This window comes from Denticeps clupeoides, chromosome 8 (assembly GCF_900700375.1).
Source record: "Denticeps clupeoides chromosome 8, fDenClu1.1, whole genome shotgun sequence".
NCBI classification, from domain to species: domain Eukaryota; kingdom Metazoa; phylum Chordata; class Actinopteri; order Clupeiformes; family Denticipitidae; genus Denticeps; species Denticeps clupeoides.
The window spans coordinates 3,635,331-3,776,758 of record NC_041714.1 but is presented as its reverse complement, the minus strand read 5'-3'; the positions used below and the strand labels follow the sequence as shown (position 1 = coordinate 3,776,758).

At 44.6% G+C, this 141,428-nt stretch overlaps 8 protein-coding genes and 1 long non-coding RNA gene across 18 annotated transcripts in view; 6 read left to right on the top strand and 3 right to left on the bottom strand.

Moving 5' to 3' along the window:
* shld2 (shieldin complex subunit 2) overlaps positions 1–335 on the top strand; it is a 6,389-nt gene extending 6,054 nt beyond the window's left edge. Inside the window, exon 9 of the mRNA XM_028988859.1 lies at positions 138–335. Coding sequence (XP_028844692.1) covers positions 138–310 — 173 coding nt within the window. The 3' untranslated portion in view covers positions 311–335. The remainder of the gene's footprint in view (positions 1–137) is intronic.
* An 840-nt stretch (positions 336–1,175) lies between these two features.
* On the top strand, positions 1,176–11,265 carry nfkb2 (nuclear factor of kappa light polypeptide gene enhancer in B-cells 2 (p49/p100)). Of its 2 annotated transcripts, none has more exons than XM_028988333.1 (23): positions 1,176–1,544; positions 3,147–3,189; positions 3,273–3,354; positions 3,442–3,482; positions 3,681–3,779; positions 3,875–4,026; positions 4,244–4,356; positions 5,145–5,303; positions 5,391–5,495; positions 5,581–5,666; positions 6,512–6,650; positions 6,754–6,894; positions 7,014–7,139; positions 7,228–7,369; positions 7,621–7,735; positions 7,844–8,051; positions 8,150–8,319; positions 8,956–9,058; positions 9,145–9,365; positions 9,446–9,539; positions 9,634–9,800; positions 10,191–10,302; positions 10,880–11,265. In XM_028988333.1, the coding sequence occupies exons 1-23, from the start codon at positions 1,528–1,530 to the stop codon at positions 10,957–10,959; spliced, it is 2,715 nt and encodes a 904-aa protein (XP_028844166.1). In that variant the 5' UTR covers positions 1,176–1,527; the 3' UTR covers positions 10,960–11,265. The 2 variants fall into 2 exon arrangements, with proteins under 2 accessions (XP_028844166.1, XP_028844167.1); XM_028988334.1 differs by lacking the exon at positions 1,176–1,544 and adding an exon at positions 2,232–2,936.
* Positions 11,266–11,367: 102 nt separating this feature from the next.
* Positions 11,368–38,581, bottom strand: psda (pleckstrin and Sec7 domain containing a). 3 transcript variants are annotated; one of them, XM_028988329.1, is made up of 17 exons: positions 38,414–38,581; positions 33,122–35,382; positions 32,923–33,031; positions 31,188–31,740; positions 29,315–29,749; positions 24,141–24,326; positions 23,791–23,871; positions 23,609–23,721; positions 23,225–23,283; positions 21,948–22,037; positions 18,283–18,326; positions 16,536–16,726; positions 16,313–16,383; positions 16,076–16,233; positions 13,791–13,935; positions 13,564–13,707; positions 11,368–13,285 (listed from the first exon to the last, which is right to left on the bottom strand). In XM_028988329.1, exons 2-17 carry the CDS (start codon positions 35,201–35,203, stop codon positions 13,016–13,018), a joined length of 4,731 nt encoding a protein of 1,576 aa, XP_028844162.1. In that variant the 5' UTR covers positions 35,204–35,382; positions 38,414–38,581; the 3' UTR covers positions 11,368–13,015. The 3 variants fall into 3 exon arrangements, with proteins under 3 accessions (XP_028844162.1, XP_028844165.1, XP_028844163.1); XM_028988332.1 differs by having other exon boundaries at positions 32,923–32,989; XM_028988330.1 differs by having other exon boundaries at positions 38,445–38,567.
* Positions 38,582–51,629: 13,048 nt separating this feature from the next.
* Positions 51,630–53,962, top strand: LOC114795931 (elongation of very long chain fatty acids protein 6-like). The gene is made up of 4 exons (XM_028989674.1): positions 51,630–51,972; positions 52,042–52,173; positions 52,712–52,863; positions 52,934–53,962. Exons 1-4 carry the CDS (start codon positions 51,875–51,877, stop codon positions 53,353–53,355), a joined length of 804 nt encoding a protein of 267 aa, XP_028845507.1. The 5' UTR covers positions 51,630–51,874; the 3' UTR covers positions 53,356–53,962.
* Positions 53,963–55,211: 1,249 nt separating this feature from the next.
* On the bottom strand, positions 55,212–59,451 carry aifm2 (AIF family member 2). Its single transcript, XM_028989549.1, has 9 exons — positions 59,330–59,451; positions 58,910–59,119; positions 58,697–58,812; positions 57,999–58,118; positions 57,635–57,727; positions 57,190–57,298; positions 56,794–56,946; positions 56,014–56,214; positions 55,212–55,773 (listed from the first exon to the last, which is right to left on the bottom strand). Exons 2-9 carry the CDS (start codon positions 59,082–59,084, stop codon positions 55,616–55,618), a joined length of 1,125 nt encoding a protein of 374 aa, XP_028845382.1. The 5' UTR covers positions 59,085–59,119; positions 59,330–59,451; the 3' UTR covers positions 55,212–55,615.
* Positions 59,452–60,000: 549 nt separating this feature from the next.
* ninl (ninein-like) lies at positions 60,001–79,380 on the top strand. 3 transcript variants are annotated; one of them, XM_028988692.1, is made up of 28 exons: positions 60,001–60,240; positions 61,097–61,314; positions 61,387–61,483; positions 62,090–62,283; positions 66,368–66,434; positions 66,535–66,725; positions 66,819–66,977; positions 67,913–68,080; positions 68,255–68,391; positions 68,696–68,836; positions 69,132–69,306; positions 69,522–69,632; positions 70,018–70,104; positions 70,697–70,844; positions 71,189–71,257; positions 71,353–71,474; positions 71,565–71,923; positions 72,663–74,060; positions 74,602–74,706; positions 74,800–74,869; positions 75,237–75,521; positions 75,639–75,752; positions 75,829–75,975; positions 76,052–76,201; positions 76,895–76,999; positions 77,441–77,650; positions 77,901–78,014; positions 78,508–79,380. In XM_028988692.1, exons 2-28 carry the CDS (start codon positions 61,132–61,134, stop codon positions 78,697–78,699), a joined length of 5,298 nt encoding a protein of 1,765 aa, XP_028844525.1. In that variant the 5' UTR covers positions 60,001–60,240; positions 61,097–61,131; the 3' UTR covers positions 78,700–79,380. The 3 variants fall into 3 exon arrangements, with proteins under 3 accessions (XP_028844525.1, XP_028844524.1, XP_028844526.1); XM_028988691.1 differs by having other exon boundaries at positions 61,092–61,314; XM_028988693.1 differs by lacking the exon at positions 72,663–74,060 and having other exon boundaries at positions 60,007–60,240; positions 61,092–61,314.
* On the bottom strand, positions 79,307–82,113 carry gins1 (GINS complex subunit 1 (Psf1 homolog)). 2 transcript variants are annotated; one of them, XM_028988700.1, is made up of 7 exons: positions 81,855–82,107; positions 81,708–81,772; positions 81,529–81,627; positions 81,354–81,444; positions 81,141–81,257; positions 80,963–81,037; positions 79,307–79,600 (listed from the first exon to the last, which is right to left on the bottom strand). In XM_028988700.1, exons 1-7 carry the CDS (start codon positions 81,927–81,929, stop codon positions 79,532–79,534), a joined length of 591 nt encoding a protein of 196 aa, XP_028844533.1. In that variant the 5' UTR covers positions 81,930–82,107; the 3' UTR covers positions 79,307–79,531. The 2 variants fall into 2 exon arrangements, with proteins under 2 accessions (XP_028844533.1, XP_028844532.1); XM_028988699.1 differs by lacking the exon at positions 79,307–79,600 and having other exon boundaries at positions 80,727–81,037; positions 81,855–82,113.
* abhd12 (abhydrolase domain containing 12, lysophospholipase) lies at positions 81,405–98,249 on the top strand. 4 transcript variants are annotated; one of them, XM_028988697.1, is made up of 13 exons: positions 81,405–81,530; positions 89,830–89,951; positions 91,955–92,060; positions 92,764–92,883; positions 93,041–93,071; positions 93,282–93,327; positions 93,411–93,540; positions 94,007–94,044; positions 94,324–94,403; positions 94,477–94,559; positions 95,014–95,092; positions 95,167–95,294; positions 95,392–98,249. In XM_028988697.1, the coding sequence occupies exons 2-13, from the start codon at positions 89,840–89,842 to the stop codon at positions 95,423–95,425; spliced, it is 987 nt and encodes a 328-aa protein (XP_028844530.1). In that variant the 5' UTR covers positions 81,405–81,530; positions 89,830–89,839; the 3' UTR covers positions 95,426–98,249. The 4 variants fall into 4 exon arrangements, with proteins under 4 accessions (XP_028844530.1, XP_028844529.1, XP_028844531.1 ...); XM_028988696.1 differs by lacking the exon at positions 81,405–81,530 and adding an exon at positions 81,991–82,104; XM_028988694.1 differs by lacking the exon at positions 81,405–81,530 and adding an exon at positions 82,683–83,192.
* A 12,762-nt stretch (positions 98,250–111,011) lies between these two features.
* On the top strand, positions 111,012–111,837 carry LOC114796185 (uncharacterized). Its single transcript, XR_003750618.1, has 3 exons — positions 111,012–111,140; positions 111,232–111,584; positions 111,698–111,837. It is a non-coding gene; the product is annotated as an uncharacterized LOC114796185 (long non-coding RNA).
* Positions 111,838–141,428: the final 29,591 nt, after the last annotated feature.

Genomic DNA, 141,428 nt, shown 5'->3' with positions numbered 1-141,428 from the left:
GCCTTAGAGGTCATCCATGCACTCACTCTATCACTCAGTTGCTCAGTTAAACTTCCCACCCTCTGTTTCCTTCGTGTACTCTTACACGTTCCATTTCAGCACAGATGACATATGAGAGGTTGTATCTGTGTCTGCAGCTCCATCCTCAGACGTGAGGCACGTGCGGGTGGTGGCGGACAGAATTCACTCCTTGCTGGGTGTCCCCAGGGCTTCATTTCTCTTGACTGTCCGAAGTCATTTTCAGTGTGATGAGAACAGTGTCCCTCTCATTCAGGACTTCCTTCTCCTGGATTTTAAGCAAGCATTGTGAATGTTAAATAAAGAATATTTCTTGACCCCTTGTGACTGTCATTATATTACAGCGTTATAATATTATTGCATTTCTTTCATAATAATTTTTGCTTAGCATTGGCAATTCTATTCATTTCAAGTCAATTAGACCTTATTGGTTCTCCTGGACCAATAAGGTGCAGCATACAACAAAACAGCAACAGCACTCAGATAGATCAATAAATTAAGAAGCAAACTATAAAGGAAGGAAAGGGGGGCACAGTGTGGTATGCATAGTGCAAGCAGATCAAAACCAACCATAATGTGCAGTATTGGGTGCAAATCCAAATAGCTGTAAATGTGGATCATGGTGTCCACTGTGAGACAGTCCACTGCAGTTGGGTGTGATGGGTGCATTAATCACCCATGAAAGGCGCTCAGGGAGCAGCGTGTGTGGACGATACCTTCCTCAAGGGCATCTCGGGGCACCTTGGTGCTTCAGAATTTGAACCTGTAAGCTTTTGGTTCCTTCCCCGTTAGGCCATCCTGATTTGGATACGGTGGACTTCATTGTAACCCTCCTTAGATACCATGTGGTGTGTAGATGACAATCTGTGAAAAAGATCTGACTCTGCACCTGTGTGTTGATCAGGTAGATCTACCCCCAGACTCAAGCCTGGAGAGATGTGTTCCTAATAAAGTGGAAAATATTATGATATTATGTCTTGTTACCCATATTATCGATTCACGTTCGGTTCGGCTGACGGCATTCTAGGTACTTCATTTTAATTGCGTGCACCTTTGTAACATTTATTGACATGGCTGATCTGGTGGGCGGGGCCGCGTCGCTCCGGACCAATCAGAGTCTGCCTCCGGTACCACGTGTCTGCGGAAATCCCCTCTCGGTCCGGGGCTTTCCAGCTGTTCTGCGCTCCGTGCAGCCCGGTCACGAAGCGGCCAACACACCTGGACGTGAGCCGCAGGAACCTGTTCTCGCGGGAGTGACTTATTTAGTGAATTATTCTTTTAAATAGTTCGCTCTGGCTAGTTCGACAGGTGAAACGGTAAGGCGCTGCTTTAGTGCCAAGAAGAAGTGACTCAGTGTCCGACACGAGCTGGAAAAACCCGCAAGTGCTGGCGCTGGCTGTGCGTGGAAAGAGGGGAATCACGGCCCCGAGAAGCGACTAATGCCCGTTTAAACGCCCTCCTCCCTGCAGCGGCAGAGCACCAGCGGCCGGCGAGCCCGCCACACGCACCATGTCCGGAGCGCTGAGGTACGTGCCGCCCGCCCGCGATTCTCATCCAAACTTCAGGCTGGAGATAAAGTGACGAGTTGTGAAAACTCATGTTACTCATGAAGAGTAACTACGTAACTGTTGGATTGTGTGTTTTATGGATATTTTAAATTATTCAGTAGGCCCCCAACGCTAAGGTGACTATGCCAGACATCTAATAGCTCCCTGCACAGACCTTTATTTTTTGGTATTTTTAAGTATTAGTTTTGTTGTGTTATCCTACACAGACTTATTTTTTGGTATTTGTATGTAGTAGTTTGGTTGGGTTATCCTACACAGACTAATTTTTTGGTATTTTTATGTAGTAGTTTTGTTGTGTTATGCTACACAGACTTATTTTTTGGTATTTTTATGTAGTAGTTTGGTTGGGTTATCCTACACAGATTATTTTTTGGTATTTTTATGTATTAGTTTTGTTGTGTTATCCTACACAGACTTATTTTTTGGTATTTTTATGTAGTAGTTTGGTTGGGTTATCCTACACAGACTTATTTTTTGGTATTTTTATGTAGTAGTTTGGTTGGGTTATCCTACACAGATTATTTTTTGGTATTTTTATGTATTAGTTTTGTTGTGTTATCCTACACAGACTTATTTTTTGGTATTTTTATGTAGTAGTTTTGTTGGGTTATCCTACACAGACCAATTTTTTGGTATTTTTATGTAGTAGTTTGGTTGGGTTATCCTACACAGACTTATTTTTTTGGTATTTTTATGTAGTAGTTTGGTTGGGTTTATCCTACACAGACTTATTTTTTGGTATTTTTATGTAGTAGTTTGGTTGGGTTATCCTACACAGACTTATTTTTTGGTATTTTTATGTATTACTTTTGTTGGGTTAAGCACCGGAAATCCCTGAATGGTTGCAGCCACTCCTCATATTCGGCTGAAATGTTGCACAATTCTTCAGCACCGTCCTGAACAATTAGGGGTGATCAGAAAATGCACAGTTTGCCGTTGATTTGCAGTAAGAAAGAAGAGATGCTGGGATTTTTTTTTTATTGAGATGCCATTGCTGTGTTGGAAAAGCATTTGTCCGTGCAGCTATGGGGTTCTGTGTTGGGGGGGCAATCCCTCGAATGTCGCTGGGATATTCCCCCCCCGCGCAGTGAGCGGAAAGGTGAACGTCTGTGAGTTCGCAGGAAGGATTCATTTGCATAAGACACTGATTGTGTAAATTTGTGATTAGTGATTCTGTATGTCTGACATCAGTGGCAGCACTGAGCCGGTATTCTTGGGGCTTTCCTCTCTGTTTTTTTTCTCTGACCCACTTCCTGGAAGTAACATCAGCGCGAGGGAGGGGGAAGGAGCGGCCTAGCACAAACATCCCAGCTCAGCCGCCTGAAAGTGAAAGCAACTCTCCGCATTGCTGTAGGAATCGCTCTTTGTTTTTTGTGCCATTTCGTTGCTCTTTGGAATCTGCAGCCGGATTTACAAGGTTGACGTGGGGAAAGGTGGTTTGTTAAAAGTTCCAGGCTCTGCCTTGCAGTGGTGGTGTCAGGGCTGATCCTTCTGCTTTTTTTGGAGGCACAAATACTCGCCTGCTTGGCTTCTAATCCTTCTCATCACCGCACTTTTCAGAATGGATGATCCCCAGTGCGCTATGAAGATATTTGACACTGAGGTAAGGAGTCTCCTGTAATTAAGCGTCAGCAGTGTAGTAATCTAATTTGATACAGTGTTCTAAAGGATTATTCTCCCTTTCAGCCCTATTTCATGGATTATCAACTCTCCTATCAACTAATGCAACCTCTCGATATTAAGAATGAGCCGTATGTAACCGAGACGGGTGAGTTTGAGCTTCAGATGTGCTGTTCACACACAATTACAATATTATTGACACATTAACACCGATTAAATTTTAATCCCGTTGCAGTTGATGGTCCATACATACAAATTATCGAGGAACCAAAACAGGTAGTTTTTGTATTATAACATCCTTTTTAATGAGTTTTAATGATATTTGCATATTTAAACTGGTTTAAAACTATTCCATTTCTTAAAATGTGTGTGCATAAATCAAAACACAACTGTTAATACGTTTTTATTATGAACAATGACCCAGAACTGAGAAAAAAGTAGAGCTGTTTTATGTTTGACTCTTTTTGCGATCAGCGAGGCTTTCGATTCCGATATGAATGCGAAGGGCCCTCTCATGGTGGACTTCCCGGAGCCTCCAGCGAGAGAAACAGGAGGACGTACCCCACTGTCAAGGTGACTTGCAGCTCCACATGACTTGCATGCGGTGCCTTTTGTCTGTTTGTAGTATCAGCATTGAAGGCTCACCACATCCTGTCTGTGAAATACAGATATTGAACTATCTGGGCCGTGCCAGGATTGAGGTGCAGCTGGTGACCAACACAGACCCTCCCCGCGTTCACGCTCACAGTCTGGTTGGGAAACAGTGCAATGAAAATGGAATATGCACCGTGGATGTGGGACCTAATGACCTCCAGGCACAGTGAGTGCAGAGAAAGTTAAAAAAAAATGTTGTCAGTATTTCTGATCGCACTGAAATAAGTAAACCGTTGCTGTTGTTTAGTTTAATGGTTTTCTCATCACAGGAGTTTAAAAAATCTTAGTTTGCTCTTTTAAACTAAACAGTCTAAATTCATGTTTATGAGTAAATTGTGTTTTTTACTTTATTATAATGCTATGGCTTTCCTTTTGTCCCGCAGGTTCAATAACCTGGGCATTCTTCATGTCACCAAAAGAGGTGTGACTGATGTCCTGGCCAAGAGACTCAGGATGGAGAAGCGAAAACAGAAAGAACCCGGCTATCAGTTTACTGGTGAGGGTGGTGCTGAGTAGAATAAATTCACTTTGGTTCAGATGTCAGTGAAGTGATTTTCATTGTGAAACACTGCAGCACATCACACGGTGACACAACAAAATGTGTCCTCCGCTTTTAACCATCACCCTTATTGAGCAGTGGGCAGCCATGACAGGCGCCCGGGGAGCAGTGTGTGGAGACGGTACTTTGCTCATTGTCACCTCAGCGTAACCTTGGCAGACCGGGATTCAAACCTTCTGATTACGGGGCCACTTCCTTAACCGCTAGGCCACCACCAGGGATTGTTAAAAAATTATTATCTTTGAAAGGAATTTTGGTCATTTACATTTTTATTCTAACATCAAATAAATAGAAAATTTTGTAATGGAGGTTTCAGGACCTTTGCCAACTTAAACGTTCTGAAAACGTTCTGCCATTCATTTTCTAAAATGGCAACTGCAAACATCATTAAGCCACATGGCGGAATGCCAGGTCAGACAGTGAAAATCCTGACAAATGCTTATGGCATAAGACTAGACTCAACATTTTTTACTGCATCGTGTGTTCTGACGACATTGTATTTACAGTGCTCATAATCTGTGCACAGATTACACAGTTGACGACACCTTCACAACATGACAGGGTGTTTATTTGCATACAGTAAGAAGATATAGAAAGTAATTATTACACCCTATGTGCGTCTAGCTGATGAAGCTGACTCACAAATGCATGTGAGGATGGATGATGCAGATCATCCTAGAACACAACTACACCTCACTCTCTTTCTTTTGCTCATGACATCACAGAAGCGGAAGACCTTGCCATTGTGAATGAGGCCAAAGAGCTGGGAAAGGACATGGATCTCAACATTGTGCGTCTCAAGTTCACCGCGTACCTCCAAGACAGTAATGGAGGGTTTACCAGAGCTCTGAAGCCTGTTGTGTCAAACCCCATCTATGACAGCAGTATGTGTCCTTCTCTGAACTACTAACTGACTTCTAACCTCAGTTGTTTATAGTAAGAAGTAACGATTCTTAATTTAATCCTCCTAGAATCTCCCAATGCGTCCAATCTGAAAATCTCTCGCATGGATAAGACCTCTGGCTCTGTACTGGGCGGAGACGAGGTCTTTTTGCTCTGTGACAAGGTGCAAAAAGGTGGGCAGTTGTACATTACTGAGAGCTCAACTGGATGGATGATCGTGATCACAGAGCGCTAATCTGAATGTACCCTGATTTTCAGATGACATTGACATTCGCTTCTACGAAGAGGATGGGGAGGGCTGGGAGGCCTTTGGAGACTTTTCTCCTACCGATGTGCACAAACAGGTATGTTTGGAATTCAGTGGATGTGGTTTGTGTGATTGTTCACAAGGGCGGATAAAACATTTATTTCATATATTTTTCAAACACCAGCCAGTTTTCTTAACAAGAGAATATAAGTGTAACTTGTAGTATGTGTAGGGCTGGGCAAAGTTATTTTTCTTTGATAACAATTCCATGCTGGTTCCTGACCAAAATCAGTCAAATACATTAAACAGTAATTTTCTGCTCACATACAAAGACTAAAATATTGGTCACTGCTCTATGTCTTTTTCTGCCTGTGATGAAGGACTGATACTTTTTTCAGAAGTTTTATTACATTGTTACATTCTAGTTTCTTTTTTTAACATGAATCGGATGGTGCAGCACACTAGTGGCAAAAAGCCTAAAAGACGTCTTGTCTGTGGCGTCTTGTGCTGGGAGGTTACAAAGCTGTCATACTAGATACTATTCTATACTAGTGACAGTACTTAGAATGCAGTATACGTGGCGTGGACTTAGGCAAAACAGATCAAGGTAATGGTTTCATTATGAAAACACATCAGCTCTAATGAGCATGTGCCAAGTGGAATTTTATCTTGCACATTCTCAATTTTGGTTGCGACCCGAGTCAGGTTTCTGGCACTGCATTCTCCATTTTGGCCTTTTGTGGCAAGTAACAGACATCTAGTCACCAGCAACTACAATTCTCCACACATGAACAATTGTGAAAAAATGTAACAATTTACGGTTCATTTACTGTCATTGTCGGTGTATGTATGTCATTTGATGGCATTGAATATAGAATTAGAGTGTAACTTGCCCTTTTGCTGCATCTTTCTTTGTTTCTGATCTCAACTCTCCCCTTGCAGTACGCTATCGTGTTTAAGACTCCGGCGTATCACATGACTGAGATCGAGCGCCCTGTCACCGTGTTCCTGCAGCTGAAGAGGAAGAAGGGGGGAGACTGCAGCGAACCAAAACAGTTCACATATGTGCCTCAAGTTCAAGGTAAACCCGCTTTGCAATTTGCCAAAAACAGTATAACAACACATTTTCATGTTTGTGCATAATCCTTCTTTTTCTCTCCTCTTTCTGTTCCGTGTTAAATCAGATAAAGAAGAAGTCCAAAGGAAAAAGATGAAGCCCTTGCCTCACCAGTACGACCATTGGCCTGGATCACAGGGTGGAGCAGGAGGTGCAGGGAGAGGAGGTTTCGGGGGCCAAGGAGGAGGGCTGGGAGGAGGAGGAGGAGGTGATGGACTTATACAAATTTATACTTTTTTCATCTTTAACAGGCAGCTCGGTTTAAACATGGTATAGGTATCCCATCAGTATCCCATCAGCTCAACGGGCCTTATTTCCATTCTGCAGGCTTCAGGTTTAACTCTCAGATTGATAACTCTGGATTGTACGGTGTCTGTGGTGGTCCATTTGGAGGAGGCCTCCACATGTCAGCAGCAACCAGCAACTTCCCTCAGCAACAGCTTCTGAGGATTGGTGAGCATCAACATGCGCGCAGCAATGTATAAATGATTGTGCTGAATAGTTATTTAGAGAAATAACTCGTTTACCCTGTTCTCTCTAGCCGCCACGCTGCAGACCAGGGCCAGTACTGCAGCCAGGTGCACAGCTCGAGCTCTGCTGGAGTACTGTAGCAGTGGGGACGTGCGCTTCCTGCTGGATGTGCAGAGGCATCTGTGTGGAGTCCAGGACGAGAACGGAGACACGTGAGTTTTGGACAGATCTGTTTGTGTATATATATATATATATATATATATATAAGTATATGACTTAACAAATCTTAAAAAAAATCTTTCTTAAGAAGGTTTTTGTAATTTTACAAATTTTACAGAAATGTCTAGATCTTTATTTAAACATTATCTGCATTTTGGGGGTTGAAGGTTTTCCTTTTTTTCATTAAATTACAAAAGTAAAATGACATCACATATCTCACATATTTCTTTGGAACCTCTCACAGGCCCTTGCATATGGCGATCATTCACCAGCAGCCTACAGTGGTGCAGCAGCTGCTTCACTCCATCAGCAGAATTCCACAGCAGAACATCCTCAATAAACTCAACAACCTGGGCCAGGTAAAAAGCAGAGGAGGCTGATGGGAACTATAACCTGTCTGTGAAGAGTCTGATGACAAGTAATGATAAGTCAGTCTCTGCATCAGTGTTTGTTGTTTTGTCCCTCAGTCGCCACTGCATCTGGCTGTGATCACCAAGCAGACGAAGGTGGCAGAAGTTCTTCTGAGGGCTGGCGCTGACCCCTCGTTGCTGGACAAAGGCGGGCGGACTGTGGTTCACCTGGCTGCTCATAGTGGGGATGAGGTCATGCTGCGCCTTCTGCTGAGTCACCTGGAGGAGCGGCACAGTCACCTGGTCAACACCGCAGACTTCGCAGGTGGGTGGCATTTGTGGCTGTGGAGGAACAGTTCACGTTTGGGGGAGAAGAACATCCAGGTCTGTGTCCTAACAGCTGCCATTAATCTCTGTGTCCAGGACTCTACCCACTGCATCTGGCTGTGCGGAAAGGAGGCGAACGCTGCTTGCGGTTGCTGGTGGAGGGCGGAGCCAAGATCAATGCCCAGGAGCACAAGAGTGGATTCACCTCCCTGCACCTGGCAGTCAGAGACAATCAGTTCAAAGTGACCTGCACCCTCATCACTGAGGTAACAGGCCTCCCAATGAACCAATAACTCCACACACGTAAATAAATGAATTTAGTAGAGTACAATTACACAGGACTGGGAGAAGGGAGTATACCCAGTATATTTCAAAAGAAGTTACACTTTTTTTGTTGAACCCATTACGTTCATCATAAATTGTTATACCATAACATACCATATTTATTTATAAAGCACTTTAACACAACAAAGGAGCTGACCAAAGTGCTGTACATAATTTTTTTTTATTTTATGAAACATGCTACCATATTGCTAGCAAATTAAACCAATAAAGAAAAGCAACAAGTTCATAATAATGATAAGATCATTATTATATTTATTAATCAGAATTATGTGATTATATGAAGGCATTATATTGACTGGATCTGATTTTTGCGGTGGTCACAACCCCCGTAAGTCCTGTGCAAATTACGTGCCTGGTCTGTGAACTTTAGGAAGCCATTTTGTGTTCTTGTCAGAAACACTTTGACGAGCATTTTCAGAGTGCTGTGCTTGTGTGACTCGTGTCTTTTTCCAGAACAGGGCCTCTACCTGAGTAATAGCGGAATTGCTTGTGTTAGAGTACTGAATGTGCACTTACTCATTCCTGGATTACTAACTCCAGACTTCTTCTCCCCCCAGCTAAAGGCAGACATAAATTTGTGTAATTTTGGCGGGAACACCCCACTCCACCTGGCCGCCAGCCAGGGCTCCCCACCTCTGTGTTCCATGCTCATCGCTGCAGGTGAGATACTAGTTCTCATTGAACTATTTTACTGTATAATACTTAGTTTTTTTTATAATATAACAAGCTCCACCTTCATTCAACAGGGGCCAACAAATATGTGGAGAATGATGAGCCACTTTCCTGTAGCTCCGCCTCCTCGGATGATGAAGAAGGGGGCAAAGACGAAAAGAAAGAAGAGCAGGTGGGGGCTGAAGAAGCTCAGCATGTACAAGCTGTGTCGTCCTCGCTGCAAAAAGTGCATCTTAACCCCCGCAAGAGAACAGCTGCTGGACACACACCACTTGACCTGGCTAGATGTCAGAAGGTAACAGACAGAGCACACAAGAATCTAGGACAGCCAGAATTTTCATTTTCTTCAACTGCTGACAACAACATTATTTATAGGTGAAAAATCTCCTTGAGTCCAACAAAGACAGTCGATCAGCGGCCAAGTCGAGCCATCATGAAAGCAAGAGGATCAAACAGGACAGCGAAGAGGGTAAGGGACCAATGATCACTTCTTATCATGAACATCCCCAAGCCGTCATCCTTGCTCAACACTTACCCCTGTCCCTCCCGCCTCTGTCCTGTAGGAAGCACCCAGCAGCTGGATGGCGAGACTCTCAGTAAGCTGTGTGGGATCCTCAGCCAGGGTCACGTACCCTGGAGGGATTTGGCGGAGAAACTGGGCATGCTCACACTGGCACACCTGTACCAGGAGAGTCCCTCACCATGCCAGAACCTTCTAGAGAATTACCAGGTGAGTAGATGCCTCTTTTCAGTTTTAGTTTGGGGAATAGTTTGATGGCGGAAAGAAAATGTAGAATTTGCATAGCAGCCATATGACCTTACGTGTTGTATGGGTCTGGTTACAAGCATGTAGTACTGTAATGCATTTGTACCTTTTCAGTATTACTTTGTCGAGGGGAATAGTTTGATGGCGGAAAGAAAATGTAGAATTTGCATAGCAGCCGTATGACCTTACGTGTTGTATGGGTCTGGTTACAAGCATGTAGTACTGTAATGCATTTATAGCATTTCAGCTTTACAATGATGTCTACAAATTGTATTGTAACTGAAACACACTCATGAAGGGTTATCTCCGTCAAAGCAATTGATGAGCTGAATTACATATCTTTTGTGTATCCAGCTGAGTGGTGGGCCAATGGAGGGGCTGGTGGAGGCACTGCAGTCCCTGGGTTTGAACGAGGGAGTGCGATTGCTGAGGGAAACACAACCCAGAGAGGACAAACACAGTACAGGTAGGGCTCATCGACAGCTTTTCCAATCACCAATCTATTATCATCTAATGACACATTACACATTAAACATAAAAGCCTGAGAGTATTGTGGCTGTTTGTGCATTCTGGTGCTTTAACTAAAACATGTTTTTTTAAAGACTGGTATGTATGTAGAATATTTCTTTGTTGTCTTTAAGTGCTCATGCATTTACTTGTCAGCCCTTGCTCTACAGGTTTTACACACCCAAAGCAGTGTAGTTCACAACAGTGAACTGTTGCTGTGTAGTTAACAACAGTTCAGACATAAAACCAGAAGACCCGGGTTCGAATCCCACTTACTGCCATTGTGTCCCTGAGCAAGACACTTAACCCTAAATTGCTCCAGGGAGACTGTCCCTGTAACTACTGATTGTAAGTCGCTCTGGATAAGGGCGTCTGATAAATGCTGTAAATGTAAATGTAAATGTACACAAAAATGCAATCACAATCACATAATTCTTTATCTGGTGATTTTAAAATATCTAGTTATTGTTATTGATATCACACAACTGCACTCTGGTTATTATGCAAAGTTTTAATATATTTATTTCTTCCATAGACACCACAGTTGACAGCGGCTTTGATAGTCAGATGTCAGTAGAAGAAGGTGGCACAAATCCTGCAACGGCAACATCCTAAACAAGAGGACGCTTGTTTTTTTGCAGAAGCCAAGGACAATCAATCACCGTGACTGCTTTCTGTTCACATTCAGTGTGATTCATCTTCCAGACATCGCACTGAATTCAGGATCTCAACTTCTCACAGACCCATGCAGAGTGTTATTATTTATATTCTATGTTGAATATACATTTCGAAATTCTAGATGATTTGTATGATACCAGATTATGTGTGTTGTTCAAGCTTTGGTGAGATGGTAATGAGTGACTTTTTGTGTTAGAATGCTACTGTGTGTATGCTATTACTTAATACAGAATGTGTTATTAACTCTCATATTTCCTTTCATTTTCTTTTTACACACATTCTGAAGAATTGATTAGGAAGCATCACATTTGTGTGCTTTAAAGACATTTCCAAAACTTAATTTCATAATTTCAAAATGTTATTTTTTATTTCTATAATTTCAAAACATACAAACAATATCACAGATTCTCATTGTGCAGCCTTAATATTGTATTCACAATATGTACAGCTAAAATGAAAAACTAACAGAAAAACAGGAATAAGTTACATATAATAATATTGAAAAGAAACATCACTAACAGAGTACTCAAGTAAAAATATAAAGTTGCAATCCACTCAGTACAATTAAAAACAAATAGTAAGAATATCAGATGTCATATAAATAAATCAATTTAATGCACACCCTACATGTAAATAGCTAAAATGCATCTCTTCAGACAGCCCATGATGCTACCATCTGTGGCAGTCAGCATGGCCATGTCTATCTAGTGGGAATGCTTTAAGGTAGAGGATATCTAACAGTACAGCTGTCTTTCCACACAAAGCTTACCTATACACCCATTTCATTAGTATTTTGACTGTTAGCGATGCTGAATCCCCAAGTCCTAACAGCAGAGAACCTCCTTTCCAGCATCTCAGGATTTGTTTCATAGCATAACTGGCCTGTCTGGACAGCCAAGTCTTCAAGTATGCTTAGTTGCATTAAGAGCAGAAAAGAGCAATGGGTCAACATTACTCACTCTCTCACTCACTATACATAACCTGCTTAATCCCAATCAGGGGTTGTGGGGGTGGAGCAGGGCGGGGACTCACCCAGGGTGGGGCGCCAGCCCACCGCAGGCCTACAATACTTGGAAAGTCCTGAGGCTGTTGAAGAAAGAAACAGCGCCCTCTGGTGGCAGAATATCCAGCATCGCTGAAAGATGGGAGCCTGAGTAGAATATAGCTTTGCCAAGGCCCAAAATCATGAGCAACGCACAATTACACTGTGCAGCACTTACACACAATAACTAGTGCATTAATATGGACTCCTCTCGCAGGATATGAATAAAAACTGCACGCTTCTTCACAAGGAATCTCCACTTCATTGTAGCATTGGAATAGTTCAAGGTGCAGTCAGGAAAGATGTCCACATGTAACAAATAAAATGTTTTGAGAGAGTTTTGCAACTCTTGGTTAATACACAGTCTCCTTCAAAACTGTAATTGGTGATCTGAGTCCACCTAACAATGTAATGATGGGTTCCTGGATTCACAGAATTAATTCAGTTGGATGCCAGTGCATTACAATTTGGGTGAATGGGCATTCTTGGCAGGTACTCGTCGTTGCCTCGGTTTCTTCATAGGAACGACTTTCTGCGAGGTGAGCCGGTACCGCTGATTCAGTTCAACATTCATTATGAATATAAAATCAGTTCAATAAAGCGGCACAAACCACTAATGTTGTTCATAACAATGCAGCTTGACCTACAAGGTTTTGTTAAAAAAAAAGGAATAGCCTCAAAGAAAGCATTCTGAAAAGAGAATGTGAGGCTGGCGTTTTAAAAAATATATAAAATCCTACTTGCCATGTGTCCAGCTTTTAACGGCTTGCTGTTCATGGGCCGTGGAGCCCACACCACACTTGGCGTGGAACTCGTCAGAGAAGTGGGCTGACCGGAGCGCAGGCCGCTGAGGATGAAGCCACCCCAGCATCCAAGGTGCCACTCTCCGCTCAACCCTTCCGATCTGTAGGAAACCTGGTCAGACCTGGTAGCTCCTCCCCGTGGGGCTGGTCACTGCTTGACGGCCTGTCTGTAGCTGTGTCTCTGGCCCTCGGAGCGCTTGCCCCGCTTGTTGCCTTTGGCAGGATTGCTGTTGCCGACCTCTTTGTTACCACTGGCCTGACTGGCCTGGCTGCTGGCCTCCTGGGGCAGGGTGGGACTGGAGTGGGTGCGCTGGAGGCCGCCGTCGTCGAAGAGCCGCGCCTCGAATGCTGACAGGTCTGTCTCCCCACTACGGATCTTGGCCCTCAACAGCATGGCGTACGTCCCATAGCGCGTTTTCTGAGGTGGACGGGGAGAAGGACACTTATCTCCTGCCCTCCCATTACACAGTTTCTGCTGCTCAGCGGCAGCTGGCAGCTTACGTAAGTCCTTGATTTAAGCTGTACACAAGTCGTGAACATTTCTTTCAGATCCTCTGCTGCACCTCTGATTATTATTTAATGAGGAGTAAGAATTAGTGCTTGCAGGGACAGCGTGACTCTGAGGACTGAACAATAAGAGAAAGGTAGATGTGCCTTGTGGCTGGCAGCAAGTTTTCAAGGAGAAGAACACCTCACCTCAAACTCCAAGTACTCCTCTCGTTGTTTGTATTCCTCTTGCTCACGACCTTTGACCTTGGGGTCTGGAGGCACTGCGCGCAGCTCAGTTAGCTCAGATGAAATGGCTCGGAAACGAGACTCATGGGACTGAACCTGCTCCTCCTACCAGAACGGAGAAAACAGAAGGGTAACACAGTCGTCCAAAATGAAGTAAAGTGCCGTGAGAGGAGGCAACGCATGGACACCTGGGAGAGCTTTGTTGTGGAGCCTGGAAGCAGAGGTCTGCTGAACTTCTTCTGTGAGCCAATGGCAGCTGGGAAAGGAGGGGCAGAGAACATGGCTGCCACCGTGTTGATGCGAGTGATCCAAGACTGCATCTGTTCTGCATTTCTGTGAGTAAGAACATACAATTGTAAAACCTTCAATTGTAAGTTAAAATGATTCATTAGACCGAGATGATCCAATACTCAGTAAAGTTTTACACATCAGGCTCAACCAAGAATTATTTCAGTGGAGGAGTAGTATGTATTGTGCACCAGGTCATATAATGAAAAAGGACACAACGAAATGTGTCCTCTGATTTTAATATCACCCTTGGTGAGCAGTGGACAGCCGTGACAGGCGCCCGGGGAGCAGTGTGTTTTGCTCAGTGGCATCTTGGAGGCTCAGGATTCGAACCAGCAAACTTCTGATTACGGAGCCACTTTCTTAACCATTTTTAATTTTAAGCCAGGATTTTAACCCTGGTCGGCAGCGTCAAATACTAGCGACATAAGTGTTAGGCTGCAGAGCTCCCTATACATGGAGGGAATTGGATGGTGTCTGATCAGATTTTTTCAGAACCCCAAAGCAGAAAATACATATATATTTTTACCTTTCAAATAAAAAACATTGATCAAAACATAAGGATCAAAACAGAAACCAAAACCAGTATGGACCATGTTTTCTCAGAAACATTAGTACATTGGATTGATGACATTTATGAACAGGAAATAATACCTGAAACATCACATTACAGCACAAAGTCCAATAGCGTTCCCTAGTGGCCAAGGCCCATAAACACCAGGACATGACACACAAAAGTTTTTTTTACCGGAAATGCTTTTCCAGGACATATACATTTGGCCCACTACATCCATAACCAAGTGCTGACTGCTTCCTCCCACCCCAGAAGAATGGAAATATATAATGAAATACCTGTTTATGTAATAAAGAACAAAATCATTTTAGTTTGTATTTATAAAGTTATAAGATGAGTATAGTTTATTTGACAAACACCCGTTTCATTCTTTAGTTTGTTATTCTTCTTTTTCCCTTTCTTTCCTTTACCCTGACTTTTTGTTCAACTTTGGAATTAATCCTAAATTCATCAAGGCAGCCATGCCCATGTACATATCTGGTTCAGTGTTAACAGACATACTGATATGTCTCATGATAGGGATTTCATTAATGCTTTATATTCATGCTTTTTAATAATTTTATATAATGTGTTTGAACTATCCTTATTATTAGGATAATGACATTTTTAATGTCCAGTGTAACTGTGCCTAATGCGGCAACCATTATCCCCGAATTCCCAAGGTTATGGTCTGAGATGCAAGGATCAAAGGTGGCTTTTGTTTGATTAAGTGAATAATCAGCCAGATGGGGCTGTCAGGAAGTGTCATCTGTGCCCAATTATACGACTGTATCTGGGACAACATGGAGAGCAGCTACAGAAGGTTCTCCAGGGACCCGGATGTCAGGCCATCCATCTGAGCCTGAAGCTCTATGACAAGGGGACTACCAACCGTGCATTTAAATCAACAGAGAGGGCTGCACCAGGACAGTAAGTCTACAGCCACTGGTTGGGGGTACATTTTAAAGTAAAGTTTGGGTTGTGGGTGTGGTCCTGAGGTCTCAGTAATGCCTACAGGCTCTTCCCATTTGAAAGAGAAAAACATCATGGAAGATCGTCTTCTACCTGTCAAAAATAGTAACGCCCCAACGAGGGATGGGTGAGTAGTTAGTTCCTCCTTTCTGAGATACTGATAATTAAGAAGGAATCCTTTCTTGTTCATATTTGTTTATGTCTGTAAATCATAAAGATATACTTGATGTTACTGACAGTGGTGGATAAAGTACACAAACCATGTACTTGAGGAAAAGTAAGGTACATTTGCCCAGCCTCCAGAATCTATGCATTTCACATGGCAAAATGAATAAAGATGCCATGATGTGTGATAATTTTACCCCTTAATTTTATGTTTATTTCATTATTTCAGCACAACAGGGTGCAGGTAGCCAAGTTGTGTAATTCGATTGTATCTGTCAGATTCCTTGTGAGGTGTTGCAGTCGCACCAACCCACTTATGGGTCAAAGGTAAAAAAGGAACGACGGCCTTTTGAAAATGTGGTGGAGTACAAAAACAAATTACATTTACTTCCTTACTATCCACCATTGATTACAGTCCCCATGCACTAGGTCTATTATAGTGCTGTGATAACAGAAAGTGTTATCCTAGTTGTCAATGCATTATAAGAGACTCACGGGGCCTGGAAAAGGAAGACCCTCCAGTCGGCGGTCCTCAGGTAGAAGACGTTGGGTCTCTTGCTGTAGTCCGCAGCTCTCATGGCCAGCGAGTGGTGAATGGATACAGCGTTCTTCAGGTCTTCATCAGTCAGCTGCTTGTCTGGCCGGTACTCCCCCTTCAAACCATTCAGAAGGCATGGAGTTATGACAATCGACCCCAAAATCCAATCACATCAAAGAGAATTAGAAATGTACCTTTTGTAGGTACAATATTAGTCCCTTCAAAATGGCATAGAATGACTTCCATCCTCGCTTACCCCTTGGGGCTATAAAAGAGGAGTATCACAATTATACAGATATTAAAAAAAAAAAATACATACATTTACAAAGAAATAAAGGTGTTTATATGTCTTTAAACAAAAGTGGATAAAGGTCTCCAGAGCGTGAAACTACCATCGTTCTCTAGGGGGGTACGTACTTCTCTTGCCATCAGTATCTGCGTGAGCCTTCCGCACCAGGAAGCCATTTTTATAGAGCTGGGCATTGGATTGCTGAGCCACACCCACCAGAGGATTTCCTCCACTGTTGATTCGCTTCATGGTGTGAGAGGCGGAGTCAGTGCGACTCTCAGCCAACTCAGAGAAGGATTTGCGCAGCTCCTCCTCGTCACTGGAGAAACACAAATAGGTTAATTACCTGTTATCTACAACAGCTCTCAATAAGAAATCAACTCTGCGATCCTCACCGCACAAGGTCACACACTCATTTACTCAGTTAATCTAGTCCAACTCTTCTCACCCTCCCTCTCCATCCTAATTACATCCCTCCACCCGTGCCAAGGCCTTCACACAAACATGTTCCTTCCCATTTATTATTATCAAAGGTCTGGGTCAAGCATTCACATATGAGCAGCATGATACAGTGGTACATGATGTTCCCTCATACTCCAATACCTCTGATCTTCACAAAGACATTGCCTTCACAGGGTATGACGGAATGCTAATTTAAAGAGAGTAAAGATTACAAGCCTCAACTGCTTTTGGGTAATTTATAACCGGCTCTTCATATCTTGCACTCCACGGGGGCTCTATGTCTTTAAGGGTCTCTCTGTGACGATGTCTGCTACTGTATAAGGCACCAAGCCTACAGTCCCTCACTTCTGAATGGTAATGCTCTCATCTGTTGCTTAGTAACTGCTGGCCTCTTAGTCTGTATCCCAGAAATCTTTTGTAAGAAAGGGAGCAGGGAACAGCGAGGCAGAGAAATGGAGGGATACATGGGTGGTACACTGAAAGTAAGATGAATAAAGAATGAGGACTTGCTAGATGGAAAGATATAATTAGATATATAATTAGATGCATGGCCGGACGGTTGGACGGACTGGCTTCGAAGGACTGAACCAGACAAAATATGTGTAGAGCGCTGGAGTGATGGAAAGAAAACGGAACGGAGCGGAAGAGAGGGGAGGGTGGGGGTGGTGGGCAGTCAGTGCTGGGATGCTGATAGAGATTAAAGTGGCTGATCTGAATGAAAGGGAATAGCGGAATAAGGCAGAAGGGAAGCCACTCCCACTGCTCTCATTCAGGAGAGATGGGTGTCTATTGAACCCCCCAAAGCCCAAAGGCACATACGGCGTCCATGATGGAGCCCCCATTAGTCTGACTGCATGTGTTTGTGTGTGTGTGTGTGTGTGAGTGTACACACACCAAGTGCCTGTGTGTGTGTTTTAGTCTGTGAGAGACCTGTAATTACAGAGAGGCAACCAGGGAGCTGTAGCCATGGCAACAAAGTCTAGAAAGCCCAAGTCTAAATTAGGGGCTCGGGCCATCAGAAAGCTGGTCCAGAACTGTGCTTAGCACAGCCATACAATCACAGTCACCGATGTAGGCAGTGGAGGAGCAATCAGCCGGGCCATTTCAAACATCAGGTACCTACCAGCAACCAAGAATTGCTCCATTAATAAGCCTCAACCAGGAGATGCAGCCTAAAAGTTATATCGCTGTCAAAATACCACTCTACTAAACCAATCCACAAAAAAACATCTAACAAATGCCCGACTCAAATAGCTTTTAAGGCCTTGAGGCCTTGTGTGCATATTTATGTGATGTAAATATGAATACAAAAACCACATTTCCAAACAGCAAAAACCAAAGTGATTAGTTCTAGGAAGTAACGAGTCTCTACATGTATGAATGTAAGTTGTGTTAAATGTAATATTATCTTACATGGTCCACTGGAGTTTCTCATTCTTAATAGAGTTGTACAGTGCCTGTGGGTGAAAGAAAAGGAAATATTTAATTAGCATTCTGCATCATTCTGTATTTTATGGGAATAAAATGTGTGTTTTGCATGTTTGCGTGGATCAGTGCGTCATAGGCATGCATGTGTGTAGGTGTGTCTACAGGAACAGAAGAAAAATCACTGCTGTGGCCACACATTTCCCGCTAAATAGCTGAAAACGGACTGGTCCAATAACTTCTACTGCTGCCCCCCCAAAAAGACCTCTGCTGTGACCCCCATCTACTCATCCCGAGCTGCACCTTTTTCTTATGCAGTTGGATCTTTTTCTTGCGCGTCTGCGGATGGTTCTGCCCATCCTGCACTTTGCCCAGGAGGTCAGGGAAAGCCAGGGGCTTGAGAGAGCGTGACCGGGGCGCTTTGGTGTAACGAAACGGATCCATCACCCGGAAGTCGCGGCCGCAGCGTACGGAGCAGAGGGAGCGCGACCGCAGACGTCCGGCTGAGTGGATGCTGTTCACCCCAATCATCACGACACAAGCTGGTCACAGACTCCCCCCAAAATCTGTTCCTGTCTACTTTTCAAAGATCCTCTTCACCCAAACAGCAAGTTTCTGAGTTTCCCAGCTTGTTTCTGTGCTCACGGAAGTCCAAGAAAAGTCCCAGTTAGGGTCTTAAACCCACACATGCATTTTGTTTCCACGTTTTGGTTTTATTATGCATGGAGAACCACTGAGACCATTTGGGGACTCTCTTTAAAGTATTTCATGTCTGTCACCAAAGGGACGTCTTCCCCGCTGCACACCTCCCCACGAAGCAACAACACAAACACATCCGTCTAGGTGATAGAGACATTTCAGGAGACGGGTGGCGAATGACAGTGTTCAATCAGAATACGAGTGTGTCGGCCCTTTCCTGTAACCATACGCAGCAACAGAGGGGTTCAAATGTCCACACAATCACAGGCGGTCCAAAATCCTCCTTTTAATGACGTCACATGTGATGTCCCTCCTGGGAAAGGTGTGAAATTCTGGGGACGGATGCTGGAGACCCATGAGAACGCAGCTCCGGGTGCTGGGGATGTATCCTGTTGCTCGGTCCAGTGGGGATGCTGGGTCCCGGAGGTCCAGAAAATGCCCAACCCCTCTCTCCCTTCTTCTCTCTGCCCAGCTCCGCTCGTAAAAAAGAGCTGCCAGCGTTGTTCACACCTTCCTTTTGTCCTCAAGCAGGCTGTTTCTCTGGAGACGGCGTGTAGAGGAGGTGGGGGGGTCTCTCCTCTATTGTCCGCCTCCCCCCGTTGTTCAACACCTGCTCTCCCGCGCTTCCTCAGTCCGCTGTGTTAAAAATGGTCTGATTTGCACAGAGAAAGATCTGACGAGAGCGAAGTGCTCACCGCCCCTCTCTCTCTCCTCTCGCTCTCTCGTTCCGTGCGACCGGCAAATCACAGCCCTGCATTCACGCTATAATCCCTCCCTCTTTCATAAATGTCAATCAGCACTGAGTCCCTGTCCTCCCTACGACTGAGCAGCTCTCGGAAATGTTTACCTCTTCAGTCCTGATGCTCTGCCTGTTCTGGTGAAAAACAAACCGATAATCGTTCCAATTAAAAAACTTTGAGCCCCAGTTTCAAACTTGTCTGCTTATGTCCCATCACATATGTCTTCAATTAACAGAAATAAATTAACAGATTTTTAAAAAGTAAGGAAACCATACTAGTTTGCTGTGTCTTGCAGGGGAGAAAGTAGTATTGCCAACAATCATACAATAAATATACACACACACACACACACACACACACACACACACACACATATATATATATATATATATATATGTATGTATGTATGTATGTATGTATATAATAAACATAATAAGAGTTGGGTTCCTCAATGTCTATTCTATACCTGAAAAACTCTTGTTGTTGATGTCCCTTCTTCTCTCATTTTGCCTCTCTCTTTTATATCCCTCAGGCGAAAGGGAGCACTAAGGCTCTAATCATGCTTGGTGCTCTGTGACTCGTCTTTATTCAAACACGGCCTCCTTCCTTTCTCTCTCTGCCCTGTCTGACGACAGTGGCCTTAAGCAATGATTCATCTGAGCTTTTTTTTTCTCTTTTTCTATCTTATAATGCTGCACCAGGGAAAGCAGGTGAGGGAGGTCATGGACGGAGTGGAGGCAGAGCCCACAGTGATCCCTACTGTCTACTTATAATCTTCTACAGCCCTCCAACTCTACTCTGTAGGTTACAGTTGATTATGCAATTCTGTACATTTATGACAAAGTCCTCAAGCTTGTCATATTTGTCACTGACGAGAGGGTGAAAATGTGTTGAACGGCGACTACCAGTTCATCATCATCTAAACCATCCATTACTCCATTACTGACAGATACTCCACCAGAGGATTATTCAGTGGATACACGGCAGTGGAGAGTATATCAGTCACAGCCATAAACAGAGGTGAGGGTGGGGGAAGGCAAGACAAAATGAGCAAAATAAAGACAGATTTGTACCGCCTTCCCGATGATACCATGAGAAAGTCTCAGCAGGGGGCTGAGACTGTCCTCCCGTTCACAGTCCCCGGCATCACGGTGCGGCCGACTCCCAGGTCTGAGCTCAGCCAGGCTGCTCAGCACCTGTTGCCTCTGAGAAGCCACCACCGGGCAGATTAAGCTCTAACAAGCTCAGCCTCTCCCACAGCCCTGCTGTTACGTAATGAATGAGTAACTGCAGCTGATCGAGAAACACGGAGACGCATCAGATATGCATGAGAGCGAAATGAAACCAAACGAGGGAGCTGAAGATGAACGGGGACGATGTGGAAGGGATTGGGGATAAGTTGGTAGAACCACGGTCAGACATTTCTCTGCCATGTCGAGAAATGGGAATAGGAAGGAAAGGGCCACAGACGTGTCAGAGAAAGAGGGATTAGTGATGAACAGATACAGACAAACACACACACATGCAAGGACTGAATTCAGTCTGCTGGTGGGGGTATTTCAGCCTCCTGCTGGTTGATGTAGTATGGATAAAAGGAAGCCAGTGTGTGTGGAAAAATGGAGAAAGAGGGAGAGGGAGGAAAGGAAATAGTAGAAAATGAGGGAGTGGGTGGCAATGGTGGTCAGAGAAAGCGAGAGTGGGAGGTAAAATGCTTGAAAGGCTCTGATTATAAAGTACACATCCACCAAACACCGGGCTCACGCAGCTACAGCCGCTTCTGTTCCACTGGTCTTCCTGCAGCGGGGGAGTGGGGGGCCGCCTTCTAAATTAAGTCAGCATCAGCGCTTGACCTGCCGGCTTCCAAGTATGATCATCATGACAACTGAAACCCGAGACAGCAGCCATGAGCCAGAGCAGTTCACGAATTGGACCATCTAGTCACAGCAAGATTGTTTAACCTCGGAACTGGAAATTTGATATACTGCATGTTGTATTAGGGATCCAAATTAATGTATGTGTTGCATGTGTTAGTCCTGAAAAAGAAAAAAAAAAACACTAACGAATGAATGAAAATGAAAAACAGAAAATAAATTGGTTAAATTAGCCAGTAATCTTTGCCTCTGTTTGTCTCTCAGTTCTAGAAATGTGAAACAAGAAATGTGTGTGTGTGTGTGAGACAAATGTCTGTTGTAGAGTGTAAAAGAGGATGCAAACCTTGAGCAAATCTCTGGGAAAATCCCGTCCATCATTCAGGCCTTCCAGGTTAGCAATGAACTGCATACAGGACATCCTCTTTCCGATATTCTACAGAAACAGGGAGAGTGTACAGACCTCGCATCACATCCTCTTCATGGACTCACTGTATTTGTACTGTCTTGTGCTTTCTAGGCTTACAGACAAGGGCCCATTCTAGACATGGGCATGGAGACGATGTTAAGGAATTTATATAGCAGGCCTGGCTCTACTGGAGTGGCATGATGCACACAGAGAAATGGAAGTATCACCAAAATGGGGCCAAATATCGCTGGGACAGTAACCTTCTGAAGAACAATAATAGGTACTTTTTTGTACCCAAAGTCACCTGTAGCATTTAAGGCACAATGGTGTACCTGTCATGAATGGAATTTTAAATTATGTTTACTTATGTAACGATGTAGTTGTCCGCAAAGGGCACATTTCTTGTGGTGCCCTGGTAGCTACGGGTTAAGAACCTTGTTCAGGGAGTCACAGACGTGGGGAGGCCAGTCTCGAACTGGCAACCTTCCGATCATACATACAGCCCAATGAGCTACACGCTGCTATGCCTGGCCTGTCTATGATTCTGTCTTTTTTTTTCTGTCATTGATGTATTTTGGTGCTTCAGGAGTTATTCGACTTGCTGTAATAAATGGAACCATTCATTCTGCTGTCTACCAAAAAAAATGTCCGGCCATCTGTTCATGACCTCAAGCTGAAATGAACTTGGACAATGATCCAAAAACAGAATGAACACTCTGGAGTGGCCTAGTCAAAATCTTGACCTGAATCCTATTGAGATGCTGTGGCAGGTTCTTAAAAAGGTGGTGCATGCTCTAAAACCCTCCAATGTGGCTGAATTACAACAATTCTGCAAAGATGAGTGGGCCAAAGTTCCTCCACAGCACCAGAAAAAACTCACTGCAAGTTATCGCAAACGGTTGATTGCACATGTTGCTAATAAGGGTGGCCCAACCAGTTATTAGGTTTAGGGAGCAATCACTAATAATAATCCCTTAATAATAAAATCCTTCACTTAACCACATTTTGTGTTTTCTTGTGTTGTCTCTGATTAACATTTTATATTATTCGATGATCTGAAACATTAAAATATGACTAACATGGAAAAAAGAGGGTGCAAACACTTTTTAACACCATTGTATACTCCTGGACATAGTTAAGAACCAGGCTTGTTATATACTATAATCAACATGAACAGTTTCTAGTATGTATGCTGCGTCCTGTTCATAACTTACATGGCCATGCAGATCAGTGTTAAGCAGCATCAGGGCGCAGGTGAGAGTGTGGACGCTGTCTGTAACAGTCAAAATTCAGAGGTGTGAAATGAGTGAGGACGTCCCTCAAATGTCTATACCTACTGCCTGAATACGTAGTACTTTTTATATATATACTAAGCACACAACACATTTTCACAATGTCGATTAAACACAATTGCAATTTAATTTGTTCTCACTTTTCACAAGAAGGAAACACATTCTTCCTCCATCCAACGGCATTTATTTAAGAATTTCATGTGAAAAAAGGGTTTAAATTTTTGTTTTGCAAAGTATGCCTATTTTTACTTAAAAATTAGTTTTCAATCATTCTGTGTATAATTAAAATATTTCGTCGCATCTTACCTTCAGAAGGCAAAGTGTTAGGGTTGCACTGAAAGTATCGCTTAGAGAAGTGACAGAGCACCCTCTCTCGCTCCTGAGTCTCTCCCATGAGGGCAAATTCTTTAAGGAAGGCCCTGAGGTACAAAGAAGAACTTTAGCTCCAATCCACAATAGCATACCACGGACATGGTCATTACACTCACCTCAGTGCCTGGTCTACTGTAAGCCCTGAGAAGTTGAAGAAACATAAATATTCTTCTGCCACCATTTGACTGAAGGCATTGCTTCAAAACACAAAAACATGTTAGTCACAAGAAGCAGTACGAGGGGCACTTGTATTTTACACATTTACGCTTATGCCATTTACCAGCAGCCCTTATCCAGGGTCACTGGTACCTAATGATTTTGTAAAACAGCATGACTTTTTGAGAGAATCAAAAACAACTCTTATTTTAGGGCCAAGCTTGTTGGAGCATCATGGAGCCTTGTCAGACATGGAACCCAGCATAATATGCAATGAAAATGATATCTGCAAATAATGGTCCCCACTCACTTCTTGCTCAGATGCCTTGCTACGTCTGACTTCCTGAAGCCCTCAAGGTGGTAGAGCCGTTTGGCCAGCCGCCTCGCAGCCTGCAGGTCAGCCTTGTTGCTGTTGGCCAAATGGTCTGTGCTTCCCAGTGCCAGGCACTCAGCCACTTCGTGGTTAGACACTGAGACCTGATGGCCATGGACCTCCCTGCCGGGAAAAAAAAAAAAATCAGTCCTTTGGAGGTTTGAACTCTATGTCACATTTCTCAAACCATTCCTGAACAACATGCAACATGCCTAAAAGAGGCTATTGCAATCGGATAGGGTGGCAGTAGTGGTGGCAGTAGTACTACTAGTAACTACTAATAGTAGGCTACTACCTGGGTGGTAGTAGCCTATGAACCAGAAGACCCAGGTTCAAATCCCACTTACTAACATTATGTCCCTGAGGAAGACACTTAACCCTAAGTTGCTCCAGGGGGAGACTGTCCCTGTAACTACTGATTGTAAGTCGCTCTGGATAAATGCTGATAAATGCTGTAAATGTAGATAGGTGTTATGTGTCATATCTATATGAAGATCCATTTGAATGTTCTCTAAAAGAGAATGTGATTCATGAGACCAGGTCACCTCACATGCCCACTGTAGGTGCTTTTGTCAGTGGAAAAGGATGCCTCACTGGGACCTTTGTGTTTCGTTCTGAAGAACAATTGCTCCGTATCAAAAAATGTGTAGTGAGTTTTTCAGTGATTGATTCTCTTGTTGCTGTGTGAACCACCACTGAGCATAATGAGTGGCAGATGTCTACCGACTGCTTCCCCAGGGTGATTATTTACAGCAGTGAACCCATAAACATTTCTCTTCCGACCACAAGAGTGATTCAATTTTCATTCTGGCCAGTCATGGTTAAATGTCAAATTTCAGCAAAAACATCAAATTATTGAATAATTCAGTGTTTAATATTCAATGTCAATTCACAAGTCAAAGTAAGTACTAGTGATCATTAAGTACCCAGCAGTATGCAACCTTCAATTTGTGAAAAAAATAAGAGGTTCACAATTTATCTCTTGAGCATGAAGTACAGAGAAAACACGTTCCTCCTTTTAAATGTTAAGACAGGATAATCCAAGATAGCCACTCAGCAGCTGCCATACCATAATGAGTCACAGAAGTGCTGCGTTTTACACACACCATGCCCTTTTCGGTAAATTCCTATTTTTTCCAGATCCTTCCTCTTCCTACAATCCTTCAGCAACACAGAGCCCAATCTAAACACCCCTCCCTCTGACAGCACTGTACCCTTACAGTAACCCCTTTCCCAACCGGATGGTCCACCGCAGCAGAGAAGGAACCGCAGAAATGGTGGATTTAGGGTGGCCTGGATTGTTTATTCTCAAAACAATGGGCGTGTGATCCTCTCCACAAAGGAAAAAAAATAAAAGAAGAAAGAAAATTCTTTATTTGCCAAGTGTTTCCAAATGTGTCCTCAATTGGTAGAGAAATGCTTCCTTTATAATTAATTACAGTCTAGTCCCGACTGTGACATCCCGACCAACAAACAGTTCTCCGTTCTCTTACACAGAACCCCCCCATCCCCCATATCATCTAAACCCTGAGTAATGGTGTCATCATGGAACAATAACCATTATTCAAAAAGCCACTGTTGCCATGGAGGGACAGTTTCTGGCTGCTGTGTGTAAGCCGATATGTAGCTTTTCTTGTGTAAATAAAGCACTTTCATACCCAATGGGATCGCTTCCTGGGCACCATTGCACACACCCAGGTTCACCAGAGACCATAGCGATAGGGTAGCTAATGCCTCAGAACGGCCAGCACCACGAAAGAAAGTGACAGAGGTCACTTGATCTGCTGCTTACCTTCCTTTCCTCACCTCAGTGTCCTTTTATACGAAGCAACCGTAGGAAGCAACCTACGAAGCAGCTGAAACTAAATGATACAAGCGACCATTTCTACCATCAATCAGTGAATCTCCATTGAAAGAGATCATTCTTTTTCATTGTGACACACAGCACAGCACACAGTGCACAGAATGTCCTTTGCCTGTCACCCATCCTGTGAAGGAGCAGCAGGCAGCCATGACCAGCACCCGAGGAGCAGCGTGTGGGGACAGGTGCTTCTTTAAGGGAGCCTCAATGGCATCCTGTTGGTTTAAACCCATGACCTCAGCTCACATGTCTGACTCTTTATCCGCTAGACCACCAATGTCCACTATAATTGTATAATTGCTGCCAACACCCGGAATGGAACCAGTAGTGTTGTAGTTCAATTTTGTGGTCTCGTCTTGGTCTCACATCTTTAAATGAGAGACATATGGACAATAAAATTGAAAAGAAGACATGAATTTGTAAATATGAGTTATAACGATTTATTTTTCTCTACAGTTGATCTGAGTAATGTGTTGTTGAGTTTAGCCCTAGTCTGTTTTCGGTCTTGGTTCGGTCTTCAGCTTAGTTAGTCATGTATTGGTCTCGGTGTAGGTGACTACAACACTAGAAACCAGGGACCCAAAACTATACCAACTGAGCTATTTTGGCTAGATACAGCTTTTTTTTTTTACTTTTTTAAGTTACAATTTTTTTAAGGGTCATTCAAAACAACCCCTTATGATGCTAACAATGGAATAAAATAAAGAAACCAAAATAAAAGTTAAGGATACAATCAGAAATGTTAATAATAAAATAATAAACAAAATACTATTAGCAACAACACCAAAACAACAATAAACATTTAATAATAATAATAATAGATCCTCTGTTCCAATTGTGGGGACCATAGACACTAAATATATGTACACACCCATATCTGTGTTGTGTGAAATGATGGCGCCATGAAGGAATTTGGAGTTCCTCCACTGCAAAGCTGTGTTTGGCTGGCACACAGGAATAACAGCACCAGCAGATAATTCCCAGTGCCTTGTTCAAGCTGACCAGTTGATCTCATATTGCTCTGACATGAGGTGAGCACCGAATTAGCTCCAGCTTCACAGGCTCACAAACATTCGTGCTATTTCTGGTTATTGGCGCGTGCAGCAAACACATCAGTCGTAAAACAGGAGTTGATATCAATTCACTGGTGAGGGTTGAAGCACACCTTCTGACACAGCTGCTGAATAACTCACCTGTAAGTGGCCGGGTAGGGGGCATACAGGTAGTTGTCCTCCAACACTCCACCCGCCCAGCAGAGCAAATAGCGGGTCATGTCAGCCGGGTCCCGGGCCCTTCACAACCGGCCCGGAGGCAGCACCGGGAAAGGCCTCCACCAAGCTGCACCGCCTCCCATCGGCCCCAGCAACCGGACCCCTCCGTGCGCTCGGCTTTCTGCTGCATTTCACCACATGCCCTGAATTCTTATCACCTCGGTGGCTTTTGCCTCCTTACTGTCCCTAAACTAAACTTGTGTCGGTGGCTTGGCAGGATCCTTGCTTGTGCAACAACCCCTCCCTACTATTCTCTCCCTCGTTTTCCGTCTCTGTGTGTCTAAATATCCGCTGTCTTTGCTTCCCTCCCTGACTGTGTGTGCGGTGGTCAGGCTATTTTCTGCCACTGGATTTGGTATGTGTTTCCTCCCACTGTGTCAAACACCCTCCCCCTTTCTCCCTTCTCTCTCCGCTTCTCTTCCTCTCTTTGTCCTCTCCTTCTACCTTGGCCCTGCCTTCAAAACCAGTTTTTTGGACCATTTCTAATTCTCTGTTGTCATACAAAACTGCAGAAAGCAAGACCAAAAATCAAAACCATTCACAGTCTATGTCTATATTGAGAAATTAAACTTGGGGCTATTTATTCAACTTCTTCGGAACATTGAAACTGACATCAGATTTTATTTTTTATAGTGTATGTAGCCAAGCTCCAGATCTCATTGGCTGCTTTACAGGAAGCGTAATGTGATGAAGCAGCCAGGTGTCAGAGCAGCAGGGATCAACCTTCAGTTCCATTCAGTTCCATCATCAGCAGAGTCACATACCTCAGTGACACTTTTATCCAGTGCAGCATTTTAAACAAACACATTCCACAGACTCTAATGGAACAGTCCAGACAGGTGACACAAGTTCCTGTGGATTCAACTCATTCAACTGTAAAAGTAACTAATTGGTCAAAGTATAGAGTTTGGGCATAATTTGCCCATTCTTAATATTATACATCAAATGTAAATAACACAATAAATATACAGTAGTTCAAATCTGCCTAAAAATAAAGCCACACCAAAATAGCAATAGCTATAAATCCATGGCTCTCTAGCATCCTCTAGTGGATGAACACACATGTCATGTACAATATCTCTTACTTCACACACACACACACACACACACACACACACACACACACACACACATACACACACACAAACACACAGTACAGGACAAAAGTTTGGACACAACTTCTCATTCAATGTATTTTCTTTATTTTCATGACCATTTACGTTGGTAGATTCTCACTGAAGGCATCAAAACTATGAATGAAGTTATGTACTTAACAAAAAGTGGAGACCTGGCCTCCACAGTCACCGGACCTGAACCTAATCCAGATGGTTTGGGGTGAGTTGGACCGTAGAGTGAAGGCAAAGTTATTTCACCTTTTCTTGTTAAGTACATAACTCCACATGTGTTCATTCATAGTTTTGATGCCTTCAGTTAGAATCTACCAATGTAAATGGTCATGAAAATAAAGAAAACACATAGAATGAGAAGGTGCGTCCAAACTTTTGGCCTGTACTGTATATTCATATATATGAAAGTGGAGTGATTGTTATTGTGAAACACTGCAGCACAGCACATGGTGCACACAATGAAATGTGTCCTCTGCATTTAACCATCACCTTAGCTGAGCTGAAGCCATGAAAGGCTGCCACAAACAAAAAACTAATGCGCTGTGTGTTCAGACACACTGAACCAGCTGCACTTTCTATCAGAACCAGCTGAACCAGCACAGACCAGTAAACGCCCTACCTACATTCAACTTAGACCTCGACCTCAATATATGCAGGCAAATAAATCTCAGTTCCCATGGAGACAAATGTGAAAGTGTAGACAGTAGTGGAGGCATTTATAAGTTCCTTACGCGTGAATGTGTCTGAAGCCAGGACAGCTCTGTTTTAAGTGTCAGCTAAATTCTGACTCCAGGTCAGGTAGATAAAAGTTGTCAGTATGGAGCATTGTGTCTATAAAGAGCACATACTGACCTGGGAAGTGAGGGTATGTCTGAGATGGCATCAGATTGTGGCTTGTCGCAGGCCTGTGTGACATCATTGCCTTGGTCCTCTCCAGAATGTGCCAGTGTGGCATCAGAGCTAGCATACTCTGACAGACTCGGGGGCTCAGTGCGGGCCAGAGGGGCGAAGGTCAGCTCAATGATCTGTCGGGCACTGTCACAGATCTGGCTTTGGATCTCGGGTGTCAAGGTGGGGAGGTCAAAGGTAAAGACGGGCGAGACGTTTGTCATAAGGTCCACACTGTCCAGGCTGCTGTAGGATGTGCCTTTGGCACGATGTGACTCCATGATGCTCTCAAAGTGTCGGCTGAAGGAGTCCAGGCTGCCACCAGAGGTGCGGCGTGGGTCCGGTACTGTGATGGGGGACTTGAGTGTGGAGTGGCTGTCTGCTGGAGTGTCTATTGGGCTACAAACAGAGTTACAGGGGTAATATAATTAATGTAAAGTCTATCAGCAGTAGATAAACATTGTTTTGTGTTTTACCTGTAAACTGCATTCCCAAGCTTTGTCTGAAATGTCCAGTTATTCACTATTAAGTGCCTTTTGTGTAGTTCTGTCCAAAACCTCCAGTTTAAACTAGAGGTGTGAACCTTCACTGGTCTCACAATTCGATTCCAATTATCAATGTCATAACTTAACCCATCCCATAACTTGTTTTCAACTTTAACCCCAACAAATTTCAACTTTAACCGTGGTGCCAGAAAAAGGCCGCAGAGTGCCGTGCCGTGCAGCATGAAACTCCTACCCGGAGCAGCGCTGAACTCAGATCAGGCAGCCACAGTCACTACCAGCACTACTTTTTAACAAGAATTTTTATGCCACTAACAGAAAATCACAAAAAACATCAATATGATGTAATCGATTATGTTCTGCACTGCATCAATGCTATATCGTCTGCATTGCAATGCATCAATTCTAAGATTAATTTGAGCACTCTTACTTTAAAAGCCTGGTGTAACGTCAGGCATTGCAGGAGAAAGTCAAACTAATGCAGTAAAAACCAACAGACTGGATGTGGCCCATGGGCCATAGTTTGACCACCCCTGGCCTAGATCATCATGCAATGTAGATGTCTTGGTGAATGAATCCATCGCAACTAACTGAATAACTTTTTATCATATGCTTATTAATCTGTTGGGGAGCTAAAACATTTCACAGTGGCTCATCTGCCTGAGCAGCAGTCTTTGTCAACAAGATTTTGGCTTAAAAAATTATCATTATTATTACATGAGTAAGTAGCCAAAAGAATGTGCTTTCGTTTGCCCTCATTCCTTAGTTAGTCTACTATGTATTGAAAGCTTAAGAGTGAATTAGTGAACCAGTGGACTGCTGGCTAAATGTAGTTTATACACACACACACACACACACACACACACACACCTTAGCAAATGATATACTGCTGCTGATGAAAACAACTGCAGAAAAAACATCGCTTGACCGCATTAACACAAGACAAGGCACTTCTTCACTTTACCTAAACTGTAATCCTCACTGCAGCGAGCAACTGACGCAGAAGGGGATTAACTTTTACTAAGACGCAGCTGGTCTTGTTTGACTCAACATTTACCACCTTATTCAAGTTAAAGGGACAGCCAATTGTAGTGCACATTTCTACACATTTTATTAATGACCGGGCACTGTCAATACAATACTGTAATTGTAACATAAACATCAGCATCATTAATTGCTGTGAGTTTCATAATATAGATTTTTGTACTTGTTTTTGTAAAATAACAGGTATGTGGAATCATTGTTCCCCATATCCAGAAATAAACCACTTATTATAGAGTAAATTAAACATATATGTCAACATTTTTAAATGATTTGAGGCACACTGTTCATACCCTTTTAGTAGACGGCTGAAAATCCCATCCACCTCCAGCCCCTGTGTATCATTCTGCCGCTTCTTGTCACCTTCCATCCTCACACTGGCCCAGCTCACCACACCCTCCTCCTCCAGGTCCTCCTCTTCTCCATCTGTCTGTACATCCAGTGCCTCCTGTGGGGGGCTACTGCTTGTTCCAGAGGTGCCCAGCACACTGCGGTTGCTTCCAAAAGCTGAGTCCACCTCCTCTTGCTCTGCCAGCAGCACCTCGTCAATGTCTGTCTCCCTGTAGCAACGCAGGGGAACAGCATCCAGGTCCGTCTCTGAGTATTTGATGGTCCGCCGAATGATGCCCATCCTGGGTGAACAGCCGGTGGGGGCAGATTGTGGAGGGGTGACCAGCTCCACCTCTATGTGCTGAACGTCATGACAGCTCATAGGCTGAGCCTCATCCTGTGACTCCTGACCTTTGCGACCCCTATGAGCCATGGGCTTCAGAGGCAGAACTGAATGAGGTGTCGGAGATTCACTGGAGGTGCCACTGGGAGGCAGAGTGGATGAATCTGTATTGCCTGATAACAAAGAAATGCAGGGTTTAGACATAAAAATATGCCAAGCCCATTCATATTCAGAATACGAAAATAAAGGACATTAATTGCCTCATGTGTAAACTGTGTAGTAACGCTTTGAGTAAGACACTTAACCCTATGTTAAATGTAGGTAAATAGATTTAAAATATTGATTTGATACATTATGATGCTGATATTGTCACAAAATAACTGACAAAAAAGTATTGCAGCGGAAAAATGTAGAAAACTGTTTAATGTACAAAACTGTATAATGACAGCAAATGCATTACAAAACCAAATTTTATATGTGTGCATGTATTGTAAGTATTGTATGGTTTTCGACTTACATATCAAACCTTAGGCAATATTATTTCAACTACACTGAAGGTACAGATTCATAATACCCATTCAAATATTTGTTTCAACAATGTTTCAACCAAGCAGATGTCAAGACATTGACTGTGAAAGTGATTTGTTGTCACATGTGAAACACCACAGCACAGCACCCAGTGCACACAGTGAAATGTGGTCTCTGCATTTAACCCATCCTGTTAGTGAGCAGTGGGCTGGTATGAAAGGCGCCCAGGGAGCAGTGTGTGGGGATGGAGCTTTTGCCCTTGAGATTTGAACCAACAACCTTCTGATTTCAAGTCAGCTTACTTACCCTTACCCACCTTCCTTAGGGTGGTAGTAGCCTAGTGGTAACACACTCGCCTATAAACCAGAAGACCCAGGTTCAAACCCCACTTACTATCATTGTGTCCCTGAGCAAGACACTTAACCCTAAGTTGCTCCAGGGGGGACTGTCCCTGTAAGTCGCTCTGGATAAGGGCGCCTGATAAATGCTCTAAATGTTAATGTAAATGTAACCGCTATGCCACCACTGCCCAAGTAAAAAATGCATGACGAGGATTCAGCAGTCCCAGTTTGCCATTTTTCATGTTATTATTGTCTAATCTGTTCCCATGTAACAAAGCAGATGATGGAGAGTTTTTCAGAATGAAATAGGTGGCATGCCGAGGTGGTTCTCTGCCTGGTGCTAATTATACTGTGTGTCAGTGCCACGGCCAGTGGCTTGTTTTCAAAAGGACAAACGTGTGGCAAAAGAAGAAGTGAATGCAGATGTGTTGCTCTAAGATTATGAGCACCTTGGACTGAACGCAGGAATGTGAACACAGCCCTCACCTTTGTTTCCGTGCTGATCTTCGGATGGTGCCCCAAACAAAAACTCCCACTTGGCACGAGCAGTCTTCTGTGAGTGGAGGGAATGCACCGCTGAAGACATTCTGTCAGACTTTATCACCAGTCAAAGGTGTAGAAACAAGGATTAAATGTAATGGTGACATTTGCTAACAATAGAACCCACACCAACAGAGGCTCTTACCTGCATCCCCAGAGTGATGTGTTTGGTGTTGCTGCTTCTCTGGCTGGTGGGACCAGAAGACTCTGAGTCTCTCTCAGGCTGAGAACCGTCACCGAGGCTGCCCGTGACCCCGCTGGAGCTCTTGGATAACCCTGGAGTGCTATCGCTTTCCCCTTCCGGATAACTCACAGGCCGCTGCTCTACAGAGGGATCTGCTGACCCATCTCCATGTAAGTCATCTTTTTGTGACGCCAAAGGTGATCTAGCGACAAACTGGTTCTCATTGCTCGTGTCACATCTGTCTGCTGTGGGCTTCTCTGGTCTCTTGTGCAACCGGGAGGGCCAGTTCACCACTGTGTCATTTACATGTTCCATATAAGGTCTCCTGGTGTTCTCTGGACTGCCCTTCTGCTCTCGGTTATAACTTGAGATGTGTGGCTTGTGCTCCATGCTGGGAGACCAGCTGTGTGCTGTGTATTGAGGTGGTTGGTGGCGGTGAGGAATGGGGCTGTCTTTAGCTAAAAACCCTTCTTTCTCCACTCGGGGGTCTCTAACTGGGGATGCTGTGGTGTCCATTCGGTGCAGCCTGGCAGGAACAGCAGGGGACGTGCAGCCCCTCTGGGCCAGGAAAGGAGAGCAGTGCCCTGCGTTCTCCTGCCCAACCTGAGTGCTGTGACTGCCACACTGTGACTGCACCGGCGTACCCAGAGACTCTCTGGAAAGATGTCCTGACTTTGGACTGTCTGACCTGTTGGTGTCTGGGCTGGACATGGTAGGGGACGGAGACCTCCTCTCCATGAAGAGAGTGGACAGCTTGGTTGCCTCCTCTGCTAGTTTCCGAGCCATCTCAGGACTGGTGGTGGATGGTGAAAGGCTCTTCTTACCGCTCAACTCGTTGCTTTCTTCCTTCTGCTTGTCTGGAGGACTGGTGTGATTGAATTTGATTTGCAGACTAGAGCAGAGGCTATCTGTAGGACTGTGGCTGCCCTTCTCTCGGATGCAGGGAGCATGGGTGATGGTCATTGCTGGTATTTCATGTTGAATGGCGGTAGGTCTGCAGGAAGGCAGAGGTGGGCCATACCTATGTGGTAGTCTGGGGCTCTCTTCACTATGTTGCTGTTGTAGTGCTCCATGTGACCTGCTACCACATGTAGACCTGGAGTAGTAGGACTGTCTGACATTAGAAGAAAGCTGGTCTGTGGCTGGACTCCTGGGAAGGCCATAGACAGAGCGATGTCTCCCCAAAAGGGGAGAGCTGTTGGGAAGACTGTAAGTTCCGCGGGGAAGTACTGGAGATCCAGACCAAGACCGGCAGCGAGGATGGTCCTGATGCTGAAAGCGTTGCCTCAGTTGAGGGGATCCAAAGTCTTCCAGAGCACGATGGGTGGCTTCTCTGGCAATAGAGTCCAGGGTGGCACGGCGGAGGTTAGTTGAAAACCTTTGTGAACACGGAAGTCTGGGACTGGAATTCCCCATGGACTCCCAGCTTTTGAAACCAGATGGGTCACTAAGCCTCTTGCGAATATGGGATTCCATGCGCTGCTCGTCCATGGTCTGAATAAAGGGATTTTTGGGTTCAATGTGGCACAGGGAATTTGATGCAGACTTGATGCTGGCTTTCTCAATGTAACTGTAGGTTACTACAGACCTTTGTCCCTCCTCATCTTGCACTGTTACTCCACGGGCCCGACAACCTCCACTAGGGGTAGGGGGAGCTGTGTGCCTGCCTGAAACCTGGTGATGCCTCCTGTAAAAGGGCTCATGTTCTGTTGACTGCGTTTGAACAAGAGTGCCTGGAGTTCTAGTGGCAGAGAGCAATGGGCCGAAGTTGTTGTAAGGCAAGCTCTGTCTGTGATTTACTGGGGACTGTCCTGCATTGTTTGACGGATGCAGCTGGAAGCTGACTGAGGGTCTGGAAATGGACTTGGTGGAGGAGATGCTCTGGCTGCTGCCCCCACTCTTGTCTGGCAGTCCAATGGAGCCATGAGCTGGTAGCTGGGGGGTAAGAGGGGTCTGAGGCACATCTGGTCCTTGCAGCCCTTCTCGTTCCTGGACTGAGCGCACCTCTACGTACAGGTGGAGGATTTTTCCTGACTGAGACATGATCCCAAGAAAACCCAGTGGCCGTTCCTGCTTTACCTGCTTTGCATCCAGTTTCTTTATCCTGACTACTTTAGTTTTTTATCGCTCTTTACCATATTTTCCAACTCTAAAACACCACAGGGGCATTGGTTTGTGAAAGATGGCATCATTTGGCACCTCCATCACATCTCCAGCACTACCTGTCAGAGGAGGAAACAATGTTTGTTTAAATACAGCATGCATATTTTGTATTTTGTACGGTTGTGTTCTTTGTTGCAGGATTTGAAATGAACACCACAGTACTCCAGGACTGAAATAGCTAAAGGTCCAGTGCAGATTTAATTATTATGGTTTTATGCCCAACAACAACAACAACATTTATTTCTTATATGTCTCAGTGGGCTTTGACATGCCCTACAGTTGACACCCCCCACACTTTGACCCTTTCTATACAAAAGGAAAAATTCCAAAAAAAGGGAGAAACCTGGGAAAGGAGTTCCTCCCTTCCCTAAGTTCAACAGAACTAGAATCATGTTTGATCATTCTGTGATTACGCTATGAATGTGTCACAATGTACCTGTGGACATCACTAGTTTGTCATCCAGCCCAAGAAGTGACAGCAGCCATGTCAGACTACACAAACAACAGTACAAAACTCCACTGCCAAGTATCTTTCTCACTAATGCCAGATCCAGCACACACCAAATGGATGAATTGGAGTTTAATCAAGTGTGCCTATGGTCAGTACCCCTCAGCCGAATGAGAAAAAATAATACACTCATTAAAGTTTCTCCAACATTGAGCGGATCACCTCTCTTTATTACTTATGCCGGCATTTGCCCATCTCAGGAGAATCCAAGGACAAAAACAAAAAACGCTCTCTCAGTTACAGAACAGTTTTGAACACGTTGCATGTAAATGATTTGAACGGGGGAATTGGGGGGAATATACAGATAATGTATTCTTATATTAAACACTGTACTGACACTGCAAAAACCATGACTGACAAGGGAGGTACAGACTCACCTAAAGCAGCATAACTGCTGAGGAAGACGGAAGAATTCTTACAGAATTGTTCTAACTGTACTATCACTATGGTTATAAGCTCGTCGGTGACCAAACATGGCACAGCACAGTCCAGAAGTCACTCAGCTCGGTAAGTATTCTACATTGTCCTGATTTCTGCTGTAAATAAATTCTCTCAGCAACAACCTATTCAGCATATTCAGTATTCATAAACAAATACAGACACAGATTCATTTTTACATGAATGAACATATGCAAAACTGACCAAACATAATGTTGCAGGTAGAAAGTATTCATTATTACAAACTGTAATATTGAATACATAACTGTCAAATAATACACACTGAAAAAAGAAAACTTTGACTCAATTTAAAAGATTGAAGTAATCTGTTACACATAATATTGTCAGGATCCGGTCCGAAATGGGGGTTACTCCGGTCCGGATCAGGATCTGGACCGGAGTTTCATTGTTGTCCTGTGTAATGTTCCCTAATCGTTTTCACCTGTGTTAATTGTATAAAGCTGCCCTGTTCGTTTCTGTCCGCTGTCAGGTCTTTTGAAGTTATGTTCCGTGTTCACCAGTGTCTACGTCTCGGATGTCTCCCCTGTCCTGTGCTTCACCATTAAACCCCTGTTCCGTGATGTCAGGTGAAAGCGTCCTTCATTCCTCGTCATTCCTCGTCACTCCACGTCCTCCTCTCCGTTCACTCGCCGCGTCATGCCCGCATGGACGTGACAAATATTGTCATAATTTGAATAACCTCACTTGAATAAGTGAGACATTGTTTTCATCCTCTGCAGTGATACATCCAGCCATCACACAATTATCCATCTGACATAATGTCCATTTTAAGACAAAAGAATATGTACATGATTTTGTATTTTACAAGCAAATTCTGTGTCATATTGTTCTTCTATATTATATTGCAATGTATATTTTATATTATACTTCATTCTATGAAGGGAATAAAATGCTCAGTGCTTCAGCATACACACACAGAGCTGTGTAGCAGCTGGATGCATGAAAAGTCTGGCGTTATTCTCAATAGAATATGAGTTATGTGAGGGCACTGTCTGGGACTGGGCCAATATATCTCCTAACAATGTTAAAGACAAACATACATCCAACTGTCGCTTGCACACATACACTTTTAAAAGAACCAGACACCTTCATCCCACTCTAGGTCTAGCAGTGGCCAGTAGAAGATTTAGTGTTACATTAGATTCAGCCTGCTGAGTCAGCAAAAGCACTCTGGTTTTCACTCTCACCGGAACAGTAACACAAGATACACCATCATTAGGTCACAGACCTCACAGGAATGGAAAAAAAACCCACATATAACAACACTGTATGCATGGATGAAAATGACATACACTCAGCATGGAACTGAGGTATCACAAAAATCACTTCTACTTAGTGCACCTTTTTAAGATGCACTGCACTGACTGCAGCTCACATGGTGAGGTGATGAAGACGTCATAAGGGAGCTGCAACACAACCTCCACACAACAGTGTAACCGATAACAACCTGAAACTGATACCTGCTTAATTAAGTCTCCAGGTCGGATTCTCCAACTGAGAGACTTGCATACAGCCCTGACTATTAGCCAGTCTGGGAGTGGCACTGGGGAAGGTATGGGACAACGCAAAATGTTTTCCATTAAGTAAGTAGAGACAAAAAAAAGAGAAATGGCTGAAGTTAACAAAAGATTTACAGGCCAGTCTGTCAATAATAATCTGTCAAGGGTCAATATTACATTACTGAGGCAATATCTTAAAGTTAGTAGAAAAATCCCATTTTGTAATGCCATTACAGTAAGGGTAAACACTAGTCATGCACTGTCAAATTATACTAACCTCTTCCTGAGCAAAACTGTAGATCATTTATTATTATTAGGCTATGTATTAAAAATATTATTAATGTGATTTACAGGGGTATATTAATATAAATTTAGTGTTACATACTTCTCAGTGCCCTCCTCAAACACTCAAAATGGACTGTGCTGAACTGACACTTGCACACACTTCCTGCTGTCGGCTCTTAAGCTGGGCATTTAGACCTACTTTTTCTGTACTCTGGCTAATAGGATTCCCCCACCCCCCTCTCTCCACCCTAGCCACGATCCATAGAGAGGAGCACACGCATACACACACATTCACTGACTTACACTTACAAACACTCAAGCACAGCTGTTCCCTTTTACCTCAGTCACTCCTCAGCTTACAGCATCCTACCGATCAGCCTCCTCCTCCTACTCCTCCTCCTCCGGTCTTTCTCACTGGCTGCTTCCCGCTTTCCTTCGGTCCCCCTTCGGCTCTCTGCTTATCAGAATTACAGCTACTTCCCGACCTGCCGGCTCATCCATACTGGATTTACGCCTCCCACACGACTTAACATGTCTTCTCCTCCCTCGCTCCTCCTCCCACTGCCTAAGCCCAGCAGAGCTCAGTCTTTTCCCGCCTGCCACTCATTCACTCAAAGTCCGCCCTCAACAAGGAGATCTCAGCCAATCAGGCTCGACACACGAGCACCTTAGCAGCAGCCCTACTCAAGTGGAATAAGTGGTGTCAATACTGACAGATGACACAGGACAGGTCAGTTCATCCTGCAGGAAAAGGTAAAAGAGCATTTTTTCCTGTGAAGAATTGAAGGACACTGGCTATATGTATGAGGACATGTAATTAGGATTAAAAGATAAAATGACATTTTAAAAATCCTCTCAACATGATGTAACTTACTAATCAACATACAACATTACATCAAAAAGGAAACTCACATAGAAGTGCTCGCCATTAATAAATCTTCTTGATTCTACCTATGCATTTTATGTACCTTGAACACTCAATGATCTCTCCATTCTCACTGGAGATTTCTGCCTTTTCTTATTCATAATATTTACTTAATGGCACAAATTGGGTACATCCTTTATATGCAATTAATGATGAGCATTAATGAACGCAGAAACGTTTTTTCTGGTTGGATTGAATCCATGCTAAAAATTTAAGGCACATCAAGATTATTATTATTAAGTAATGGTCCGCCTGTCCATGAACCTTGACCCTGAAGTGAAGGCAGACAATTAATGAATGGACAACAGTCTCCTTTGAATAATGCTGAGTCACTATGTTTGTCATACAATATGAAATAACCGCAGTGTTCAGCCCAGTCCTAAAGGCAGACTAATTGATTGCTCATTCTCACATCGATCTGAGAATGGGGAATGGAGCACTGCACTTTACTGCTGCAGCAGATTGTCATACACAAGCAACGCAGGACTGCAGTAAAAATGGCAATAGTGCAAGCAGCCCTAACTCTCTTTCTCCACAATCATGACTCTGGGTGGAGGAATTTGTCATTGAGGGGCGTCTTCTAGTGCATGTGCATGATCATTCTGCCTTCAAACCTATTGTCTACCCTGTTCTTCAGCAACCAAACCATTCAAACTGTTGCAGAAATGTTTGCATTAATCATTCAGACCACCAAATAAGAAGTGTATTTGGCTTTGCAAATGTAAAATGTCAGTAAAATAGGATACCTTTATGTGACTGAAATGTAGTTTTCATATAGCAAAATTTGGAAACACAGTATATTGAACCTTAAAACAGGTCACTGTATGAGTAGAGCAGGTTTCAGAAACCAGGTCTACAATGTCAATATGTTATCAGAGATCTAGATATTGCCAGCAGAACTAACAATAATAATGGTGAGGGGATATTCCTTGGAATGTTGTTCCAAGGGGCTCTGTAAACAAATGCTCTATTTCCAGCAATGACTTTGTGTACTCAGGGGACAGCACGTAGGCCTTCTCCCAGAGAACAGAGGAATCGTGGTGAGTTATGAGGGACTAGTAGGTTACTCAGATAACCTACTAGATATACCAGAGCATCACCATGCAAAGCTTTCTAGATGAGAAGCAGAATCTTAAAGTCAATATGGTACTTAACTGGAAGCCAATGCAGAGAAGACAATACCACTTGTGCATTATAGAAACCTGGCCACAGAGTTGCGCACAAGTTAGAGCTTATTCAGGTAAACAACATTCAGTTACAATAGTCCAGTCAAAATGTTATAAATCCATGTACTAATTTCTCTGCGTCAGAGATGGAGAGAAACTTCCTAACAAATCCCTGTGTGTCAATGTCGTTGATGCAAAATATTTTTATGATTCTGGCCACCTGTGGAAAAATCGCCCGCACCCTCAGCTGATCAGATCACATGATTTAAGCAATGTATGGTAAAACATGATCTTCCTCAGCCGATTTCTGAACACATGTTCTTCCGGAGCCAAATTCTGTTATTCTGGCTATTGCTGCTGTTTATTTTAATAAAAGCAATAAAACACTATTTAAGACCCCAGGTTTACTTTGGTTATTGTATTCTTTCAATTGCTCTAAGAAAGTATTTTAGTGAATGCTACTCTTACTTGAATTTTATTTTGTAATTTTGAGTTTAAGAGCAATAAACATGAATTGGAATGTTAAGAAATTAATTGACTTTACGCAAATCAATTGAGAAAAATTAATCGTTAGATGCATCGTAAAAGTAATCACTAGATTAATGGTTAAAAAAAATAACCATTTGGGACAGTTCTATTCCTAACCCTAGATGTAACGCCCAGGGGCTCTCATCTAATTTATCTTAGTGTTGAAGTAATCCATGTAAGTGCAGCTCCTTAGTGCAGTTGTAGGTTCTATGGAACTACCATTAGCTCTGGTTAATTAAGCAGTGGTGCCAAATACAAATCAAGAATTGTTCTTGTTTTCGTCTATCAAAGATTACAGATTTTTCCAAATTATGTCCAGTGGTTCAGATTCCTGAACTGGTATTGCTTGATATGAGATTAACTGCAGGTTGAGCATGCTTCTGCAGGACTGGAGGTCCTGAACAGCCTAGCATGTTAGATTAAAATATTTATGGATTTCAGAGGTCTAAGTATGTTGTTTTACACCAATGAAAACTGCAGTGAATCAAAATTTTTGATGCACACTGGATGAGATTTTTTTTTCTTGCTTTCAAAAATTACTTAAGTATTAAATTATTAAGTATTCACTAACCACATAGGCATGAAACTGGAACATAAATATATTTAAATAATCCTGTATTATGATCATCTGATGATGGCCTAAATACTTCCATTTTTAACAGCCTATGCCTAGAAGAACATCTTTCAAAAAGAAAATTTGGGACTGGAAATATTTAAATGGCCAACAGCGTCACCAAATAGATATAGGCATGATGTATCTACCGCTGGGATTTCATTATCATGATGTAACTAGAGGTAACTAAAATCTTTCAATTTGTAAGTTTAAATAAAATTTAATTACACCATTTACATCAGATTACAATTACAATTGTATTTAAGTTACACAAAGCTGTTACAAGTAGTTCATTATTCCTCAACACAGGGTCTGACATCCCAGTTAAGCCATGGCTATTGGGTCTGAGGTGCACAAGAGGCAACAGCTGATGACAGACTTTTGGTTTGAAATTCCAGAAAAAATATTATTGTTCAATGAGTTTATTGATTGAAGTTTTTGTCAACACAGGCCACCCAGCTACTGGTTCAGTCCTTAGTAATCTCATGAATGGACTTCTGTAACTCTAGCTGGTCTACCTCTATGTACCATCCAACCTCTACAACTCATACAAAATGCAGCACGACTGATCTTTAACCTTCCCAAATTCTCCCAGACCACCCCTCTGCTACGCTCCCTCCACTGGCTCCCAGTAGCTGCACGCATCAGGTTCAAAATACTGATGCTGGCCTAAAAAGCCAGACATGGAGTAGCACCATCCTACCTCACAACCTTACACCTCATACTGCACCTCGTATACTCCGAGCCTCCAATACTGCTCACCTGCCCCCCCCCATCACTAAAGGTAAAAGGAAGACATTCATCTAGACTCTTCTCCGTCTTGGCCCCTCGGTGGTAGAATGAACTTCCCCTTGAGGTCAGAACAGCTCAGTCACTGAGTATTTTCAAACTGCAGCTCAAGACCTTCCTCTTTAGAGAAAAATTTGATTAACTTGTTTAACTTCTCATTGTATAACTTATGTACAGAATCTACAACAGAGTGAATAAAAAGATTGTATTCATAGTTGAGGGTCCTAGTGAACCAGAACTGATCATTTCATCGATGGAAACTTGAAAGCACATTGTAAGTCACTCTGGATAAGGGAGTCTGCCAAATGCCTTAAATGTAAATGTAAGGTTTTGTTTATTTGGCTTACTTTTTCTTGTTTATATATATATATATACACTGCTCAAAAAACAACATTCAAACAACACAGTGTAACTCCAAGTCAATCACACTTCTGTGAAATCAAACTGTCCACTTAGGGAGCAACACTAATTGACAATCAATTTCACGTGCTGTTGTTCAAATGGAATAAACAACAGGGGAATTTATAGCCAATTATATCACCAATAAAGGCGTGGTTCTACAGTTGGCGACCACAGACCACTTCTCAGTTCCTATGCTTTCTGACTGATGTTTTGGTCACTTTTGAATGCTGGCGGTGCTTTCACTCTAGGGTTAGACAGAGTCTACAACCCACACAAGTGGCTCAGGTAGTGCAGCTCATCCAGGATGGCACATCAATGCAAGCTGAGGCAAGAAGGTTTGCTGTGTCTGTCAGCGTAGTGTCAGACCAGTACATCAGGAGACATGGAGGAGGTCGTAGGAGGAGAACAAAGAAATCCACCAGCATTGTGAAGGACTCTACTTACCCCTCACTTGCACTCTTCACCCTCCTACCATCTGGAAAAAGGTACCAAAGCATTTGGGCCTTTACTGCCAGACTCTGCAACAGCTTCATCCCACAGGCCATCAGACAACTGAACTCTCAGGGACTTTCAACTCTGGACTGACACACACACACACACACATACACACTTGCACTACCTCTGTTATATTGTAATATTATCTACCTGTAATATAATCTATTAATGCACCATTACATTTTGCACAGCAATATTTGCACTCATTGTTGTCTACATGTTTTTGTTCAACGTTATCTTACACTGCCTGAGTTGCCTGTTTGAGCTTTCTGTGTCGCACACGTGCACTTTGTCAGTATGTAACTTTGTCTAATTGTTCAAATGTTACATGTAGCACCAGGTTCCGGACAATTGTTATTTCGTTTCACAATGTACTGTCTAACATGTATGTAGCTGAAATGACAATAAAGCTCAATTTCAACTTCAACAACCCAGCAGCAGGACACTACCTCCGCCTTTGTAGGAGGAACAGGAGGAGCACTGCCACAGCCCTGCAAAATGACCTCCAGCAGGCCACAAATGTGCATGTGTCTGCTCAAAGGGTCAGAAACAGACTCCATGAGGGTGGTATGAGGTGGGGGTTGTACACCATGCAGCACGCTAAGGTGGGTTGCCAGGAAGATGTTGCAGTCAGTCAGTAGTTGTGTAGGGTGGCATTTCTTTGGGGAGCCACACAGCCCTCCGTGTGCTCACCAGAGGTAACCTGACCACCATTAGGTACCGAGATGAGATGCTCAGACCCCATATGCTGGTGCGTTGAGCCCTGGACTATGCTAGACCTCATGTGGCTGGAGTGTCAGCAGTTCTTGTAAGACAAAGGCATTGATACTATGGACTGGCCTGCCTGTTCCCCTGACTTGAATCAATTGAGCTCATCTGGGACATTATATCTCGCTCCATCCACCAATGGCACATTGCACCACAGACTGTTGGCAGATGTTTAAGTCCAGGTCTGGGAGGAGATCCCTCAGGAGACATTCGTTTTTGTGTGATTTTGTTGTCAGCACATTCAACTATGTAAAGAACAAAGTATTTAATAAGAATATTTAATTAATTCAGATCTATTGTGTTCCCTTAAATATTTTTGTATATTTAGTCTCATCTGGTGTTACCTGGACATACAATATAAGTTACATGAAGAAAAAAAATTAAAGGTAAGGAGAGGGAGAGAGAGGGAAAGTGAGAGAGAGCAGGGGGTCATGCTCCAGAGAAGAAGCTTACACCTTAGATGAGCAGGGGGAAAAGAGAATAGCACAGAAGCTGGGGAGGCGCACTTCCAGCAGCTAAGGGTGAGAGAGCCCCGATGGAGGATCGGAAAAACAAAGCAGTAGCCGTGCGTGAAGAGAACCTCTTTTATACTCAGCATTTGACTCCCCAAAAGGTTGCTACAGATCAGTCATATTTTTCTTTGATTGCTGAACTCCTGAAACAGGAATACAGTGGTCACCAACCCCAACAAGATTTACCCATCATCTTTTATTGGCCTTTTGACACCCTGCTTATACTTCTTGTTTGTGAGCAGAAGGCGTGGCTATGGGTACCCAGTTCTGAAAGCCGTTTTTCAGTTCACTTGTTCATTAACATTTACATTTATGCCATTTATCAGTTGCCCTTATCCAGAGCGACTGGAGTCAGCAATCACAGGGACAGTTAAGTGGGTTAAGTGTCTTGCTCAGGGACACAATGGTAGTAAGTGGGATTTGAACCTGGGTTTGTAGGTGAGTTTGTAACCAACTAGGTTGCTACCACTGCTAGAAGGCTAATACAAGGTCAGAGCTTCGAGATAAATGGGGTCTTCATTAATGTCATGGACCTGGAATTTTACAATTCCTTTACAATTCCCTGCAACTCAGGGCTGTTACTGATTTGAAGAGTTAATATTTGAATTTGATCCTGGATTAAGGGATGCAACTAAGGAAACTACAATTGGAAACAGGATAATTAGCAAATTTCTAAAATAAGAAGGGAGAAGAACATGTCATAGGTGTTGAAGAAGAGTATTCCAAACAGGTTTGAAAAGAGACAGGCCAATGTGTGGTGTAATTATGTCCTCAAATTTAAAATAAAGTTTATTAATCAATTTAGCCAAATGTGAGCATATTAATAATGTCATGTCAGGAGCTATGTTACGTTACTAGGCATGCCCAATCATACTGCTGTTGTAGTATGGAAGAAAGCCTGTTCTATCTTACTTTGCCTTTGAATTTCAAACACAGTTTATTCTAAAATATTTCAGATTTTTGTTACACAAACACATGTGAAACACACACACATTCACATATGAAACTGACAAGCATGCATTTATACTACTGAAAACTCACACACACACACATATGAAACACTCACACACATGACATGACATGAAATGCTCACACAGATACATGTGATGGACTCTTATGTAACAAACAAAAATGTAACTTTTCACTATATCCGGAAGTCATTTCAGTATATCCGGAAGTCATTTCAGTATATCCGGAAGGCATTTCACTATATCCGGAAGGCAGTTCCATGGATTCTATTAACCCGATTTAAAAAGCGGTAATTGTATTTTGCGCGTGCGCAGTCCAAACCGCTCTCCCTTCCTGACGGAAGATTCTCTGTCTCCCGAGCGCCGCCGCGCTACCAGCCACATTTGTTTTTTACTTAGCTCATGGAGCAGTGGTGGCCTAGCGGTTAAGTAAGTGGCCAGGTAATGAGAAGGTTGCCATTTTCGAATCCCGATCCGCCAAGTTTTTATTTTTTTCAATTAACCCTTTATTTAGTATTACAAATTACAAGGCACATTTCACATATTAAGGAATATCTTCAGAACATTGTAAACTGAGCACAAATAGTACAAAATATTACAACCTATATCACCACAACAAGAAATTAAAATAAATAAATAAATAAATAAACAACAGCAAAACTATTCAATGAAGAAACATAGTTTAATATGAAAAACAAAAACACTGATCGTTGTTACTTACAAGAGGACTTCCAGTTCTTATATTAAGTTGTCTATATACTGGTAAAATGATTGGGCTTTAGTATTTTTACATTGACTTAGCACTTCCTTGAATAAATTTATTTCGTTTGCAAAAATCTTGCCATAAGAATTAAGTTATTATTACAGTATTCTGATTCTTCATCTCCTATCAGACCAACCCTTATTATGTCAAAGCTCAAAGCTGGAATTGATTTTTTACACATTTTACAATTTTGAAAATCATTCCAAAAAATATGCGTGACATTGCAAACAAAAAAGAGGTGTTCCCTCCGATCCGCCAAGGTGCCACTGAGCAAAGCACCGTCCCCACACACTACTCTCCGGGTGCCTGTCATAGCTGCCCACTGCTCACCAAGTGTGATGGTTAAATTTAGAGGACACATTTCACTGTGTGCACCGTGTGCTGTGCTGATGTGTATCACAATGACATTCACTTTACTTTTGGGCCTTTAACACAGTTTAAGTTTAATTTTTGTTTGTTACATAAGAGACCTTTTCACATGTATCTGTGTGAGCATTTCATATGTCTGTGTGCAAGTTTTCAGTAGTATAAATGCTTGCTTGTCAGTTTCATATGTGAATGTGTGTGTGTTTCACATGTGTTTGTGTAACAAAAGTCTGAAATATGTCCTAAACGGCCCCTCATAGTTTCTGGCATTGAAACAATGTTCGTCTACAATTTTCTTGTAAATAATTTCAGTATATATTTTTCAATGTAAATTCACAGTAAAATTCAGGGTCATCCAGCAAACTAAGCATGAGCATTCAAAACTAATCATAAGCATCAAGTTACGCTATGGCCATCATGTGGCCGTGTTATGGATCAACTGATGACCTGCGCGTGGACATGTCTGTGTTTCCTGATTGTTTTCTTCCATACGTTGCAGCAAAGCAATCTTGGCCAACAAGCAGCAAAGTAGAACATCACCTTAGCACACTTTTTTTTTTTTTTTTTTTTATTAAAGCACACTTTTAGTTAATGTTATTATAAAATATTTACTTTATTTTAAGTTATACTGGAAATGTTGTAAAATAAAGCAAGTAAGAGATATTACAAATGCAAATGCATCTCCCCATTGGCCTTCACAGTGGCAATGGAATAGTCATTCAAGTGGTTGGAGGGGAATGGATGAAGAGTGGGCTGCGTCTTCCGCCAAATGACAAACATAACATCAACTAAGGCATGCACCATACGCCTACTGAACGAACTTCAGTGTAACATCAAGTGGGCACCAATGGAGATAAAACCAGATAAATATCTCCATTATTAAAGGGCCAGCTCACCAACAAGTGACAATACCAATGATTCTGGTACAAGTCTGGTAAAGACTTTGAACAGGTGGAACAACTACTGTCAGTGGCCTTTGGTGCTTACAATTTGGACTGTTGCACTGCCTGATGTGGCCAGTTTTGATCTCTGGCATGGTGAGGATTCGGCCTGTCACCAATTTGTGGCCTTAGCAACTCTAAAGCTAATAATGTTAGGGTGCAAGGCAAATGGAACCACAACCAAGGTGTTTGGCAGCTGCACTAGCGATCAAAGGGGTACGCACCAATGTCATGCCCCTTGTTTGTAGGGATACAAGATGGCAGCACACATGGACGCAGCGGCTCTTGGCTTTCCTTTTCAGTGCACTTTTTTGTCACTTTTATACTCTTTGGGTGACGATCTGCTACACCCACCAGAACCTTCTGGACATCGGGTACCAAGCATCAAACTTCTGTTTCTAGTGTCTTTCATCAAACAAACAACATCCCAGATGACATAGCAAGACCACTGAGCCCTCTGTGGATTGTTATCGGGTCTAGGAGGTGGCACAGACGGAGGAGGGAGAGGAAGCAGAAATGGGGATGGGGAATGGGAAGTGGGGAATGAAACAACCACACAAGCCACCTCAACCAAGCCTGTATCTCACCAATACCAGATCCCTAGTGCATAAAACAGACGATCTAGAATGATAAATCGCTGGAAATCGCTATGTTTGTGACTGCTGTGTTTAGATTATCACTCAAGCCTGGCTTCACCCGTTGATACCTGATACTAGCTTGCAGCTAGCAGGCCGCACTGTCTTGCACTGGGACTGGAAAAAAATATCCGATACGACCAGAGGAGGGGGCTTTGTATCTACACACCCAGGAACTGGTTCAGCAACACAACAATTAAAGACAGTCACTGTTCCCCTGACCTCGAGTACACATCTGTAAGATGTCGACCTTTTTTTCTACAGAGAGAGCTAAAAGTAGTGATTGCCATGGCTGTGTACATTCCACCCAACGCTAATGTTAACACTGTGCTCTCTCTCCTGCTGAACACCATTCACAAAATGGGTCCACCCTGACGGAGTTCACATAATTGCAGGAGAGTTTAATAAGGCCAACCTGAAGACTGTACTGAAGACCAGTGTTTGACTAAAGGGGAGAACACTTTGGACCATGTTTACTCCATCATTAAGAATGTGTTCAGAGCCATACCCCTTCTCCTCTCTCCCTCCTGCTCTCCCCAGCCTACAACCCCCCTCAGACGCAGTGCCAGGCCCATAAAGACTGTTACAACCTGCCCTGATAATGCACTTTCCAAACTACAGGACTGCTCTGATCAGACAGATTGGGACACCAGGAGCTGGAGACATTCATAGGACCAGTGCTGGACTATGTCAAGTTCTGCATCAGAAATGTGACTGTGGACAAAAACACTCAGGTTGTCCCAAACCAAAAAACCTGAATGACCAGCCAGGTCTGTGCACTCCTCAGAGCCTGTGACACTGCCTTCAGGTCAGGTGATAGAGCGCTATACAAGGCTGCTCATCAGAAGAGAAATTCAAAAAAACATCCACTGCATTTCAGCCCTGCCATAAAAGGAGCTGCTGAGATCATTTCAGTGATCCTCTCAGTAACACAAGTGAGCGTGTTGATGAGCACAAGGCTGAAGATCATTCAGTCATACTCATTGAGTAAGAATAGCACACTGGATGCTTTAAAAGGAAGGTGATGCTTGAAATCTATTTTCTTCCTCTGTTAACCATGGTTACCTGCAAGGAAACCATGGTAACCTGCTATCTGCCGACAGCAACTTCTCCCAACCATCCAAGAACAGTTAGTCCTTCTTCAGCATGATGGAGCACCGTTGCCATAAGGCCAAAGTGAGAACTAAGTGGCTCGGGGAGCAAAACATTGAACCTTTGAGTCCATGGCCAGGAAACAAACAAAAATGCTTGTAATTAAACTTCAATACACCACAGAAAAAAACTGACTGACAGAGCTAAAAACACTGAAGCAGCTAACTGCTTTGTGAAAAAAATTATTTTTGCCACGACTGTACACACAAGGTTGAGATGTTAGATGTGTTCACCTCAGCTGTCTATTTTGGTCCTGTAGTGCCCCCTGCTGACGGAACATGGCGCTCTGGGGACAGTTCCTGGAGGTTGTGTCCCATGAGGCTGTCGCAGCTCTGTCTGTGAGTGAGTGACAGTGGACTAACCTATTGCCCATATACAAAGATGGAGAGGCTTAAAATTAATTTTGGTCCAGCTTGCCTAAAGTGTTGGCCAGGAACATTTTTTTGGGGGGGCTTCACAGTTTGAATGTAAAATGTCTTTATTTATCATTTAAAATAATTATTTAATTATGTGGTGGTAGTAGCCTAGTGGGTAACACACTCGCCTATGAACCAGAAGACCCGGGTTCGAATCCCACTTACTACCATTGTGTCCCTGAGCAAGACACTTAACCCTAAGTTGCTCCAGGGAGACTGTCCCTGTAACTACTGATTGTAAGTCGCTCTGGATAAGGGCGTCTGATAAATGCTGTAAATGTAAATGTAAATTATAACCTGTCATATTTTATGTACTCACTTTCCAAATTTCTTCCTCAGTACTTCATGCTACATTGTACTTCAGATCAGACAGTAAGGATACAATTGGACTGAGAGCATTTTTCATTTATGTTGTATGTGAACACATTATGAATCTTTTAGAATTCAAATGTGTCTTTCTGTGGCTTATATAGTGTAGATTGTGATTCATTGTAATTTAATGTATGTTTTTGTGTTCCTTAGAACAGTTAAAACAGGGGTCTATGATGCTTTAGCACATGCCACAGTTAAAATATTGGGGCCATACTGTACACAATGGGACAAAATGAAAACCAGACATATAGAAATGAAGTCACAATGCTGCTGCTGTCTGGCTGAAGCACAACTCAGAGGAAAAGAATGGAAACAAATCAACATTGTACCAAGGGAGACGAGTACAATGATCTCAGAACAGAGGGTTCAGTTGAGGCACCCAAAGGCCATCCTACCAGTGAGAAACAAGGGATTAAATAGACATGGGAAAGTATTTAGGTACAGGTCTTGTGAACTACAGCAATCTATTGCAAAAGGCAATATTACCCGGAGTGAATTGTAGAGCAATATAGAGCTGGAATAAATCCCTTAGAGTATATGATTTAGCATGAAAAGACCATGATCTAGGGATATAGGGATGTGTGACGATAAAGTTCTTCATGAAGTTCCTCCATTTAAATGTCTGCTTTCTGTTTTGCTGATGGCAAATCTGCCAGTGTACCAGCATGCCATGTATATGATAGCTTCGTAATTTTATTAAGTGGAACATCTGACAGGTGGAAGAATTCTGGTACATACCGTCTCCTGCTGGCTTGTGGATTGTGTTCTGAAGTTGTGAAATCCGGGACGATGTGAAGAGGTATTTAAAACAAGTTTCTTAGTAATGTGGATGAGGTCTCTTTCAGTACTCAGGGACACAAACTCAGCAAATAAATTGTCTTTTTTTCTTACCAAACATTACATTTTGTGGATGAAATTGAAGGTTTTTAATAAAAACAAAACCCTACTGTTAATGCAAAATATAATTTACATTTGCAGCATTTGGCTAACGCCCTTGTCAAGAGTGACTTACAATCAGTAGTTACAGGGACAGTCCGACTGGAGACACAGTTAAATGTCTTGGGACACAATGGCAGTAAGTGGGGTTGGAATCTGTGACATTGTGGAGAAACTGTAAAGTAAGTATTAATATACAGTCTGTAAACAAGGTGGAGGGCGTGAAAAGGAAAAAAAAAACGAGGAAAACCCGTACCTGGGAAAAAATACATGCGCAGGTCCGAACACAGGACATTGCAGTCAGGAGAGATACGCAACTTAAAGTTCTTATTTTGTGGTACTACATGAGCAGCTTAAGCTGGTTGAGATGGTTAAGCCTTCAGTATCTTTGATGCACTTCACCCGGTTATGATGGAGAAAAAAAAACTGCTTTTTTAATGCACATATGTGATAAAATCTTACTCGTCTGTATATCACAGCTTCATCACACTCAGACACAACACAAGCATACAGTACAAGCATTTAGGCCACTGGCAATCACAAATACATGAGGCAAAAAAAGGGATAAATATGCAAGGACGTTTTACCGTCTACGGGGGTATTATTTATGGTAGGGGGTATTTTTGCTGACCTTTGACCCTCTGAGGCCCCAGCTTTCGTGCTCTAAGATATTCACTCCTCTTTGACAACGATCACAACCTAACATCACTTTCTCATAACTGCGATAACAATGTTCTATTCATTGGTTCATTCTCATCCCATCCTCTCACTTGGCACAGGCTCCAGGAATTCCAGGCGTGGAACCTTCTGACCATTCAACAATTATCCAGACTACTAAACGTTTCGCTTTCAGTACTCATTTTTAAAGTGGATGTTAAAACATGCAGCTGTAGAGATGGTTCTATTACAAGCTGTAATAAAAAAGTGAATATTTTGATTGCGAGGAACGTGTCGGCGATCAGACTGCCCCCGGCTGCGCGCAATCTCTCTCCGCGTATAAAACGCCGCCCCGCGGCTCCACCCAGCAGCAGAGGACGCGGCGTCTGGGGGGGGATGAACGAGACGGAGATCCAGCGCTTGCCGTTCGGCGAGTATGACTTCGAGAGGCGCTTCGACGAGCGCGGCGCGATCGAGTGGATGCGGGAGAACTGGTGAGTCGGAGGCGCGTTAACATCCAGCCCGCTGAGCCGTGTGGACTGTCGGCCCTGCTGTTTCCTCAGGAGCAAGTCGTTCGGGTTCTGCGCCGTCTACGTGCTGCTGGTGTTCGGGGGGCAGCGTGTGATGAGGGGGAGGCAGAAGCTGGACCTGCGCGGGGTCCTGGTGCTGTGGTCCTTCAGTTTGGCTCTTTTCAGGTGAGTCGCCTGACTGTCGCCGCTCGGAGCCACGTGGAGACCTCGAAATAAACTTATTTCTTTCTTTATTATTTTTTTAACTGTCAAGTCATAAGCTCTGTTCACCCAGGTTTAGTTCAAACTTTCTTAACTTTTTTTATTTATTTTTATTTCTTTTGGCACTGTGTAAATTTCCCACTTGTGGGACTAATAATGGATCCTTTCATCTTATTTTTAGTCTTAAGATTTATGCCCCTTGTGTAAGTTCAGTCTTACCTGAGCAGCAAGAGAATGGACAACATTTTGGACTGGTGTTGGCAGCAATGTAACCATGAAAACTGCGGTCTAGTCTAGACTTCTCTTGTAATTGGCCGGCTTTCTTTCAAAAGGATTGTAGTGGGTTACTACGTGCTGGTTTCATCGTGGTCATTGTTCCAACAAAGCCTTTTAATTGCCCTCCCATGCTGTAGGTATGGCCACTGGGCGTGTGTAGTAACCAGATACTCTTGGAGCTAAAGATGCCATGTTTTTAACTTTATTTATTTTAATTAACCTGCAGTATCATTGGAGCAGCACGGACCGGCTGGTACATGTTCTACATCCTCAGAACCAGTGGCTTCAAGCAGTCAGTCTGTGACCAAAGCTTCTACTATGGGCCAGTCAGCAAATTTTGGGCCTATGCATTCGTCCTGAGCAAGGCACCAGAACTAGGTTAGTTGATGTCTGTAGAAGGAATTAATGAATTTTATTTAGTTTTTTACATTTTATTTTCCTCCTATAGGTGACACCGCATTTATTATCCTTCGCAAGCAGCGCCTTATCTTCCTGCATTGGTATCACCACATCACGGTCCTGCTCTACTCTTGGTATTCCTACAAAGACCAGGTTGCTGGTGGCGGCTGGTTCATGACCATGAACTACACTGTCCACGCCCTCATGTACAGCTACTACGCCGCGCGGGCAGCTGGGTTCCGCGTGCCTCGTCCATGCGCCATGGTGATAACTGCTGCGCAGATCACGCAGATGGCCATGGGACTGGCTGTGAGCGCTCTGGTGTACCAGTGGATGCAGGAAGGCCACTGCCCCTCCTATTTCGACAACATTGTGTGGGCGTCCCTCATGTACCTGAGCTACCTGCTCCTGTTCTCGTCGTTCTTCTACCAGTCCTACCTCAGAAATGGCAAGAGTTCTAAGGTCGAGTAGGTCCCACTGTTTACTCTTAAACTGACTGGCTACAGATGAAGGCATCGTTCCTCCGCTTTCTTCTGATGTCCTGACGTGGTTCCACTTTAAGCCTTTCTGCGTTGGGCAAACCTCTTCACCCGTAGTTAACTTTTTAAAGACTAAATTTCACTGTGCACGGAGGGCAGCGGGGAAACCAATTTCTAAGAGCAAATTCTTTTATGTTTGCATTCCAGAAGTATTACATAATTGAGGTTTTGGTGTCTTCTGGATAGACTGGTTCTTCGAAATGCCTCCCTGTGGGTGGTTCACGTAGGAATACTCCTGCACCGATCGTCGCCTTGTAATTTCTCACCCTGTTCCTGCCTAACGTTGGAGAGTGCTTACGTCAGTGGTTTTAACGTCCATTCCTGCTCGCCCATCTCCCATCCTGGTTCCCTTTTGTGTTGATTCAATCATCTGACTGAATGAAGGCACTGCAGTTGTGCTGGAATGTCTCTTGTAAATATTTGTGTGTAAGATGAATGTCAGTCCTCATGAATGTCCTCAGGAGGGCGGTACAGGATTGCAGGTGAATGGGAGGAAGAAATGATCATTCACCAACAAGAATTCACAGGGTTTTAAAAAAAAAAAAAAAAAAAAAAAAACACAAGCTTTTAAGTGGGGGGGCGGGTGGTACGACTCGTGACTGTTTTAGAGGACTAATTCCCCTGTGTACTGATAATTCTGCATTTTAATAAAAATTTTTTTTGTATTTAAAATGTCTCAAATGTAAATAAATTTGTATGAGAAAATGCCTTTTAAAGTTTCAACTTTTGTTCTCCAACAAGTCTAAGACTAATGCTGAAACACACAGCTATAAGTCCACATTGATTTCAGTGGTGTCTGGATCGCTCTAGAACAAGATTGTGGGTTTGGGGGGGGGGAGGCTAGGTCATGTTTGCCCACTGTGCTTTGGTCTGAACTAAGAATAAGTGACATGAAGTACTTCAATATGAAGTTGACAACTTGCCATATGATGCACAGGACACAAACCGGTCTCTCTTCTTAAAACCGACTTTCACAATAAAAATTCTGTACCCTGCGGCCCTTCAGACAAATTTCAACGTATAATGGGTGTCAACTGTGCAACGGTTCAATAAAATGCTTATGCAACTAAATGTACGGTCACTGGTCTAAAAGCTACACGAGTGCTGTTAAGTTTAACATGAACTAAGAGTTAAAATGTGGTGCATTGTATGAATTGCTTTGAAGGAAAACGTTTCAAATGTGTGCAAAATTTTTTTTTTTTATCCATTGAAATTAAATGATCCACATTATAGTACCCTTAAGTATCAGGACCAGTAAAAGTGCAAATATTACAGAATATATTAAGCATTTAGGTTAAATTTTCCAGCGAATTGCCCATTTGCTTATTTTTATTATTAAATTCCCAAGTATGTAAAATGTTTGTATCCTGTAGCCCTAAAGTACAGGTTTTCTCCACAGAATTAGTCACTTATCCAGCGAAGGCGCCCGGGAAGCAGTGTGTCAGTCATGGCTGCCCACTGCTCACCAAGGGTGATGGTTAAAAGCAGACAACACATTTAGTTGTCTCACTCTGTGCTGTGCTGCAGTGTTTCAATCACTCCACTTTCACTTTACAATAGAAGTAAATGAGGAATGGTGAGTATGTAGTTGAAACTGTTTCAGTTTTTTTTAGGAAGGTGTGTGTTTGCATCATTGGTTCTAATTAGAGACCAGGAACAAGAGGGCCAAAGAATGGACTGAAAGGGGGAAAGCAGGAATAACAAGAATGGATGCCAAAGGAACACTTCTTGTTTTGGATGAAAAATTAACAGTTGGAATGACCTTTATATTGTAAGAGATCACACTTCTCACATCTCAGGACCATTTATTCAGGCAGCAATGAATGATATGGACACACTGAAGATCTCCCCAAATCCTCGCATTCCAAAGTGATAAATGCATATAAATTCATTAGTATAACAGTTTCTTAATATAGACCTAAATTAATGTAAATGCATCACTGCATACAATATATTAACTAGTAACTTTAATCACATTTGAATAAGTGATGCTATTGGTAAACAAACTACACTGGATTGTCACATTATTGTATAAAAATGTATAAAAATGCTGTATAAATTCTGTGGTGTTTGGCATCAAAACTAGACAATGTTCTACAAGTGATGGCTATTCTGCTGTGCCAATGTGAATGAGACCCTTAGCATTTATAAAAAAAAAAAAAAAAAAAACACCGGCGACCGGAGCTGCTTGGCTAAGTGCTGGGGGCCTTCTGACCCATCTCTCTCCAGCTCTTCCAGAGAAGCAGGCCTTTGCTCTTCCCCTGTGTCACAAGGAAGCGGGGAAGCCTTATCCCGTTGAACTGACCCACCCCGTCATCACGTCCCATGGCGAGCAGCATGGTCACATTTCCTATCAGGAGACAGTTTTAGTCATTGAGCAACTCTAAAGCAGGCACTGGTCTAACTGTTCTGTTGATCTGAATCACTGATTGGCTTATCTTCTCACAGTCTTGGCTAACATAAGGAACACCAATAGCACAACATTTTAAATAGAAGAAATTCTGTGTTTGTGGTCAGGCAGTGAGTAATGAATGGGGTGGTTTAAGGGTGGTGTAATGAATGAAAACCCGTGGACGCTTAGATAAGTCACCTGTTTTATAGGAGGTGAGTGGCTTTCCGGAAAGGCTGTTGGCTATGTTGGTGACTGCCACCCCAGCATGAAGGCCAGCATGGTATGCCATCTTGGGTTCGTTGACATCGGCGCAGTCCCCAACCGCGTAAATGTTGTCACAGCCCTCTATCTGCAGATGCTCATTTACCTTCAGGGCCCCGTTCTCAGCCATGTGGCCACCTGCAACGTGCAGGAAGGCACACATTCAGGTCCCGGAGGCAGCCATCAACCCAGTACACATGCAAATGTGAGCATCCGATCAGCCAATGAGCATTCAGATCACAGATAATACAAGTGAAAGTAGCAGCACGACTGCCAAACTAGTCTAACCAGCAAAGCTAAAAGGAATGTGGGACGTACGGTCCTTCAACAAACCCTGATTATCCTAAAACTGAAAAACATTATTCTGGTTAAATATAAGTAGCATTTCTAATCTGATCAAACTAGGTTAAAAAGGCCCACCAACCTACAATCATGTTATTTATAAATTTCACTTGTAGTTTTTGAACAGAGATCACATTGTTCATATTAACAAGAAAGTCTAAAAATGTTTCACTGCCCATTTATCTTCTGGTAGACTGGGGTACTGCTAGCCATAATATTTACAAAAGAGTACATCCCTTAAAAGGAAATAAGAAATACTGCCCCTCGGTGGGCAGCATGACAGACTGAAGCAGCCGAAGCACATTTAACACTCGACTCTGTCAAATATAAATACACTATGGACCCCTGCTCTGTTTGATTAATCGGCACACATACTCAGAGTGGAGCTGTAGGCCCCTGAATTGATCTTGTTCCCAGCGCAGTTGATGACAAGGTCAGCTACGATTTCTGTGCCCTTGTCGGTCTTAATCAGCATGTCCTTCTGAGTAATGTTCAGCTTCAGGTCTTTCAGGTTAGAGACTTTCTGCCCTAAGGAGTGGCAACAGAGTTACACATAAGCATGAACATACAGTGAACATAAATTGAGGGGGTCAGACCACAGTGACATTTTGGGTGGAGATGCAGGTCCTGAAATAAATTCAGTATACTAACTAAAAAAATAGTGCCGTTGTTCGGTGAGGTCCGCGTGTAAAGCTGGTAGAATGTTAATTACACCCCTCTGGTTCCCACCCCTTGAAACAGTAGCTTGGCCTCGTTTGCATGCAGTTTTACCAAGAAGAAGTTCCACGCCCTTCTGGAGCAGCACTTCTTTGGCCTGCTGTCTCACGCAGGGCAGCAGCTCTGGATCAGCCAAGCCAATGTGTGAATGAATCAGAGTCACCTGGTTATGTACAGATCAAGGGTCAGAGCAGAAGCTTTTAAAATATATTATCAGCTGACATGGCATGAAATTCCATTCCTTTTCTAGACCCCCCCCCCCTCAGATAAATGTCTAACACACAGCAATGACAATCAGATTTAAATATGCATGATGTGTGACAGAGACAATTCTTTTTGAAAGTAAGGGATTCTGCACATTGATATTTTAAAAGGTTTGATGCAAACTTACAGCTGCGACCCTTCCTTAATAATCTCAGAAATTCTTAGGAACTTCCCAAACTTTCCAGATTTTTTTTTGTATTTTCCTGCATTCCTTGGAGAGTAAGTGTGATTGTACCTTCTTTTCAGGATATTCGGTCCTTATTTCAGCAGCCATCTCCACACCAGTGGATCCTCCACCAACCACAATCACTGAATTAGCAGCTTGGATCTACAAATACATCAGAAAGAGACCATTTCAGTGCTATTAATAACAGGAGCGTAGAAAGAATAGAGAAATTGTACTTATGATTTTGTATGGAAAGTTTTAAACAAAAATACAAATTGAAACTCAGTGGAAGGCCAACACTTTCAAACAAAGTTGTTAAGTATGTTAAGGTTCCCCCATAACTCAAAATTGTAATTCTACACCAGTATTTGCATTGAACTTCAGGTCCAAACAAGTCGGTAGGTAAATAAAACAAATAAATAAATAAATCTACCTCTGCAACAATGGCATCATACTTCTCTATGGCAGTCTGACACGAGGCCTCTATATTGAACTTTCCCGGAAAGGGTCCATCTGAACCGGTGCAGATGATGAGGTGAGTGTATCGCACTTCCTGGTGAAAACAAGAAGGAAGGGAGGATTTGCTGAATTTACCTGTGTTAGCTCTAGCGGGTTCAGTTGTGAACGTGAGGCTCTTTGCTAAATCGGTAAAAGTGAGTAAATGCAATGTAAACATAATGGTAAGTACAGCGTACATTAGCTCATTAACTGCTCTGTCATTGCTGATTGGCTTATCTGCTCTCAGTCTTGGCTAACATGAACGGTGACGCAAGCCAAAGTGCATTCTGGGGAAAAAATGCCATTTGGAATGTATTTTCTAGCATTGTTTTATACAGAAGTTTAATTCACTTGAGATTCTCTTTTTTCTAGTTTTTTTAATGAATTTAACAGGATTTTTTTGGGGGGGGAAATGTGCTGTTTCTGAAAGCTTGTTGAAACCGAGGTGAATAAATCCCATTGGTTTGTGGTTGTTCTGATTTTCTGTACCTTGCTATAGTTCCTGCCGTTTTATTTCTCTACCATTCACAAAATCATTACAAGTTGCACGCTCAGACAACGAGATCTGAGAAGTAACGAAGGAAAGGGTGAACAATGTATAATGGTGTGGTATAAAATAATATACATGGTTACCTTTCCACCATCCAAAACAACCACTTGTGCCTCAGGATTTATCCTCACTACACGACCTTGGAGAAAGTTCTCTCCAAATGTCTGAGAGTAGGGAATAAAAGTCTGCTTGGCAAAACCTGGTGTGGAGCACAGCGTTCGTAAGTACAGGACATGTGGACAGACCGCGTGACGTCACGCCGGCGCTACGTCGGATTTACTGGTGTGAGGTGTTACCGGACTGCACGGAGGCGCGCAGCGAGGCCACGTTGTGGTGGAAAGCGTCTCGGAGGTCGATGATGGTGAACGGGATCCCGCACGACCTGAGCTGCTGAGCGGCCGCTACGCCTCCGAATCCGCCGCCGACCACGACGACATGCGTGCTGGGATCCACCGACAACTTTCCGCCCATCGCCGCGGCAACCTGCGTTCACTCGTGAGTTCACACTTTCAAAGGACAGTTTAGTTAGACAACCGAGGGATTACGGAACAATGGTTGCAAATGTAAAGCTGACCGGTGACGTTGCTACGTAACGATGACTAAGCGTCAAAGTGCACCGGAGCAGCACGCGCAGACATCGCTACTCCGTAGTTACGCGGTGGTTACTTTACGTCTGAATGGACGGTAAACCGAGAGGGAAAAAACGGTCGTCTTACCGATTATAGTTGGACAGAAAGCGCTTTACCTCCCGGTCCTGGTCTTCTGCTAAAAGTCCTACGCTTTGACTTCCTAAGCGTTCGACCAATTCCAGTGTTGAATGGGACATAAAGGGGGCGGGCCTTCTTGGCATTCACCAATGGCATGAGGGCAATTCTTATTTATCCACTTGTAATTGGCCAGAAGGAATTCATAGGCAACGTCTCCGCCCACCACGGCGCGCTGTCATGAAATCCATCCCTGTTTCATAACAGAGCTGCGTAGGCAATGGACAGGGCAATGGGCATGGAATAAATTAAGCACACGTTTCACTTAAATGTTGTTGTATACAGTACTGTGCAAAAGCCAGTACTGTAACCAGTGCAAACAAAACCAAGGAATTTATTTTTCCCTCACTTTAATTAAATGTGTATAGCGAAACCGGCTCTGTTATCCTGTTATCCTGCATTCTTTTTACATTACAATTTTTTTTTATTTTTACTTTAGTGGGTCACTAATAAAATATTTGACAAAAATAGATTTTTCTCCCTTTCTTCTTTAGAAATGCTATGTGCCTGTTGTACGTGAGTGAGGTGTCCATGCTGTGGATGTAAAGATCCACAAAGACCCAGAAATTCATTTGCTGAGGTCTCTGGCGCCCCTTACCGACCGGGGCCCGCCAACGCAGGCCTTTCGGCCCATCGGGGTACCGCGGCGCGGCGCGTCCCGTGCAGTCAGACTGCCGGTCAGCACCGGTCGGCCGCCTGGCCAGTAGGGGCAGCGAGTCGCCGCGTACCGGGGCTTATTTTCCGACTCGGCTGCGGCATCTCTGGACGTCCAGGCGCCGGGATCCGAAGCAGTAATGGTCCCGAGTTCTGCGGATGTGTTCCGACTCAGAAGTGAAGTTTACGGAATAGCGGCTGTTGAGACGGTAAACCTCCGAATTCCTTCTGCTTATACCCACGCGTGTTTTTTTTTTTTAAGAAAAACTTCTTTCGCGTTTCCTACGCGTCGGTCGGCCGCCCTTTTGTTTCCCGGCGTTTGCGTTTCCCCGTTCCCATGGTGAAGCGTCGCGCCCCCGCCACCGAAAACTGTCCCCAGAAAGCGCCGGCTTTCCGTTTTATACAGATCGGAACAGCAACGCGGTATTCCCCAGCCTTCCCCAGCCTTCCCCAGCCTTCCAGCTAACCAACGTGTTCGGTCCCAGTTTTCCCCCCAAAATAACAAATATCTCTGTGCCACGATGCTCTGTGTAGGGGCTGCCTTGCTTATGTTTTTGAAACCGGCACATTATTATTAACTCTTAACTCCACATAGCAGAACATATGAATAGGTTCCATTAAAACTCATTCACGATTTTATAACTTGTAATGTATGAATAGAATTCATGGTAAACGTGACCTTAAGCTCTGTTTAGGCTGAACAGTGATGTAAAAATTGTTATCGGCCTCATTATTAATGTGCCGATTATTACATAAGCAGTGCTGTGCTCTCTCGGATACGAGACATGCCTACCCGGCCACACAATTCTGGCCTCTGGCTTGTCGCAGGAATGCGTTGGACCGGGTTTGAGCTCATTGCTGAAGACCCGCAGCCTTCCCGCTTTCCAACTTTCTCACAGACTGTAAAGCTTCTTGCTTTTCAAGTTGGGAAGTTCCCTTTATTATCAATGAACAGAAAACACCGTGAGGTGTAATAATGTATGATTATTAAATTATAACTAAAACGTAACAAGCTGTACAAACGGCATGGCTGTGAGTTTACCACGCGGTCACATTTCAGCACAGGTTCAGACCACTGTAGCCCAGCAGCATGTGGTGGGATGGATGAGGAGGAGCAAAACCGCTACGTGACCCAGCTGAAGGACGAGTTTGACAGCTGCGACACCACTGGAACCGGGTATCTGGACAAAGAGGAGCTCACTGCGCTTTGCCACAAGCTGCACCTGGACGCCCACCTGCCACTGCTGCTGAACACGTTGCTTGGCCCACAGCACTATGCCCGGGTGAGACGTCGTCCCTCATGTCCATCATTGTCTCTGGCCTGACAGTGACGTATTGCTTTTGCTTGACTTTAGGTGAATTTTGAGGAGTTCAAAGAGGGTTTTGTGGCAGTGCTGTCACAGTCTCTGGACTTCAGCACATCTGAAGAGGAGAGCAGCTATCTGGAACCTGGTAAAGGACATTCTTCTCTCAGAAATTCCAACGGTTGAGTGTTTGACTGTAAGAATGCACAGCCAAGCTGAGTTCCATTTTAATGTGCTTATCACGAAAGCGAACAAATCTGGCTTTTCCGATTCATTTAATGCTGGTTACCAGCTGTAGTGAATTAACATATGCCAGCTTCCAAATTCAGGCCAGGGTCTGTGCTGAAAGTGCTCATTTTGTTGTGTTGTTTCAAACGTGAGGTTTTCAGTTTCTGTTTTGGCCCCGACATTTGGCAATTGGTAGAAATACTGGACAGTATGGGGTGAAAGTACACTTATTAGATGGTGCTCTAAAATAATTTCAAACCAAATGTGGTGCAAGCAATTATATTGCAATTTAAGAAATTTTCTGTATTTTTTAATTATGAATATTTATAGTGGTTTGCTTCTTTTTTTTTTTCGATTTACTGCAAATTACAAATGTAGTCTTACTAATGAAAAAAGGAAATGAGAAACAGACGTTTCCCTGGTTTTCAACGAAAGGACACAGTTGCTGCTTTGTTATAAGCTTCTCAAAATGTCGCTTACAGTATCAGACCACCTTGTTCCATCTGTCCTTGTTTTTAAAATCTAGTCGTTCCTGAAGAGGTGAAACCCAAGTATGTGAAGGGGACAAAGCGGTATGGACGAAAGAGCAAGCCTGAAAGTCCCAGTTCAGAGCTCACGGCAGATTCTGAAGGAAGGTCACCTTTCACCGCGGACCCGTCCGAGAACACCGGCGTGAGGAGGCCCAAACTCAGGCGCGCCACCTCGCTCGAAAGTGTGGAGGTGAGATTGGAGAGCGCATCTAGAAATCCGCTGACGACCGAATTAGCTGATGTTCAGCAGGTCTTCATGTGGTACCAGGTACACAGAGTCCCTCCTCACAAATGGGCTTGCAGGAAGTGTGGTTTTGTGTGGAATGTGCTGTGTAGGAGCCCACACCACCCTGTGTTACGTTTGGCTGAGAATCAAAGTTGCGTTCCTCACCCTCTCTTTGCTGCTACAGCCTGTGCTGCACACACGTCCGAGTTTCATTCTCTCCCACGGTGACGTTTTAATGCTGCTCTGTTGACTGAATGGAACGCTTTGAGTCCTTTAAAGTGGTCATAGTTCAGGGTTTTAACAAGCTTTTATCTACCAAGGTCATTGTCACGAATTGCACTGATATGAAAATGGAAGTTTTTTTTACTGAACAGTCATAATAAAGGCTGTTGATTTACATTTTTCCCCACATGTTAATTCAGAGTGGGTGGTAGTAGCTTGGTAACATGTTCGCCTATGAACTAGAAGACCCAGTTTCAACCCTGACTTACTACCATTGTGTCCCTGAGCAAGACACGTAACCGTGAGTGTCTCAAGGGGGACTGTCCCTGTAACTACTGATTGTAAGTCACTCTGGATCAGGGCGTCTGATGAATGCTGTAAATGTAAAATGTGTTAAAATCCGAGCATCCTTGTCACAGAATGAGGCTCATATCTGGCCGACACCATTTGTTTTATTGCTATGGATGAAAGTGTAAGTGTACTCTACTGAAATTTGAGATCTTGTTCATTTGTTCATATGGACATGAGCAGACATGTATTTGCCATAAGAAATGAGGGGATCACAATACAGCAAAGCTGCTATAATTGTCTCTCCTTGAATGTGTTCTTTGTTGTGGATACACCTTCTTTTATCCAATATTGTCTTTCAGGCCAACTGAAGGGTTCCTACGGTCATTAAAAACCTGAAATCTGACTGACACATGAATGTATAATAATGTATTATAATGAAGAACATAGTACCTTTTGTTACCTTTACATCTACTATGCTTTACGTAGTGAACACGTTGCGTTGCTTCCATGTTCCAGCCTCTCCGCAGCCGCATGTGTCCTTTTGAAAGTCATGTAAATTACAGCTGATCTGTGCCAGAGCATGATGGGTCCATTTTACTCTGGCTCGGACCTGCACAGACTTTGAGGAAGAGACACTGTCGTTTAAGGTTTCAGGGTGGTCATAAGTTAAGTTTAACAATTTCCTAGTGAATTTGACTTTTTGGGATTTTTTTTCCCTATTTACACAGACATTTCAGAGAACATATGGCCATGAGAATTTGCCTTAGAGTAATTGAAATGTCAAGGAAATGTGTAAGAACCCTGCAACTTGGTTTAAGGTTGGAAGTTTGTGGAGTATTTACGTAACACTGCTGACCGCTGGCCTGGGAGATTACACGTGTTACGATCTTATTCCCATCAGGCAGCAATGCCAGTTTTGCTGTGCTGTGCTCCCCTTGCCAGGCTTTAATCGCTTTTAAATATTTAACATTTCCAACAGTTCAAGCATTACGTAAAAGCTTTAAACCCCCAATGGCGGATAGAGAGAGAGACTGAGTTAAAGCCCCTGATATAAGGGAGGTCAGACAAGTTTATTGATCCACATCAATAGGACTGGAAAGATGCAGACCTCTGACTACATCAGAGTGGATTGCTGGCCTAGGATAGCTGGATGCTGTAGGATATGTGTTTGAGCCCCGTCTAGTTACGTAAATGAAACGTTGCTGATAAATATTTTACTTTGGGTGGTCCGTGCTTTTTATTTTCCATAACTTATTTAGTTGGACAAGTGGTGCTCAGTTCAATCAGTCCTTCATAGCCATTTTGTGGGCTATTAAGGACGTAGCAGTTGTAAAGTAAAGTGATAAAGTGAAGTGATTGTCACATGTGATACACAGCAGCACAGCACACGGTGCACACAGTGAAATTTGTCCTCTTCATTTAACCCATCACCCTGAGTGAGCAGTGGGCAGCCATGACCGGCGCCCGGGGAGCAGTGTGTGGGGACGGTGCTTTGCTCAGTGGCACCTCAGTGGTACCTGCGGATCGGGATTCGAACCGGCAACCTTCTGATTACGGGGTCGCTTCCTTAACCGCTAGGCCACCACTGCCCCACCACCTTCCCTGTAACTTTGTGGCTTCAGCAAAAGATTTATATTTCTACAATTATTCTATTGTGTTTGTCATTTATAAACCTGGAGTTGATCACTTGCAAGGTATAGATGTTGTCGTTGGCTAACTACCTCCAACAAGGCCCACCTTTTGGTTGGTAAATTCTTCTTATTTACAATGGAATTTTACACTAGTGGGTGTTAGTAACTACTTCCCCCAAACCACGCAACATGGTGGTTTTAGAAACACCGGCAGATAATGATGTACATTTACATTTACAGTATTTATCAGACGCCCTTATCCAGAGCGACTTACAATCAGTAGTTACAGGGACAGTCCCCCCCTGGGGCAATTTATGGTTAAGTGTCTTGCTCAGGAACACAAAGGTAGTAAGTGGGATTTGAACCTGGGTCTTCCAGTTCATAGGCGAGTTTGTTATCCACTAGGCTACTAACACCCACATACCACCCATGTACAGTACAACACAGTTCTGGTTATTGACAGATACGCTTTGTATGAATACAGTGCCATTTAATAATGCTACAGCCAGATCACAGGGAAAGTTATTGATCCCCTGGGGAAATCCTCTAGGTGTCCAGAACAGACGCATTACATTACTATAAAGACACATTAGAAAATTTTAAGTTAGAAAATTTTAAGTGGTTTAGGTATTGAAAAAAAAGTGAATGTGAGGTTTAAATAAGATAATACTGCTATAGATATGTGTAAATACAGTGTAAGACACAAATTGGAACATTAAATGACATTAGCTGTTGTCAGTTACGCTTAGCTAAAAAGGTTTCTGTCAGTAAATTCTTGAATGAGGATTGATCTTCTTTTATTCGCTGTTCTTGTCTCTTCAGGCATGAGCCAAAGCCGAGGACTTTTATTCATAATTAGTGTAATTAGTGAAAGCGATGACTGCTATGTGCTGATGAGGTCTCCAGGCTTTGAATGGATCGTCTATCTGTGGCAGGTTGAGAGGCCTTTGGCGTCAGAGAGATGGCAGACAACTCGGAGACTAAGTGCCGTCTCCCCCTTCGCCATTGCCCAGTGCTTTGTTGAAAACGTTACGAAACATTGCTCGCTGTTTAAAGCTGACGAGAATTGATTGTGGCTTGTCCCATTTCGGTCTCGCTGCTGTTATCCTGAGGCGGGACTGTGATTGACTTGTCACAACAGTGAGAGAAACTAGATAGACTCTGGTTGTCATGACCCTCTCGTGACATTTGCAGAGATGGTTTAAGTTCATAATTTGAGTACCATCACAGTGACCTTTTTAAGCTGATTTGGCATTCATCAGTATGTAATACGGTTTCAGAAATATTCAAAACTGTTATGATGAGTACAGAAATTAGGAAGCATTTATAAGTTTAAATGACAACTGCAATATACATAAACTTCAGTTTCTAATTTCTACAAATAAAAAAGAATCTCACCACTGGTGGGCGCCAGGTTACACCGTAATGAAACTATTACCTCTAGGTATGGGGTATACTGAGAGTTGCATGCCACCTCAGATTTTACATTTAGAAACATGCATACCTGAAAATGGTTTCAACTGAAAACTACACGCTATGTTAAGTCAAACTGAAACAGAACTAGATGGGCACAGACGATGTAAAAACTTTGCTCAGCACTCAGAAGTGGAAGCCCTGGTCTTCTTAGCCGAGTCCATATGCTGCTGGAAGGGTAGGGTTCAGATCTGAAATCGCAGTCTCTTGGTTGTTCTTGCCCAGTGTAGCAGAAACAATGTCTGCGGTTTGGAATTCTGTGTAGCCGCTGCATTGTTTCTCCTTGTGTCTCACCATTCCCACCTTTACCCAGCTCAGGCTTTCCCCAGTAACACAGTACACTTGTGTGACGCTGCATTATATTTCAGACTGTTTATTTGAGTGCACTACAGTGACATCTGCACTATAACCTCTCAATGTCCTGCTTTCAGAGCCTTAAATCTGATGAAGAGACAGAAGGCAGTAAGGACACCGTTGTCCCTTCTTTTGAAGCACAAGGTACTGACACCTGCTATAATGACCTCTTATGCCTTTTCAGTAAATAACCCCTTGGGATCTTTTTGAAAAGAAAAAAAAAAATCACACAATTGCGTTACAGGCCAGCAGAGACAGTGGAATCAGGACAGTGCAGGAAGCCCACAGTGCTCCCTTGTCCTGAAGCAAGGTGTGACGGACATCCAGGTGAGGGCAGTGTGGGAGGAACTGGGAGTTGGCGCTGGAGGCTCTCTCAGCAGGCAGGAGCTCTCTGTTGTCTGTGAACATATAGGACTGAAGGACCTGCAAACAGAGGTAAAGGATGGACTCGTGTAATAAGCTCTTTCACCTCTGGGAGAATGTTGTCTAATCGCACTCGTGACCGTAATTTTTTTTGTACACGTGCAGGAGCTGGATGCTCTCTTCCGGAAGCTGGATAAGGACCAGGATGGGCGTGTTAGTCTCAGGGAATTCCAGACGGGCCTGTTCAGATATGCTGATCTGCCGCCCCCCAAATCCTCATCCACCCCTTTGCGACCCAGTAGTGCACAGCATGCACTGTTGCAGGTTAGGCTTGCAGGCTTACACAATCATAGCTCAGTTCTAGGCCGTTTTAAGAGCAATTTAATTTGTTACTGTCATAAAGGCAGTTTTAGGCAAGCATTCATGCCTATAAAATTAAATAACACTTAAAAAAAAAAAAGAGGTGAGGTTCTAAATTGCATCAGCAGTGAGATATGTTACCACAGTGCCATAGTACAACAGAACAACAACATCAAAAAACCCAATGTAAGCGAATCAGAATATTTCAGTTGTTCGTTAACATTTCAGCGTTTCACCTCTGATTTATCTGCCTCTCTCTAAGGCAGCAGCAGATAACGATGTCCAGCTGCGGGCTGTGTAATTAAGGAGCCCAAGTCTAATTAACCAATTAGAGGGATGTGCCGGTATGGGGGCGTGGTCTCCTCCCCAGCCCATTTGCTCTCCATTTAGGACCATACATTCCAACACACTGGCCAGGCTGACCATGATGTATTGCACTTCAACGCTCATAACTGGCTGTGGCTTGTTAAAATGGACAATTACAGACAGGATTAGCGCCCTGAGAACGGACCATGCTGACTTGTCTATGGTGAATGTTTTTTTGCTTTTTTTTTTTTTGTTTGTTTCTAAAGTCTGAATTGTTGTGTCAGGCTGCATGACAGTGGGCCAGATGTAAATGCCATGGGTCGAAACGCTGCCTCCATATTCTGCAAATGTTGAGTGTAACGTTGGCTTCATGGCACGTGATAGCTGAAAGTAGGCTAAGCCAGATTAAGGGTTACACCACAAAAAAGGGAGTTTATTAGTGGCTGATGAAAACATATTATTCACCATTCAGGCTGCCTGAACTGTCAGAGCTGACATTACACATGGCAAATTTGAGGTCAGCAGTACAGGCAGAAATAGTTTGAGGTCCTACCCTGCTTGAGACTCGCATGTCTTCCCCGGTGTCCCGACAGGCATTTGAGGAGAGGCCAGTGCGCTCCATCTCCCCCTCATTATTGTCGGCTACAGTGGGCCAGAAACTACTCACTCGTTTGGACGATGGGTCGGGCTGCACCAGTCCTGATCGGGTCATCACACTATGGACCGAGGAGGGAATCCGTAACAGCAGGGATATCTTGCAGGTCAGTGCAAGCACCACTTTTTATGATGGAAATTTGCTTCCTTGTCCGCTCAATTATTTTTTATCAAAATGATTCTGATAGTAAACCCCTGCAATTTCCAGCATTACCACAGTCTTCATGGAGTATTTTGAAAATCTAATTTTTCATTGTCTCATTGGCCCTATGACCTCCCAGACGTTGGATTTTTCACTGGACGAACGTCTGGGCCTGGCCGAACTCACCCTGGCCCTTGACAATGAGCTGCTGGCAAGTGGCAACGGCATCCACCAGGCCGCCCTCATCTCCTACAAGAACGAGATCCAGTTCCTGCAGTGGGTGCACTGTTTCCCTCTACACAGCCTCTATTACATGCCTGACCTATTTTCTGCATTAATCCATACATACCCTATGGCCCTTGTGGTTGGGTACGAACCTTATTTGGCATTGTGTATAATTTTGCCACCCCCTAGAGGTGAGATGCTGTATTACCGTAACTAAACATCTGTGTGTTATTTGATGCAGATTTGCCTTCCGTAACCCCAGTAACTAAGCAGCGCTAGTAGATCACGGTAGCTTAAGTGATGCAAACCCTTTAATTATTTATTGCATTATGTAGTGGTCTCTTGTTTATTTCAGCGGGTTGGCGGAACAAGCCTGTCGAGAGCGGGACAAGGTCAAAGCAGACCTGGAATGGGCCAACCGCCGGAATCTGCAGCTGGTTCGGGAGGTGGAAGACCGGCATGCCACCTTGGAATCTCTCAATGAGACCAAAATAAGGTAATTGCCCTGTTCACTGTGCCTCTGTCATGCATTAGACTCATTGTGACTCTCTGGAGTAAGAGCCTGCTAGACCTGCTTTAAAGCCAAGGAAAGTGAGAAAGGAACTGGTCCTGAAAGCAGGAACTGGTCCTGTTTTTCTATTAAACAAAGTAAGACATTGGCAAATTAACATATTTAAGGGTGGCTACTTTCATCTTCTACTGCATATTCTGTTGTTTAAATGGATTGTAGGGAGTTGTTCCTATTATGTCTTTCAAGCTTTGTTCTCTGACCTCTGTTTTTTGCTGAGCAGGGGTCTAGAGCAGGATTTTCGGGATAAGCTGACTGCGCTGCGTAGCGAGTCAGAGCAAGATAGCGAGGTGCTGCTTGAGCGGGTGGAGCAGGAACAGACCAAGCTCAAGGAGGAGGTGGAGATCCTGAGGGCTCAGGATGTCAGCTTGCAGGAGGAGATCTGCACTGCTGTCCAGGTGAGAATCTTCATACTGCCACATGTGCAGTGTGATTGAAAAAGTACAGCTTTCTGACATAACGACAGAGAAGAGATAATGATGACGATCAACGCCAGTGAATGAATAAATTGAACTGAAATTTAATGTGCGTAATTTGAGTGCCTTTGTTATTTCTCTGCTGTTGCTGAAAATTTTCTGCACACTGCAGAATCACAGCTGCTCTGTCATGACAGGAGAACAGCCGGTTAGAGGAGGAGGTGAGCGCTCTGAAGGGGAAGCTGACTGAGTCACAGTGCACCATTTCCAGACTGCAGAAAGACCTGGACCACCTGCTGCAGGACAAGGTGAGGGGGTTGGGCACAATGTTTCACTTGAGCTCAGTTAACACACACAGCCGATATCCAAGAAAACATTAAGATCTAGCATTAAACGTTTGCAGGTAGTAATATAAGACAGCACAAAATAAAACATTTTTTATAAAACATTTGACCTCAATGGGGAAGTTAATGATCGTCTCATGAAGCTGCACATAATATTGACAGTAGTGTGCAAAGCAGCCATGAAGGTAAAGAGAGGACACTCTGAAAAATATAATTCATAATAGCCATAGAGTAGTGTGCAAAAACTGAATGTATTCTCTGTGAACACCCTAGTAACTCCTAGTGGAGTTACAACGCTGTGTCATTGCATTGGGTGACCGGCTCCTTTTGTGAATGTCATGTCTTTCAGTTCAGTGGGCTGGACCCCAGCCACAGTGGGCCGAGCCAGGAAGAGCGTTTCTCTGAGATTATAAAGGAGTATGAGCAGCAGTGCCGGGTGAGTGGGCTAAGAAATCAGGGCTACACGGTTCCTCAGAATTCTTGTAAATGTGTTTTTTTTTTTTTTTTTTAATAGTTATTGGATTGTGAACTGACTTACACCTCAAATCTTTCCACTATTGCCAATGTAACAGCAATACATATTCAAAATAAATACAGAAATATATTTTCTATATTGTCCATTTTAAGTTTTACAGGGCAGATTAGTTACTTATAAGGTATTCTCTTATATCTTCAGTAAAAAGAATGATATTGATGCTGATGCGCAAATAAACAACCTAGAAGTATTGCAAAGAGAAATATTTATGTTTATCCTAAATGTGTTTGCATATTTCACTTGCTGTAATTTTCATTAGTGTCTATAGTTGAGTCATGGTTTTGTCTGATTAAATGAATTGCTGCATGTGTCCTATAAAATCTCTAATTTTTATTTAAATGCTATATCCTGGACCTTAGAAAGTGAAGGTGAGAGTGTGTTCAACTGTAGTGGACTGACTGTGTGAGGCTTCTAAATCACTCCTGTGTCTGTTTGCGCCCTTGTGTGCTATGAGTGGCATCGCGTTTGTGAATGACTGGTATGTGTGTCGCAGGAGCTGCGTGACCGGAATGACGAGTTGAGTGCAGAGCTGGAGGCTTTGAAGAGTCACGGATCAGCCAGGAAGTCAAGACGCTTGAGAGAGAGCATGTCCTCCCTGAAATGGTCTGGGCGACGAGCACTCACCACAGAGTCTGATTCTGGTAAAGGGCAGTTTCCTGTTTTGTCAGTACTACTTCCTTTTGACATAAAATGAATAACTTATGCTACTTACTTTCCTAACAAACACGCATGTCCAATACACCATTTCAGTTTTGTGTATGTAGTCATTGTGTATGTATATCCTTTCTGAACACATGTTTACTTACATATACTCTATATATTCAGGCTATTTATTTGTATAGTGAACTTTTGATATTATACTGTTTGAATAGTCTTTATGCAATTTTGTGCTCCTCTTATCTTGTACTGTCCACTTTCTGCCACGATTATGTTAATTTCCCACTTGTGGGACCCAGTAAAGAATCATCTTATCTTTTCTTTAAAGATGACCCAGAGATGAAGAAAGCCACTTCTCCGCATGTCAAGAAAAAGCTGCAGATTGAAAATAAAAATGGTATGAAACTAGTCATAACAAATAGTACCGATGTGCCTCATCACTTGCTGTGTATGACTTAATTTTAATGTGTGCTGGGGCTTTGTGTGTCTCAGTTTTGAGTTCCCTGGACAGCCTGTCTGCACCTGTGAGCATAGAGACAGAGCTGGCGATGGAGCAGATGAAGGTGAAATATGAACAGGAGGTGCATGACCTGAAAATCCAGCTGGAGACAAAGGTAGAGAACTTGCAGACATAGAAACAAATGATAGTCAATATCAGGTTGTTCAATGTCACTGTGTTCTGAGATTGACATTCTTCTCTGTAGGTGAACTTCTATGAACGCACCATGGAACTGATGCGGAACAACATGGAGGTGGAGCGTAAAGACATCTCCTATGGATTCAAGATTGAGATCAGTGAGTTGGAGGAACAGAAGGCTCAGGCAGAGGAACATGTGGTGAGGCTGAAACAGGCCATGGAAAAACTCGAGGCTCAGCAGCACACCAGGGTTGAGAGTGGAGCCTGGGGGTCAGAGCATGAACGCCGTTTCCAGAGGGAACGGGCAGAGCTGGAGCAAAACTACGTCAGGGAGATGGGCAACATTGTGCAGCGGCTGACCTCAGAGAAGGACCAGCTAGAGGCAGAAATGAAGCTCAAGATGGACCAGGAAGTACTGCTGGTCAGGTCAGTGTGGCTGTTTTTGTTATATATAATTTTGATAAGAAAAATAGTCAAGTGAAAGGAATTGTCATGCTTGGGGAGCCAATTGGGCCTGAGCAGCCATAACATCATAAAGACTTGATTACATTGCCTGCAAACAGTGGTTCACTGAGGGGTCTACAATTTTTTGGGTTCAAAAAACAACAGTTCCCAGACTACAGATACTACAGGAGGTGTGTGCTATCTTTTCACATATAGTGCTAATTGTGTAATTTAGCCAATGTACAATTTTTAGTACAGAACCAGAATCTGAATATCATCAATGCTAGGGGCTTAAAAAAAAAGAAAAAAAAACTCATACAGATCTGAAAGCCATTTGTGCACATAATGCAGAGGTCAAGGGAACCGTGGTGCAGATTTAAATCAAGTCCTTTCGAGTGTTTATATATGCGAATAAAAAATGCTTGACTAATTGATCTGAGTTGGCTTAAAGGGATGAAGTGTACCAATTGTGAAAGCAGCCTTAAAAATAAAATTCCAGAGAACCTCCAGCCCTGGTCCTGGAGAGCAACATTCCTGCATAGATCAGTTCCTTCCCTGATCCACCACACCTGATTCACCTCAAGAACTGTGTCGGGAATAAGCAGAGCGGTTGAGTAAGGCTGAAGGACCAGTGCTTTCTTGGATTCGGGTTTGAGAGGGATGGCCTATGCTGTGTGTTGACCTGTGTGTGAATGAATGTGTACTGCATATACTACATCAGGGAGGAGGCAGAGCATCGACAGTCTCAGATGAGGCTGCAGTACGATGATGTTCAGCGCACCCTGCTGCACCAGCTGCAGGAACGGTTGGAGCAGCACTGCAAGGAGCAGGGCCAGTGGGAGGCACGGATGCTAGAACTGGAACGTGAGACTCGACAGGAAAAGCTCCACCATGAGGAGATATGCAGCAAGATGAACCATAAGAGGAAGAGACAGGAGGAGGTGTACAAGGAAGAGGTCTGGCGGCTCCAGGAACACATTGCCAACCTGCAGACACAGTTGGAGTTGACGAAGCGGGCTGAGGTTGAGTCGTACGAACTCCAGAAGAAGTTGGAGGAAAAGCTGGAGGAGATGTGCCTTCAGTTGGAGGACAACACAGTGACCCTGAAATCCCAGGACTTGTTGATCCGTGATATCACTACAGATGTTCAAGTTAAAGACAATGAGCTGGAGGTGAAGAGAGTGAGAGAAACAGAGCTTCATGCTAACATCTGTCAGTTGAAGCAGGAGCTAGAAGTCACTCGAGCAGAAACCCTGGCTTTGCTTGAAGAGAAAGATGTCATCCAGTCAAACTGCGACCGTCTCTCCAATAAACTGATCCAACAACAAGCGCAGCTTGGGGAAAAGGAAGAGGAGCTGCATGAATTGAGGACTGTAAAACTGCTCAGCAGTAAAGAAGCAGCTCAGTCTGATCTCAAATCTGTTTTGGTGGAAAGAGCCGAGGTCATGGAAAAGATGAGAAGACTAACTTCAGATTTTGATGGCTTACAACAAAAGTTTAAAAGCCTGACAGAACATACATTACAAACAGAGAGGAGTGAACGGGTCCTTACTGATGCCTTGAGACTGGAGAAGATCAAGGTGCGAGAAATCCAAACTTTGCTAGACCAGGAACAAGAGGAGCGGGAGCTTCTATTACAGGAAAAGTCCACGTACAGCCATCTATCAAACCAGCTGTCTGCTCAGGTTGTAGAGATGGAGGAAGAGGCTGAGAAACTCCGGGAGGACCTTCAAAAGCTGAGGCTAGAGCTGAGGGCAAAAGAGGGACTGGTGCAGGAGCTTCGCTCCCAGCTGGAGGCTAGGGGAGCCGAAATGGACGAGCTGTGGGCTGAAGTCCAGAAGAGGATGCACGCATTTGAGCCGACAGGTCGTCCCTTGGGTGAGCTGCAGCGGCTGACAACCTTATTAGAAGACAAGGAAACAGAACTGTGGTCCGTCCAAGAAAAAGCAGACAACGCCACAAATCAGCTACAGCAGTCTTTGATTGAGTCCCGGGAGGAGGTGCGAGGGCTGGAAGAAAGTTTCGAGCAGGAGAAGAACAGGATGAAGGAACAGGTTTTAGAGATGGAAAAGCTGGTGTTAGCTCTGGAAACGGTGATCGACCCCGGGGGTCCATGCAGGTTTGTGCCGTGAAGACCGGTAACCAGAAAACAAACGCGTGTGATGACTAACCTTCACCGGCCTTGATTGCAACATGGCTGTCAGACAGTGGATGCAAAGAACCGTAGCTGTAGCTGTATCTAGAAGAGCGTGCTTTCTTGATCTTCTCAATCTTCCTTTCGATAAAACATTGCGTTTCTAACGGAATGAAACAATCATTAACATCATTCACTTTTACATGTTTAATCTCAAATAATTTTCGGATACACCGATGCAATGCATTGTTCTTACTAATTGAATGAATGATCTCTTCATTTGCATGATATTAGAATTTTTATTTTTTTTTCTTTCATACAAACACTCAAGGTTTTTTCCTTGTGCGTGCCTGCAATATTTCACAACTAATTTATTTATTTGTTTTTGGTTTATTTGTTGGTATATAATTTGACCTTTTCAGGTGCCACCTTCCTTTCATCACAAACATTAATTGTTTAGAATAATTTTTAAGAATATATATTTTCCCTTTTGAGGTTTAAAATGTCTTGTTTTGTTCTACAACAGGACTCAGCTTAATGACATGAACTCAGAAAACCGTGCACTGAAGGACAGACTTGCTGTGCTGCAGCAGGATTTTAAGGCACTAGAAGAGGAGACTGATAAGAAGAAGTAAGTCAACAAAACATGAGACCCCGATATGTGCACTAAAGCACATATAATAAGCAGTATATTTACAGTATTCTCATCAAAATGTTTTTCTAGGAAGAAGCTGGGCGAATTGGAGCGAGAGCAAGAGAAAAAAAGAGAGGAGGAGGAGAGGCTACACAAAGAGGCAAGCACATTTGTCATTTGTCCTTTGAACTGAACGGTATTATTGAAAGTAAACTGGTTTGTGTCTTGATAAAGTGGTATCCTAAATTGGCAGCCTTGAATCAGACATAAAAGACCACAGATTGGATCCCCAATCATGCTTGTAGGAATGATTCTATTGGTTGTGGCAGAACCAGTAAAACCAATTTTAACTTACTGATGGTACTCATTCACAGATGCTCACTTGCAAAATGCATTATGCAGTTTTTATGTGTTGTATGTGTTTTAGTTTCACATTTACAAATTCCAATAGATTTTTTTTTTTTCCAATTGTGATTATGCAACCCTGCAAGCTGGTTTTAAATCTAGTGCTTTCCATTTCATATCAGAATGCCAAGTACCGCGAAGAGGTGCTGGACCTTAGCGGCCGCAACCTGCAGCTGAGCACTGAAAATGCAGAGCTGAGCTCTCGTCTCAGGTCTGACGAAAGTGCGGTCCAGATGCTCACAGAGCGACTGGCTCTGGTGTGTCAGCAGCAGGAGGACGGCGCCAGCACCATCAGGCAGCTGCAGGAGTCCTCCAGCCAGCGAGACCGAGAGATGGCAGAGCTGCAGGCAAGCTGGCTGCTAGAGCAGGGATGTATGGAAAGAGAGCTGAAGAAGGCCAGGGAGAAGGTACTGTATGGGTATCTTTATATGGTGACACGATTTTATATATATATATATATATATATATATATATATATATATATGAAAGGAAGTCTCATTGTTGTACTCTTCTAAACCTGATAGACCCACAACTTGTCTGAAATACAGTCTGCACTGGCCAATCTCACATTGAAACATCAGCAGCTGGAGAAGGATCATAAGAATCTGCTCCAAGTGGCAGAGGAAAGACATGCCAAGGTAAGGACCTGTCTCAGAATGGTCATTCATATTGTTGTGTGTTTATATATAAACTTTATGTTCAATACTCTTGCAGATTGAGAAACTCCAAGAGACTATTTGTGACCTTGATAATCAGACAGACCAGCTCCATTCCCAGCTCCAGGCCATGACTCAGGATAAGGCATCCTGTTTTCAGGAAATGGCCACCCATCAGAGATTGCTGCATGAATCTCAGGACAAAGTGAGTCTATCGATTCTGTAAAATTTCAACTCTAAGCAAACTGTTTTAAATTCAAATCATCTTGCGTGTCCCTCAGGTCCAAGAACTCGAGGCTAATGTTGCTTACTTGAGTCGGGAGAAAGAGAGGCTACAGATGGCAGAGAAGAAGCATGCAGAAGATGCCGCTGAAGCTTTAGCGCAAGAAAGCAGTCAGTTACGTTCTCAAAACCAAGAGCTGCTACAGAAGGTAACACTGACTACTATAAAATTATACTATACTATAAAAATGTTAAAACCTTATGTGTAGGGTTTCTGAACTCATTACAGGGTTTCTGCACTACTTAAATCCAGAGTCTTAAACAATAAATGTATTTACTGGTAACCTCTAATTTCTATTATTTTTTTTATTTTTTTTTTTTGTCTATGAGAGAAATTAGCAGAACTGCATATGGAGCTAGATTGCTAAATTCTGCACTTGCCGGCAGACTTGTTCTCCTTGTATTAAAAGATTATCTGATATTATTCAATCAGGAATAGTGAGAAGGGAACAGTATGTTCCTACATTTTTTTTTTTTTCTAAATCAAATGAAACAAGCCTTCAATTTGTCAGTAACATAAGCGACAACATACGTCATTCTCTGGAAGTTTACCAACTGGATAAACCAAGACTGGCTGCTCAGTCACTTCAGGCTGTTAACCATTCCTTGCACAGTAAATGAACACTCAGCGATCAGGTCTATAGTACCTTCCCTTCCGTATGATTCGCTGCTTGGAAATGTTTGGTGGTTTTTGTTTTATTTATTTATACAATGTAGTTGACAATCCTGATGAATGGTCTAAAAATTGGATGAAAATTAAAAGTCTTAGATTTGGCCTTAAACCTGCAGAAAATTTGTCATAAAAGAATGAAATGCTTCATTATCGTTTACTTGTGGTGTAGGTTCAAGCTCTGGAGATAGAGCTGCATAAGCTGACACAGGAGTGTCTGGTCATAAAGAGCAGCCAGGTCCAACTAGAGACAACAACAAAGGAGGCCAAGGAACAGGTAACAGCTTCTGCTTTTCATAATTCCATTTTAGTTTATAAGTAAAAGTTCACTATGGAAACCATATGTACACGTTTCATTAACATAACCGCCCCTTGCCTATACAACAGCAGAGTCACAGATTCCTATCCAGCAATTTTTGGAAATAAGTTGTCCAAACACTCCCATCGCCTTTAAGCATGCAGACTGCTACAGACTAGATAATATTGAAAACCAGTCAAATCTGCTTATTTTACGTATTTCTAATGTTTTCTTGTAATATATGCTTGATATGATGATCTCTAAGATTTGAGCTTTGAAGCAAATAGATATTTGGATTTTATATATATATAATACACACACACACTTTTATTTATTTATTTTTAATATGAATTTGTTATTGTCTGTTCTGGATTTGGGTGTATATAAAACAATGTGACGTGTCTTTGTGGCATCACTCAGGCATTGAGGGCAAACACAGCCCTGTCCCTGGTTCAGGCGCAACACACCCGCGAGGTGCAGCAGATGAGGGAGCAGGTAGGAGTCGGGTCCAGGGAGCAGCTTGTTCAGATCCAGGGCCAGCTGACCGAGCAGCAGCGCAGGAGTCAGCAGATGGAAGAGACGCTCCGCTCTCAGGCCCAGAAGGCCAGTGCTCAGCTGGCTCTGAAGCAGGTAGGCCAAGAGCTCTGCTCCGTGTCAAGTGACACCGGGGGGGAAGGTCCCCTGGAGCAAGTTACCATCCCCACACGCTGCTCACCGGGCGCCTTTCATGGCCGCTCACCAAGGTGATGGGTTAAAAGCAGAGGACACTTTTTGTTGTGTCACCTTGTTCTGTGCTACAGTGTTTCACAATGACAATCACTTCACTTTCAAAGAAGTAGCGGAAGCTACTCTTTAACTCCTGCTGCCTGTCTGTGTTCAGGAGCAGTACGAGAAGGTAATGGTTCATATGCAGGAGAGGGTGGAGGAGCTGGAAGCCAAACTGAAGAATGTCCGTGCAATGTTACAAGAGAAGGTCAACCAGCTGAAAGAACAGGTTGGTTTTAAAATTTTCCTCTCTCTCTCTCTTTCATGCGGCTGTTCCATTGATTGACACTACCAGCTCTGGGCTTTCTGTGTGATATTGCATGCTTTCCTTGTGTTGGAGCAGGTTTTCTCCCGCTGCTCAATGGCATGTGTAGTAGGTGAATTGCCAACCTTAAATTGGCCATAGGGGTGATAGGAATTGTGCATGTGCTTTGTTGTGGGGTGGAGCCCCACCCCAGGTATGGTGTTCCCATATGGGCTCCAGCACCCATGATGTTACTGTTAATTAAACAGGGAATGTATAAAATTTGTGCTTTATCTAAGTTAATGCATGCTTTGGCAAAAATATGGAATATTTGGATTGATCTGATCATTGTCCATTACAATGTGTCAATGTACCATTTGTAACAGGACACATACATGTTCATTTTTAATGATACTGTATGATCTTAAATCTGATTTTACCCATCATCTTATGTCATTGGTGTGCATTTGTCCTGCAGCTGGCCAAGAACGCCAAGTCCGATCTTCTGTTAAAGGACCTTTATGTAGAGAACTCTCAGCTGATGAAGGCCCTACAGATCACAGAGCAGCGGCAGAAGAGCGCAGAGAAAAAGTCCTTTCTCCTCGAAGAGAAAGTCGCCACTCTCAACAAACTCCTGCGCAAAATTGCGCCTGCTTCACTCAGCGCATAGAGCCTCATTACACTGCCACAATTGATATATATATATATATTTTTTTCCCCCTGCCTGTGCGTCTAGAGTAATTATCTTCAGGCATCAAGCAATTGTATTACTTGAGACATGATTCACCAGGTGATGTGGTATAACGGTACACTTTTCTGTCCGGGTATTTCATGCATATATTCTTATGTACACTTTTTTTTATATATATAAAGTGGTAATAGTGAGAAGATGCAAATCTATAAGGTTTTAATATGATGTCTTTTACGATGATGTCGTCTCTTAAGAGACAACTGTTGAACTACCAGTGTTAAAATGGCAAGTTAATAGAACTTCTTCAAAACCAGTGATGTATTAAATCTCAGAAGGATTCATTTAATGACTTTAACCTAAGGTTACTATAATACTGCCAGCTAGGCTATGGAATGCCACTGAGGGCTAATTCTACATGGTGGCAAAACTGGCTTGATCAGACACATCGTAGGTCATGCAAAAAAAAAAAAAAAAGCACAATCACTGATATTTATTCACAATCTGAAGTCTTTTATAAATTCAACCAAAACCACTGTATTTTGTAATGTATAGTTTTGATATACATGGACACTTGCACACCCTCAAATACTGATTGCACTATGTTATAAATGTATTTATTACATCCTGCAAAAATGTATTCAATATAAAAATCCAAGTGAACGTTTGTCTCGAGCCACATTTCTTGGTGTGTGAGATGGCGAGGTCATGTTTTCATCAAAAATATGCTATACAAATGAGTTTAAGTTAAGGTTATGATTATAGTTATTAACTATTTGAAAGAAGTGTGTAGTTTACAAAACCTCAATCACATTCAGGAGATGACATGCTCAAGGACACCTTGGCGGATAAGCTGCTCACATTTCCAGCGTGGCAGAAAATGCTGCAGAAAGAGAATTAACCAAATGAATATGCTGGACTGACGTGTTTATATATTACACATACAGCTCAAAAAAATAAAGGGAACATTTAAACAACACAGTGTAACTCCAAGTCAATCACACTTGTGTGAAATCAAACTGTCCACTTAGGAAGCAACACTAATTGACAATCAATTTTACATGCTGTTGTGCAAATGGAATAGAAAACAGTAGAAATTATAGGCAGTTAGCAAGATATCACCAATAAAGGTGTGGTTCTGCAGGTGGTGACCACAGACCACTTCTCAGTTCCGACACTTTCTGGCTGATGTTTTGGCGGTGCTTTCACTCTAGTGGTAGCATGAGATGGAGTCTACAACCCACACAAGTGGCTCAGGTAGTGCAGCTCATCCAGGATGGCACATCATGGCGAGCTGGTCTGCAAGAAGGTTTGCTGTGTCTGTCAGCGTAGTGTCCAGAGCATGGAGGCGTTACCAGGAGACAGGCCAGTACATCAGTAGACTGTTGGAGGGCAACAACCCAGCAGCAGGACACTACCGCTGTCTTTGTACAAGGAGGAACAAGAGGAGCACTGCCAGAGCCCTGCAAAATGACCTCCAGCAGGCCACAGATGTGTCTGTTCAGTCAGTCACATGTGGGGGTTGTGTTTACAGTCCAACACAGTGAAGCATGTTTGGCATTTGCTAGAGAACACAAAGATTGGCAAATTCACCACTGACGCCTGGTGAAGTTGTCCCTGGGTTCCTGTGCTTGACCTCATGTGGCTGGAGTGTGTCAGCAGTTCCTACAAGGCAAAGCATTGATGCGGTGGACTGGCCCACCCGTTCCCCCGACCTGAATCTAATTGAGCACATCTGGGACCTCATGTCTCACTCCATCCACCAGCGACACCTTGCACCACAGACTGTCCAGGAGTTGACGGATGCTTTTGTCCAGGACTGGGAGGAGATCCCTCAGGAGACCATCCGCCATCTCATCAGGAGCATGTCCAGGTGTTGTCACAGGGAGGCCATACACACTACTGAGCCTCATTTGGACTTGTATTAAGGACATTACATCAAATTTCCACTTTACATTTTGAATGTGACTCAATCCAGACCTCCATGGGTTGATAAATTTGATTTCCATCTATTCTTTTTGTGTGATTTTGTAGTCAGCACATTCAACTATGTAAAGAACAAAGTATTTAATACAAACATTTCATTCATTCAGATCTGGGATGTCTTATTGTGTTCCCTTTATTTTTTGAGCAATGTCTGTGCAATATATAACACTATCAGTCTGACAATTATATAAAAATAATCATCTATAAAAAAAAAGTGTGTGTTTAAATGAATGTAGGATAACTTTATCCTTAAGTATACCTGACTGTTTTTCTTCAGGAGGATTACTGTGCCATCGTCGATTTCAAACTCTCCGTGGTCTTTCAGGCAGCGCACCTAAACACAAGAAAACCAATCACCTGACATCATTTGTGTGCAACTAAAGGACCCCGAAGTCATGGCTCTAGACGACAGCATGCTTCTACGTGGGCTTGCTCACCTCAATGTAGAGACTTTTTGGAGGCTTCATGTCCTGTGTGATGTCGAGACCCTCATCTCCCCCAAGAGAACGCATGAAGGTGGCAAGTGATTTTTTGTACTGGTTGAACCACTCCAGCTGCGTGGAGGAGGGGGAAAAAAAACAAAAACATTTTTAATATATGAACGGATTCCTCTGCCCATAGTCCATGTAGGCAGGAGATGGGTGTGGCACCTCTTCGGCACACATGTGAAAGCGGATGTTGGCGGGCAGCACGCTGCCGTACTCCCACCGCAGGGCCCGTATTCTCAGGAGGCGGTCGTAGCTGCGGACCAGAGCAACAGAGCAGACGGGGTCAGTTCGCAAATCGCACGCAACGCACCGGCGGAACACGTAACCGCAGACGTACAGGTACGCGGCCACGCAGCGCTGGTTCCTGAGCAGGCAGCAGTGGCGGAACTTGATGGTGGGGATCAGCTCGCTTTTACCTTCACACTTGGCCTCGTTTCTGGAACGCACGGACGTCGACGTGATTAAAGGGGGAACCCGCCATAAAAACCACTCGATTCATAAAGACCGGCTACTCACACATCGCTCTGATTCTGCTCATACAGAGCTTTCATCTCCTCTAGGACCTGGCGAATGCTGTCCTCCTTTTTGGAACAAATTGACATTTTGTTATAAAATCTACTTACGATCTCGAAAGACAACGTCGTTAAGTCCCGGTTCTCTTACGCTGAAAGCGGGTAGCTGGCCGTCACCCATCCGGTGAAGCTCTCGGATCAGTTCGACCGCTTTCTCGCAAAACATTTTGTCGGGGTTTTGAGAAGCAGCAGACTGTCCTCAAGGAAAACAAAAGTTTCGCGGCAAAAAAATGTTTACGTCGACCACGTGATTCGGCCGGAACTACGGATGTCGACGCGGGACAAGCTTGACGAGCCGCCGAGGAACGGGAAACACGTTTCACGCTCTTCAGAATGAAAAGGTTTCTCCGTGTTCCTTTTATTTGTGACCCGTTTTAGATATGTCGCGCTGTTAGATGTTGACTGTGAACCGTGTTAGCAACATCTAAACTCATTTGTGTAACGCGTGTTTGACTTAACCTGTGCTGAACGTATTTAAGTCAAAATGGAAAAGCATATGATCAATTTAGAGAACCCGCCGCATTTTATTGGGTGAAAGGGTACACAGAGTCTGTCAGTGTGAACTCGGTGCATTTATAAACGGTGATTAATTAGCAGTCTGCAGGAAGTAGTTAGCATGTAGGCGTATACTATATGGGAAAGCGATCAAAACATTAACCGAGGTTTCCCTGTTCCCTATTAAGTGAGCGATCAAGTGAACTCTTGGACGTTTCGTACACAGTGTTAGATTTTTTTGTTTTATTAGCTGCTTCATTTGTTGGTAGGACGGCGTAGCCAGGTCGTGGCAAAATGTTCCGTTCCGAGCAGCGTCCAGAGGCCGCACCGAATATTTTATTTTTTATTTCGTCGGCCGAGCTCTTTCTCGTTCACCCGGACTCTTTCAAGGATTCCACATTTCGACATGAAACACTCGGACCCGGCGACCGTGCCGCAGAACGAGCCTGATTGGCCGTAGCCGCGCTCTGGCGACGGGCCCGGATTGGCCGCGGCGCTGTGAGCCGTGCGGTGATTGGTCGTGGCCAGGTGCGCGCTGATTGGCCGCGCCGGTAACCTCGGGGAAAGGTCGGTATGATCAGCTGGTCTCTGCAGGCGCCGGACTCCTGAAAACGATGTAGCTGAAGTGCAGATCTGCGAGCCGCGCTGGAATCAAACACGTTTTTTAATCGGTTTAATTTTTTTTATTTTAAATTTTTTTACCCATTGGCTCGCTACCGGCAGCCGACCCAGACTAGTTCACCCAGCCGCCGCTCGTTCCTCTTCCCGAAGTTGGTCGTTTCGCAATCGCAGGGATGCGAAAGCGCAATAACTCGCTCGGCGCGGACACGCTGTTGGACGGCGGCGCCGCCGGCCTCAAGTGCTGCCCCGGCCGCGGAGAGGGCAGAGCCGGCTCCGCAGGTCCCGACAAGGCGATGGGCAGGTCCTTCAGAAGGTGAGGCTCCCCCACAAAAATACCAAACTTTTCTGCTCGGATCAGAATGACGCGCTTTCATCCCGCTCGTGGGGTTCACGTGAACGTGCTTAACCTGCCGGTGGAGGTGCCACTCGGGCCGGGGTGGCCGGTCGGCGGACAGACGCTGTAATGCGTCCGACGGGGCGGCTTTATATAAAGCCAATTAAGTCCATTTATAGCCCCTGTGCTGGTGCGGCGGCGGCTTGCTCCCCCTTCTCTTCCACTCGGGCCCAGACAGATTATCTGCGCTTAGTTTCCTTGGGGGGGTTAAGAAAAGTGGAGTAATATGTCGAGGTTTAATTTGTGTGTGTGTGTGTATTTTTTTTTTTTTTTTTAATTGGTTTTCGGTCTATATTTTAATTTAGCAGAATCTCCCCAGAGAGCCAAGTGTTCTTACTGTTTTGTCTATTACTTTATACGGGCTAAATTAATTACTAGGGACAGGGACTAAGATCATTTGTAATGACACCACATTCACCGCTGTTTTCGTCTGACCCTTTTCCATTGTGTGGGACCTACTTTTTAAAAGCAATTATTATCGTTCTGCGTTGCAAAGTGCATTGTACCACACCACAGTAACCATCTTATTTGGACTGCAAACACCATTGTAGAAATAAAGCAGGCAAGTCGGTGCTAGTTTGTTGCCCGATTTGGAACAATTAAGCACATTTTTTCGATTGAATAATATTTCAAGGGCACGCAGAAAGCAAATTGTGTCTTTGACACCTGATAAAGCCTGCAATGACACACTTGTAATATCCATCAGAGGCGTATTGACCACATATTGAGTAACAATGTCCTTTGGTCAGCTAAGGTTTCACAATGCCTGACCTTTCCCTCATCATTAAACATGACCGTCATGTGATCGCAGAGAAAGGCCGTCATTTCTCAAACCTATAATGCAAACGTGCAGCTTGTACGATGTAACACAATTCATTTTTGAGAATGAATAAGGCGACCGGCCTGGTCATGGGTAATGAAGTCTGATTGAACTGATTCGGGGAGATTCTGGAAAATACACATTGGCAAAATGATTATAAATACAACCAATCCAAGTTCTGGGTGAAAATGAAACCAGAATACTAAAAAACTCCATTCTGTAATATTTGACCATTTACTTTTCCTGATATTTAAGATGGGTACTCAGATAATGTGGAACATTTCAATATATTTAAAACAAAACTCACATTTGAAACATGATTACTATGAATATTAATTATTAATAATTACTATTAATAATTAGAAAATTGTACTAATTTCAATGAAATTCAAAGCAAATTATTATCATAATCCAGACATTCAAAGTTCAGTTTCTATATGTTATATTGAATAGTGCATCAGGCTTAATTAAAATATTCATGCAAAACACCACATTTTAACTCTTAGTTCTGGCTATCATATATTAAACTTAACAGCAGCTTTTAAAGTGTAGGTTTTAGACCAGTGACGTTGTCCTGTGCATCTTGTCCCGTGCATCACACCATCTTGGTCATTTTAGTTGCATATATTGATATTGCATAAAAACAATTTTTTTGAAGTGTTGCACACTTTTGACACCCATTATACATTGATATTTGGTGCAATAGTTTTATCTGAATGCCTGTAGAGTTTACAGAATTTTATTGTGGACAAGACTATTAACAAGACGTAGTTTTCTGTGTCCCGTGCATCACATGGCAAATTTTCAAACTGCTTGCATGGCTTTTCTCATACATTTTTATTGAGCTTCCGAGTAGAAAAGCATGACAAGTGCTACATACATGTCACACTTGTTCATAATTCTGACAACCAGTTATGAGGATAAAGTAATCAAAATGTCCCATGCATCATGTAGAGCATTGTCCACCAGCAGAGAAAGTCACCATTAGATGTTAGGAGGACATGACCCGTTGAAGACAAGAAGGCCCAGCCATCCAGCTGAAATCCTATACAGCAGTAGGTATATTGTTCTTCATTTGCAAGTAACTAAACCTTTTCTGGAGCATTGAGAGTGGAGCACTGCCTGTCTCACCCCATCTAACCGGTCCTCTAACACGAATGGACATAACATTTAAAACCGAGATTACCGTGCTGTCACTTCTTTAAACTCAGAAATGACAGTCGACTTCCTGGAAACATTCCCTGTGCTCGCCTCCCTGTCACCTTCCTGTCTTTTCTGTTTATCCAGTGGTTGTCATCTTAGCGATGGAGCTGACGTGGAGGTCGCTGTGAATTCTAAATCTCTTAGTCTAACGTCTCGTCTGTAAAACATTAGAACCCCTTGACAGTGTGTTGAACCAAGAAAAATTGTATAAATTATTGGACCTCGTTGCCATTAATCAGGGACTTTTTTTCCCCTCTATAATGATGGTTTTAACCTATATCAGCTGCAGTTACATAATTACCAGTGAGAGCTTTCAAGGAGATTGATTTTCCTCCACAGAAAAAAGCACCTCCCGGAGCTTCGCTTCTGTCACTACAGGTTAGTGGAGACCTGATTAGTGGGCTCTGCGTCCGCATGAACTTAACATGTTTCCCTGAAGTGAGCTGCTGGGATTTATTCTTTTACGGAACACTCGGGACCTCCTGGCAACACCTCCTGCACCAAACTAATACCAAACTCAGTTTTTATCTACTGTATACACGCGTCCACGAGGACGACAGGGCCGTGCCCACAAAGTGACACACAATCACTTTAACTGGATAATCACTTTCAGTATTTTCAGATTTCAACACAGTGACAAACACAATTCTTGGATTTGAAGACTCATTGAAACAGCATTCCTATGAAAAGCTCATTTTCCTTTATGATCTTCATATGGATGGGGTATGGTGAAATCAACCAAACATTTTCATTCTGCAAGACTAGATGAAAGAACGTTGGCTCTTATAAATGTTTCGATTCAGAAATGGATTCTCAGTCAATTTTGTCTGCTTTTGGGGAAAAACATTTAGCATGTAATACAACAGACCAGGATTTGCAAAACATCTATTATGAAAATGTGTTCTATGCTTTGTTTTCTTGCTATGGACGGCAGGGATTTGGTTTTGGTTTTGTGTTTTATGAACATTTCTGGAATGTACTGATGTACTCAGGTTAAGTGTGTAGAGTTTACTGTTGTTGCAATCGTCCGTGATCGTTGTAAACGCTGCAGGATCAGCATTACGCCCTGCCGCATAACAAACAGAGATTATTAATCGCACTTCTAGTGTTTGCTTTGAATCAGCGTCTAGTTTGGCCGCTCCGAGAACGTTGAATTGCTGCCCTTTGATTGGCCGCGTCATAGCTGGGCTTTGCAGTGAAGCTGGTGCTTCAGCAGCATGCAGCGTTGTGTGGGTGTGCGGCGCCTGTGACTGTGGTACAGTTTTAGTAACAAGCCTCTTGCTGAACACAAGAAAGCGCGCCCCTGTAGCACACGGGGGGTTTCAAACTGGGACCAGATCACGGCTTGGGCTTTATGTTTATATAAGGAAGTAGTTCAGAATCAAATATTGGCAGAACCTACATATAAGAGTCGTTTTTCAGTTGTGGTCTTCCAAAAGTAATTTATGTTTAATTAAATTAAATAATTTTTAAAAAATTCTTACAGAATACAGTATATATGTGAGCAGTTTGGAATTGACACCCAATAAACAGTATCATTAAGCAATATCTATCTTGTTTTTCTTAAAATATTCTAGAGGGCAGTAACATTTATATAGTGAACCATGATTTTATATCACAAATTCATAATGTTGGACTAAAGCTTAATTTTTTAAGAGATTACATACCAATAAAAGGTCCAAGAGAAGTAAAATACCAATTGAACGGTACATGCCTGCAGAACCAGCAGGCTGTCTGTGATCCCGCTCCAAGGCTCCGCCCGTTCCCTGTTGTCAGGGTGCGTTAGCTCCCCTGCCCTGATTGCACCCAATCTGGCATCCTGTCTCAAGGTTATGGGCAGTTCAGAGTATCCTTGGGAAGGCACGGGTGGGAAAGGGGGTGCCAGAAGTGACTTTTGACAGAATTATCTGGTTATTTATTTATTTGTTTGGAAGCTAGATGGAGAAGGATGGTCGTTGTCCAGCCTTCTCCTTCCCAGCCTCTCTCCATGGCCCATTATCCCTTTTTGTATAGTCGCATACTGATGAAACGACATGCCAATGTTTGGCCACTCAAATCTATTTTGGTTGCCTCGCACCCCAAAGGTTGTGCATTTGAATCCCAGCTCGGACCTTGTGTGTGCAGAGTTTGCATGTTCTCCCCGTGTTGGCGCAGGTTTGCACAGCCTTCTATGATCACCAAGCAGGAGATGGCTTCACGTTTCAAAAAGAAATGTTTTTTGAAGAAGCTGTTTGTTGGATTTCCAGAAAGGCAGATGAACCTCCCCCAATTCAGGAAGAGCTTCAGGAAGATGTTTCAAAATGCAGAGTGGCGGTGCACTATTCTACTATGGTGGAATCAGCAGAAGAAACCCATTATAAGTTTGTCCGATGCATTTTGCGAACCGGTGAAGTTAACCCAGAACACCAAGTGTGATGTAGGCTGCTAGAGGAGGAACTCTGTACCCAGTCAATCGTTTAATTTTCCACTGAATTAATTTACAATGATTCCTTGGACGATGGTGAACGTGCCAATGAAAGCAAATCTAATTTTCACCAGATTTAATTCCATTATGTCCGGATTATCTGGCACGAGGCACAAATTTGACCTTTTTTAAGATGCATTGTCATTAATGTATCTGATGCCTACAGGAATAAGTTTGCCCATCGGTGATCCTACATGGCACGTCCATACGGGTGTAAGTGGAGGTGTGTCAGGAGGTCTGTGTGGCCTGGCTAAACGCAATGGCCGCAGGGGTGTTAAACACGCAGCTACTGTTTACTGCTGGAGTGTTCACGCCGGGATAATCGTGCTTGACGTGCCCGTCTCTCCCTCCTGATGTAGGTATGATGTCGGACGGCGATGGTGATGTCCTGCAGATGTTCAGGTTTCGCCGCCTGCCGCCAACACAATATGGCGCATGGCTCGTCGTTTCAGTTGCCGTCGGAACAATTAGCCTGCTCCCCGCTAAGCCCCTAGGCTTCCCTGCCTTCCCATGGACCACCATCTGTCAATAGTGGAAGGCCACACCTGCTGCCGTCCACCTCATCCTCAGCAGGTGCTTCCTTTGTTCCCGGTTCACTAGCTCTGAACATGAACACTCTCACCCACCAGGCTCGGAGAAGCCCGAGGGTGGACGATCAGGTTATTCCAGAAGCTACCATGACTACATTGATGTGTGTTGTTATCATGACTAACCTGAGGAACCTGGTCTCCGAGGAGCACATGTCTCTACCTGGAAGCCTTTCAAGTTCACTACAGACTTTAGTGATGTTGGCATCATTTATTGAAAGCATTGAGCGATGAGGAAAAATCAAGACGCCTAATGAGTATGAGTGCGGAGGTTAAATAGGACAAGGACATTTTCGACATGTAGAGGAGATTGGGAACAGAAACCGCTTTACCGGATTCTGTCTAGGCCCGCAGAGGCCAGTGTCTGTTTTTAACATTCCGCTCATCTGTGCCCCGGCACGGCTGCCGCTCCCTTTCGTCCATTCTCTCAGGCCCGGCCTGGGTCGGGCTGCCTGCAGAGCCTAAACAGTTTCTCTCAGCCGTGCTGAATTATTCACGGGTGCTGGGGGACGAGGTCTCAAAATGGTGTCACATCTCTGCATATTTTCTATATGCGTGACTGTATAATTCTGATGATGCGTTATGTATCAGTGTGTTCCATCACGACTTTTAGGTTGTAAGTAGTCAAGAAAAGTTTGGACTCCTGTAGGAAATGGTAGTATTAGTTGGGAAAAAAAGCTTTTTTTTTTTTTTTCACTTTTGGGTAACCTGATCTTTTCTTTTAAACATTTCAAGTTATTCATTGGACTTTCAATAAGAAACAGGAAAACTATGTTCTGAAATTTTTGACCGGTTGTGTGTGTCACATATATGTATAAAATATTTGTGACACACCTCCAGTGATGAACATGCAGCCTGTGGCCCTGGGGGCCATATGACCCGTCTCCTGACTGACTCCCCAGCCACATCGTCACGACACATCAGAGCTCACAGCACCACGGGGACAGAGAGGTCAATGGGAGACCCAGAAAAACACGATAGCGAGACATCGCGGCCGTCTGCAGAACTCGCCGGAGGAGGAGAGGCCGCTGGCCTCATGCCCCCTCAGCTCAACGTGACATTTGGAAGACTCCAAGCTATGTTGTACATGAACTCACTACATGGCTCACTACATCACAGGATAACTGTAGCCTGTGTGGGTCTAGTTTCATCGCTCTCTCCACCCTCTCCAAGGGGTGAGCCGCTGCATTTCCATGCATTGGCAATCGGTTGTCTAGTCTTGTTTTCGGCTGCTGCGTGTCTTCCGTCTTTTTCTCAATCCGTTTTTTATTAATTGAATTGATTTTTTGCATCATAACATTGCATAAACCTTTGGACACAGCATTGCATACACAGTTGTCAATTTTGTCATAATTGTACAGCCCTTGTCTGTGTTTTTATTCTGCAAGTCTGTTTGAATGCTGCACCACTGCGTTAACGGAAGCCACACAAAATCGTCTGTTCGGCGGTTCTTTTGTTGACCAAGATGCTCTTATGTTTCAGACGAGGGCTTATGTGGAAGCTGAGGAGGATCTTCATGTGGCTCTTCGGTGTCTACATTGCCATTCCCTTTCTCATCAAACTCTGCCCTTCCATTCAGGCAAAACTAGTCTTTTTAAATTTTGGTGAGTACAGGTTGGAATATATTTATTTAATCTTACAAATATTTGTATAATCTCAGGCTTTTAGCACACACTGATGATAAAAAAATGACAATTTCTGGTATGTTTTGCATCGAAAGCGATGCGTACTAAGTTTCTATTTGACACTCCAAGCATCACTTGGGCCATAAAATACAGGCATATTGCCTCTTTTCGGCTTATTCCATTAGGGGTCAGACACGGCTGATCAACTGGTCTGGTTGTCCACACAAAATTTGGCAGAAGTTTTACGCCCATCTAGCTGGGCACTGAAATACATGGTCACATGCGTCCCCAGTGGCTGGGTTAATGGAATACAGGCACGATTTGTTCACTGTTATTTCAGTCGATTTTATGTTCCTAATGCACATTTACTAACTTACTTCTAATTTAACGAAAGATCAGATGTGATGGTCTCGGCAACTCTGATTCAGCATGGCTTTTAAAAAAAGTATATTCCTTTTCTTTCTTCTGCATCTCCTGTAATCAACTCGTAATCATCTTTTATGCATCTTCCCTGGTAACCAGCACTACTTCTCTCATCTGGAAGTGTTGTCTTGTAACCAATTCATGTTTGATGTTTTTCAGCTTACTGAGAAAATACTGAGCTAAAACTCAATCATGGGCAAGGTCCTGTGCTGCCAATATCTGCACATATTTCAAGATGTTCCTCCATGGAAAAATACAGCAGCACAAACCGTGGAGAAAATGAGGGCTGATATATTTTGAGCTATAGGAGGCAATAAGTAGTGACCGGATACATTTAGGACATTTTCATAATTATTCTAGTTAAGGTATTGGTGGAGCTTGTGTGAATGTTTTCTATCAGTATTGTCATCTGTAATTTTTTTTTTTCTTTTTCCTAAATTAGTCACCTTGTCCCTGGTTACCATGGTCACAAACCATTATAATAGAATCCTCAAGGTTAATTAGTAATACCCTTTTTTCTTACTCCTTTGATGAGCCTGCCAAATGTAGATTAATGTGTCAGATTCTTCAGCAAATGTGTATATCTTTTTTTTAATTGTCATTAATTGATGCAGATCTATGCCACAAATTTAGAAATGTTTGAATCATGTCAAATTCTTATTTGAATATAGTCGAATGCAGCACTGCTGCAAGTTCCATCTTAAAAATAGACTCTGACAGAGATGTCATTGCTGCTTTTTGCTGAGTGTGACTTCTGTCTGGGCTGGAGCGCACGCGTCCTCTTATCAAGTGACCCTGAAATGAAGCCCTGCATGGAACGGCAGACGGAAGTTTTGTGTGGTGTGCTGGATATTCCATCTGCCAGGTTCGGAATGGCTAAACCCTTTCCACCTGATATTCTCAGTGGGTCGTGCAACACTAGCACCCACGGCGTACACTGTTACCATTAAAACTTTGTCAGCAGTTTCTCCTCTCCTTTATTGTATTACAGGGCTTTGCATTTTATAGCCTGGCAGCCAATTTGCCCATGATTAAATTTAGGTATAGATTTTTTTTTTTCCCCCCAACATTGATTATTGCTGCAAATATGTAATAGGTGTGTCTCAATATTATCATGAGCAAAAAAAATATTTGTCAGCAAATCAACAATAACTGCATAGAGTACTATATACACAGGATGTCAACAGTTTGTGTATATGTGCAATTGGATAAAAATAATCAGAATTTTGTAGTTCTTTTAAAACGATGTCTTATATAACCTAGATTTGTCTTGAGGTCTTTGATTGACCCATCACACAGTTTATCCTAAAACGCTTGGAATGGCTGCATTTTCAGATTTGTCAGCAGGGTCTTTTCTTGGTTACCTTTGTTGGCAGTTGCATGGTCCAATATATATCGGAGGAAGTGAAAACGTTGCTTTCTGTCTGTGCGGATGTCTGTGGCTTGTGACTGTCATGTGGGGGAAATGGAAAGCGATGACAATCTGGGAACATATACCAACAGTAATAATAATGATAACAGTTTCACTTTTATAATCTTGCTCTGCGTCCCTTCCCCAGTGCGAGTGCCCTATTTTATTGACCTGAAGAAGCCCCAGGATCAGGGGCTGAACCACACCTACAACTTCTACCTTCAACCGGAGGAGGGGATCAACATTGGTGTGTGGTAAGCAGGTTTGGCACTCCGAGCATTGTGTGGATAAAGGAGCATTTTTATAGGTGTGAAAAAGTCCTCAGGGGTAAAACACATGGACACATACTTCTGGCCCAGAGTGCATGTGTGTGTATGAGAGCGAGAGAGGGGAGGGAAGGACATGGTGCCCCCTCCCCCAGTCCCCCAGTCCCCCTAGGTCTACACTGTGAGTCCTTGATAGTGAGAAGGTCAGGCTGGGCCTTTGGGATTGTAGAGAATAGACTGATAAAATGCTCTGTAAGCTGCCTCTCCCTGATTTATGAGCTTGAAGATGGAGATGGACAGTGAAGAATTAATCAGGCTAATTCAGATGTGCACATTTACATTTTTTTTTCGAATGGAGCAACACCACTGCTGCGGTCATGGATTTTAAGAGTGAATCATAATGAACTAATTGAAAAATGTGTAATTAATTTGTCATTTTTTAAGTTTGTACTCTTTACTTGTACATAAATGTCTGATAGGCTTGCAGCAGCTTTGACCTAGATATTCAGGTTAAGCAAATATGTCATGACTCATTGGTGACCATTCCTTACACCTCTTTTTTATGTTATCTTGCTGTACTTTTATAGTGACAATTTATCTACCCATCGATCTGTACTTTGCTGCTTTTATTTAATTCTGTCTCATTTCACAGTTGCAGTTGTGAGCGTCTGTGTCTCGCTCTGTCCCCCAGGCACACTGTCCCTTCTCAGCTGTGGAAGGAAGCACAGGGGAAGAACCAGGAGTGGTATGAGCGCACGTTACAGTCCGCCCATCCTGTCATGCTCTACCTGCATGGCAATGCAGGGACCAGGTACCTCCCAAACCACATTCCCAAAGCATTTCACTTGTTCTTTACTGTTATTTCATTTTAGGAATCTAAGCAAAATAAATATTTAGCCATTAGACTCCTCTTTCTAAATAGTTTTTCATATTCTTGAATGGAAAAGTGATTTTGCTGTACTCAACAGGGGAGGGGACCATCGAGTTCAGCTTTATAAGGTATATATTTATTTTATTACACAATTCTGATATTTTACACTTTTTAATGCAGTAGATAATATAATAGAGCACTTTTATGCCATTTAGTTATTTATTTTATTTTTTTTTTAGCTTGCTTTAGGTTGACCTTTCCAAAATGCTTAAAATTGTCAATTTTATTGTTATCTCAATTGGTGTTCTTAATTATTGATCGCTTTGTCTGTCTACCAGGTTCTTAGTTCATTAGGCTACCATGTAGTCACATTTGATTATAGAGGTAAGGCACGTGAGAGCTTCGTTTGGTTAATATGATCCACATTAACAGGGCAGAGGTCACTGACACATGACTTGTGTGCCCAGGTTGGGGCGACTCTGAAGGAAGTCCGTCAGAGAGGGGAATGACGGCCGATGCTCATTTCCTCTATCAGTGGGTGAAGCAGAAGATTGCGAAGAAGCCCCTGTATATCTGGGGCCACTCACTGGGGACTGGGTGAGTCTCGCTATATCTGTCAGGTGGTTTTATTGTTGGGGCTGACCGTAAGTGTGTAAGCAGGAGTTGACTCCCATCAGCTATTGCTCCTTTCAAGCTCCTTTCAAGCTCCGCCCTTAACAAGATTGTAGAGTAGCCTCCATAGATCTGACCCTGGGGATTTCAGTCTTCATTACTTGACTAATTGTATTGATGTTTCATTGTTCATATGTTTATTCAACCATTTGTTCTTTGCAATTCTCCAGTGCTGCAGTGAAATCACAATATTATCACCATATAGATAAAATATAAATAATGCTTTACAGCTGTGATAGGGGTTATTCATGTGTGTGTGTGTGTGTGTGTGTGTGTGTGTGTGTGTGTGTGTGTGTAGGTAAAAAATATTTTACTCCACCCAGCTGAATTGTTGAGTTATGATTAATGTTCGTGTTTTTGTTTTTTTCATTTAATGTTTTGTCCTCCCCAGCGTTGCTACGAACCTGGTCCGACATCTGTGTGACAGAGGTAAGCACGTACTCGTCATCTTAGGGCCCTTGTGTCACACAGCTCCTTCCTCCCTCGCCTCTAGCACTGTGGCCTCTGCTGCCCAGCGGTTGTAGCTCCACCTGCCAGAGCGAACAGCGAAGCAGTTTTGGTGAATCAGCAGAAAGCTCCCTTTGCCAGGCATGATAAAGTGCTCTAGCGTAGGCTTCCACGTGACCGATGTTCCTGTGGCCCAGAGTAAAACCTACGTGGAAAGCTTCAAATGTTTTCTGTTGCATTTTGTCTCTCTCAATTTTGCAGGGACTCCACCAGACGCCTTGATTTTAGAGTCTCCTTTCACGAATATTCGAGAAGAGGCCAAAAGCCACCCTTTCTCAATGGTTAGTGTTCAGTTTAAACAAAAATGGTTGTCTATTACATTTTCAGATTATGACAGAGTGCGTTTCCTTTAAGGTCTACAGATACCTGCCTGGCTTTGACTGGTTCTTTCTGGATGCCATAACAGCAAATGACATCCAGTTTGCCAGTGATGAAAAGTAAGTTACTTTCAGTTTCATCCGTCAGCACTTCACTGCATTGCATTAGTCAGTGTTAGCAGTTTCTGTGCACATTTAGCTCTTCAGAGCTCAGTTTTAGAGTGTTCTATGTAAATCTGTAGAGCATTTGTGCTTGGTGAGAAGGTTTGGCTCACTATCTATCACTATCACTATTCCAGTTCATCCTGAAGCTGTTTGATTGGCCAGAACTTTGCATGGTCCAGTTAAGTTCTTCCACACTGAACTAATCCAACCAGGTCTTTATGGAACTTGACCTGCTGATAAAAAAAAAAAAAACTGATACAGCACAAATTCCCAAATAAATTCGAATAATTATTTTTTAAACCCCCTTATTTTGAGCATTTTTTATAAAGTGGCCAGTACTTAGATTTTTAATGCAATTAGTGTTTATTATCGCAGTAGACTTTTTTTTTTTTTTCCTTTTACCCACCAGTGTTAACCACATATCGTGTCCACTACTCATCCTGCATGCGGAGGATGACACAGTTGTGCCCTTTCACCTGGGGAAGAAGGTACAGTGTTCAATCATGCATTCAGTGCATACCTGCGTATGAAAGTTCTGCAGGTCACTCCTCTGCCTCCACAGCTATACAACATGGCAGCCCAGTCCAAGAGCCTGAACGGCCATAAGGTGCAGTTTGTCCCCTTTCCAGTCACCCTTGGCTACAGGCACAAGTTCATCTACAGGAGCCCTGAACTGCCACAGATTCTGAGGTAGAACCGGCCTGCCTGTTTTCTGTTTTAATGATTTCAATATAATTATTGATAGACTGGCCTGTCCTGCTGACTTGGTTTTCTTTTCTTTTCCCAGCGACTTCATTGGCACAACGCATCCCCACGTGTAGCTCAAAAGCTCCTACTTATCACACTCCCATTTACTCCCAGAAATCATCCGCATGCACGGATGTGTACAGACCACATCTCAGACCCACGTATTGAACACAGATACATGCGAGCATGGACCGAAGCTGAAACCGAACTATTCCATTTATGTTTGCATTCCTTTAACTGCGGAGTCTTTGCTATAAAGAAAAAGACTGAGAGGAACACAGAAAGCATGTAACTCCATTAATCGAGGAGATTGACTCATGACCATGACACTGCCTTTCAGATGCAGGCTGAAAAGGGCAGCTTGAGCACAAAGTGTGCAACAACATGCACTAAATTCCCCAGCCGCACCATAGTGGTGATGATGCTGTATACAGAGATTGAAGGTATGAGGGATGGATGAAGGTCAGAATCCAGAGGCTGGGATCATACACTGAATAGGGCATTTTAAAGTGACAGTAAGCCAGTTTTTGCAGACCTGGGCGTGAGCCAGTAGAAGGTCTTTCACCTCTGTCATCTCTCATGTCATGCATCTTCTGGAGTTCCAACTTTGGTTATACTGAAAGGTGAATAGAAAACTGAAATCTTTTTTTAGGTTAGTTTAGATTTTATCTTATTTTTTGTTGCTTAAATTCCAGATTCCTTTAGGTTGTTTTGAAAAAATTTTGGGCTTGTCTGTCAGCATCATGTAATTAATGGCAAGAGACCATATAAAATCCTCCAAGGGTGGGATCCAGTAACAAAGAACACCGTTATTATTGGCTGATTTGACAGGCCATCCCAAAAACTTGAACCCACACTGGATCAGGCTTTCCATTGCTCTGTACATGAAGGCTGTTAAAAGTCAAGAAAAGTCTCAATAATTAATTACATGATTCATCTCTCAAAAGCCAAAAAAACTAAAGAAACTGCCAAAGGACCTGAACTGTACTGGCTACGAAAAAGGTTATAGGTCAAAGCCCATTTATGCAAAATTCCTGATGTGCAATTAATGTCTTCTTGTATCTTTGTATTGAGTGAAGTAAAGGTGTCGGGCAGCACTGGTCATTACTACTGCCGTTTGGCTTAGGTGTCACCACCGAACATGCCAAGGTGAGGGGTGGGGTTTTGGAGGTGACTGCTGGTTTAACAGGTTCTGTTCTCTTTTTTTTTTCCCCCCACCACCCTGGGGCGCAGCATGAAGTCATTCAGCGTTTTCTATGACCTGACATTTATTGCGGGGTGTGGTGATGGCTGTTTCAACGTCATGGGAAAAATTCCTAAGTAGGATTTGGAGTGTCTGTTGTTCATTAGGTGCGTCTGTGGGTGGACAGTTTTTTTTTTTTTTTTTTTGAGACGCAGGATGTCAGCTTTGAAAAGCAGAGTGCGCTTACTTCAATTATCACAGGATGTTTTCAATAAAAGAAAAATCATGTATTTAATGGTTTCTTTTGACCACTGTGTACCTGTCTGTTGTCCATTGACCCGATTGGCCTGTCCTGCTTTACTGACTCTGTCTCGCTCATAGGCGCTTCGTGTACTCTGTGGAGCATCTCTTTTGATTTGATGAGTTCTGTTTTTTTAAATAATCTAATTATTTTTGTTCAACTTGGCCAGTTCGTCCATATTTAGTTTTATTTAAATTTTCATTATCATTACCTGAACTATTTAATTGCAGTTTTGTGAAACCTGAAAATGTGTTATTCTGCCTTTTTTTAAATTGTATTCTACAAATTATTATAAACCACACAGATTATGATTTTTCTTTGCTGTGGTGAGAGGCAATTTTGCTTACTTTGAGTTTTGCATGTAAATGTTCATAATGAGTAATTGCCATGGTTTGGAGTGGTGATTTTTTTTTTTTTTTTGCTGAATTGCTGTCATCATAACTATGTTACAGGGTGTGTGCACTTGGTGAGACATTCCCAATTTTATGTATTTATTTATTTTTTTGGTGCTTCAGTTTTATTGCACACATTGTGGAATGTAGCCTGCAAAATGTATTTTATTTTTATTTTTGGGGACCATTTCCACAAAAGAAAGAAGTTTACCGACTGTAAAGATCGTGACCTTATGTGAACCATAAATTTATGAATCTGCAATACAGTGGCATGGACAGCCAAAGCAATATGACCAGTGGGAGGTGGGAGGGCTCTTTTAATGTAGTAAAATTTTAAAATTAATTTTTAATCCAATTTTAATCTCTAACCCTGATCCACACTCACTTTTGAGATGACGTGTAGATGATATGCATGCTTGATCGATTAGCTCTTAGCTAGGCAGCCAGGGAAAGGGGAGAATAATGCATGAATTCATAGTCCCATTTAGGGGATGTTTTCTTGGGGCAGGAGGTTTTTTTTTGTGGGGGGATGTTATGCATTTGAGGTTAACACAGACCATAGGACAATTAAAATAGGAAATAATGCCCAAACGTTGCAGTCTGGTAAATCTTTAAAGAGTCATTCTATGAACTTGATAAACCGACAATCTGTGCAGCATTTGCAGCTAATTATATTAATATTTAAACATATACACACATTCATTTGATATATGTTGGGTAAAGTCTAAACTCCAATACTTTTTACGTGGTGCAGAAGAAGAGGAATAATGAGGTAGACATGAGCATCAGATTTTTTCCCAGATTTTTTTTTTTTTAAGACATATCCCCAAAACACTTCACACTCCTAATGATGTCATTTTCTAAAGATCAGAAACTGCCCTCTTCTTTTTACAGATGGTCTGTTTTGCTATTATCTAAGTGGTTTACAACACTTTTAAGCTGCTAAACCTAACTGGATAGACATGACTGTAATGTAAAATATGTTTTGTTTTTAAATAATAAAGTACATTTTATTTGACTGATTTCAGTCTCTCAGTAGCCTCGCGCAGCAGTCAGAGCAGAGAGGAGACACACACCCCTCCGCGTCCATGCTGCAAATGAATCACGCATGCGCATGGCCGCTGCCGTTCCTGTAAATGTAAATGTTCACTCACTCTCACACAAAAATAAATCACTGCATTTAAATTGACTCATGACATAGCTCTCCATTCACTCTGCTATCTATCTATCTATCTATCTATCTATGCAAGGTGATGTTTGGGATTTGGGGGGGGCACTGGGGCAAAAGGAACAGCTTTGGGGGGGGGGGGGGCAGCTTGCAAAAGGTTGAGAACCCCTGATGTAGACGATGAGACATACAACGTTAAACTAGTGCTGCATAAGAGGACGAGAGATATTTAACTGGAGGAGAACAGAGAGGATTTTGCTGCTGTTGCTGCTCACAGTAAGATTTCCTTCAAGATGGAATTGAGCTTAGTTCACATGGTGTTACTTGAGATGGAAGCCATTGTCAACGTCATCTGATGATGCTATTTCTAAGCATAATCATCTTCTGACTACAAAACCTACGGTAACAGTACGGTAACTTTTCTAAAAGTTTTGAAGGATGAGTTCTGAATCCAAGAATCATTTAATGGATGCAAAAGAGGAATTTTAAAATGAATTATGTGAAATCTGTGGTGTTACTGTATAATGTCTTGTTCCGTTGTATTGGTTGTGACCTTGTGTTGAGGACTGGCAACTGTGCAGGTGCTAGAGATGGCAAAGGGTGAGCATACAGTTTTTTGACCATGCGACAAACAGCATTTTTAGTAATTTGGGGCTATACAATAGTGATTTGTGAGTTTTGTGATGAAAATAAAAGGCATAAAAGAAGAAATCCACCTTCTCTCACTGTAACTGCTGATTGTAAGTCAATCTGGATAAAGACGTCTGTAAATGCCATAAAATGTAAATGTCTGCTAAATGCCAGAAATGAGAATCATTTGAAAATCAAATGAGACATGCAGTCTTATTTGCTGAACCACTTCAGACAGTAGAGCATGTTCATGTCTGTCGCTCCCACCTTTTATAATAAGAGATCCCATCCTGAGCATCTTCATGGCAAGGAAGAAAATGGAAAGACAGAAAAGGCACCATGTGAGTCATGACCAACCAGTCAGGATGATGTTTTAATTTTCTCTTCTTCTCCAGCATCCATTGCCTATTAACATGTTTCTTCAAAGAAAAATTAGCTCTCACAAATTTTAGCAGTACAGCAAAACTTCTGACAAATATCCAAGTTTATTCCAGGAATCAATGAATTTCCTCAAATGAATATAAACTGGAATTCTTAGGAGAAGAAGAATATCTGGTCTGGTTCTCGCTGTCCATCCCAGCAGTTCCCTCCACATCTTGTGGGATTTGAGGCTGAAGGGCTTGTTCATGTTGTCCTGTCCTGATGTTTTACTGAGCAGCCAGTAGAGGGGAAGACAAAGAGAGTAGGCGGTCCCGACGGCCGGCACCTCACATGGGGGGAGGGCTGGCAACTGTTGCAATGCCGTTCGGCAATGACATGCAAAAACGGAGGTATTGAATCTCCATGCACAACAAAGGCACAGAAATGGCTCTGCGACGTCCCATCTTACAATTTACATTTACAGCATTTATCAGACGCCCTTATCCAGAGCGACTTACAATCAGTAGTTACAGGGACAGTCCCCCCTTACTGATTGTAAGTCGCTCTGGATAAGGCCGTCTGATAAATGCTGTAAATTAAATGAAAAATTTGAACCTGGGTCTTCTTGTTCATAGGCAAGTGTGTTACCCACTAGGCTACTACTAATCATTAAGATCCGGGGAGTTTCCTGGCCATGGACCCAACATTTTAATGAGCCACTTAGTTCTCACTTTGGCCTTATGGCATGGAGCTCCATCATTCTGGAAAAGGCATTGTTCTTCACCAAACTGTTCTTGGGTGGTTGGGAAATATTGCTGTAAGACCATTCTTTATTCATGGCTGTGTTCTTAAGCAAGATGTCTTCAAAGTGGGTCTTCTACTGGCCGAACATGGACTGGGCACCACAGCATGTCTCAGCCTGAAAACTGTCGTCAGGCTTCTTAAACTTTGAGATATCCGTGAAGATATGTGGAGTTGCTCCAGTGTCCAGTGTAATGGGCACGCTCATTAGGGCTGCACGGTATTGGGAAAATATGCGTTATTATTGTTGAATATTCTGATAACAAAATGTCTTGCGATATAACATTTCCCTTGAGAAATGCTTTTAAAATTATTATTATTAGCTATTTAGAAAAAAATATTTATATATGTAATGATCATACTAAAATAAACAGGTAATATATATTCATCTGATCTAATTAAACCTAATTCAGGCAAAAAAGAAACAACATGTCAAGGAAGTTGCAAATATTTAGACTTCAAAACATTATGAATGACTTAAAACCCTCAGCATATATTCTGATTTCTGGTTTGCTGTTACCATAGACCTGCCAACACAATATGAATTGCTTTCAAAGATTTGATTTAATAAATAAAAAATAATATTAACAAGTAAACATTAAGTAACAAGTAAACCTGTTTTGGCCATACCATATGTGCTTGACTGTCAACGCTATTTTATTCCAGGTTTATTGCCAGGAAAACTAGCATATTCTCTTTTAAACATGGGTGTTGGCATGTCACAACATTTCCTGATTTACTGTAAAGTCTCTCTGAAGGTGAACTGCTTGCTGGTATACAGGGCTATTTCCTAGCTAGCTTACTCAGGTGTGGGAAGTCGACCTGATTGCTTTACCACCAAGTGAGAGGGTCCATATTACTCTCTATGGTTGGACACATCATGTAGTTGTTCAGTTCAACTTCCACAGTGTGCAATGGTTCCATAGATGATTGAGCTGGGGATGTCTTGAAGAAACTGTCCATGGACTTCTTGGCCTTCTTTAAGGTGCACATCTGTAGGACCCATGCCCTGGTGATCTTGATTACTTAGGTCTTGCTCCTAAAATAGAGAAATAAAGTAACTGTATACAAATTTAGTTATAGTGCATTATTTTGTCACTTACTATTGTCATATTAACATTTACCTTTGGCACAACTGCTTCTATTTCAGACATCACCCTGGCTCTGATGTCTGACACCTTGTCAGAGCTGATGTCGTTGGCTTTGAATCTGGGGTCTATAAAGGAGGTCATGTCCAGCAGTTCTTGAGTTGCTGGGTTGTCATACTTGGTGTTCATACTTGGTTAGTCTAGAATCTTCATCTTTATGGACTTTGTTAGATCACTGTCTTCTTCGATTGCAGCAAGAATTGAGGTGTTCATCAAGTGAAGTATAGGTTTCACATATGAAACACTTACATAACTTACCTGATAGAGCATCTGTAAATTCTTGCAGAGGCTGCAATGCCTGGTTTACAGACTCCAGTACATCTAGGTCCTGCCAAGAGGTAACTAAATGTCTTGACTTTCTGTCTGCTGACAGGGCGCTTATGGCCCGCTGCTGCTCTAGAACCCTCTGAATCATTCTCAGCCTGGAAGCCCACCTTGTTGGGCATTCTGTGATGAGGGAGTGCTCCGGAAGGTTGTGCTCTTTCTGTGCTTTTTTCAGTGGACATTCAGGGTGTAAAAACATGGCAATATTATAATTACAATATAACAGAATTTGCTATTTGAAACAGCCTTTGAAAGTGTCAGATAGAATTTGCTAACCTCTATGAAATGTTTTTCCTAAATAAACACATTATGTTAAATATTCCAATATGTGACCCTGCCTATGATAAGCCAGCAAAGTAATTTTTTGGCAGGCAACTCTCTGTTTTATACATCAAATAATTCAACATAATTTAAAGAACATTGTGAAAATTTAATGTTGATATGTTTAATACTGACATGGCCAGTAAGGCCATGTCAAAGATTTGTGAAATTACAGGCTCCGAAAAACAGGTTTTTGAGAAATTTCGATGTATAAACAAACATTTTCAACCCTGATGCATCTTTGAAGCATAATTATTGTGACTGTGTGTCATTTGGCAAATGAAAGCTTACAATTAAAGCTTAAAACGAGACACAGGGCTGAAGTGAATGTTTATGTGAGCGCTGTCAGCCGCAGTGACGTTTCCTGGTTCCAAAAAAAAAAAAGTTGAATGAATTCTTGAAACGAATTCTTAAAGGTAAAATTGTTAATTTGACACCGGCAGTATAAATCCCATATTTTGCCCGTGTCCTTCGGCAGCCATTACAAACTTTTGGGCTGCTGCTGCCACCTGCTGGTGTTTAACGCTCACACACCGGCGCGCACCGCAAGCGGAGCGGCTTTTGGCTCAACTCGCAAGGTCACGTGACACTCTTTATGCAGCCGCAAGGGGGCGCAAAGTCCCCGCTGCCTGCAAACAACAACAGCCACGCGAATCAGGGAAAAACAAAAGAGGAACAACAATCATTTCATGGAAGCGCCTGACGGACTGCACAAGTGCTCGCCTGTGCAACATTTCATTAGGCACCAAATAGGAAAACCTGCTGTCTTAACCTTAACAACAAAACAAAACAAAATTTGCGCGTGCCTTATGGAACTGCTCCTTGGTGCAGACGACCCGGGTTCGAATCCTGCCTGAGACGCATTCGCAACAAAACTTTCAACTTTTACAATATGTGTGCCACAACACTCAAAAATTAACTAAAATAAAGGCTTTCAAAACAAAATATTCCTTTACAAACACTGTACCAACCATACAGGACAGAGCGAAAAGGACGGGAAGGGTGGGAGGGGCGTTGTGTCAAACACACTTCAACAGGAAATATGCTCTACACATTACGAGAAGTAACAACTACATTTCTTCTAAATGCCAGAAGACCACCAGCATTTTAGCTTGTGGGCTCTCCGCATTTGTAACCATGGTGACATGGTATTTATGTATGTATTCAATAATTGACTTTTGTAAAAGTCAGGCTATTTTGGTGTTCCTGCATTAGAAATACTTTCTGATTTTCTTTTACAGTGATTTACTTAACATAGTTGAGCTGTGTACTTAATTACTTATGCCACAATGACACAGTAATTAATTCCTATTGAGTTTAAGGACTAGCTTGCAAGACCACTGCAGCATCCACTTATCTTTTAGCTAGTTAGTTAGTTAGTGTGTACAGTGTGTGTGTGTGTGTGTGTGTGTGTGTGTGTGTGTGTGTGTGTGTGTTCGTGTCCAATATCTATGAAAAAAATAATTATATGTAACCCAGTAGAAAGAGTCCCTCATTTCATATAGGGATAGTGTAATTAATCAAAAGTTATTTTTTTTGTTCTTATCACTTGTGGTAAACCAGACTATGAATAATTAAAGTTATTTGGGTGCCTGTCAAGTTTTGTTTATTTGCTATTGGTTGGGCCACTCCGTACTGTATCGCTATTGCAGGAGAGGGAAAGTCCCGCCCTGATTTGTGTTAGCAAGTTAGGGAGTACAACGCAGCACCACGAGGAGCGCACACGAACGAGAGAGAGAGCGAGAGACAAAAGTTCGGTTTTGGTGGACAAAAAGTGGTTTTAACCACCAAAACCAGTGGTGTGAATCACTCAAAGCACCTGAAATTTCCTAGAACCTGTGAATGTCTCTGTACAGATCGTCACGCTAAGCTAAGCTAAAGTAGCTAACTTGCATTGCACCTTATGCTAGCGAAATTTAATGTGAAATGATACTGTGTGGTTATGTTTACAGTAAAATTGTAATTGTAAAATGAGTACAGTTCACTTAATTAATGTTCTGTGACTTGAGATTGTTTTGAGATGGAATGTTTTATTTTGAATGATAATTTTGTTCATATGGTTAAATGTCAATTGTATGGTAACACTTGAAATCATAATTAATGGTTAAAAAGAGTAACTAATCATAATTTCATGGTTGATAACCTAAAACATATAATTCAGGTAGCATTGAATAAAACAATACTTCATAGAGGGATATGGAAGAAATACTGGTATTCTATGCTATGCAAATTGGGAGATTATTTCATTTTGAGAAACCAAGAATTTTACAGAGATATGGCCATAATGATTTGAAGGTTATGCCTGAAACAATAAGGTTGTATGTTGTTATGCAGGCTAGGTTTTTTGTTCTATTGAGCCTTCCTCTGAAGAAATTGAAAGCTGGATTTCTCCCTGACGAGGGGGATGGCGAGCCACCTGGAAAGCGGATGTTCTTCACCTATCTGAGAGGGAACTTCTCCATTCCTTCTCCATCACACAGGTCGCCGGTGTGGTAGGACTTGATCTGACATCCTTGACTTTGACTGTTACCTACTGACTAAGACTTACTGACGAAAGACCTACTAGACTATAATGCACTGACTAAGAAGAAAACAACTCAATTTGGGAAGAAGGAAAAAGAGAGAGACTTTATAATTATTTCAAATTGTTACATGTTAATTATTATGTTATGGTTTTATAAGAGAAGTTTTTGTTGTTTTGTTATAGTGAATGCCGGCTGTTAGATTGTACATTTATTTTCTTATTTCCATTTAAATATACTTAGTAAGTTCAACTGTCTCCCCTGGTCTGAGCATCTTTTTCCCTGGCTATCACATAGCACAGCATTTACCTCCACGAACCTAGACACTGGTCCCCCCCTTGGGTGAATCACCTGAGCTTGTATATGGCAGTGGTGGCCTAGTGGTTAAGGAAGCGGCCCCGTAATCAGAAGGTTGCTGGTTCGAATCCCGATCTGCCAAGGTACCACTGAGGTGCCACTGAGCAAAGCACCGTCCCCACACACTGCTCCCCGGGCGCCTGTCATGGCTGCCCATTGCTCACTCAGGGTGATGGGTTAAATGCAGAGGACAAATTTCACTGTGTGCACTGTGCTGTGCTGCTGTGTATCACGTGTGACAATCACTTCACTTTCACTTTCACATATATCTGCTATAAGGGTAGTTACATTCTTCACAGTGGTTACATATAGTTTATATATATAGTTTATTTCTGTTTGCCTCCCCATTGTTAAATTTTTTTGGGGGAAGGGGGGGGGTATTCTAGTTAAAAATACTAGCTATGCTGCAACCGCATATGCAAGGTTCTATATTGATAACATAAATTCTACTTTTGACCCGTTTCTGCTTGAGCGTATTGAAGAGGTGGTGCTGGACATGATCAACAAGGAGGGTAAGATGTGCATGGCAACAAGTGGAGAAAGTTGGATTGAATGGACCCACAGGCATATGTGGGTATGTTGATTCTCGCTGTTCATGTGTACTGATCCAGTTAAAAAGCTACAGTTAGACTAGCAGGACAGCTGGTAGAGCAGTTTTCCATCCTAACACTCAAGATGTGGTAAGGTGTATGTAATGAAGTGTGGGTGCATGTCACCACTTAGTGGGGAATCTGTATAGTTAAGGTAAAACATATAAGAGGTGAAAGCTCTAACAGACACTACACATGACGAAAATCACAACGAGGACAAGACATTGGCAGGATCTATTTATACTAAAAATAATAGATGAATGATCAAGGTAATCAGGGCGCACAAGGCACATATTAAAATCCAGCCAGGAGTACCAGGAAATATCAGGACAAGTGGCAAACACTGGTATAATTCAAAAGCTTTATAGTCAGCAGAACAATAAACTCAGTGTAATGTATACAGTGTAATGAAATGCTGTTTCACTCAGGCTCCTTCCTCCCTGGTACATTAACATAATTTTAAAGAACAAATTAGACATTGAAAAATAAAGGAATTAAAACAAGCAACAGCAAAGAAAAGACAAAAGACAGAAAAACTGTGACATGCAAAAAAAAAAAAAAAAAGTGACATGCAAAAAAAGACAGATATAAATGTAAACACTATCATTTAAAATCAAATACACAGGACTCAATGTGCAAAAAAGTGTGAATACTTTTAATATTGTGTTGTTTTTATCAGTTCAGTAGTCCTTTAGTGATGGCAGTTAGTTGAAGGCCCTGACGGCTTTATGCTTCTGACTTTAGCATTTTGTGAGTAACAGGGATGACAAACAAACAAAAATAATAGAAAATTTCAATCACAACAAAGGGGGTGTGGATAATTCTTTTTTTCCAAGTTCAAGTTCAAGTAAACTTTATTGTCATCTCTTCTATTTAATGTACAGATATACAGAGAGACGAGAAGACGTGGCTCCAGATTACACAGTGCAACATAAAAGTAGACAACAAAAGACAGATGCGGCACATGAAATACAATATATAAATAAATAAGATACAAAATATACATTTTGCCTAAAAATACGTGTTAAAAAGTGACCAGTGATATATACATGTTTAGACTGTGCGAATAAACAACAGTAATGATAGTACAGTTATTGGTTTCAGTGCAACATGAAGAGGTAGTCCGTATAGCAGCGTGTGCTGCGTGTGCATTAATGTTCACAATTTAAATATTTAATATGGGAAGGATACTACATTGAATTTGTATGTAGTAAAATAAACGTACATTTCTGACAACATTCTCAGCGTATCTCCTTTATTTGATGCTCTGAGACCAAGCTGGCCTGGAAATACAACAGGAGGTGGCCGTTCATGAAGGAGCTTGAGTGACAACTGGTGACACCTCACATCATGCCATGTGTGGGCAGCATTAAGTTACATTTCTGTTCCTTCTGTAGTGACCTCACAATTTGAATTATTTCTATTTGCTCTTGACAGGTTTATTCCAACACACCAACCTCCGTCAGATTGTTTATGATATGCATACCTCCAATAGAGCTCAGTGGTTGTGAAGAATGCTCAACAACTCTTCCACTTCTTGTACATTTTTATATTGTACAGCTTTTAGATTTTTATATTGCAAATTCTGGACAATTGTACTAAGTATGACTGTGCAATGACAATAAAGATTAATTTGATTAAATATTTCCTATTAACACACTTTACTCAGGTGACTATTTTCAGAATAATTAATGATTAAAACATTTGAATAATATTTCTAATAAACAAAGTAAAAGTGCATGTAAATGAGGACTTAATGGCCTTGCATTTCAAATGGAAAAAGAAATTGCGTCAATGTGTTTGAATGAATTTGTTAGACGGGATGATTTGTGCCCCTAGAGGACAAAAGGTGTATAGCAGCCGAGAGACATGACCAGGGTTAATTATCACACACATCTGATCAGCTTCTACCTTGTCCAGCACTCACTGGCTCACTGACTTGTAATAGTTTAAAGAGCAGCAAAACTTTACAACAAGTTTATTTATTACACTTTTTACTATTTCACCGCTTCATTTACAGTTGCCTTTTTTAAACGCACGTTTTATGCTGCGTCGCGTCGGGAATAGTACGTCATTGTCATGGTAACGGAGTTTATCACAACATGCAGGATTTAAAATGAACAGTCAGAGCTGCGAGGACAGAGGATCTGAGTAGCAGCGAGTTGGTGAGTAACTAAAAAGTCAAGTTGTCGGCGGTGGAGCAGCTGCTTTCTGATCTGGCAACATGATTTCTAGATAAAATACTGACGACAAACTGCAGCAGCGCCGCTTACCGACCCGACATCATGTTAAAGACTCTGATACGAATATTCACGCAAACGCCGTAATTATTGGTCGCATATCTGCACATTTGCGGGTAATTTCCATGTTTGGCAGCTTCAGTAATTGAAAAACGAGGTGAAGGTACTCGGTGTAGTGACCAAGTAACACAGCGAGTAGGACATGGAACCAAATTATTCACACTTCGTAGTCTGGTTGTGTGACTGTAGTTTGCTGTGTTTGCCCGTGTACTTTTACTGCTCAGGAAGGTAAATTCAGCATTTGTAGATGTAATTTCACCACAATTTCATCTTTCTGTTCTTTAGTCACGTGGTTTTCTCCCTGTCTGGCTGCATGTTGAGATGTTGGACACTTTATAGACTTGTTAGCACTTTAACATCAGGACAAATATGTCCTCATCATCGCTAATAATGTCCTGTGCAAATATTCAATTATGTCTCTTTATTCTCTCAATCATCTCATATAATTAGAGTTTCTGAGATTCCAGAAGAAGACACTGTTGAAGACGGAGAGGAATTCATCAGCGAGGAGAAAGAGGACTTGTGTGTTGCAGTAAAAGCTCCATCAACGAGCAGTTTTTCAGCTGCCGACATCGACGAGGACCCGGAGGTGAAGATCATGACCCGAAGATCATCGGAGCCACGCTGTAATTTAGCAGCTGAAGATTGTGAGAACCCACCGGACGTCAGACAGGATGAAGTTGACCCTGTTAATTCTGGAGAAATTACTCCTCCAGAGACAGCATGTCCCCATCCAACCACAGGTAAAAGGACAGCTGAGACATACATAAGGGGGAAAACTGGCATCAGCACATCATCATCATTATTATTATTTAAATAAATTAATATTATAAATTAATTAATAATTTTATCACATCTCGCAGGTCTGACATTTTTGTTGTTTGGTATTGTTGATCTCCAGAGACAAGCCGTTTCACAGCAGTTCCAGTGGAACAGGGCGATCATGACCAACCACGTCGCCTGCTGGATGACAGTCATCTGGAGATCTTTGCCACTGTCAGCACTGGAGGACCAAGTTCCAGCGTTGTTCCTCCAGAAAGACAGACTTATGGAAACCCTCAAGGCAAAGAGAAGGTCAGCCGAAAGAGAAAATCCCAAACGCCCACCTCTGTCGATGCTGTGAGCAACACTGAGAGATCTGAGGGTGGAGGGTCTCAGCTCTGTGAGCGACCAAGAAAGAGACTCCATCTTGATGGAGATTCACTACCTTCTACATCTGCGGTTAATCCAATCTGGCTTGAATCTCCTCAAGAATGTCTTCCACCTTTTAGATGTCCCACTGTGCCACGTGGACTTGGTGGTGACATGCAGCCCAGTCCCAGTGAGAGAACTGAATCCTGCAGGAGAAACGGAGCATCTTCTGGTCTGGCCATGTCTGTCCAAGACTCTGACAGCATGCCAGACATTTTTGAGGATGAACTTGAAGATGATGATGTCATCATCATCAGCTCAGTTGGACCTCAACAAGAAGATGCAGTGACCCATGTGCACCCCAGCCGGGAAGAAGATCTCCAGGAAGTGAGGACCACAGTAGTCAGTGTGACTTTAGAGGTTCTTCTTCATGTGTATCATCACATCAGTGAGATCCAGCAGTTCTATATGTTGATTCCCACTGGAAGCCAAGCTGGACGAGAACATGAAGAGGCTTTCATTGCAATTCCAATCATCTCATGTCTTCCTCAGAATCAACATAGACTGAACGAAAGAGAACTTCAGCATCTTCCAAGAAGAAATGTGGATCCTGCACGAGGCTCTGAAGTTGAAGATGATGATGTCATCTTCATCAGCTCAACTTTAGCTCGACAAGACGTTGAGAATGCAGTGAGCCCTAATTATCCCTTCTTGGGAGAAGATCCCCAGGAAGAGAGGACCACAGTAGTCACTATGACTTTTGCGCTGCCTGACCTTCTGTATCATCAGCTCACTGAGATCGAGCACTTCTATCTGTGGATTCCCACTGGAAACCATGCTGGCCTCCTAACTGGACAAGATCATGAACACCCTGGTTTTGTGATTCCTGTCACATCAGATCTTCTTCAGCGTCAACATGAAAGCGAGATTCACCGGCTTTCAACAAGAAGTTTCGATCCTGCAGGAAACTCTCGCCAGAGCGACTGCCGCATCTGCTTGTGTGAGTACACAGCAGGCGAGGAGCTGAGGGTTCTCCCATGTCTGCATGACTTCCATGCAGAGTGCGTCGGCCGCTGGTTACAGCAGAGCCCATCCTGTCCCATCTGCAGAGCGGACGTTTTCTAGTCTGGTGGATCAGGCTACTGGTGACGTTCTGACGTCTTGTTATGGAAACAAGTCAGCATCAAGGGGAACATCTTGCACATCTCTTGTGAAGCTGAAGATCTTCCTCCGTCTCCGGGTTGCATATGGCACAAAACAATGACCAACCAAGACAAAACCAGACAGGAGAGACCAACCAGAAGTGTGCACACACACACACACACACACACACACATCAATGCCCCTCAGCACACAGTCACTGTGTAAGGAACTGAGAGGTAAGTTAGGTAAGTATTGACAGGACCAAATATAATTGATATGATGTTGTAGGGTAAATTGCGCTCAAGGGTGTGGTTAGGAATCAATTAGTGCACGTGATGTTTAGTAAATTATTAATAATTCCACTTGTTTGACAACAAGAAGTTTCGATCCTGCAGGAAACTCTCGCCAGTGCGACTGCCGCATCTGCTTGTGTGAGTACACAGCAGGCGAGGAGCTGAGGGTTCTCCCATGTCTGCATGACTTCCATGCAGAGTGCGTCGACCGCTGGTTACAGCAGAACCCATCCTGTCCCATCTGCAGAGCGGACGTTTTCTAGTCCGGTGGATCAGGCTACTGATGTCCCAACAGCGATGGAGAAGAGGCCATATCCAGAGGTGAGTCCATCTGGAGATTCAACAGTGTAACTGTGTGTGTGTTCTCTCACTTTCTATTTGTGTGCTTTTGTTCTGCAGAGAATAATTGAATTCGCGTCATTGGATTCGCCACCTTCGCCAGACGGGAAGACATCATGGACAAGGACGCGGGAATTCTTTGGGGGGACGACACCCTGACAGTGACCTGTGAAGTATGTTCTGTCTGCATAACCACACTGAAGACATTAGACGTGTCAGTAACAGCGTCACCTATTGGACGCTGACAGCGTTACTGCGCACCACCTCCATTGTGTGTGTGGATGTTGTAGCTGAGTAAAGTGTAGTAACCGCTGTGTTGGCTTCTTGTAGATTTACGTGTTGCTCCGTACGGAGAACACCCAGCGTCAGCAGGTGAGTGCAGGATGGCTGATGAGCTCGGGAACCTATGGGACAAGTCTCTGCTCCCCGACTGCTCTCTGGTTGTTGGGGGACAGGAGTTCCAGGCCCACAAAGCCATTCTAGCAGGTACCACGCTCACAAACACTAACAGTGATTGGTGGAAGTGGTGTTCTTCTGGTGATCTAACGTTGTTCCTTTTTTTTTTCTCCTTCTGCAGCTCGCTGTCCAGTCTTCAGGGCCATGTTCATGCATGACATGAAGGAGCGCCAGACCATAAGTCTCTGTCCTAAATCTTAGCCCTTGACCTGTAATCCCCAATATGTTTCATGTTACAGCAGAATAGATAGATTTGTAAGCCTCATTTATTGTGGTTTAACAGACACAGTCCAAACTCTGGCTTCTCTCTTACTGTCAGTTTTCAGAACCAAATTCATCTCAGCTCTGCTTTCTCCTCTAGAACCGCGTGGAGATCCAGGGGGTGGAGCTGGAGAGAGCTGGTGACCTTAATCTACAGCGACAAATCACCCAACCTATAGGATATGGCCGCCAAGCCTAGTAGCAGCAGACATGGTAGCTAATGCTCACACACACACTTACACACACACACACACACACACACACTAATGCAACCTCATCACACACTTACTCAGCAGGATCTGAGACGCTCTGTTTCGCTCTTCCAGTATCTCCTGGAGCGACTGAAGAGGATGTGTGAGGAAGTTCTGTGCAGGAGTCTCACGGTGGAGAACACTGCCGAGATCCTCATCATCGCTGACCTCCATTTGACCTTGGAGCTGAAGGAAGTGGCCTTCATCACCTTCATCAACAGGTGGGTGACGCTCCCATCTGGGTGGTTTCTTACTTTCAGAAGATAGATGGTACTGTGTGAATCTTTAATAAACAAGATGCTTTACATCCTTTTCTCTTTTAGCCATTTTTCAGACGTCTTGAGGACACCTGGATTGAAGACCGTCCAGGTGGATCACCCTTGCCTCATGGGGGAATTGTATCGCTCCCTGGTCTCTGCTGGGGCCTCGCCAGCCAAGCGACCTCGGCTCTTTTAATTTTTTCTTCTCTTTTATTGTCTCTTTCAAAAACGTTTTTTTTTCTAATATGTGTTTTATTTTGATTATTTTGCAGGACCTGGAGTTGCTCCCCACCTTGATGACATCACCAGGCTTTTCATTATTTTTTGAGGTAGTTTTTGAAGAGAAATTTTATATAGTTTTAATTTCATATAATGCACATAACACATGTTATAAAACAAACAAACCTTCTTGTGCACATACACCCCCATACACACCCACACACACACACACACACATGGAGTTTTAGTCTGATTGAACCTCTGATTTTTTTTCAGGATTTCTGGCCTGGTTTTTGTAGCAGTGCAGCAGATTTCATTTTTAATGTTCATACATGTTTATTATTATTAGTGATTATATTATTTCATGTAAATATTATTGTTTTGTTACAATTGTGTTAAGCATAGTTTCATTTGCACATAATATATGTTTATTAGTAGTAGTATTATTACTACTTGGAAATATTAGTTTAGTGTTAGCATTGATTTAATTCTACAAGGTAAATCTTATTGTGTTTTATATTTATCTGATAAATTAGTTTAATTAATAGAATTTGAAAAATGTAGTTAATAGTCCAAGAATTCATATAATCATATAAAAAAAACATTTTTAAAAGAATTTTACCATTTAAGTAATTAGTAAGTTGTGCCTTGTTGAGCTTTGTTTCTGTTCCTCTCAAGGTTTCTTTTTGTCTTTACTGGGGCTTTGTGTTTTGCAATTTAAAATAATTCCAATGTACATAGTTTAAAATAAAAAATATATACTAAATCAATAAATTAATGTTTGTACAATGATTATGAATGTTGGATATATTTTGATACAAGATTTTATACATGAAAATAAAGTTTAAAAATGTCTTATTGTCTTTTTCTTATGCTAATTAATTTTTATCCAGTCACTACGTACAGCCATATACTCCTGTGCATGAATTCATAATCATTTTAGAAACTGTATGATGTATCAGAATATCTTTATTGTCATTGTAACAAGTACAACAAAATTAGGTGCAGTCCCTGAGCCAGAGAGAACTCTCAGGAAATAAAGTCTCTGCTGAGTCTTCAGCAACTCTGTGGAGTTCACACCCCAGATCAGGTCCTCTGTGATGTGAACCCCCAGGAAGCGGAAGTCCAACACCCTCTCCACAAAGATTACCACATTGATGTAAGGTGGTTTGGTGTGATATCCCTGAAAAGGCTGAAAGGTGAGGGCAGCTGCAGAATTCAAATTCTGCTCTAGACCCCTTTTTCAAGCCACTGTCTTCTCTCTCTGCCAGCCATATTAACACATTTACACCCAGTGAACTTCAACCACTGCATAATTGATGACAATAAATGCTCAAAATAGACAGGATTCTCTTGGATGCAGGAGTATTTCCCCGTGGAACCAATAGTTCTTTAAATAGCTTTTAATTTGTTTGGATAATGCTGGTTAGTGAATGTGTGCAGTTGTTTGGTCACTACTGAGAACAAATCAGTTTTGAATTGAAATTCATCATATCCTCCTGCTTCAATTTACAATTATCAGAACTCTTGAGCTTTGTTTCAGGATTTGAGGACGAAGAAATGGAGCATCTTCTGTCAGGCCATGTCGGTCCAAGACTCTGACAGCATGGCAGACATGGTTGAGGATAAAGTTGAAGATGATGTTGACATCTTCATCAGCTCAACTGGACCTCAACAAGAAGATGCAGTGACCCTTGAGTACCCCGGCCAGGAAGAAGATCTCCACGAAGTGGACCACAGTAGTCAGTGTGACTTTAGAGGTTCTTCTTCATGTGTATCATTACATCAGTGAGATCCAGCAGATCTATCTGGTGATTCCCATTAGAGACCAAGCTGGACAAGAACATGAACACCCTGGTTCTGTGATTCCTGTCACCTCAGATCACCTCTCTACCAAAGAGTCAAGGGCTCACTTAATAGCTAGTACCTCCTTTTCCATCGTTGCATAGCGGACTTTTCTGGAGAACAGCTTCGTTCTGATGTTTTCAACAGGATGACCATCATCAGGTGGCCCCTGGAGAAGCACCTCTCCCAATCCCCTCTCAGAAGGGTCAGTTTGTACTATAAAGGGCTAATCAAAATTGGGACTGTATAAAACGTGCTGCTTACTCAGTGACTGTCAAATGTCATGGAAGGCCATTATTGCTGCCTCGGTCCATTGGACCTGGTTAGGACTCTGGGATCAAACCAGACTCTGAGAAAGGATCAAACCAGCTTCTCTTAGGACTCTACAGCCTGGATACCTGTGGTTGTATCATCCCATTGCCAATAATGTGACCTAGATACTCAGTCTTTACAAAAATCAATTGTTGTCAGAAATTTAGATTTTCCGAGCAGCCACATGGAGTAGATGTGAGAGTTAGGTGCTCCGACAATTTTTGGTTTCCTTACTCCCTTACCCATCTTTAAATGTTAAATTAAATCTTTAGTTTACAATAACTTTTTACTCTACCCCACGGCGATCTGCTTTTAATTTATAATGGCTACCAGGAGTGTTAAATCCAGGAAAAAGGACGACCCTGCGACCGCTCTAACAGTCGAGACCATCTCTGCGCAGTTAGATAAGTACTGTGAAGCGTTAGCGGCTGAATTAAAATCATTGTTTAGTTTACTGGAAAGTAAACTGGACCAAATTCAAGTCCAAGTAGAGGACCATGGACAGCGCTTACCTTCACTAGAACTTGCTATGGATGACTTGAGCCAGAGTGTGAGTGAGTTGGAGAACATCTGCTCCGGACTTCGGGAAAGCAACGCTAAGCTAACGGCCAAAGTTGTACACCTAGAAGGCCGGAGCAGGAGACAAAACCTGCGTGTCCTGGGTCTTCCAGAAGGTACTGAAAGTGGACTCACTACTGAGTTCTTCTCGACATTTCTGTGCGGGGTGTTTGGGAGTGAAATGCTTCCATCCCTGTCTGAGATCAACAGAGCCCACCGTATACCTGCATCCAAACCTTTAGGTCAGAGACCTCAGCCCGTCATTCTCCGTGTACACAGGTACCAGATTAAAGATCTTCTGATTCAGGAGGCTCGGCGGAGAGGGAAGCTGGAATACCGCGGTCAGCAGGTTTGTATCGTGGAAGACTACGCTCCCGAAGTTTTAATTCAGCGAGCCGAGTATAGAGAAGTTATGACAGAGTTATACAACCGTGGACTGCGGCCTTCTCTCCTGTATCCAGTACGGCTCTGAATCACTCTCTCTACCGGACAGATAGACAATCTGCCGAAAACAACATAGTGCACTGTAGTTTTATTTTTTAATACTACAATTCTCAGGAAAGAACCTGAGAAAGTACCTGAGGGCTACTGGAGGACCCAGCTCCGTCGCGTCCCCACCTACCCTCCCCTCAGGAGGAGCCCCCAACCCAAACTGCACCCCCCCAAAAAATTCTGTGGGGGAGCACTCCCCCCCTCGGTTGGACTTAGCGGTACCTTGGGGCTCGTCCACCTCGTCCTGGACCAGTTCAGTCAAGTTAGGAACTGCCTCCCTGGAGTTCGGCTCCGCTGCTGTGTCGCCATCTGGTGGACATTAAGAGGGGAAGTGGGGGCGACATACGGACACAAATGCCACGCACACACACAGACAGAGACAGACAGAAGAGAGGGTCGTCTGGCTCCCTCTCTGGGCTCTCTGGGACCTTCTTAGGGGGCACAGCCAGGATCTCGGGAGGCGTGACCTTCTCGCCGCCCTCCAGTGCTGGGCCTTCTTGCACCGGATCCTGACTGGCGCTGGATGTGGTGGAGGGGCAGAGTTCGATCCCTGGCTCAGGCTCTGGCCGATCAAACTCCGCCCTCAGGCTCTTCAGGAAGTCCCGAAAACTCATTCTGTCTGTCTCTCCCCGCTTCCAGATGGGCGGAGGCATCCCGGCCCCAACCAGTCAACGAAAATCCACGTCATCGTTGCTTTCGTCATCCGTGTCCTCCGCTGGCGTCCGCTTTCACCGCGGCTGGCCGCATTGTTCTCTGCGGCTCTCCTTCTCTGCCTTCTTCCTCTGCACTTTTGGGTAGAGCGACGACATTCTGTCACGTTCGCGAGCTGATGGGGGAATGAAGCGCAGAGGCGGGACATCAGGGAAACAATGATTTATTAATAAATACAAATAAACAACAGCGCAGTGGCCAAAAAAGGGAAATAAAGTGTGATCAACATAAACTAGCCCGCAGGCGTGTGGAGGTTGCCAGAACTCAAAACAGAAACTCAAGTTCGTGCACAGAGTCCATGAAAATGTCGTTGGAAATGTCGCAAAGATCCCCGGTTCATAACTGCAGTCCGGATTGGGTACAGGTGATGAGTCCAGGTGCCGTCAATCCTGACAGTTTTATTTATATATTTAATTCTTAGTTTATGTAAATTGCGTCAGAGCTGAAGATGGTGTGGTTAGCAGCAGGAAGATTGGTTAGGTGGAAAATGGAGGATCCCAATGGTTAATTTTTGTGCCTATCAGAGCATTGTAATATCGGATCATGCTCCAGTTGTTATGTTTATAAAGCTCCCCGATCTCCCTCAGATTAATAAACATTGGCGTTTTAATTCATTGTTACTGATGAGGACGATTTAGTTACATTCATGGAAGACCAGATAGTTTTTTTCTTAAACACAAATGAAACACCTGAAGTGTCATGCTTAATTGTTTGGGATGCTCTGAAAGCAAACCTCAGCGGACAGATAATTTCATGCACTGCAAATATGAAAAGGAAGTCATATAAAGAGCGAAAAGACCTGACCAACCAAATTAAAGAAATTGATCAGCAGTATGCTCTATTTAAAAATCCTGATCTGTATAAAAAAACGTGTAGAATTGCAAAGTAAGTTTGAACTTATCTCAACACATGTAATCGAACGTCAATTATTGAAGAATAGGAGCCAATTTTACATTCATGGTGACAAATATTTTAGCTAGTCAGTTAAGAGGATTTAGAGCAATGCATTAAGAAGATTCTTCTGTATTCGGGGCCCAGCCAAGCTTCTGCGCTCAGACAGAGACACTAATTTTGTTGGAGCTTGTATGGAACTGGGCCTAGACTTAGCAGTAGGAAAGTACCTGCAGGAGAGAGGATGTGTTTGGATGTTCAACCCCCCTCACGCATCTCACATGGGAGGCTCATGGGAGCACCTCATAGGGGTCGCCAGGCGAATTCTAGATGCAATGTCACAAACTGAACAAACACGTCTCAGTCATGAAGTGTTAAGCACCTTTATGGCCAAGGTGATGGCAATTATTAACACAAGGCCTCTTGTCCCCATATCCACTGACCCTGACAGTCCTGCAGTACTTACACCAGCAATGTTACTAACGCAGAAGATGAGTGCTGCTCCGTATGGGAACTTTTTGTCAGGGCAGTTGTTTGGAAAACAGTGTAAAGCTGGCTCCAGGTCCGGTTCCATCCAAGATGGATCAGGTAGCTGCAGGTCAGGCAGAAGCAGTGTGTTTCCCGTTGCTTCAAGCTCCTGGCCCAAACAACGAATCCCATGTGAAGGAGACAGAAAAGGTCAACAAACGGTACACAACTGGTACCAGACCACGGAACCCCAAATCCAGCTTCACAATCTGTATGTCAAGATTAATTTACTTCCAAATGAAGGAGGAAGTTCTATTCATCACAGTAGAAATATTGATCCTATTTCTTAACATCAGAAGGATTTTGAAATACACCTTCAGGGTTGATGTAGGATGTAAAATGGATTTTATGGAGTAAGGTAGTGGAGGAGAAAGATCTTTGCATCCAGTTGTATAGAAAACACAGATCCAGTCAGATCAGACCGATCAGCAAATGGATGCTACATGGACAAACACAGACAGACACAAACACAGAATGTTAGTGCAGTACATGGTAGCAATAGTACAAATATCAGGTAATTGTCACGGCCACCATATCACCTCCAGCTTCCCAGAGGAAGCACGATCAACCAGGGAGACAGCAGCATAAAAATGAAAACAATACAGAGTCTATATACAATTATTTGGAGAAAAGAATCGAAAAGAAGAAATATAAGTTAAACAGAGAGACCAAATTAATTCAAAAAGCGTATGGTTTTTATAGCCTTCCGGTTGGAAGACTTAGTTATGTATGAAGGTAACATTTGAAATTTAACCCAATTTTTTTAAAAGAAGGCTTTTTTTGTTACTATATTTACATCTATGAATAAAAAAACTTGCCATAAACTATAGATAGGTTGAGCATATATTTTCTCTTGTATTTTTAATAAATTCGGTCAGAAATCCGGGTCCGCTCCCGGGAACCGTGCTGTCCTCCAGCCCTGCCAGCTCCATTAGCCGTAACGCAGAACGAAGGCAGCCGCTGTACTCCTGCATGACGCGTACAAAAATGTCCATGTAAACGTTGTCCCCCACGTGACGCCACCTCCTCCGTCTTGTCCATATTCGCTGCGAACTCCCGTGTGTGAAATCGTAGTTCCCACTTTGACTCGTGACACCATTGTAGCATCGTGGCAAAAACGAGACACAGGGCTGAAGTGAATATTTAATTGAGCGCTGTCGGTCGCACTAACGTTTCCTCGTCCATTAAAAAAAAAAAAAAAAAAAAAAAAGTTAAATGTTATTTATGCCAATGACCGGGTTTGAACCGGCGACCTCTGGACTCTTGTCTCAGCGCGCTACCGCTGCGCTACATTTGCAGAACAATTCATAATGTTAAAATAGTACATTTGACATGGGCAAATGTACAAAAGCCATATTTTGCCCGTGTCCTACGGCAGCCATTACAAACTTTTGGGCTGCTGCTGCCACCTGCTGGTGTTTAACGCTCCCACACCGGCGCGCACCGCAAGCGGAGCGGCTTTTGGCTCAACTCGCAAGGTCACGTGACACTCTTTATGCAGCCGCAAGGGGGCGCAAAGTCCCCGCTGCCTGCAAACAACAACAGCCACGCGAATCAGGGAAAAACTAAAGAGGAACAACAATCATTTCATGGAAGCGCCTGACGGACTGCACAAGTGCTCGCCTGTGGAACATTTCATTAGGCACCAAATAGGAAAACCTGCTGTCTTCACCTTAAAGAACCAAAAAAATTGCGCGTGCCCACATCTTATGGAACTGGTCTTTGGTGCAGACAACCCGGGTTCGAATCCTGCCTGAGACGCATTCTATGTGCAACCAAAAGCAACAAAACTTTAAACTTTTACAACATGTGTGCCACAACACTCCAAAAATTTACTAAAATGAAGTATTTCTAAACAAAAAAATAGTTTTTTTTTATTATTATTTAATTAATGCTTCCCAGAACAATTGTTACATTTCAAATTCAATGCACCAACTTATGACACAGCTGTTTAAACCCAATTAAACTGCATAATGAACGTATAAAAGCAACGATTAATAAAAAACTTTATTTTTCATAAACATTGTATGTATATTTCCATGGGTTAATCAAATAACAAAATCAGCATCAATATTTTTTTATAATGAGCTGTGAAAGTATGCTGAATTTACATGGAATTACACAAATAACACTCTTGCTGAAGTAGCAGGTAATGTGCTACTTATTTCTCTCTTCTGACCAATGCTGTTTTTCTGTCTCATAAAAGGGAGACTTTTGAAATTGCTCCCAGAAAAATGAATGCAGCTGGAAATGCTTTGGTGAAGGCAGGTCAGTGCTGGAGTCTGTAAGCTCAGGCTGAGGTGGGTGATGCCACAAACAGAAAAGTAGTGAGCTGGACTTGATCTTGATACTTTACTTTACTTTACTTTACTTTATTTAGCAGACGCTTTTATCCAAAGCGACTTACAAGAGGAAGACACCAGCAAATAAACCCATGAACTCTACCTACGATTTCATCCAAAGTCGCTGCTAATGGGAACATTTCCATTGGCTGATTTCATCATCATATTTGGCGACTGTGACAGCAGGCTGATGAGAATGTGCATCAGCTGATCTGCCTGGTGGCTGTGCAGCAGCAGAGCTTATAGGAGGACCATAGTGCTGATGAACTGTGTATCAGACATACACAAAAAAATATTAATACAGGCAGCAAGAATAAAATATGGGCGGTAGTAGCCTAGTGGGTAAAACATTTGCCTATGAACCAGAAGACCCAGGTTCAAATCCCACTTACTACCATTGTGTCCCTGAGCAAGACACTTAACCCTAAGTTGCTGTAACTACTGATTGTAAGTCGGTCTGGATAAGGGCGTTTGATAAATGCTGTAAATTGTAAATATGGGTGGCAGAGGTCCAGGACTCATGCATTCTGGGGTTTCTGCAGGATAAGGGCTGCCAGTTGGACCTGGGGAGGGCCACGCTGAGCCTGGATGATGGCCAGGTTGAGGGCTCTGGTGCACGGACAGAGGGCAGTGTTGGTGACAGGCACATCACATGTGTGATGTGCGGGAGGAGGAAGAGAGTGACTCAGCAGAGCCAGTTGACACAGCTATGGCAGCTGTTGATTGAGAAGTTGTGTGATGAGGGGATCTATAAGGATTGGAGTACACTCTTCAGACATCAGACATTCAGACCTCAAAAGGTGTCAGGCTGTAGTGCTGCGATGGAAGAATGTCGATATACGCCAGATGACAAGCAAATCCGTAAAGCGCTTCGCCGAGGAGCCACTGAGCAAAGCACCATCCCCACACACTGATCTCAGGGCACCTCTCATGGCTGGCCACTGCTCACAAAGTGTGATGGTGTAAAAGCAGAGGACACATTCGGTTGTGTGCACCGTGTGCTATGCTGCAGTGTTTCACAATGACAATCACTTCACTTTCACTTTCATAATATTAGTCCTATTGGAGTGGGAATAAATTATTGAATAAATCATTTTTAGGGCCCAACACAGTTCTCATCACCCCCGCCTGTGTGCAATCCGCTATCTGCTGGTGACATGCCGTCAGAAGTAGACCAGGAACCTCCAAGAGCACATGGTGGTCCTCTCAAGACATTTGCTGTGTATAGTTTATTGGTGTCAATACATTGATGCATTTGACTAATCTTTTGTAATTATTTTTTTCATAGATATTGGACACACACACACACACACACACACACACAAAACAAACAAACAAAAAAACAAACAAATAAATAAATAAGTGGATGCTGCCGAGGTCTTGCCAGCTAGTCCTTAAACTCAATAGGAATTAACTACTGTGTCATTGTGGCATAAGTAATTAAGTACACAGCTCAACTATGTTAAGTAAATCACTGTAAAAGTATCAGAAAGTATTTCTAATGCAGGAACACCAAAATAGTCTGACTTTTACAAAAGTCAATTATTGAATACATAAATAAGCAGAGTTCAACCATGTCACCATGGTTACAAATGTGGAGAGCCCACAAGCTAAAATGCTGGTGGTCTTCTGGCATTTAGAAGAAATGTAGTTGTTACTTCTCGTAATGTGTTGAAGTGTGTTTGACACAACGCCCCTCCCACCCTTCCCGTCTATTTCACTCTGTCCTGTATGGTTGGTACAGTGTTTGTAAAGGAATATTTTGTTTTGAAAGCCTTTATTTTAGTTAATTTTTGAGTGTTGTGGCACACACGTTTTAAAAGTTGAAAGTTTTGTTGAGAATGCGTCTCAGGTAGGATTCGAACCCGGGTCGTCTGCACCAAGGAGCAGTTCCATAAGATGTGGGCACGCGCAAATTTTGTTTTGTTTTTTGGTTTAAGGTGAAGACAGCAGGTTTTTCTATTTGGTGCCTAATGAAATGTTGCACAGGCGAGCACTTGTGCAGTCCGTCAGGCGCTTCCATGAAATGATTGTTGTTCCTCTTTAGTTTTTCCCTGATTCGCGTGGCTGTTGTTGTTTGCAGGAGGCGGGGACTTTGCGCCCCCTTGCGGCTGCATAAAGAGTGTCACGTGACCTTGCGAGTTGAGCCAAAAGCCGCTCCGCTTGCGGTGCGCGCCGGTGTGTGAGCGTTAAACACCAGCAGGTGGCAGCAGCAGCCCAAAAGTTTGAAATGGCTGCCGAAGGACACGGGCAAAATATGGCTTTTGTACATTAGCCCATGTCAAATAAACTATTTTACCATTAAGAATTGTTCTGCCAATGTAGCGCAGCGGTAGCGCGCTGTGACAAGAGTCCAGAGGTCGCCGGATCGAATCCGGTCATTGGCATAAATAACATTTAACTTTTTTTTTTATTATGAACGAGGAAACGTCACTGTGGCCGACAGCGCTCAAATAAACATTCACTTCAGCCCTGTGTCTCGCTTTCATTGTAAGTATTCTGCCCTAACGATGTGTCCCAACAATGTATAGGCAGATAGCAAACGGTCTGAATGAAGCCCAAGTACACTTGTTCAGTTCACTTTTTACTGTATATTTCGTTTGTTCCAATAAGTTATGGCTTCACACAGATGTCTTTCATCCCACCGTAAAACTAAAGAAACACAAAGAAAATATTTCACTACATAAAGTAAGCAGCTAAATACAGTCCACATCAGGCTAGTAATGCTAACATGAAAAAGAACACTGTCACATTATCAAATGTGACATTTTCCAAACCCGTACATCTCACAAAGCTACATAAGCATACAAGTGTCGGTTAACAGATATCACTTACAGACATATCTACACCGAGGGTTTCTAGCGCAAGAAACAGCACTGTACACACTTCAACAAGCATGGGCAAAACCACCGTCTGTCTTTGAGCAAACCAACTCAAAATATTCAGTACCAAATCTGTCCAGTAGATGTCACTCACTTACTGTCTACTATACTGGCGAGTAATACAAGACAATGAGATAGAAAATATATTACAAATTAAACAAACATAACGAGCTGAGAAACTACACTGCTCAGCCAGAACAATGTGTAGTGTCTGTTTGTTATGGTTTTCACCTCTTATATGTTTTACCTTAACTATACAGATTCCCCACTAGGTGCCGACATCCACCCACACTTCATTACATACACCTTATACATACAGGGCACCATACATCCAAACAAATGTCCAAGGCGCCACATCAACATGCATCGTATGTCACTGGGAAGGATGGAAAACAGGATCAGAGTTTCATTTTTTTTATCAGTTTTCCATTTAAGGGACAGTGGTGGCCTAGCAGTTAAGGAAGCGGCCCCTAAATCAGAAGGTTCCTGGTTCAAATCCCGAGCTACCAAGGTGCCACTCAGGTGCCACTGAACAAAGCACCGTCCCCACACACTGCAGGGTGATGTTGTTCAATCTGTGATCGATCATTACAGTCTGAGCATCAGCAGCTCCGCCCACTCATCCCAGCCAGCATTGTGGGGTTTTGAGCAGCTTTCACAATTTTTAATCTTTGTTAAACCAGGGCTGTGCCTAATCCAATCAGCAGAAGACCGGTTATCATGGTTCTGAATAGGTAGATTTTCCCCAAGGAAAGAGCTGCAAGGCACCCCATTCAACTGTCCATGACGTAGCCCGCTGCATATGGTCCAATACGACACTCAGGTTCCCCACAGCTTGATTTCTCTTCAAAAAAGTGTTGTCAATCGCATTGAAAGGCCAGTTGATCAAATCCATGATTTCCTCGTTTCGGAGAGCAGGGCTGGGAGAGTCTCTCAAGGTATGAGATTGTAGACAAGACGAAGGAGCGAGCAGGAAATCAGGGAAGGGAGAACAAGAACAAGAGAGCATTGAGCAGTTGCTATAAAACAATTAATCAATCTAGAAATACATTTATATAGAAAAACATTCCACAGAATGCCAGGCTTATGGGCAACTGATATGATGCCTGTATAGCCACAGGACAAAATATCAGTAGTCAGCTCTCTCATGTCATCTAAAGCGGCATCTGTGATCTGAACAAGTTTCAGATATATGATTATTGTTAAAATTTGAGATTTTGGTGCTGGTCCTCCCTGCACCAAACTCACTGCAAATATTTTGTCAATAGTTCTGACAAGACAGGAACAACAGTGTTACATTGCAAACTGAGCACCGCCGTTGTTCCAACGTGTCTCAAGGCCACCACCATCATGCCCGTGCTGAAGAAGTCTTCAGTTTCGTGTCTCAATGACCACTATCCCGTTGCATTTACACCCATCATGATGAAGTGCTTCGTGAGGCTCTTCACCCTCCTGCCATCTGGAAAAAGGAACCGAAGCATTCGGGCCCTCACTGCCAGACTCTGCAACAACTTCATCCTACAGCCCCTCAGACACATGAACTTAGGAACTTTCCACTCTGGTCCGACACACACACTCCACCTCTGTTAAATTTAGTAATATTATCTGTCTGTAATAATATCTATTAATGAACCATTTGACTTTTTCACAGCAATATTTGAACTGTTTTACTTCGCACATTTATTACTCATATCACTAGTTAAGTCTTTCTCATTGTTGTCTACATGTTTTAGTTAGATGCTACTATGACGCACACAAAAGTTTGGTAATAAATAGATGCATGTGTTTGAGTATCTTGTATTTTTATCCCACATTTTGGAACACACTCAGGGAAGAGCTCGGTTTTAACACCAGTGGAAGCTATCACTTGAGGTGGCATTGGTGTTTTCTCTGTTAAATACAGGTTAGTATAATGCACCACTATTTCTAAATACACCCATTGGGTATAATAGAGAAATTACTCATAGGAGCGGTCGGAAAAAGCGACAGGTATCACGTGGTTAGGAGTTAGTAAAAACACACCGCAGGAGTTCAGTGAAATGGTGGTCGCGCCATTCGCGTTTCTTTGATTATGTTACTACTGCCAGGTAGATTGAATGTATTAGTTATGTGTATGTGTACATATGTTTAAGACCACTGATGTGCTGTGTGATGGAAAGTAATTATTGCATTCATATGGAGTTAAAACTGTTGTGTATTATTATGGAAATTGTTGTTTGGTGGGTTGAAAGTATGAATGTGTGTTGATTCTGTAAAGGGGTATAGCAGCTATTGAATGAATGTAATATTCCAGTAATATGTATTTCTGTTGAAATTTTTCACTGAGATGAACCTGTGAGTGGACTGAAAACATATTTTAGGAAGTGAGTATATTACAGGGGATTGAAGAAGAGTTTGTAATATGTGGAATTGAAATGTTTGTAAAGTTGAGTGTAAAATTAATTTTCTTCAGATAAAGAAATGCTTGTTAAATACAGAAACCACAGACACAACCCACAAAACAATACACTTTGGGAATTTGTAAGTTCTCTTTCAAACATTCGCTCGGTATCTCACTATGGGAAACGCCCTCAGCGTGACCGATCGCGGAAGCACCAATGACACCACGTCCGTCGCAGACGGACCAATGGCAGCTGCACCCCGGGAGCCCCGCCTCCCTATATCAGGTGCCGCCGCCCACCGGAACGGCCTTCTCGCACTCTTCCCCGTGAAGATCTGCGGTCTTTCCTCAGTGCCCGGATTGTGGCTGCCCCCTGCTTACAGTTCACAGGCGAACCGTCAAGGACCTCGCCGCAGAACGCAGGTCTGCGGTCACCCTCCACGTGGTACCGAGAGGTCTTCCTTTGTCTTAGTTTCTGTGGAGGAACAGTGGGCTCACCCCCCGCTGCCCTCCGAATACCGCCTAACGCGTCAAGGCGAGGGGTAGGAAAGCAGAAATAAAGCGAAAGGACTCAATTCGACGCTAACGCGTTGTGGCGAGTGTCCCCGGCCATTTGGAGCTCTCACCAGGTTCTAATGGCCAGCCCCTCTCCCGCCGGGTCCTCCGGGACAAAGGGCGTCGTGTCCCGCTATTGCCCCGCTGCCTGTGGTTTCAGTATCTCAGGCAAGGACCCGCACCCCATGTGCATCACGTGCATGGGGGTGAAGCACGCTCGGGCGTCGCTTGCGGACCCGGATGGCTGCGCTCACTGCAAAGCCATGTCGGTGAAAACTCTGGAGAGGAGGCTACGTATCGCCGCGTCCACACGCGCCGACACGTGTCTGCTGCCTAACACCGCGGCGGAGGGCGCCTCAAAACCCCCTCCACCCCGCGCCTCCACGAGTTGGGCGGACATAATGGACGCCGAGTCCCCTATGCTGCCCCCGCTGTTCGACGAGCACGTGTTCGCGGACAGGGAGGAGGCGGACGTCGAGGAGGAGGATGACGATCAGCTCCTCCGAGACGAGCCAGAGGAGGACGACGAGGATGCCATTCTCCCGGATGCGCAGCCCTCTAGACCTCCCAGCGCTCAGGGCAGCGAGCCCTCCACGGGGGACTTCGGTTTGGTCGAGGTGTGTAAAAGAGCCGCGGCCAAGCTGGGCATTGCATGGCCAGCCCCCCGTGGTGACCTCGGGGTTGAGAGGGACTTTTTCGACGGGAAAAGACTCCCTTCTCGTCCGCCCGCATTCAGCCAATCGCTTCCCGCGGTGCCTGCGTGTGTGACCGAGGTCAGACGGTCCTGGGATAAACCCTTTTCTAACCGCGTTCCCGTCAAGGGCTACTCGGGTTTGGATATTGGCGACATGGAGGAGCTGGGGCTCTCCAGCCCCCCCACGGTCGAGGCTTCGGTGGCTCATCACCTCCACCCGACCAGGAGGGCTTCATTTTCGTCAACAGGACCGTCGCTCCCAGGTAAAATGGATCGCTTTACCGCGTCCATTTATCAGAAGATTTTTAAATCTTCCGCGCTTTCCGCCAGGGCGCTAAACGTGACCTCGCTCCTGACGGCGTACCAAGCCGAACTGCTCGAGGAGCTGGGAAAGCAGCTGGACTCTGGCAACCCCGATCCAGCGACCTGGGTGGAGATCTGCATGATCTCAGACCTGAATCTGCGCACTTCACGCGGCGCGATTCAGAGTTGTGGCCGTACAATGGGTCTCGCCGTCGCGGGTGAGCGCTCGTTGTGGTTAAACTTATCCAGTCTCACCGACCGGGAGAAGGTTGAATTTCTCGACGCGCCGGTGGACTGTAAGAACCTTTTCGGCCCAACAGTCGAGGCAATGCGGCAGAGATGCGATCTCCAGAAGAAAGAAGGAGAAGCCTTCGACTTCTGTCTGCCTCGCAAGCCGGCGCCGCGCGCTCCTCCCCCGCCCGGGACCCCCGCCTCAACACCGGGGTTTCCGATCTGACTTCAGGTCACCTGGCCCGCGAGCCACGGGGAGGGCAGCTGAACCCCGAGCTCAACACCGGGCTACCAGCTCCAGACAGGGGACAAAGCCGTCATACGCGGCGGTTGCTGCACAGCACCGCCCGGCTCCTCCCCCCAGCGGTAAGAAGCGCCGGCAGACCTAGGGATTCGTTTCCCTCACACCAGGGGCGTCGCCAGCACCACGTGGTCTCTGGCCTCCCCCCTCCCTTGACCGACGTCACGCTCGCCCCTCCCCCAGCAAAACGGGCGACGGTGTGCACGTCGGCAGTACGTTCTGTTCAATGTTCAGCGGCCACTTTTGTTCCCCCGCTTCATTGCAGGACCAAAGCACCAGTTCACATCGTGCTTCCACTTACGCCCTCCCCTCAGCTCGTTCGGTCGAGCTTGAGAGTGGAGCGGGTAAGGCGGGTTTGTCCCTGTTCATTTTCCCCTTGCCGTTCTCAGGGTTCATTAAAAATGGCGCTGCCGCATCCACGCCTAGGGCTGAGGGCGCAGGCGCACGAACGAAAACGAAACTTAAGCGGAGAGTGTCATGCCTCTGCGCCTCCACCAGATGGTGCTCACGCACCGCTGGTGGGGCAGATGAACCCCCTTGCGCGCCGTTTCGACAGCTGGCGCGCATGCGCAGTTCACCCCTGGGTCCTGGCGACGGTAGGGAAAGGTTACAGGCTGCAGTTTGCGGCACGTCCCCCCGCGTTCATCGGGGTGGTTTCGTCGCTGGCAACTGGGGATGCCGCTCAGGTTTTGGAGGCAGAAATAACCTCCCTACAGAGCAAACGGGCAATAAGGCCCGTCCCCATGGAGGAAATGCAGCGGGGTTTTTATTCTCGCTATTTCCTGGTTCCAAAGCGGGACGGAGGGCTCCGCCCTATTCTGGACCTGCGTGTTCTCAACAAACACCTCAGGCGGTTCAGATTCAGAATGCTCACTCACAAGGGCCTGTTTCGCTCGGTTCGTCCCGGCGACTGGTTCACTACAGTGGACCTGCAGGACGCGTATTTTCACATCGGAATCTATCCTGCCCACAGGCGGTATCTCCGGTTCTGTTTCCACGGTGTGGCTTACGAGTTTCTCACGGTTCCGTTCGGCCTGAGCCTCGCGCCCCGTGTGTTCAGCAAATGTATAGAAGCAGCTCTGACCCCGCTCAGATCCTCGGGCGTCAGGGTTCTGGCTTATCTGGACGATTATCTGCTCTGCGCCCGATCGCGCGAGCAGGCAGTGCACGAAACGAAAGTGCTGGTGACCCACCTCACCAGCCTGGGTTTCAGTATAAACTACGCCAAGAGCGCACTGGTTCCGTCCCAGACCGTAGAATATCTGGGCCTCCAGATAAATTCTGTGTCTTTTCGCGCTTCACTGTCCGAGAGACGCGTACTGTCGTTCAAACAGTGCGTTGGTCTGTTCAGCAGCGGCAGAGCGGTCCAGTTCAGGACCTGCCTGCGCCTGCTGGGGCTCATGGCTTCTACTGTGGCAGTGGTCCCGCTGGGACTGTTGAACATGAGGGAATTTCAGCGCTGGGTGTCAGCGCTGCGTCTCTGTCCCCGTCGGCACCTCGGCCGTTCTGTCACGGTCTCGGAGGACTGCCTCACGGCTCTCCACTGGTGGCAGAGGGCGGGCAATTATTTGTCCGGCGCGCCACAGGGTGTCGTGTCCGTAAGGAAGACGGTGACCACGGACGCCTCCCTCACGGGCTGGGGCGCCGTGTTCGAAGGCAGGACGGTCAATGGGCTCTGGCCATCACGGCTTCGGGACGCCCATATAAACTACCTGGAGCTGTTGGCAGTTTTTTCACGCTGTGGTGCATTTTCTCCCCCACCTGCGGGGCTGTCATGTTCTTATCAGGACGGACAATACAACCGCGGTGGCATATGTCAACCGGCAGGGCGGGACGCGCTCATGCCGTCTGCACGGTCTGGCGCGGAGATTAATTCTTTGGAGTTACGCGCACCTTGCGTCACTGCGTGCGACGCATGTGCCGGGTTTGGTGAATTCGGGGGCGGACCTCCTCTCCAGGGGGAACCCCCTGTACGGCGAGTGGAGGCTCCACCCTCAGGTGGTTACTCAGATCTGGGAGAGGTTCGGCAGGGCTGCCGTAGATCTCTTCGCCTCGCGCGGAGACGCACAGTGTCCCCTGTTCTTCTCTCTGAAAGACAGCGACGCGCCGTTGGGGGTGGACGCGCTGGCGCACCCGTGGCCGGACGCGCTGATGTACGCATTCCCACCCCTGAGCCTGATTTGCCCCACACTCTCGCGAGTGAGAGAGGGCGGTCTGACTCTCCTGCTGGTGGCCCCCCGCTGGCCTGGGAGGCCGTGGCTGGCGGAGATATTTCAGCTTCTGTGGGACGAGCCCTGGCTGCTCCCGCCGCGCAGGGACCTTCTGTCACAAGCGCGCGGGGAGATTTTCCACCCCTCTCCAGGTCTGCTGAATTTGTGGGTCTGGCCCGTGAGAGGCTGAATTTGGACGCGGCTGGTCTCCCTGCCAGGGTGATCACCACCATCCAGAGTGCCAGGGCTCCATCCACGCGCACACTGTATGACAGCAAGTGGCGCGTTTTTGAACAGTGGTGCGAACAGAGGCGGGTTGTGCCCTTTGTGTGTTCGGTTACTGTGGTGTTATGTTTCCTGCAGGACATGTTGGACAAGGGCAGGGCATTTTCCACTGTTAAAGTGTATCTAGCTGCTATAGCAGCATGCCACGTGGGGTTTGACAACACGTCTGTTGGTCAGCATCCTCTCGTGCGCCGTTTTATGAAAGGTGCCCGCCGGCTCCGGCCGGCTAGTCAGCTTTTCGTCCCTTTGTGGGACTTGCCCCTGGTCCTGCAGATGTTCTCAGGACCTCCTTTTGAGCCTCTGGAACAAGTGAGTGTGAAACTCCTGACCCTCAAGACAGCTTTGCTTCTCGCGCTGTCCTCGGCGAAGCGGGTGAGTGAGATTCATGCGTTCTCTGTTCATCCTTCTTGTATGAACTTCGGCCTGGGCGATGCTAGAGTTGTGCTGTTACCTAACCCTGCATTTGTTCCCAAGGTTGTTAACTCTGCTTATAATTGTAGCTCCGTGGAGCTGAGCGCTTTTCACCCCCCTCCATTTGCTTCAGAAGAAGATCGGAGGCTGCATTGTTTGTGTCCGGTACGTGCTTTGCGGGTTTACACGGACCGTACCAGAGCTTTCAGGAGGAGTGACCAGCTGTTTGTGTCCTGGGCTCCTCCATACAGAGGTAAGCCGATTTCATCTCAGCGGTTATCGCGCTGGCTGGTGGAGGCTATCGGCATGGCCTACCATGCACGGGGTCTCCCGCCCCCGCAGGGGCTTAGGGCTCATTCCACTAGAGCCACGGCTACCTCTTGGGCTTTATTCAGGGGTGTTTCTGTACGTGATATTTGTGCTGCTGCTAGCTGGGCTACGCCACACACATTTATTAGGTTTTACCGACTCGACGTCACAGCCCCGCCGCTCGCGCACGCTGTGCTTAGTGTCGGTGCCGCTGATTAGTGTTGTTTCGGCTCCGTGTGCGTCCGGACGGAGGTACTTCGGAAAGCATGCAATACGGGAGTTGGCCATATCTTTCCCATAGTGAGATACCGAGCGAATGTTTGAAAGAGAACGTGAGGTTACTTGACGTAACCCCGGTTCTCTGATAACATGAGTGAGGTATCTCACTGCTTTCCCCTCCTTGCATTTTGGCACGGGGAAGAGCATGCTAGAGAAGGCCGTTCCGGTGGGCGGCGGCACCTGATATAGGGAGGCGGGGCTCCCGGGGTGCAGCTGCCATTGGTCCGTCTGCGACGGACGTGGTGTCATTGGTGCTTCCGCGATCGGTCACGCTGAGGGCGTTTCCCATAGTGAGATACCTCACTCATGTTATCAGAGAACCGGGGTTACGTCAAGTAACCTCACGTTTTTGTGCAAGAATGCCAGCTGATCTACATGCTCTAGTTTGAGAGTGGATCTTTTAGCAGTGACCACATCTCCTGCAGTGGAGAAAATGCACTCTGCAGAGACACTTGTGTTTCGACAGCGTGGCACGTTTGAGAACTTATGTACAGTTTATTGAAATTACATTCAAGTAGATATTTCATTTACGGTGGCCCTGAAGTGCAAATCACAACGACAAATTGAGAATCACAACGACAAATTGAGAATCACAATTACATTAAGAAACCAGAAAGGGTAGGTACCAGTCAGCAACGGGAGACATCACTGATTGGACAACAGTCTTTCGTCTTTGGAACCAGGCGTTCCTCTGCCTGTAGTGCATTTCGTTTGAACGGCGGAATGTTTTGTTCAGACTGTGGGAAAAAGTTGGTGGAGGAGTGACCGAACTTTTGCAGCGGCTGTGTGTTACATATGCACATGGGCAGTGTGCGTTTTGTGTGTGTTCCAGGTTGTGGGTGTTGCTGTAAGGGTTTCTGGGTATACGGAAATAAAAGAGAAAAGAAGCAGACCGCGTGTCGAGAGTCCGCGTGGTTATTCGCAAATAGCAAACATAACATTTGGCGACGAGGATGGAGTTTTTTCTACCTCCTCCACCTCCTTTTCTGGCTTTGCCCGGCGAGCCGCCGGTGCCCTGGGACCGCTGGTTTGAATCCTTTTCGACGTATCTCACGGCCGTCGGCCTCGCGGATTCTCCAGACCAGCGTCTGCGAGCCTTGCTGCTCCATAACCTGGGCACGGAAGGGCAGCGGGTCTTCAGGACCCTGGGAGCCGACACAACGTACGCGGACGGCGTCGCAAAATTGGCCGCGCATTTTGCCGCCCCACAGAGCGTTATCCTGCACCAGAGGAGGCAGCAACCGGGCGAGTCGGTTCACCATTACATGACGGACCTGCGGGGGCTGGCGAGTTTCTGTAAGTTCGGAACAATGGAAGACGAGTTCATTCGGGATCAATTGGCAGAGCATACAAACAATCCCAGAATCCGCGAAAAGTTCATTATGTCCTCGGACGACCTCACGCTCGCCAAAGCTGTGGAACTGGCTTTTCAGATGGAGTCAGCAGCCGAATTAGCATCTCGCCTGGCGCCGGTACCCTCTCTTCAGCCCGCAGTGCCCACGCTTACTGTCCAGCCGCCTGCGCTCCGGGACGACACACCTGACCACGGCCTCCCCGTAAACTATGCCGCTCGCCGCGGCACGTCCACCCGGCGCCCGTGTGGAAACTGCGAATCCTCCACGCATAACACCAGGGCGCCTAACTGCCCAGCTAATGGCCAAACCTGCTCACAATGCGGGAAAGTTAACCATTTCGCCCGTGTTTGCCGTTCAGCCGCATCCGGCCGCCCTCAGAGGCCATCTTCTCCAGCGCCACCTTCTACTATTCACTCTGTTACTGCAGCATCTCCCCCCATTTAAAACGTGTGTGGTGCGGCTGGACGGTGTTCCACTGCCACTGCTGCTGGATACAGGGGCTTCACGCTCCTTGCTGAACCTGTCCACTGTCAAGCAGTTTTTTTCCCATCATACCCTCCACCCTGACTGTGAGCTCCTGAGTGGGTATGGGAATTCCAAAATAGACATAGTAGGCACAGTTTCTCTACCACTTCAGTATCAGAGTGTAACTTTACCGTCTTTTACTTTTCACGTCTCGCGCCACGGGGCTAACCTAATGGGTCTGGACTTGTTCAGCAGTCTGGGCTTTTCACTGCTGGATATGGATGGTGCCACCATTCTCATGGTGGGCTCACCCTGGCAGCAACGTTGGCCCTCTCTGTTCTCTGGCCTGGGCTGCCTCACCGCATTTAACCACCAGCCCTTGCTCAAACCAGACGTGCGACCGGTCATTCAGCCATTGCGCTGCCTTCCTCTGGCTCTTCGTGATGAAGTCACTGCGGAACTCAACAACCTGCTCGAGCTGGGCATAATTGAGCGGATTGATGCTTCACCCTGGGTCTCCAACCTGGTGCTGGCACGGAAGAAATCCGGGACTCTCCGGCCGTGCGTGGATCTAAGGTCGGTCAACACAGCTGTTGTCCCTGACAAGTACCCGCTGCCTACTGTGGAGGAGCTGGCCGCTAAATTCCATGGTTCTACTGTCTTCTCAAAACTAGACCTTCGACAGGGTTATCTCCAAGTTCCGCTGCATCCCGAGAGCCGCAACCTGACTGCTTTTGTCACACACATGGGCGTCTTCCGCTATACTAGGATGCCTTTCGGTCTCAGCTCTGCCCCTAGCTGCTTCCAGAAAATCATGTCCACCATCTTTGCTGCAGTTTCGGGGGTAGTGAATTATCTGGATGACATTGTGGTGCATGGTCCAACCCTCGCATCACATGATGAGCACCTGGACCGTGTCTTCAAGATCCTGGCAGGTCACAATCTTACGCTGAATGGGGACAAATGTGTCTTCACTGTGCCAGCGGTCGATTTTGTGGGCTTTCGCCTGTCTGGAGAGGGCATCACACCCTTAAATTGTAACGTGGAGGCTGTTCTACATCTCCTTGAGCCCTCCAGCCCAGCCCAGCTCGCATCCTTTCTTGGAATGACTGGATACTACTTGCGTTTTCTCCCTCAATACTCTGCCACTACAGCCCCTTTGCGTGCGCTTCTGAAAACCAGAGCCCCATGGGCTTGGTCCTCAGCCTGCTCCTCAGCCATCCGTCAGCTAAAGGCCCAGCTTACCTCACCACCGGTGCTTGCTCACTTTGACCTGTCATGCCCTACTTTTCTGACCTGTGATGCGTCTGGTGTAGCGCTAGGTGCCGTCCTTTCTCAGTGCCAACATGGTTCTGAGCGTCTCATTGCATTTGCCTCCCGGTCTCTGACTCCGGCCGAGCAGAAGTATTCAGTTGGGGAGCGGGAGGCACTGGCCTGTGTCTGGGCGTGTGAGCGGTGGCATATATACTTGTATGGCCGACATTTCACCCTCCGAAAGGACCATCAGGCCCTAACGACCCTACTCTCATCTTCAGGCACGGGGCACAGACCGCTCCGGCTCCACCGCTGGTCGGAGAGGCTCCTCCAATATAATTTCACTCCGCTGTTTACCCCCGGCTGGGACAATGTTGTGGCAGACCTCCTTTCCAGGGCCACTCCAGACACTCCCCCAGGCCCAGCCACGGATACACTGGAGCCAGAGCTTATCCACATGCTTCATGGGCCACTCCGGGAGGTTGTGTCTCTACAGGACCTCGGACTGGCTTCAGCGCAAGACTCAGTGCTATCGCAGCTTTGCACTTGCATTCGAGAGGGGTGGCCACGCACAGTGCCCAAGGATCTGGTGCCATTTCATCGGGTTAAAGATGAGCTGTCCTGTTGGAATGAGGTCTGTGTGGCGCGGGGACTCAGAGCCGTCATCCCTGGCAGCCTACAACCTCGCATCCTGGCCATGGCTCATGAGGGACACCTAGGCATTGTAAAAGTCAAGCAGCGCTGCTGTGACAGGGTGTGGTGGCCTGGGATCGACAGGGATATTGAATTTGCGGTGAAGGACTGCTCAGCCTGTCTCGTCAGTGGAAAGACGGGCCCTCCCACACCTCCACCACTGCAACCTGTGCAGTGGCCGGCTGGGCCATGGCAGCACGTTTAGCTGGATATCTGTGGGCCATTTCAGGGGGTCCCATATCATCAGCGTTTTCTAGTGGTTGCCTATGACCTGTACTCAAAATGGCCCGAGATCTCCTCCACAGGCTCGGTCACGTCCCAGGCGGCCATGGAGTTCCTCGACTGTCTGTTCTCAAGGTGGGGCCTTCCCAACACCATTACAACAGACAATGGGCCTCAGTTCACCTCCATGGATTTTCAGACATTCCTCGGGGACAGGGGGATTCGACACACACGCACCGCTTTCTACCACCCAGAGGTTGGCGTGGAAAGGTTGAACCAGACCTTGAAGAATGGTGTTCGGGCTCACCTGGCCGATGGCTTGGCCTTTTCCTCAGCCCTGCAGCGCACCCTGCTTCATTACAGATCATCTCTCCATTCCACCACTGGCGTCTCCCCAGCTCTCCTCATGCTGGGTAGGGAGCTGCAGCTTCCATTAGACCAGCTGCGGCCACAGCCTCCTCCGCTTACTGCAGCGGCCCTGCGTCACAGGGTTTCGGCTTCTCAGCGCCGGATGAAGCAGTCCTTTGATCGCCGACGGAAGGTGACACCTTCCTGTCTGGCAGTCCATGATTGGGTCAGGGTTCGTCGGCCTCACCGGGACAACAAGCTCCTTTCCTTTTGGTCTGAACCAGTGCAGATTACGGGGCAGCTGGGCTTGGCCACTTTCCGCCTGGCTGATGGTACGAAGTGGCATGCGAGCCGGCTCAAGAAGGTGTCACCGCCCACCCCCGTAGACCCTTACTCCATGGCTAGTGACTTGGACCTAGTGGAGGACCTACCCGATGATACACGGAACTGTCCAGTGGAGGCTGGAGGCCGGGCAAGCGCAGCTTCACCACACCCTGTCCGTGTCCGCTGTAGACCGGCTTACCTCAAGGACTATGTGACTGAATAGCACACCACGTAGTAAGGGCATAGCCTGTCACGTGGCAGAATAACCCACATGGCTATGCTGGCATTCCGGGTAGTCGACCCCGGTCGCCTAGTTATATTGTGTTGTTGCCGTTCCTCCTGGGGGGGGAGGGGGGGGGATGTTACATATGCACATGGGCAGTGTGCGTTTTGTGTGTGTTCCAGGTTGTGGGTGTTGCTGTAAGGGTTTCTGGGTATACGGAAATAAAAGAGAAAAGAAGCAGACCGCGTGTCGAGAGTCCGCGTGGTTATTCGCAAATAGCAAACATAACATTTGGTGACGAGGATGGAGTTTTTTCTACCTCCTCCACCTCCTTTTCTGGCTTTGCCCGGCGAGCCGGCGGTGCCCTGGGACAGCTGGTTTGAATCCTTTTCGACGTATCTCACGGCCGTCGGCCTCGCGGATTCTCCAGACCAGCGTCTGCGAGCCTTGCTGCTCCATAACCTGGGCACGGAAGGGCAGCGGATCTTCAGGACCCTGGGAGCCGACACAACGTACGCGGATGGCGACGCAAAATTGGCCGCGCATTTTGCCGCCCCACAGAGCGTTATCCTGCGCCGCGTAGTTTTTCGCCAGAGGAGGCAGCAACCGGGCAAGTCGGTTCACCATTACATGACGGACCTGCAGGTGCTGGCGAGTTTCTGTAAGTTCGGAACAATGGAAGACGAGTTCATTCGGGATCAATTGGCAGAGCATACAAACAATCCCAGAATCCGCGAAAAGTTCATTATGTCCTCGGATGACCTCACGCTCGCCATAGCTGTGGAACTGGCTTTTCAGATGGAGTCAGCAGCCGAATTAACATCTCGCCTGGCGCCGGTACCCTCTCTTCAGCCCGCAGTGCCCACGCTTACTGTCCAGCCACCTGCGCTCCGGGACGACACACCTGACCACGGCCTCCCCGTAAACTATGCCGCTCCCCGTAAACTACGCGGGTGTGGTGGCCTGGGATCGACAGGGATATTGAATTTGCGGTGAAGGACTGCTCAGCCTGTCTCGTCAGTGGAAAGACGGGCCCTCCCACACCTCCACCACTGCAACCTGTGCAGTGGCCGGCTGGGCCATGGCAGCACGTTCAGCTGGATATCTGTGGGCCATTTCAGGGGGTCCCATATCATCAGCGTTTTCTAGTGGTTGCCTATGACCTGTACTCAAAATGGCCCGAGATCTCCTCCACAGGCTCGGTCACGTCCCAGGCGGCCATGGAGTTCCTCGACTGTCTGTTCTCAAGGTGGGGCCTTCCCAACACCATTACAACAGACAATGGGCCTCAGTTCACCTCCATGGATTTTCAGACATTCCTCGGGGACAGGGGGATTCGACACACACGCACCGCTTTCTACCACCCAGAGGCTGGCGTGGAAAGGTTTAACCAGACCTTGAAGAACGGTGTTCGGGCTCACCTGGCCGATGGCTTGGCCTTTTCCTCAGCCCTGCAGCGCACCCTGCTTCATTACAGATCATCTCTCCATTCCACCACTGGCGTCTCCCCAGCTCTCCTCATGCTGGGTAGGGAGCTGCAGCTTCCATTAGACCGGCTGCGGCCACAGCCTCCTCCGCTTACTGCAGCGGCCCTGCATCACAGGGTTTCGGCTTCTCAGCGCCGGATGAAGCAGTCCTTTGATCGCCGATGGAAGGTGACTCATGGTGGGCTCACCCTGGCAGCAACGCTGGCCCTCTCTGTTCTCTGGCCTGGGCTGCCTCACCGCATTTAACCACCAGCCCTTGCTCAAACCAGACGTGCGACCGGTCATTCAGCCATTGCGCCGCCTTCCTCTGGCTCTTCGTGATGAAGTCACTGCGGAACTCAACAACCTGCTCGAGCTGGGCATAATTGAGCGGATTGATGATTCACCCTGGGTCTCCAACCTGGTGCTGGCACGGAAGAAGTCTGGGACTCTCCAGCCGTGCGTGGATCTAAGGTCGGTCAACACAGCTGTTGTCCCTGACAAGTACCCGCTGCCTACTGTGGAGGAGCTGGCCGCTAAATTCCATGGTTCTACTGTCTTCTCAAAACTAGACCTTCGACAGGGTTATCTCCAAGTTCCGCTGCATCCCGAGAGCCGCAACCTGACTGCTTTTGTCACACACATGGGCGTCTTCCGCTATACTAGGATGCCTTTCGGTCTCAGCTCTGCCCCTAGCTGCTTCCAGAAAATCATGTCCACCATCTTTGCTGCAGTTTCGGGGGTAGTGAATTATCTGGATGACATTGTGGTGCATGGTCCAACCCTCGCATCACATGATGAGCACCTGGACCGTGTCTTCAAGATCCTGGCAGGTCACAATCTTACGCTGAATGGGGACAAATGTGTCTTCACTGTGCCAGCGGTCGATTTTGTGGGCTTTCGCCTGTCTGGAGAGGGCATCACACCCTTAAATTCTAACGTGGAGGCTGTTCTACGTCTCCCTGAGCCCTCCAGCCCAGCCCAGCTCACATCCTTTCTTGGAATGACTGGATACTACTTGCGTTTTCTCCCTCAATACTCTGCCACTACAGCCCCTTTGCGTGCGCTTCTGAAAACCAGAGCCCCATGGGCTTGGTCCTCAGCCTGCTCCTCAGCCATCCATCAGCTAAAGGCCCAGCTTACCTCACCACCGGTGCTTGCTCACTTTGACCTGTCATGCCCTACTTTTCTGACCTGTGATGCGTCTGGTGTAGCGCTAGGTGCCATCCTTTCTCAGTGCCAACATGGTTCTGAGCGTCTCATTGCATTTGCCTCCCGGTCTCTGACTCCGGCCGAGCAGAAGTATTCAGTTGGGGAGCGGGAGGCACTGGCCTGTGTCTGGGCCTGTGAGCGGTGGCATATATACTTGTATGGCCGACATTTCACCCTCCGAAAGGACCATCAGGCCCTAACGACCCTACTCTCATCTTCAGGCACGGGGCACAGACCGCTCCGGCTCCACCGCTGGTCGGAGAGGCTCCTCCAATATAATTTCACTCCGCTGTTTACCTCCGGCTGGGACAATGTTGTGGCAGACCTCCTTTCCAGGGCCACTCCAGACACTCCCCCAGGCCCAGCCACGGATACACTGGAGCCAGAGCTTATCCACATGCTTCATGGGCCACTCCGGGAGGTTGTGTCTCTACAGGACCTCGGACTGGCTTCAGCGCAAGACTCAGTGCTATCGCAGCTTTGCACTTGCATTCGAGAGGGGTGGCCACGCACAGTGCCCAAGGATCTGGTGCCATTTCATCGGGTTAAAGATGAGCTGTCCTGTTGGAATGAGGTCTGTGTGGCGCGGGGACTCAGAGCCGTCATCCCTGGCAGCCTACAACCTCGCATCCTGGCCATGGCTCATGAGGGACACCTAGGCATTGTAAAAGTCAAGCAGCGCTGCTGTGACAGGGTGTGGTGGCCTGGGATCGACAGGGATATTGAATTTGCGGTGAAGGACTGCTCAGCCTATCTCGTCAGTGGAAAGACGGGCCCTCCCACACCTCCACCACTGCAACCTGTGCAGTGGCCGGCTGGGCCATGGCAGCACGTTTAGCTGGATATCTGTGGGCCATATCAGGGGGTCCCATATCATCAGCGTTTTCTAGTGGTTGCCTATGACCTGTACTCAAAATGGCCCGAGATCTCCTCCACAGGCTCGGTCACGTCCCAGGCGGCCATGGAGTTCCTCGACTGTCTGTTCTCAAGGTGGGGCCTTCCCAACACCATTACAACAGACAATGGGCCTCAGTTCACCTCCATGGATTTTCAGACATTCCTCGGGGACAGGGGGATTCGACACACACGCACCGCTTTCTACCACCCAGAGGTTGGCGTGGAAAGGTTTAACCAGACCTTGAAGAACGGTGTTCGGGCTCACCTGGCCGATGGCTTGGCCTTTTCCTCAGCCCTGCAGCGCACCCTGCTTCATTACAGATCATCTCTCCATTCCACCACTGGCGTCTCCCCAGCTCTCCTCATGCTGGGTAGGGAGCTGCAGCTTCCATTAGACCAGCTGCGGCCACAGCCTCCTCCGCTTACTGCAGCGGCCCTGCGTCACAGGGTTTCGGCTTCTCAGCGCCGGATGAAGCAGTCCTTTGATCGCCGACGGAAGGTGACACCTTCCTGTCTGGCAGTCCATGATTGGGTCAGGGTTCGTTGGCCTCACCGGGACAACAAGCTCCTTTCCTTTTGGTCTGAACCAGTGCAGATTACGGGGCAGCTGGGCTTGGCCACTTTCCGCCTGGCTGATGGTACGAAGTGGCATGCGAGCCGGCTCAAGAAGGTGTCACCGCCCACCCCCGTAGACCCTTACTCCATGGCTAGTGACTTGGACCTAGTGGAGGACCTACCCGATGATACACGGAACTGTCCAGTGGAGGCTGGAGGCCGGGCGAGCGCAGCTTCACCACGCCCTGTCCGTGTCCGCTGTAGACCGGCTTACCTCAAGGACTATGTGACTGAATAGCACACCACGTTGTTAGGGCATAGCCTGTCACGTGGCAGAATAACCCACATGGCTATGCTGGCATTCCGGGTAGTCGACCCCGGTCGCCTAGTTATATTGTGTTGTTGCCGTTCCTCCTGGGGGGGGGGGGGGGGGGGGGGTGGGATGTTACATATGCACATGGGCAGTGTGCGTTTTGTGTGTGTTCCAGGTTGTGGGTGTTGCTGTAAGGGTTTCTGGGTATACGGAAATAAAAGAGAAAAGAAGCAGACCGCGTGTCCAGAGTCCGCGTGGTTATTCGCAAATAGCAAACATAACATTTGGCGACGAGGATGGAGTTTTTTCTACCTCCTCCACCTCCTTTTCTGGCTTTGCCCGGCGAGCCGGCGGTGCCCTGGGACAGCTGGTTTGAATCCTTTTCGACGTATCTCACGGCCGTCGGCCTCGCGGATTCTCCAGACCAGCGTCTGCGAGCCTTGCTGCTCCATAACCTGGGCACGGAAGGGCAGCGGATCTTCAGGACCCTGGGAGCCGACACAACGTACGCGGATGGCGACGCAAAATTGGCCGCGCATTTTGCCGCCCCACAGAGCGTTATCCTGCGCCGCGTAGTTTTTCGCCAGAGGAGGCAGCAACCGGGCGAGTCGGTTCACCATTACATGACGGACCTGCAGGTGCTGGCGAGTTTCTGTAAGTTCGGAACAATGGAAGACGAGTTCATTCGGGATCAATTGGCAGAGCATACAAACAATCCCAGAATCCGCGAAAAGTTCATTATGTCCTCGGATGACCTCACGCTCGCCATAGCTGTGGAACTGGCTTTTCAGATGGAGTCATCAGCCGAATTAGCATCTCGCCTGGCGCCGGTACCCTCTCTTCAGCCCGCAGTGCCCACGCTTACTGTCCAGCCACCTGCGCTCCGGGACGACACACCTGACCACGGCCTCCCCGTAAACTATGCCGCTCCCCGTAAACTACGCGGGTGTGGTGGCCTGGGATCGACAGGGATATTGAATTTGCGGTGAAGGACTGCTCAGCCTGTCTCGTCAGTGGAAAGACGGGCCCTCCCACACCTCCACCACTGCAACCTGTGCAGTGGCCGGCTGGGCCATGGCAGCACGTTCAGCTGGATATCTGTGGGCCATTTCAGGGGGTCCCATATCATCAGCGTTTTCTAGTGGTTGCCTATGACCTGTACTCAAAATGGCCCGAGATCTCCTCCACAGGCTCGGTCACGTCCCAGGCGGCCATGGAGTTCCTCGACTGTCTGTTCTCAAGGTGGGGCCTTCCCAACACCATTACAACAGACAATGGGCCTCAGTTCACCTCCATGGATTTTCAGACATTCCTCGGGGACAGGGGGATTCGACACACACGCACCGCTTTCTACCACCCAGAGGCTGGCGTGGAAAGGTTTAACCAGACCTTGAAGAACGGTGTTCGGGCTCACCTGGCCGATGGCTTGGCCTTTTCCTCAGCCCTGCAGCGCACCCTGCTTCATTACAGATCATCTCTCC

Excerpts from the sequence above, each read along its gene's own strand:
- nfkb2 (XM_028988333.1), top strand. Across the intron at positions 3,355-3,441 it reads GCCGTATGTAACCGAGACGG|TTGATGGTCCATACATACAA; the intron begins GTGAGTTTGAGC and ends ATCCCGTTGCAG. Across the intron at positions 6,895-7,013 it reads GCTGGGAGGAGGAGGAGGAG|GCTTCAGGTTTAACTCTCAG; the intron begins GTGATGGACTTA and ends TCCATTCTGCAG.
- psda (XM_028988329.1), bottom strand. The coding sequence starts at position 35,203 with ATGTCTCAGTCAGGAAAAATCCTCCACCTGTACGTAGAGGTGCGCTCA. Across the intron at positions 23,284-23,608 it reads TAACACTTTGCCTTCTGAAG|ACAGCGTCCACACTCTCACC; the intron begins GTAAGATGCGAC and ends TGACTGTTACAG. Across the intron at positions 13,708-13,790 it reads CCACAACAAAGCTCTCCCAG|GAGGAGCAGGTTCAGTCCCA; the intron begins GTGTCCATGCGT and ends CCGTTCTGGTAG.
- LOC114795931 (XM_028989674.1), top strand. The coding sequence starts at position 51,875 with ATGAACGAGACGGAGATCCAGCGCTTGCCGTTCGGCGAGTATGACTTC. Across the intron at positions 51,973-52,041 it reads GAGTGGATGCGGGAGAACTG|GAGCAAGTCGTTCGGGTTCT; the intron begins GTGAGTCGGAGG and ends CTGTTTCCTCAG. Across the intron at positions 52,174-52,711 it reads TTCAGTTTGGCTCTTTTCAG|TATCATTGGAGCAGCACGGA; the intron begins GTGAGTCGCCTG and ends ATTAACCTGCAG.
- aifm2 (XM_028989549.1), bottom strand. The coding sequence starts at position 59,084 with ATGGGCGGAAAGTTGTCGGTGGATCCCAGCACGCATGTCGTCGTGGTC. Across the intron at positions 56,947-57,189 it reads GGGCGTGGAACTTCTTCTTG|GGCAGAAAGTCTCTAACCTG; the intron begins GTAAAACTGCAT and ends GCCACTCCTTAG. Across the intron at positions 56,215-56,793 it reads GGCCTACAGCTCCACTCTGA|GTGGCCACATGGCTGAGAAC; the intron begins GTATGTGTGCCG and ends TGCACGTTGCAG.
- ninl (XM_028988692.1), top strand. The coding sequence starts at position 61,132 with ATGGATGAGGAGGAGCAAAACCGCTACGTGACCCAGCTGAAGGACGAG. Across the intron at positions 62,284-66,367 it reads CCTCGCTCGAAAGTGTGGAG|AGCCTTAAATCTGATGAAGA; the intron begins GTGAGATTGGAG and ends TCCTGCTTTCAG. Across the intron at positions 75,976-76,051 it reads TGCATGAATCTCAGGACAAA|GTCCAAGAACTCGAGGCTAA; the intron begins GTGAGTCTATCG and ends CGTGTCCCTCAG.
- gins1 (XM_028988699.1), bottom strand. The coding sequence starts at position 81,929 with ATGTTTTGCGAGAAAGCGGTCGAACTGATCCGAGAGCTTCACCGGATG. Across the intron at positions 81,773-81,854 it reads GCCAGCTACCCGCTTTCAGC|GAGGACAGCATTCGCCAGGT; the intron begins GTAAGAGAACCG and ends TGTTCCAAAAAG. Across the intron at positions 81,628-81,707 it reads GAGCAGAATCAGAGCGATGT|AAACGAGGCCAAGTGTGAAG; the intron begins GTGAGTAGCCGG and ends CGTGCGTTCCAG.
- abhd12 (XM_028988694.1), top strand. The coding sequence starts at position 83,053 with ATGCGAAAGCGCAATAACTCGCTCGGCGCGGACACGCTGTTGGACGGC. Across the intron at positions 92,061-92,763 it reads GGGATCAACATTGGTGTGTG|GCACACTGTCCCTTCTCAGC; the intron begins GTAAGCAGGTTT and ends TCTGTCCCCCAG. Across the intron at positions 93,072-93,281 it reads ATCGAGTTCAGCTTTATAAG|GTTCTTAGTTCATTAGGCTA; the intron begins GTATATATTTAT and ends TCTGTCTACCAG.